The sequence below is a fragment of the Diceros bicornis genome, chromosome 2 (genome assembly GCF_020826845.1).
Source record: "Diceros bicornis minor isolate mBicDic1 chromosome 2, mDicBic1.mat.cur, whole genome shotgun sequence".
Lineage (NCBI taxonomy): Eukaryota > Metazoa > Chordata > Mammalia > Perissodactyla > Rhinocerotidae > Diceros > Diceros bicornis.
Window position 1 is genome coordinate 505,712 of NC_080741.1, and position 123,049 is coordinate 628,760.

Here is a 123,049-nt window from a genome sequence, read left to right on the forward strand (position 1 = left end):
CCAAAACACTCAGCCCCTTGAGAAACAAAATGAAGCAAAATGTATTTGCCTCTTTCATTACCTCACAAAATTAGAATTACCTTTTGTAATCTTGATTATATTTCCAACACTTCTGTTCCTCTCACCAAACTGCTTTATTAAGAACTGCATAATTCATTACGTTCCAGCAGTGATTAGTCTAATTGCTTTAAAAACCACTAAAGTTAATTCACAGCCACTGAGGACAAACTTGGTCTCTAATATTTATGTCACTTACTTTATTTTTTGGGACTACAAACCTGTTATGGGTGCTATACAGACATTTACCCCACTCACTCAAATCTTAAAAACTCTACAAACAGCAGTCCTGCTAAAAGCTGGAAGAGTTATTACTGGTTTCCACTATAAAACCAAAACCTCATTTGTACATTTTCTACCCCAAGGAACATCTGTTTCATTTATCCCTATATTAGTCGTCAACCAATAGTCTTCGCCGTGCAACTTACAGCAAATGTGGCAGCTGCTGTCTATAGTTCACTGATTAGAGGAGGAAGATTAGCCCCTCTGTCCATTGGCCCATTGGCACTCTTGACTGATTTATGATTTCAGTGCTTCTTATAGTTGAACAGCTAACAGCTGCCTTAATTCCCATGTGTCGTCACCTTCTTAGGAAATACGTCAAGACTCACCAAATATATACTTACCATCTAGGACACCCAAGCCCTTGGCCATTAACAGGAGTAGTATTGATCCTATTACCTATTAGTGATCTCGGGATTGATTATATGGTTCCATTTCAACTCATCAACCCTATTAATACTAGGATTATTAACCAATACATTAACAATATACTAATGGTGTTCAATGGGACATTGTATGGGAGTGTATTTTCCTAGATTGTTGCACATCAGTTGTATAAGATGACTTTGATATGAAAAAATCCTCTTGGTTCTATCAGAAGCATTTTTTTCTTTTTTGTGAGGAAGATTAGCCCTGAGCTAACATCCGTTGCCAGTCCTCCTCTTTTTGCTGAGGAAGACTGGCCCTGGGCTAACATCCGTGCCCATCTTCCTCTACTTTATATGGGATGCCGTCACAGCATGGCTTGACAAGTGGTGCGTCGGTCTGCGTCCGGGATCCAAACCTGTGAACCCCGGGCCACGGCAGCGGAGGGCGTGAGCTTAATCGCTACACCACAGGGCCGGCCCCAGAAGTGTTTTTCTTTGCAGGATTTTTCTGGCTTTCCTCACACTCAACCCCGATGCTAGAACTCAGCAGATGCTGAGCAACAAGAGGCTACGTATGTGCACTAGAAGAGCCGTTATTTAACACTTCAATCCTTCCAGCTTCTGGTGTTATTACTTGTCAAATAGAAGGAAATCATAAACAAATGTTACAACCCATGCTTATCACCTTTGCTCTAGGAGTTTACATTATTACACACTTCAGAATATTATGGAAGAGGGTCACCATTTATGACAGCATCTGTGGCTCAACGTTTTTTAGAGAAAGAGGATGTCATGGGTTACGTGCAATTATCGACACAGCACTCCTAATCGCGTGCTCTCGGCATCAACTAAGATTTCACTTCATGTCTAATCAGCACTGGGTTAGAAGCTGCCGTCTGATACCAACCCTTTGTAGAAGTCATGACTACCCTTCCGTGTATTAACTTATCGATGAGGAGCCTACTTCTCAAGTACTGGTTGTATAACTGACTTCAAATCAGCTACTTTTGATATAAATCCAAGAGAAGAGTAGTTTAAGACAATCACTAGCACTTAATACACTAGTCACTTCTGTGTTAGTGATTATCACAATTTCATGACCACAATGAAACACAGTCACAGAAGAATCAAGTCCATACCAGTCTGGACCCAGAGGACCTGCTTGCCCACCATTTTCAATAGAAGTCTTCCTAGAGGCGATTGCAGTCTTATTATTTCACTTAGCAATTGTGCTCTTTTCCCCACTACCTGGGGCTTCCCAGATAATCAGCCTACAAACTGTGCTTGGTATAGGATGTGTCCTCACTCCACCATCAGCCAACCCACGATGAATCAGAGGAACTCGAAGGAGTAGAACGGGCCTGTATAGGAAGTTTTATTTTCATCCTTAAATTCTTTCATCTCTGTCTTGACAACCACCACGTCTATATGTGACGTTGAAAGCTGCTGTGAAGTCCCTGACGGGGAGAAAGTGGCTCACAGTACCAGCACCCACCTCGCCCCCACGTGCTGCAGTTCTGCTCTGGGACCAGACTTGTCTCTGACCGCACGTCCTTTGATTGCTTGGTTTCTCGCTGAAGAAGTCAGTGGAGTCAAGGGGGCCTCAACTCGTCGTGTGGACGGGCACCGGGTGGTACCCTGCCTGCACTTAGCCCCTGTCTTGAGCTCCGCATTTTTCTCCAAGCCTGTTGAATCCTCCTCCTCTCAGGTCCTTGTACCCCAAGTTATTCCAGCAGCAACAGGAACTTATTGCCTGTCTTATTCCTCAGACTCACTCAGAGAAGGGGGAACCTAATTATTACTAATTGTGCTCAGTGCACACAGTTAGTGAACTTGGGAATCAATGCTTCTTAGAGCCCAAGGTGAAGTGGACCAAGACAGATCTATCCAGTTCGTTGCATCTAAACCAAACATACCAGTTATCCAATATGGCTCCATCCTGTCGGATTCAAGTATCACAGAGCGAGATAACTGTAGGCAGAACTGTAAGACGCGCCGGTACAGGAGGTGACTGGCAGGTTGGGGAGAATCATTCAACAAGGACGCAGAGTCATTCAACAGCCGACTCTCTCAGCTCTCCATTTCTTGTTTCACTGACAACCCAAAGACAAGAGAAACAGGCATCTCCTTATGGAGAGAGGCTCTCATTTAGAAAGACGGCTGGGGCTGACAAGATGGTGTGGACCCAGCTCTCAGCCCTCCCCTCTGCCTCTGGCTCTGCTGGTCCAGTGGACTTACCATCACCTTCCTCCCTCCAGCCTACTCTCAAGGTGGGGTCGTGTAGGAACTGATGTCATCCGCACCTTTGCATGAACTGAGGTCCTCCGATACCTTCTGTTTTCTAAGGACAGAAGGCTTGGTCTCAGCTGGGAATCTCAGAACGCGTGTCAGTGGAGGGGTTGGCTCGGCTGGGCTCCAGTGCATCCCAATCCCACGAGCACCTGAAGCAGCAGTTCTCAAAGTGGGTCCCTGGGTTCAATAATCTGGGGACTTCCTAGCAGTGCTTGTTTCTCACTCACAGCAGATCTCCTGACTCAGAAACTCAGGGTGGGGATGGGGCAGCAGTGCAGAATCACCCTCAGGTCTGAGAACCACGGCCGGGAATCCCCCCCAGGCCCACACAGCAGGACAACCCAGCGTCTATTGTATGAAGTTATCGTGTGTGAAAAATGTGTTGTGATCATGTGAACAAAACACAGGGCCAGGCCCAGGGATTAATGTTTGTGATTATGAGAGACCCTGGGATTAATTTTTGTGATGAATATTACTCTGTAATGGGATTTTGTGCATTCAAGAGAGTAAAATTTGCTAATGGAATTAAGAGCAGAAGCAAGGGAACTCTTCATCCATTTCTGAGCCCGAATCTGCATTCCGACAATGAAGAGGCTAATTACAGCTCTGATCCCTTCGAGAGCAAGGCTTTCTTATCCTCTTTTCAACCAGAGTTCTTTTTGTCCTTGGAAGTAATGAAACTGTATTTCTTTTAAAATGCTCTCAGACCCGCCGGGCTGACATTTGTCCTCAAATAGGGAAAATTTGCAGGGTTTTATAATTTTGAAAATCCTTAAATCTAGCATCAGAGAACAGAAACGATCCACAACACCGAGGAAAGGAAGGGGAGAGGAGGAGGGAGAGAGAATAACTCCGGAGGAGAGGCCCGTGGGGGGCGGAGGGCGGAGGGTAGACGGTGGAGAGGGAGGAGGAGGGCGCCGGCTGGGAGGGCTGCAGCAGGGACACTCCCTGTCTCTGTTGCTAACATGTAAATTGATACGTCTGTATGACTTCCCATGTGTTTATATGTTAAAGTTAAAATGCTGGCCTCAGGCCAAGAGACCCGACAGTGAGATGAGAAAGGAGGGCAGAGGTGGTGCCGTCAGCTTTGCTGCCCCCCTGCTTCAGTTCACGAAGCGCTCGGAAGGAGGCAGCGCTTGTAATGTTAACTCCATTGAACAGAGGAGGAGACTGAGGTCCAGAGAGGATCAGGGCTGTATCCGGGACCCAGCAAGCGTGGACCCCTGCTGCGGAGATACCGAGAGCAAGCAGAGTTGTCTGTCTGGGCTTGGTCCAGTGGGGCGTCCACCGCTGGATGCGGGGACCCTCGTGTGGCAGGGACCCCCAGGCTGACGGCCTGAGATGCCTGACTGGAGGCGAGGGGGCTGGGAGTGGTTAGGGATGCACGTCTGGTTTCTCTAATTGGTCCTAGGTTGGAAGCTGGGGCAGAAATTAGGGAAGCGTCAGATATTAATCGAGTCCTGGCTGTTTTGGCTGACTGTGACGGGGGTTCTGTGTGGATTCCTGGGTTTTCCTGGGGGCAGTCGTCTGACCTCCTGCAGGGTTGACGCAGACTGAGAGCAGGCTGGCTTCCCAGCCCGGGTAATGTGGGTGATGGACTGTTTTCCTGGGCTGGTGGCTGCAGCCTGTGGGTCCGGGTTATGCTTTGTATATATTCTGGCCATCGTCCGTTGGCATCTTTAGTCTCCTTACTGAGTCCTTTTTTGATTTTAGTTTTTTAAAAACTAAAAAAACAAGACCAGAGTTTGCCCTCCACTTTGCTATTTTGCCTGCAGCTGTTCTGGAGAGTTCTGGAGCAGCCCCTCTCTGGGGTGCACAGACCTTCAGAGCTGCAGCTAATTCCACGTTAGCATTTTAGTGGAAGTTACCGTGGGAAAATTCTTTCTGGCCCCTTGCTAATGCGAAGCCCATGCCTAGAGTTTGGAATGTGAGGAATGAACAACTTTTTGCACCTATTTGCATGAGGATGACAACCTCAACCTTGGGAAGAACTTGTTTCCTATTGACTGTGGAGCCCCAGGGTCTGAGTGTACAGCACACGACGGGCAGTGGAGGCGCGGCTGCGGGTGACTGGGGCCCCTGAGCTCCCTTACACTTAGGTAGATCTCTCCTCTCCTGTCAGCTGGGGGGAATTGCTGGTGCAACAGGAAAGTGAAACAGTTAGAATCTGAAACCTCGTATTGTGGAAATTGATTCCTTTTCCAAATGTAGGAGATACAGCCGAGGAGACCTGGAAGCCAGACCCAGGTCTGCAGTGGGAGGGGAGAGTGTGGTGCCCATTGTCACTGTGTGGTGCCCATTGTCACCGTGTGGTTTGAGGGAGGTCTCCCAACCTGACACAGTGCCCAGAATGTCCCCCAGTTGAATTGCCGTTGGCTGCTCTAACCGGCGCTTCCCCTGCTGACACCTCTGAGTTTTGAAGGGCACACACGTCCACTCTGCTGAGGTTCAGAGCAGGGACCTGTGTCCTCAGAGATGGTTTGTGCACGGGGTTGATGAGCTGACCCATGGGGGCCTCGCAGCAGACGTGACCCAGAACTGAGGTTCAGGACCCGAGAGGGGCCTTTTCTCCGAAAGCCCCTGCATGTTGCAGCCAGTCCAAGCTCTCGGCTTTCCCCTGTGGTCATCCTTGCTCCCGCTGGCCTCCGTTCTGTCCGCCCATGTGTCGAGTTCTTCCCACTGAGGTCCCCCGACTGCTGTTCCCTCTCCTGGAATGCTCTCTGCTTCTGCCCTTGGGGGACCCTAACCATCCTTGAAGGGCTCAAGCGTCCTTCCCTGGGTGCACGCTCCCTCAGTCTGGTGCCTGTGTTTTTCCTCTGAAGTGCTGGTTTAGGACAGGAGAATGTTTTCCTGACCCTCTGAGGGCCCCTGGCTGGGTCTGAAAATTAAACTGACAAAGGCAGATTAATGGGAAAAGCACACAAGTTTATTTCAGTTTTATGTGACACAGGAGCCTTCATGAGGAAATGAAGACCTGAGAAATGGTTAAACCAGTGTTTTTATACTCGGTTTGGTGAAGAGTGGACAGATGTGACAGGACAAAGGTGAGACCAAGTCAGCTCTGCCAAGAAAGCAGCACTAAGTGAAACACTGGGTTCGGGGGGATTTTAGCTGTTTGAGGATGCTTGGAAACTACAAAGCATGTGCACAGCTTCTTCCCCAGAGAGGTTCAACCACTGTCTGGCCCACTGGGGTCCCTATGCTCAGCTCTGACTCCTTCAGCCCATCGATCACCCCGTCCCTCTGCAGGCTAGGCTGCTGGGGCTGGAAGAAGTTAGAAGATTGAGGAAAGCCAAGACCATGGCCGACACCTGTGTAGAATCCTGAATAACCTGAGTTCCTTAAGTTTTCTCTCTTACCAAAAAGGGGGATCTGGAAGGTGTGCATTTTTTCTTTCTGTGACGGATTCAATTATAATAGTATCTTCAATTTCGAGAAATAACCGCCATGTTTATGGCCAGTGCCTCACATGATGGGTGAGATGGTAGTGGGGATACAGTTGGAGCCTAAATTGAGTTTATTTCTGGGATTTGGAGCTTTCTGGGCAAGTCTAGAATCCTGGGAACAGGACCTCCAGGAGTCTATTTGCGTGTGGAAGTAAGAACTTCTCCTGAGACATAAAGAGTCAGGACAAGCTGTGCCCAGGTTTACGGCCTCCGCCGTCAGGGTGGAAGGGTGGCGTTGAGAACAGAGCGGTGCCCGGACCTCCTCAATCCTCTGGATATCTGCAGCCTCGGCAGAGAGTGGGAGCTGTTAGTGAAAGACAAAATAAAATGAGAAGAACTGTTTTCACACAGAAACCTCTGATGGGAGCAGGAGAGTTGGCCTCCCCTGGCCGAGTGTGGATTCCGTCACACCCGAGGATGGGTATGGCGGGTTCACGGCGTCAGCACGCTCAGCAGCAGCGGGAGGTGAAGCAGCCCCACTGAATGGTCTGGAAACAGGGGTGGGAGTGCTCTCTGGTAGGACCTCGGTCACTGGTGCAGGCGAAGGACTCACTCATGAGCGAATGTGCAACTTCGAGGGTGCAGGAGGTCCCCCACAGGGGGCCAGCGCCAGAAAACTGCAGCTCGTAGGTCAGTGGTCCTGGGTGGCACAGCCGGGCAGAGCGCTTGTGCAGGTGTACTGTCCCGTGTCCCATTGTGAGGGCCGTGATGGAGGGAGTCACACCAGAGACACGTTCAAGTCAGACTCTGAAGGTTGAGGCTGGCTCCTGAGAACAGGTGATCCTGCACGTCGGCCCGAAGGACAAGTGGGAGCAGTTAAGGAAAAAGGTCAGCAGGAGCCTTCTGGGCAGAAGGAAGAGGTGGTGCCGGCGGAGGCAAGAGGCAGGATGTGAGCAGGCCTGTAGGTGGCTTGGTCAGGGCAGAGCTGCGCCACCCGTGGGAGGGTGGAGCCGGGAGGTGACATGAGAGGGAGGTGACTACCTAGTGGTCAAGTTCGGAAGGGCCTCGGGGGGCAGGCTAGGGAGGTTCATCTTGAAGCTGAGGTGGGAATTCTGGGTTGGGGAAGTGACATGATTAAATTCCCTTTAGAGAACCTCCAGCAGTGGTTGGGGACAGACTCGGGCTGGAGATGTGGACAGTTGTTGGGAGGTTCTTCTAGCAAGTGCAGCAAGAATTAGGAGAGCCTGAGCCAGCCCTGCTGGCCTAGTGGTTAAAGTTTGGGGCACTCCGCTTTGGTGGCCCAGGTGTCTTTCCCTGTCATGGCACCACGCCACCCATCTGTCAGTAGCCATGCTGTGGCAGCAGCTCACACAGAAGAACTAGGCCTGACAACTAGGATATACAAACATGCACTGGGGTTTTGGGGAAGAAAAAAAAAGAGAAAGATTGGAAACAGATGTTAGCTCAGGGCAAATCTTTAAAAAATAAAAATAAAAAAGAATTATGAGAGCCAGAACAAAGAAATGCAACATTGCAGTGCTTCTCCAGAGAAGGTCAGGCTGTCAGGAGGCAGCGCAGTGTCCTCAAGTGTAAGGGACATTGGGACGTTCTGGGAAAATGTAGGCTTTCCTTGGAGGTGGACAGACTTGGGTTCAAATCCCAAGGCCTCCACTTACTGACAAGTGCCCTCAGTAGGGTACATGTGCAGCTGTGGGCGTCTACGTTTGTTCACTGATAAAATGGGGACGATGTGCAGCACCCCTGGTGCTGTGGTCGGATGACACATGGGGTGTGCGCAGAGTTGCTCGCAAGCAGATTGGACGTATGAGGCCTTGTCCTGCTCTGCTCACAGGGCGCATACCAACCCCTGCAGCCTGTGGTTACCTGGGTCCACACGCTAATCATTATTTTATACCAATTCCCTCCCCGTCTCGTCTCATGTAAAGATCATTATGGAGACGTGCTCTCCCAAGAAGCTCAGGACAGAGGCTGAAGCAACCAACAGCTGCCATGTCCCCTCGTGATTTTTACGCCTGTGTGAACATAAATGTGATAAATCAGAGAGATACGTCTTCCCCAAATGTGCTTTTTAGTAACCCCTTTCTAAGACCTATCATGATTTTAAAGAAGATGAAAGTATGAAAAAAATGTTGTATTTGAAACAAAAGGAAGCATCTGAAAATTCTTGGAGATAGAGCATACCGTCTGACTCTTTTGGTATATTTAGCCAGGTATAACAATTTCTCACAGATTACACCAGCGGCCTCATTTCGTATTCACGAACTTGATGGAGATAGAGATGCTGCTGACGATGGAATGAGGAGCCTCTCAGTTCTAAAGAGTCCAATGCTGAATTCTTATAAAAATATTCTGAGTTGTTGGTGATGGAGGAACATGAAAGAATAACAACTGCACTTCGAGCACTGGAGAAAAGTGTCAGACACCCTGGAGGGCTTGTTAAAACATGGCAGTTTCTGAGTCACCAGGGCTGGTCTGGGGCCCGGGGATTTGCATTTCTAACAAGTCCCCAGGTGATGCTGTGTTAGCTGGGGCTGCCATAACAAAATACCACAAACTGGGGATTTTAAACATTGGAATTTTATTTTCTCACAGTTCTAGATGCTGGGAAGTCCCAGATTGAGGTGCTGGCTGACTTAGTTGCTGGTGAGGACTCTTTTTCTGGTTTGCAGACAGCTGCCTTCTTGCTGCGTCTGCACGTGGTGGAGGAGAGAAGTGTGTGCGTGAGCAAGCTCTCTGGAGTTTCCTCTTATGAAGGCACTAATCCCATTGTGAGGGCCAACCCTTATAACCTAATCTAACCACTGTTACCTCCCAAAGGCCCCATCTCCAAATACCATCACTTTGGGGGTTAGAGCTTCAACACGTGAATTTGGGGAGGGACACACATTCGGTCCACAACATCCCACTCCAGGATCCCCCAAATTCATGTCCTTCTTGCATGAAAAATACCTTCATTCCATCCCAATAGCGCCCAAAAGTTTTGACTCATTCCAGCATCAACTCTAAGGTCTAAGGTCCAAAGTCTTATTTAAATATTATCTAAATCAGGTGAGACAACCTGAGGCAGAATTTCTCTCCAACTGAACCTGTGAAACCAGACAAGTTATGTGCTTCCAAAGTACAGCGGTGGGACAGGCACAGGACAGACGTCCCCAGTGCAAAAGGAGGAACTGTGAGGAGGAAAGAGACAGTGGGTCCAAGCCAGTCCCAAAGCTAGCAAGACAAATTCCATGAGGTCTTAAGGCTTGGGAATAATCCTCTTTGGTTTGGTGCTCTGCCCCCAGGCCCACTGGGGCGGCAGAGTCATCCCCTGTGGCCCCACTGGGCGCCACCCCCACCACTCTCTGAGAGGGCCTGGAACCAGGAGGAAGCAGCCTCGGGCCTCGGCCTGTGGTGGGAGTAGCAGACTGACAGCTCTGAATTGCCTTCAGGGCATTCCTCCCTCTTCTTGAGGAATCAAGATGTTTGCAGCCCAAGAGCTCTATTCCTGTGGTCTGGTCCTGTAGAATCCCAGAAGTCTGACAATCTTCTGTCGTTCTGTCCATTTTTTCTGTTCCCTTTAGTCCCAGTTGGCAGTGTTTCTGCTGGTTTATCCCATCTCTCTTCCTGACTTCTGTGGAGATGGCTGTTAAGTCCATGAGTTGCACCGTGATCTCCATCAAATGATTGTTCAGTTACACCTTGAGTGTTCTTTTCAGAACAAGCTTTCTCATTTTTTGCCATATGGATAGGCTCAGAATTTTCCAAATCTCGAAGTTCTGGTTACTTTTTGCTTAATAATTCCTTCCTCACCTCAACTCATCTCTCCACTTGCACTTTACTGTGTGCAGTCAGGAAGAATCATGCTGCTCCTTCAACACTTTGCTTAGAAATCTCCCCGGCTAAGTATCCACTTTCATCACTCGTGGGTTCTACCTTCCGCAAAAATCTAGAACACAGTCCAGCCCGATGCTTTGCCACTTTATACCGAGGATCGCCTTTCTTCCTCTTTCCAGTCATCTGTTCCTCATTTGTCTCTGATCTCACCAGAATGGCCGTTACCATCCATGTTTCTACCAACTTTCTGTTCACAGGAATTCAACATACGAATTTTGGAGGGACACAGACATTCAGTCCATAACAATGCTGCTGGTCTGGGGACCACACTGAGTCACAGAGCTTGGTCACTGAACATTTTATCTTACAGACTTCCTAGGTGGCACTAAATAGTCCTATAACTCTAAGAATATTATCAGGAAACCACAGGCTGCTCCAAGCTTTCCAAGCCGTGTTACTCTTAGACCTGGCTGTGTCGAGTCCTGCTTTGTGCCCATTCTAGCCCTTCTCTGGCCTCGCCCCTCCCCATGAGCAAGGAGTCCATGAAGCCAAGGGACGTGCCACCCTGGAGCCTGTGTCTTTTTCCACACTCGTTCCTTGGGGTTCCTAGGGGTTCCTAGGATGCTGGAATTCTTTGTCCAAAAGGCCCTGAGCCCATTTCTTGAGTCTTTTCCCAGGATGTAGGGCATAGGCTGAGAAAGGGGGCAGGTCTGGAGAAGGACAGACATGAAATTCTGAGGATCCTAAGAATTCTACCTTTGAACATGATCTTCCACATCATCAAGAAGGTGCATTTGTCAGGACAGAGGACGGAACATTTTTAAACCTCTTTTCTTTCAGCTGATCTATAAACTTTAAGTATCTATATAAATGGTACAGGGGTATCATTTTGTACCTTTGTCCTGGGCTCCACAACTGTTATGGCAGACTGAACACAACTAATAATAAAATAGTCAGGAACGGTTACCCAAGGTCTCTAACTTATAAAACACTACTGTATCTTTATATGCTCCATTAAGATTATTTGTTCTATTTCTGTGAAAATGCCATTGGAATTTTGATAGAGATTGCATTGAATCTGTAGATTGCTTTGGGTAATATGAACATTTTAACTATGTTAATTCCTCCAATCCATGAACATGGATATCTTTCCATTTAGTTTGTCTTCTTCAATTTCTTTCATCAATGTTTTATAGTTTTCAGTGTACAGATCTGTCATCTCCTAGGTTAAGTTTCTTTCTAGGTATTTTATTCTTTTTAATGCTGTTGTAAATGGGATTGTTTCCTTAATTTCTTGTTCAGATAGTTCTTTGTTAGTGTATAGAAACACAACTGATTTTTGTACGTTGATTTTGTACCTTGCAACTTTACTGAGTTTATTAGTTCTAACAGTTTTTTGGTTCAGTCCTTCGGGTTTTTGTATATAAGATCATGCCGTCTGCAAACAGAGATAATTTTACTTCTTCCTTTCCATCAGGCCCCAACTCTTGTCTTAAGAAAGCATAGGCAAAACAAGTTAATTTAAAATTGGGGGAAACTAAATATAACTCCCAGTTTGGTCAAATCCTTCTTACCCACTTAGTTCAGGAACATCTGTTTTCTGCCTGTGTGTCCGGGCTGGCACTGATTTCTCTACATTTTTTTCTCTTTCCCCATCCAGGATGTTCTAGACCCAACAGATATATCTTTTCCCAGCCCCTCAGTTCTTGTACTAACTGTACATCAGTCGTGATACGTGCAAACCATGGCTGAGGGTATAATTTTACCCCAAACGACAAACATCTGTGCTGAACTCTCATTCCACCTGGAACTGAAACTTAATCTTGGATAATGCTGGGCTCGTCACTTCTGAGATTTTCTCGGGTGGATTCAGGTCTCCCCCTTTCTCCCTAGGATCTCATCTGGATTCTGTGGGTGTGGATGGTGGGGTGGTTTACTTGGGTGGCTCTGTGGGTGGAACTGGGGCATTGTGTCCTTGGCTGTGTCAGCTGTGGGTGTGAACCATCTTTGTTCTAGTCAGCATTTATCGTCAGCATCCACCAAGGGGCCAACTGTCTCCCATTGCCTCCAGTCAATACTGTCCTGTTCTCCTTAACACTGACAGGAGACTCTCGTGGGCCTGCCTCTTCTGCACCAGGTAAGTGTCACATGGGAAAAACCTGTGCTCCAGGGGAAGGCGTGTAGGAAGTGTCACTTTGGCTGCCCAGCCCATTTCCTCTACCCCCATTCTTTGGCACCTGCTGCTCCACGACCCATAAGTGGTGGGCAGAGCCCCTGGTGCTGACGGGATCCCACTCATTTCTCCTCCAGGAACACAGGGGTTCACAGGTCGGCAGGGTGTGTGATTAGTTCTGGTGGGGGGCTGTGAATGGAACAGCATGTGACCTCTGGGCCAGGCATTTAATGGCCAAGTGAGCAGCCACAGGAGCAGCGGGGCCTCTCAGCCCGCGTCCCCTAGGTGGTTGATGCAGAGCCCTCGCTGCCCTGCCTTTCTCATGTAACGTGAGCGAGAAGTGAACGTTGGTGGCGTTGTGCCTCCAGGATGCGAGCGGTTGTGACTGCAGCGTCCCTTCTCTCCTCACCAACACGACGGCACGGGGATTTCTGCAGGGCTCCAGAGAGAAAAGGCCGTCCTGCCGCTTCCATGCTAGTTGCTGAGAATTCCATACAGACATGCACCCCATCCTTCGGCTTCACCCAGGGCGTGTGGCCCCAGGGTCGTGTAATCGTGGGTCCTCTGTTGGCAGTGTTACTTCTTCCTAACTTCCTTCATTGCCTTCTCTCTGATTGTGTGACTGTTCGGGCTGATGGAGATTTCCTGTGCTAATGAATTAGCATCAGTTCGTGTGCTCTTCTACGCAGACCAGAGAGAGAACTATTATGCTAGATTCACTGTTAGTACACAATACCTGGTTAAATAAGAGTTAATCAGCTTTGACAGTTATGGAGGAATTTGGGGGTCATGCGAGTAATATCTTAAAGAAAAAAACCCACTAGAAGTCAAGAAATTAAGAAATACAGAAGGAAACCAGCACCGAGTCATTGTTTGTGGCTGGTTGTATTTGGCTTTTTCTTACCTGGTGACTTTTCAGGCTCGTGCGAGAGGCATGGGTTTCTCCCTGCTTCTAGAGATGAAGAAACTGAGGCTCAGAAAGTTGCCTAAAGTTGAATATTTTATAAGTGGCAGAATCAGGATCTAAACCAGAGCCCTTTTAACTCCAAAGGCCGAGCTGTAAACACCAGCTGACGGAAAAGTCAAATCAGAAAATCCTTTTGAAGCCACAGGCAGGTAAGCAATCTCACAGAGTCAATGACAAGTGACGGCTGATGTAATGCACTTCATGTTATTCCAACACGTCTATGAAGGAAATAACTTAAATGCAGACAATAAACAGAAAAGCAACTTGGCTTTTGGTATTTTAACCATCATTTTAGATCAAAAGCCGGAATACTATGCCTATATTGCTGAGATTTCTTGGAGAATTATTTTATTCTAATCAAATGGCATGTTGATTAATGTCATCAGAATGAAGAAAACTAAATAATCCTAGCACATAGTAGTTTCAATAAATACCTATTGATTAAGTAAAAAAGTTCTGATAATATGAGTTTTTTTAAAAAAGACACTAAAATATAGACACAATAGATTTAACAAATATATTTGATAGAATAGTTGAATTGAGAATAACCATTAATAAGTAGAAGAAATGTTTTATAATGTATCCCAAAATATTATGTGTCTTTAGATCATTCTGAAATAGAACGAAGTTAGTCCTTAATATCAATTTGAGAGTCAAATGTAGAGAGAATGAGAAGAGAGAAGAGACACACGCTACTGTCGTGAAGAGGGATTTATTTCAGTGGAGTATTTATTAACATAAATAAACAAGTCTCAGCCCAGCAAACTAATCCTCGAGGACGCTCTCTTTTTACTCTGATTTGTTCGGTGCTTTTGCAGTGAAACAATCTAACAACACGAGTGCTTTATTCTTAAGGCTACTTCCGACTGTTGAATTATTGATGTAGTCTAGGAGTCACACAGTTTCCGTGGCACCGGCCATTCGCGTCAATGAAAAATGAGATGAGGCTGTTATTGTAATTCAGTATTTCATTTCTTTGCAATGTATATAAAATTTCTGAACCCGTGACTGGGGTCATAGTAATATTTCTAGGAATAACTTCTGAAAAAGACACGAGAATTTATGGTACTTGAATGCCTTCCTACTTGGGAGAAAATAATTCCTATTGATGTAACTGCTCAAGCGAGTGAAACGTTAGGAGTGACCTCTTGATCTTGTCATTCCAGGTGAGGATCGAGATGCTTGTCACCATTCAGTTTCAGATATGACTTTTCCTCTTTGCCCCTTGGCCACTGTCTTCTTCATTATCAAAATTTATAGGAAATAATTTTGGGGAAAATGACTCCATTTTATCTTACAAACAAACCAACTGAAACCCAAAACGTTCTGCACACGGAACAAGGTGCATTAACTGCTCAGTAAGAATATTATTTTGTGTGGGTGGCAAAGAATCTCTGTCGGTCAGCAAAGAAGGACAGCTCGGGTCAGGGCTGGGCAGACAGAGGTCACTGCTCAAGGGTGGTGGAGTCACGTCAGAAACAGCCGCAGCCCCGCTGCCTGCCTGATTAGGTTGCCCGTGGACTTTCCATTTAGCATATTGAATCCCTATTATGAGCAAACGGCTGTGTTTGATGTGTGTCTGTGTCAGCAGGAGAGGGTGATTGGGGTCGAGGGAAAATCTTCTGGGTTGGTAAATGGCGTCATCTAGTCCCATACTGTTGATGTGCTGCTGAGGAAGCTGAGGTCCTCGGAGATTAATTGACCTCCCTCCAGGTCAACTGCTGCTGGGATGGGCAAAGCTGGGCTGGCACACAGCTTCCTGAATTTCAGCTCATTTCTATTTCCACTCCATGACCGTCTCCCCAGATGTCTGCTTCTTGCTTACTTTGCGCAGTAACCAGATGGCTCCTCCCTACCTCTCATTTACATGAACGGCCGTAGCACCTTGGACCTTAGCCATCTGTATTCTTTGCAGGAATGAACTTGCCTCTCTCCAGTCTTCCCCCAAATGGAGAGCATTTGGATACTCAGCTACAAGAAGGGTTCATGTGGGCAGGATGGCTGCACTTCACATGGGTGGTTACGGATGTTAAGTGTCTTGCTCCCCTCCTGGGTAGGGCACAGACCTGGGGCAGCGAGCATGGCTGGTTTTCCAGGCTAAGAAGTAGGGAGTGGGCTTGGCTGAGGCCAGGAGGGTAAGAAGCAGGGAGCCGAGGGTGAAAGTGTCTCTGGAACCAAACTGTCTGGATGAAGCCTCACCACCACAGGGCCGGGCAGGCTGAGTGAGGGCCTGGGCCACCTGGTCCTCCTCACCCGACCCTCCATGCTCTCCTAGTGGCAGAGGGCCTGGCTGGAGGAGTGCCATGACGGGAGCGGACTCTGCCCACTCCGGGTCTTTGTGGTGGGTGAGGAGAAGGCCATCATTGAGTGAGTTGGGCTCCGGCTGGAGGAATCGCATGTTTAGGACACATTTGGGGCCCTTTGGGAAAACGGCTTCCAAATTTTTCCTAAAAACAAACAAAAAAACCCCTAAAAAAACAACTCTTACAGTTGTTTCCAGTATTTTCAGTGCCAAAGAAGACTTACCCCAGAAAACATGCCAATTCCATCGAGTTTGAGTTTGTAAATACTTTGCTGTCATCTAGTCCCATACTCTGGATGTGCTGCTGAGGAAGCCGAGGTCCTCAGAGGTTAATTGACCTCCCTCCAGGTCAACTGCTGCTGAGATGGGCAAGGCTGGGCTGGCACACAGCCTCTTGAATTTCATAATAATGAAATTGCTATTTGACTTATCGTCACTGCATCTGAGGGTCACTTCTGACTGAACCTCAGACAACCCTGAGTGTGCCAGTGATGACGTGTTTTAGAAACAGGTGTTATACTTTGCTTTAAGTGGAAAATCTCTCTTAATCTACCCAAATTTTTCAAAGAGAGCCAGAAATGATTCAAAAATTGAAAGGCTACAACAGTCATTAACTTCTATTGCTTTTGAAGATCCCCTTCAAAACCTGTGCTTAAGAAGTTCTTCCAGAAGCTCAGGAGAGTGGGGAGAAGTATTTCCAGTGTGCAGTTGAAGAGTGTTCTCAGGTGTACACATGGGGGTGCGCCTCAAAACGTACTGATAGAATAGAACTGTGAAATTTTTACTGTGGATTCACATCAATAAACATACAAAAGAAGCAGATGGGAAAAGTACTTGCTGCTAAACATGCAAAACTTAGGATTTAAAGATGGGAATATTTATATATTTTTTATATTTAAGAATATGGAGAAAAAGACCATAATATTGCACTTGGATTACCTGGTCCCAGTTCTGTACCAGTAAAATGTATGTATTCTCATCTGTAAAAAAGAATTTAAAATAGAGGCAGAAATAATGACCCCGAAAAACCACGTATTAAGTGCAAAAAAACCCCCCAAACACCCCAACCCCGAACAGCAAGAGGCTGTGATTTGAGTGGATTTAGTAAGTGAAAAGATTCAATACTGAAAATAATTATATTTATAGATAGCATCTGGAACAAACAATTAACATGTTCACCAGTGAGTGACTGCAAAGATTGATACAGCTTGATCAAAAAGGAAGAAAAATTGGCCTTTGGCCCCATCAGAATGGTAAGCCAGATCCCTTCCTTTCTATAATTGAAGCCATTTACTTCTTTCTCGTGGACTATCCTCTGGTTTATTAACATAGAAGTACAAAGGACAATATGACAAACCTTTGTTTTTCTCTTCTTTTATGAACTAGCTGATAGAGAATGCCAAATGTTCTGGAAAAAGGGAAATGAGGGAATGTATCCATCAATTTATAAGAAGTCACCATGTCCTTTTGTTTTATCAAGATGAATATATTTATAATTGTTCTTTTTTATTCTTTATTGATTAAACAAACAGAAAATAATTATGGATCATATATGCTGATTTATGCATTTTACCTCAGTTTTGTTTTTTTTAAACAAGGTAATTGTATAAGTAAGGTACAATACCTAGCGGAATTTTTCAGATGGAGTTGACTGAGAAAACTAATTTCAAAGATTGTGTTCTGAAATTTGGGATCTTCTAATTTCAATTCTATATTTTAACATAATGATATATTATCTGAAAACAGAGTGAACGGTCTGGGATGTGGGGCATCGTTCCTGATCAGACGGCAAAATAACCTGACCTATATTCTGGGGAAGACGTGGAGCCGGGAGGTCCTCCCTCGGAGCAGAGATGGTGAGGACCACCTGAGTTGGGGACGGCGACTGGGTCTCTGTACCAGAGGCGGGGCCGGGATAGTGAGGCTGGTGGAGAGGGCAGCCTGGAGTGGAGGTGCCACGAGCAGGGGGAGCCTGGGGGGTTCTTGCTGTGTCCCACGTTTCCCTGAGTGGAGCGCTGCCTTCCCAAAGCCACTGTGAAAGGATGACGGCAGGGCCAGCCCCTGAGCTGGAGGACACAGGACAGTACCCAGCACTGTGGTCTGGCTGCCAGCCCCTGAGCTGGACCCTGACTGTTTCCTCCTTGCCCTGCTCTCCCCTTTGAGAACTGAATTATCACTGAGGCAGCTATTGAGAAAGAGCAGAGCTGGGGTGGAGGCCTGGGGGTTCCTTGAGAGACAGCATCACGTGAGGAGGGTGTCGAGAGGGGGTGGATAAAGTGGGTAATGACTGAGCCTAGACTGACAAAAAGGAGAGCAAAATTAAAAAAAAAAATCAAAGACAAAGAAACTAGTCTAATGACCCTAGAGAAGAAGTGTTTCAAGAGCAACACTGGACACACAGTACCAAAGGGAGGGAACTTCAAAAGGTCAAATGTGAGGGCCGGCTCGGTGGTGTAGTGGTTAAGGTCACGTGCTCCACTTCGGTGGTCTGGGGTTTGCAGGTTCAGATCCCAGGCATGGACCTACACACCACTCATCAAGCCGTGCAGTGGAGGCGTCCCAAATACAAAATAGAGGAAGATAGGCACGGATATTAGCTCAGGGATAATCTTCCTCAAGCAAAAAGAGCAAGATTGGCCACAAATGTTAGCTCATGGTCAAGCTTCCTCACACACACACACACACACAAATCAAATGTGAGTATGAAATAAAGATATTCTTGGTCACACAAGGCCTCAAAAGTATCTGCTTTGAAAACACTGTTGAAAGAATTACATACCCTGGAAGAAGAAAAATAAACCCAAAACTCTAGGAGATATAGGAAATAAATAAATACTAAAAAGTATTGTCTGAAAAAACAGTATCAAGTAACATATATTTATTTACATGGGAAAAAAATCTACACATTCAGAACTAAAGCTGAAGATGGTATCGTATTGCACGCACATATGACATCATAGCACGCATATGACACAGCACACGTATGCACATATACGGTACTCACAAGTGCATGGCGTTCACAACTTCAAGCAGCCCCTCCTATACGAGTCTGGGCTGCCCGCCGTGTGTAATCAGGGAACATGGCAGAGGAGACACTGTGACTTTTGAGGCCAGGTCAGAGGAAGCCCTGCAGCTTCTGCTTTGATCTCTTGGAATACCCACTCTGGTGAAAATGAGCAGCCATGTGAGAAGTTTGAAACCCTGAGAATGCCCCGGGGAGACTGTCCAAGCTAGCGAGTGACATGGAGAAGCCGCATGGAAGCAAGTCCAAGGCTATTTCGATCATCTCAGCTGCAGCACCAGATGTGCCACTGAAGGAACCATCTTGGCTGTCTAGCCCAGCTGAGCCTTCAGACAACTCCAGCCCCAGCCGTCATCCGACTGTAATTGCATTAGAGACCCCAGGCGAGAACTGCTCATCTAAGTCTGGCCAACATCTAGAACCATAAGAGATAATAATAATAATAAGTTGTTGTAAGTCACAAAATGTTGGGGTGCTTCATTACAAAGCAAAAAATAATGGAAACAATTGAGTGGTAGATTGATTGCAAAAATGACCCTGATTATCCATCCTTCCCTGTGTCTGCCCTTCGCAATGTGAATTTACAGCTCATTTAATCAAGAGGTGGAGTCTATTTCCCCATCCATTGAATCTGCATTGGCTTTGTGACTTGCTTTGGCCATTAGAATGTGGCCAAAAGTGACACTGTGTCAGTTCTGAGCCAAAGCTTCCGGAAGCCTTCCATGCCCTCTTTCTTGGAATTCTGCTACCGCCATGAAAACAAGTCGAGGCCAGTGTGTTGGAAGGTTGTAGAACGTGTCGAGCAGAGATGAGTCAGCTCAGTTATCCCAGACGAGGCCCCAGACATACAAGGGGGCCCAGCCAAGAGATTCAAAGCCATTGACCTGACCTGCAGCTGACCTCAAATGCATGAGTGAGCCCCACCAAGCCCAGCTCAGGTCAGGAGAACTGCCCGGCCAATTCATAGACTTGTGAGAAAAATGAATGTTGTTGGATGCCAATGAGATTTTGTGTTTATTACATAGTGTTCTTGTGGTAATAGATAACTAAAGCAGATGGAAAGAAAAAAATCCATTACAAATTCAGAGCTAAAGCTATGATAATACCATAGATGGTAATAAAGAGATCAGAAGGATATAAGAACGTGTTAAGATACTTGTTGGTCAGGACCTAGATAGGCAAGTCTTTCACAAGACTTCTCAAAGAAAAATAGAACATGCAAATAAACAAAATATGCCATGAAAGGAGGAAATAATTATACATAAAAGAGATTTTAAAACAAAATTATAAGCAACTATCACTTTGAATTTAAACATAGAAATCCCACATGGACCAATAACCATTAAAGAAATTGAAATGAAAATTATCTTCCTAACCAAGAAAAACTCTTGTTGCAAATAACAGAATCTGCTCAAGAAAGTTTAAGCAAAAAGGGATTTTTAAAGGGTATAAATTACTCAGACAATTTTTGGAAAGCCTGGTGAAACAGTCTCTAGGCTGGACTTTCAGGAAGAACTCCCCAAAACTGCACGGCAGAACCAAGTTAGCGAGGGACCTACTGTTGCTACTGTAGTCAAAGAAGGCGGGATTGAGGAGCCACCAACATGACTGTGAGCTCCAGAATCGTGCTGTGTTTGCCTCCATCTAGGCAGAATTCATAGCTTCTCTCCAAGTGACTTGGTTCTGAATCAAAACCTAGTGTGCATGCATTGGATTGAAGGAACACAAGTGATACCTGGCACTCTAGCTGCAAAGAAATCTTAGAAATGTGTTTTTCAGCTTTCTAACCTCTGTATGCTGGTATAAAGTTCAACAACCTGTTGAGTGGGCAAATCTGTAGCATCTCTCACCCTTGACTTGTTGAGCAGAATATATAAATATTAATATTAAGAAATGGATGGGAAACAATAAACAGAAGTATAGATCTTAATAAGTTAGGGATAATCAAGAGAAGACTAAAAAGAGAATGTGTAACTTTCAAACTGTCAGAAAAACGTATTGAATTATCCAATGGAAGTTAGGAATGGAGGAACCCTCCCCCCTAAATATATGATTAATTGAAAACATGATAATTGAAAACATGATATAAGATTAGAAAAAAAATTCTGATATAACAGTAATTATAATAAATGTAAATGGGCTAAATCAATAAAAAAGACTCAGATTGGAAGAAATATGTTTTCTACAAGAGAAATATTTAAAACAAAACTCTGTAGAAAGGAAACTGAAAATTAATGAAAGCAGTGCATGTCAAGATTTGTTGCATAGAGCTAAATCAATTTGTAGAGAAAAATTTATAGCTTCGATCTATATGAAAGAAAATAAAGTATTTTATTTAAGAAGATAGGAAAAGTTACACCAAACAAAAACCAAAGAAAAATGAAGAGAAGAAATATAAATATTAGAGCAAAAATAATACAGAGCAATAAAAATAGACAATAACAAATAGAAAACTTTCAAAATAATAGTTTTTAAAATTACTAAGAAGATTAGACACATCTCTGATGATTAATCAAGGACAAAAGGAAATATGCAAATAAAACAGTCAATGAAAAAAGTATAATTACAAATAAAAGAGATTTTGAAATAAAATTATAAGCAACTATCACTCTCAGATTTAAACGTACAAATTACAAATGGACCAAAGGCTACTGAAGGAATTGAAATGGACGTTATCCTACCTTCAAAGAAAAAAATCTCAACCTAGTTATTTATTTATTTATTTTTGGTGAGGAAGATTAGCCCTGAGCTAACATCTGTTGCCAATCCTTCTCTTTTTGCTGAGGAAGATTGGCCCTGGGCTAACATCCGTGTCCATCTTCCTCTGCTTTATGTGTGGGATGCTTGCCACAGCATGGCTTGATAAACGGTACATAGGTCTGCACCCGGGATCCAAACCTGCAAACACTGGGCTGCCAAAGCGGAGTGTGTGAACTTAAACACTACGCCACAGGACCAGCCGCATCAACCTAGTTATTTTAATGGATGGGTTCTCACAAAATTTCAAGGAGCAAATAATTCTCATCCAAGTAAATTGTTCCAGAAAATAGAAAAGACTAAAAGCATTTTTGAGGCTAGCATAACCTTGATTCCTAAAATAGAGTTAGTAAAACAAAAGAAAAAGTTAAGTGCATTTAATTTATGCCAGAGATAGAAAATTCCTATGTAAAATATTTGATAATGAGAGCCAATCATATATTATAGAAATATAATATGATCTAGTAGTATTTACCCCTGGAATGCAAGACTAACTTAAAATCAGAGGATCTATCATTGAAACCCACCACATTAGTAGATAGAAAGCATTTGATAAGTTTAACATCTGTTGGTGGAAAAATAGTACCTTACAGTAAACTAAGACATGAAGGAAACTCCCTTAACTTGATAAATTTTACGTACAAAAACTCTAGAGAAAACATCATATTTAACGGAGAAACTTTAAATACGCTCCCTTTTAAATGAGGAATAAAAGAAGGATGTGGCGTATCAGCACTGCTGACTGTCCTACAAATAACTGATGGTCCCGGCTGATGCAGAAAGACAAGGAATGGAAATGAGAGCTAGAAGGGTTGGAAGGGAGAGCAAACTTGTCAGTATTTGCAGATGATATAACCGTCCTCATAGAAAACAGCACAATAAACAAACTCTCAGTTTAATAGAGTTCAGAAGTTTGCTAGTTAAAGAGAAACTTAGAAAAGTCTACCATAAGCAATAATTTACTAGAAAATGCCATAGAAAAAGACACTGTTTATAATAACAACAAAAATTATAGTTAGAATAACCTACAAAGAATGCAGAAAATTGTTATGATAAAAAATTGAAAAACCCTACAAAACACATATAATAAGACCTGAATAATTGGAGAGCTGTAATATGTTCACGACAGGATGACAATGTTGTAAAGATATAAATTGTCCCCAAGTTAATTCATAAATTTAATACAATTCTATAGAAATTTCTTGTAATGTTGGAGTGGAGATTTTCTTAAACATGATGCTAAATTTGCAAAAATAAGGTGAAAAGATGGTAGATTTAATTATGTCCAAATTAAGGATTTCTAGTTAATGAAGAACACCATAGGCAAATTTAACAGGAGAGGATGAACTTGGAGAAGATATATATTGCACATTAACAAGGGATTAATATCTAAGATATACAATGCACAAATCAATATGCAGAAGAAGATGGTCAAAAGCAATGAGTGAGAATCCACAGGAGAAATCAATGGGTAACACCTATGTGAAGAGATGCCCAATTTCAGTGGTAATCAGAGAAATGCAAATGAAAACAGTAAGAAGACCCACTTCACCACCATCAGATTGGGAAAAGGTGGACAGTGGGTAACATCAAGGGTGGGCAGACAGGGATTCTCCCTGCACCTCTTGCAGCTGTGGAGGACGGCCTCTGCAGGGCGGTGTGGCTGTCCTTGGTGACAGCAGTGGGTGCAGATAACGGATGCTATGTGGCAGTCAGAGGTGGCGGTATTGTATCTGTGTAGATGTAGCTTGCTCCTGGACACTGAGAGACAGACGTAGCTCAACACTGTTTCTACAAACTGAAATCGCATTCACACTCCTTTCCAAGACGTATTTAGACCCAAGGACACGTATTAAACACATTAGAATTAATGCTCTGGGGCAGGGGGAGGAGAAGTAAGGGCATGGGTGGGTTATGACGGGAAAATGCAGATACAAAACAAGAGGAGGGCTTGGGATGCGTTTGTGATGACAGAACCCGAAACTGAAGAACACTACTCAACACTCCACCCGAAGTCCACAAGGAGAACAAGAAAGCGAAGGGGGGAGCGTGCACCACAAGTCCTTGAGGCGGCGGGTGGCCGCCTAGAGAGACCCTGAAGCAGCAGGGCCAGCGTCCCGCGTCCTTTCAGGGCCTGGCGGCAGGGTGTGAGCCAAGAGGGAGCTCGGGGCTGAGCCTGTTCCACCTGGCGTCAGCATATCCCAGGCTCAGACCTGATCGTCAGGTTCTCTCTGTGAGCCGTGTGCTCTTGTGAGTGACCTATGGCGTGGGAATACTTGATACTGAAGACAAAGAACCGCTCGGTGAGTGCTCACTGCCGTGGCAGGTGTCTTAGTCAGTCTGGGCTGCTGTAACAAAGTACTACTGGCTGGGCGGCTTATAAACAACACAAGTTTAATTCTCACAGTTCTGGAGGCTGAAAGTCCATGATGAGGCCGCTTGGATGGTCAGGTTCTGGAGAGAGCCCTCTTTGAGGTTACAGACTGCCGACTTCTCGATGTATCCTCACAGGTCAGAGAAGGAGCGAGCTCTCTCCTGACTCATAAGGGCGCTCATCCCATTCAGAGGCTCGACCTTCATGACCTCATCTACCCCTAATTACCTCCCAACGGCCCCTCTCCCGACATCATCACTTTGTGGGTAGGGTTTCAACATCTGACACAAGTGTCCAGTCTAGAACACAGGGTATATGGACTCCGTGGCAAAATGTCACAGGGTGGTTTGTAGAGGGCATGCCAAGCCTCTCTTTCCAAAAAAGAGCTCTGTGAGGAGCAGAAGGCCCAGACGCACCCCTCTCCCCAGGACCATGGCAGAATTTACTGGGCTGTCCTCTTACTCATCCACCATTTTGGAGTGGTTCCTCTCCACACCAGAGCAGCATGTCCAGAGACTGCATGCAGGGATGAGGTGGGCATCTGCCGTGGCCCAGAGCTTTGCGAAGGCCTGGTGTCCAATCATAAATTAGCCCCTAAGGGGGCATGAGAACATCCCCATAATTTGTTCTGACAAAAGCTGGTTTAAACATTTCCAGGTCATTTGTGCTCAGTGTGGCTCAATTAGACGCACCCAAACCCCCAGGCATCTGGCTTGTTGTATTTTTGGAGAGCAAACCAGGACAAGAGAGAAAGTCACCAAGGCAACTCCATGTGGCTGGGAGACAGGAGGTCACGCACACTGGACTCCCCGCCGCCCGGCTTCGGGACGGACACCATTCATGCCCCATTTGATGAGGTCACCTTGTGGGGTTCTTTTAGATGGGCACATATATTCCAAAAGAACGTGGATTTACTTATTTCTTCTTAACATAGACTTCAAAGTGCCATTATTAATACAAGCACTTCTATAAAGATGTCAGATCTCATTTTTTAAAATTGCAGATCTCAAATTTGTGCTGTCTCTGCTATTTCATATTCAGAAGCATTGTGTGATTCATTATGCAGCACACGTCACTGGATTCCTTAGGGTTCCATATATTCCAGCAACTTCTCATGGTTTGCATAAACATCATTCCTGGCTTGCAGTAAATGAAACAGTTTAGTCATTTTAAATGCAGAGTAGTCCCCACTCGTTACATTTTCTCTTTCCTCAGTGTATTTATCTTCCAGAAAAGAGGCACGTAGAGCTTTTAAAATTTGTTTTGCTTTTAAGCTAGTGGTGTCATTATTTTTCTTTTAAAACAACTTGTTTAGGGTTTAGGATCATTTTCCCCCGTGACGTTAGTTTTAAATTGGCTTTTTGTCTTGCACTGTTTTCCTGAAGACTCTTTGGCCGTAATGGGGATGGCTGAACAAAGCTAATGAGCTGGGTGCATTTTTCCCCTATTTACTTCTTTGGAACAGCTTTATACCTGCTTAATGCTCCAGAGCATACGAGCTACTGAAGTATTTTCCAAATTGTCTTCAGGTTTGAATTACCTAGCAAAGTTCTGTACACGTTTTTAAAGGGAGATTAAAACCAACAGCAACAACCACAGTGATGGCCCTTGAACATCAAGTTAACAAAGGGAATAAATCAGGTCAGTGTCTGACTGCACACCGTTTGGTAAAGACCAGCTTCCGCTCTGTGGAAGTGCTAAAGCTGTTCTCTGTGCATTTCCCTTCCTGTCCTTTGAGCATCTGCACAGATAGCTCAGTGGCTGTGTATAGAGCTGCTGTATATAGAGCTGTACCCTGCGCAGGTGCAGGGAAACGCAGCACTTATTAGTCCAGTTGACCATTGAATAAAGTGTCATGGGACTTTTCCAAGATTAAAGGATGGCTCTGAAGCCAGAGTTGGAAGTTACTGATTTTGTTTTCCTTGCAACAAGATGAACATTTTAGGACTCCAAGTCAAAGGATTTTCTTGTCCCTTTCTTCGCTATCAAATACAGAGCTAAGAAATATTCTTATATGTCTGCCTTCCAGCTTTCTGCCACAGTGGGATTTAAAGACCTGAATAGTCGTGGAAGCCTCTGTGGCAGAGCTTTCCTGGGGATGGACTACAGCAGAAAGCTTCTGCTCATAGTTCCCAAGACCTCGGCAGAAATGAGGTGCCTGTTCCAGTAGAAAATAGGAGTAATGGGGCGTGGTCTGATCCTTTTCTAGACCTTCTTCAGAGCAGGAAGGTCGGGTTCCTTGTGTCTGTCAGTAATAGTTCTCCTGACTCAGTCAGGACGGTGGAGGCGGGTGCTCTCTCTCCTCCGGAAGCGCTGTAGAGACAAGTCAGCACAGCTTCTAATGGGGCTTTGAGCAAGCTGTTCGGCAGGCGTTACATTTTCTCTTTCCTCAGTGTATTTATCTTCCGGAAAAGAGGCACGTAGAGCTCCTTATAACTTGCTTACAAACAATGGTTACAGTCTATTAACTTCCTTTTGTTCCCCGAGGAAGAGAAAAATAATTACACAGTCACGTTAGATTGTCCTAGGATTTCTGAGGGTCCCTTCTAACATTCTGCCCTTAATTTATCAGTTGGTAACTGATATCTGAGACATTCTCTGATGCATAAAATAGCCTCTTCTTTGATCTGTTAAGGCTAAATAAAGATGGATAGTTAATAATTATCTGCCCTGATGACAGTGTAAGAACAATAAGACAGTACTCCCAAGTCCAAGAAATGCAGAATTTCCATGCAAGGGTATTTTCGTCTCAGCAGTCTGGAGACTACCATTTACAGATTTCAGATAGTCACAGATTTGTTCAACGTATTTGGCTTATTGTTGCTTCCATTCAATTTTCAACTTTAGGATTATTTATCTTGTATTATCTTTTTTTTTTTCCCTCCCTGAGAAAGATTAGCCCTGAGCTGACATCTGTGCCAGTCTTCCTCTATTTTGTATGTGGGTCACTGCCATAGCATGGCTGATGAGTGGTGTAGGTCCTCGCCCAGGATCCGAACCTGGGAACCTGGGCCACCAAAGCGGAGCGTGATGAACTTAACCACTACATCACGGGACCAGCCTCTGTATTCTCTTCTTTTATTGAAGTATAATTTACATACAATGTTATACTAGTTTCAGGTGTACAATATAGTGATTCAACATTTATATACACTATGAAATGATCACCACAACAAGTCTAGCAACATCTGTCACTGTACAAAGTTATCACCATATTATTGACTGTATTCCCTATGCCATACATTACATCCCTGTGACTTATTTATTTATAACTGGAAGTTTGATTAAGAGGTCTTAATCCCCTTCACCTATTTAGCTCATCCCCTCACACTCCTCCCCTCTGGTGACCAGCAGTTTGTTCTCTGTATCTATGAAGTTGTTTCTGTTTTGTTTTGTTTGTTCATTTGCTTTGTTTTTTAGATTCTACATATAAGTGAAATCATACGATATTTGTCTTTGTCTGATTTATTTCACTTAGTATAATCCCTCTAGATCCATCCATGTTGTCATAAATGGCAAGGTTTTATTCTTTTTTATGGCTAATATTCCACTGTGTATATATACCACAAATTCTTTATCTATTCATCTGTCAAAGGACACTTAGCTTGCTTCCATGTCTTGGCTATTGTAAATAATGCTGCAATGAACATAGGGGTGCATATATCTTTTTGAATTAGCATTTTTGTTTTCTTTGGATAAAGAAGTGGAATTGCTGGATCATATGGTACTTTTATTTTTGAGTTTTTGAGGAACCTCCTAACTGTTTTCCATAGTGGCTGCACCAATTTACATTCCCACCAACACTGCACGAGTGTCCATTTCTCCACATCCTTGCCAACACTTGTTATTTCTTATCTTTTTAGTAACAGCCATTCTGACAGGGGTGAGGTGGTATCTCATTGTGGTTTTGATTTGCATTTCCCTGATCATGAGGGATGTTGAGCATCTTTTCATGTATCTGTTGGCCATCTGTATGTCTCCTTTGGAAAAATATCTATTCAAGTCCTCTGCCCATTTTTTAATTGGATCGTTTGTTTTTTTGATATTGAGTTGTATGAGTTCTTTATACATTTTGGATATTAATTCCTTATTGAATATATCATTTGCAACTATCTTCTCCCATTCAGTAGGTTGCCTTTTCATTTTGTTGATGGTTTCCTTAAAAAGCGTGAAAGCTTTTTAGTTTGATGTAGTCCCATTTGTTTATTTTTGCTTTTGTTGCCTTTACCTGAGGAGACAGATCCACAAAAATATTGCTAAGACCAATGTGCCTATGTTTTCTTCTAGAAGTTTTATGGTTTCAGATCTTACATTTAAGTCTTTAATCCATTGTGAATTTATTTTTATATATGGTGTAAGAAAGTGGTCCAGTTTCATTCTTTTACATGTGGCTGTCCAGTTTTCCCAACACCATTTATTGAAGAGACTGTCTTCCCCATTGTATGTTCGTGTCTCCTTTGTTGTAGATTAATTGACCATGTAAGTGTGGGTTTATTTCTGGGCTCTTTAGTCTGTTCCATTGATCTATGTGTCTCTTTTTGTGCCAGTACCATAGAGTATTGATTACTAAAGCTTTGTAGTATAGTTTGAAATCAGGGAGTGTGATACCTCCAGGTTTTTTCTTCTTGCTCAAGATTACTTTGGCTATTCGGGGTCTTTTGTGGTTTCATACAAATTTTAAGATTATTTGTTCTAGTTCTGTGAAACATGCCATTGGAGTTTTGATAGGGATTGCATTGAAATTGTAGATTGCTTTGGGTAGTATGGCCACTTGAACAATGTTAATTCTTCTAATCCATGAGCATGGTGTATCATTCTATTTATTTGTGTCACCTTCAATTTCTTTCATCAATATCTTGTAGTTGTCAGAGTACAGGTCTTTTACCTCCTTGGTTAAATTTATTCCTAGGTATTTTATTCTTTTTGATGCAATTGTAAATGGGATTGTTTTCTTAATTTCTCTTTCTGATTGTTCGTTATTAGTGCATAGAATTGCAACAGATTTCTGTATATGGATTTTGTATCCTGCAACTTTACTGAATTCATTTATTGATTCCAATATTTTTTTGGTACAGTCTTTAGGATTTTCTATATATAGTATTGTGTCATGCAAATAGTGACAGTTTTACTTCTTTCTTTCCAATTTGGATGTCTTTTATTTCTTTTTCTTGTCTGATTGCTGTGGCTAAGACTTCCAATATTATGTTTAAATGTGGTGAGAATGGGATCCTTGTCTTGTTCCTGATCTTAAAGGAAATGCTTTCAGCTTTTCACCATTGAGTATGTTAGCTGTGGGTATGTCATATATGGCCTTTATTATTTTGAGGTACTTCCCTTATATACTCATTCTATTGAGAATTCTTATCATAAATGAATGTCGAATCTTGTTAAATGCTTTTTCTGCATCTATCGAGATGATCATGATTGTTAGCTTTCATTTTGTTAAGGTGGTGTATCCTGTTGATTGATTTGCAGATGTTGAACCATCCTTGCATCCCTGGAATAAATCCCACTTGATCATGATATTTGGTCCTTTTAACATATTGTTGTATTTGCTTCCCTAATATTTTGTTGAGGATTTTTGGATCTATGTTCATTAGGGATATTGGCCTATAATTTTCTTTCTTTGTGTCTTTGTCTGGTTTTGGTATCAGACAGAATGAGTTTGGAATCATTCCTTCCTCTTCAATTTTTTGGAAGTTTGAGAAGGATAGGTATTAACTCTTCTTTAAATGTTTGGTAGAATTCACCCGTGAAGCCATCTGGTCCTGGACTTTTGTTTGTTGGGAGGTTTTTGATTACTGATTCAATTTCGTTACTAGTAATCAGTCTGTTCAGATTTTCTATTTCTTCCTTATTCAATCTTGGAAGAATGTGTGCTTCTAGGAATTTACTCATTTCTTCTGGATTCTCTAATTTGTTGGTGTATAATTGTTTGTAGTAATCTCTTATGATCCTTTGTATTTCTGTGGTTTCGATTGTAACATCTCCTCTGTTTCTGATTTTCTTTGTTTGGGCGCTCTCTTTTTCTTAATGAGTCTGGCTAAAGGTTTGTCAATTTTGTTTATCTTTTCAAAGAACCAGCTCTTAGTTTCATTGACTTTTTTTCTATTTTTTTAGTCTCTATTTCATTTATTTTCACTTTGATCTTTATTTTCTTCCTTCTGCTAACTTTGGTCTTTGTTTGTTCTTCTTTTTCTCATACTTTTAGGTGTAAGGTTAAATTGTTTATTTGAGATATTTCTTGTTTCCTGAGATGGGCCTGTATCACTATGAACTTCCCCCTGAGAACTGTTTTTGCTGCATCCCATACATTTTGGAGTATTGTGTCTCCATTTTCCTCTGTCTCAAGTTATTTTTGGTATTCTCTTTGATTTCTTTGTTGACCCATTTGTTGTTTAGTAGCATATTGTTTAGTCTCCATGTGTTTGTGTTTTTTCCAGTTTTCTTCTTGTAATTTATTTCTAGTTTTATACTGTTCTGGTTGGAAAAGATACTTGATATGATTTCAGTCTTCTCAAATTTATTGAGACTTGTTTTGTGGCCTATTATGTGATCTGTCCTGGAGAATGTTCCATGGGCACTGGAAAAGAATGTGTATTCTGCAGTTTTCTGATGGAATGTTCTGTATATGTCTATTAAGTCCATCTGGTCTAAGGTGTCATTTACAGCCAATGTTCCCTTGTTTTTTTCTGTCTGGATGATCTATCCATTGATATAAGTGGGGTTAAAGTCCCTACTATTATTTTTTACTGTCAGTTTCTCAGTTTATGTCTGTTATTATTTGCTTTATGTATTTAGGTGCTCTTATGTTGAGTGCACAGATATGTATAGGTGTTATGTTCTTTTATTGGATTGTCCTCTGTATCACTATGTAACGTCCTTCTTTGTCTTTTGTTACAGCCTTTGTTTTGGAGTTTACTTTGTCTAATATAAATATTGGTACTTTCTTTTCATTTCCATTTGCATGGAGTGTCTTTTTCCATCCCCTCACTTTCAGTCTGTGTGTCTTTAGGTCTGAAGTGAGTGTCTTGTAGGCGCACACCGAGGAATCTTTATTTTATCCATTCAGCCACCTAAATATTTTGATTGCAGCGTTTAGTCCTTTTACATTTAAAGTAATTATTGATACTATGTACTTACTGCCACGTTGTTAATTGTCTTCTGGATGTTTCTGTAGTTCTTCTCTGTTCCTTTCTTCTCTTGCTCTCTTCCCTTGTAATTTGATGACTTCATTTAGTGTTACGTTTGGGTTCCTTTCTTTTTATTGGTTGTGTATCTATTATGGGTTTTTGGTTTGTTGTTACCATGAGGTTCATATACAGCATCCTATATGTATAGTAGTCTATTTTAAGTAGATGGTTGCTTGAGTTTGAGCGCATTCTAAAAGCACTAAGTTTTTATTCCATTCCCCCCTGCACTTTATGTTTTTGACGTTATAGTTTACATTTTTTTATTTTGTGTATTCTTTAACTAATTATTATAGATTTAGATGATTTTACTACTTTTGTCTTTGAACCTTCAAGCTAGCTATATAGATGGTAGATCTACTACCTTTACAATATGTTTGCCATTACCAGTGAGATTTTCTTTTTTGCTGAGAAAGATTTGCCCTGAGCTAACATCTGCTGCCAGTCTTCCTCTTTTTTTTTGTATGTGAGCCACCCAAGCATGGCCACTCACAGACGAGTGGTGTAGGTCTGTGCCCAAGAACCAAACTGAGGCCGCCAAAGCGGAGTGCGCTTAACCACTAGGCCACTGGGGCTGGCCCGAGATTTTTTTTTGTTTCATAATTTTCTTGTTTCTAGTTATGGCCTTTCTTTTCCATGTAAAGAAGTCCCTTTAGGGCCGGCCCCGTGGCTTAGCGGTTAAGTGTGCGTGCTCTGCTACTGGCGGCCCAGGTTCGAATCCTGGGTGCGCACCGACGCACCGCTTCTCCGGCCATGCTGAGGCTGCATCCCATATACAGCAACTAGAAGAATGTGCAACAATGAGATACAACTATCTACTGGGGCTTTGGGGAAAAAAAAGAAGGAGGATTGGCAATAGATGTTAGCTCAGAGCCAGTCTTCCTCAGCAAAAACGAGGAGGATTAGCATGGATGTTAGCTCAAGGCTGATCTTCTTCTTCTTCAAAAATAAAAGGTTAAAAAAAAAAAAAGAAGTCCCTTTAATGTTTCTTATAAGACCAGTTTAGTGGTGATGAACTCCTTTAGCTTTTGCTTGTCTGGGAAACTCTCTCTCTCCTTCAATTCTGAATGATAACTTTGCTGGGTGGAGTATTCTTGGTTGTAAGCTTTTTTCTTTCAGGAGTTTGAGTATATCATGCCACTCCCTTCTCTCTTGTAAAGTTTCTACTGAAAAATCAGCTGATAGTCTTATGGGGGTTCCCTTGTATATAACTAGTTTTTTTTCTCTTGCTGCTATTAAGATTCTCTCTTTATCTTTAACTCTCATAATTTTAATTGTAATATATCTTAGTGTGGGTCTCTTTTGGTTCATCTTGTTTGGGACTCTCTGTACTTCCCTGACTTGGATGTCTGTTTCCTTCACCTCGTTGGGGAAGTTTTCAGCTATTATAGCCTCAAATAGGTTTTCTGCCCCTTTCTCTCTCTTTTTTCCTTCTGGGATTCTCCTTCTGGGACCCCTATAATGTGAAAGTTAGTATGCTTAATGCTGTCCCAGAGGTCACTTAAGCTATCCTCAATTTTTTAAAATTCTCTTTTCTTTTTGCTGTTCTGATGGTGATTTCTACTATTCTGTCTTTCAGATTGCTGATCCTTTCTTGTGCATCATCTAATCTGCTGTTGATTCCCTCTGGGGTATTTTTCATTTCAGTTATTATATTCCTCAGCTCGGAATGGTTCCGTGTTTTGTTGTGGATATAATTTTTTTTTAAAAAGCCTGTCAATTACATGATCTACACCCCACGGGGGCACGTGTGCGTTGGGCCCAGTCCCTGGTGCCTGACACCCCGTGGGGCTCGTGTGTGTGGGCCCAGTTCCTGGTGCCTGACAATCCGTGGGGCTCGTGCGTGTGGGCGCAGTCCCTGGTGCTTGACACCCCATGGGGCTTGTGCGTGTGGGCCCAGTCCACGGTGCCTGACACCTCGTGGGGCTGGTGTGTGTGGGCCCAGTGCACGGTGCCTGACATCCCGTGGGGCTCCTGTGTGTGGGGCCCAGTCCCTGGTGCCTGACAGTCTGCAAATCTTGGATCAACTCTGACAAGAACAAGTCTGACAAGTCGATTTTGCTGCCGTCTTTAAAGTCCCATCTTCCACAAACACAGGGGCTTGGTTTGCTGTCTGTAACATGATTCACGTGTCTCCTTTGTAAGGAAGGCTCGCGTGTGTTTTAAGCACGAACAAGTGGGCACTCTTAAGCTGTGGGGTGCTGAGGCTGTGGCACATGTGTCTGCCTGAGGAGCATTTTCAAGGCCCCTGACAGCCCTCAGCCCAAGTTTGCTTCTGGTGGGATCTGCTGACGCCTTCTCCGGAAGAGGCGGTAAAGTTCTCCAAGTGCTCCGTTGCTCCCCTGCTTTCCCCTCCTTGCAGGGAGGTTGAAGCCACGCATCTGGTTTGGGACAACAGACAGTGAGAAGAGGGATGAGTGTTTCTTTCAATTGGAGGCGATTAAGGGGAGGCATGAGCTCCTTGCCCTCTCCTGCCACGCCGCACACATCCTAGAAACCAGGATGGAGGTGCCTGCATCTCTAAGAAAGCACGGGGAGGAAAAGGTGCCTCGGGGAATTGCTTGTCCTTGTTGGACTTTAAGTGAACAAAGAAATTAACTGCTGTCATGTTAAGCCATTGAGATTTGGGGGTTATACTTTGTTAGAATCATCCAGTTTAACTTGACTAATTAACTGCCTGACCAGAAGACCGTTACGTGGGAGCCGACAGCCTGGGGGTGTGGTTTGGACTCTTCGTGCCTCCTCTAATCTCTGGTTTCCTGTAGCCCAGCCCATCAGGAGATATTCTGGCTACTAAAGGTTTGCTGAGGAAATTGGATATTTTTGATTAAAATGAAGTTTTATGTACTAGTTTCAGTTATCAATGTGATCTTCTTACCCTGAGGCAGAATTGACTATCAGAAAAGTGAGAAATTTAACTTTTGTGGAGGTTGCAGAGAAATGGAGAAGATGATTAAATTGAGGCTACATGACTAAACCATGGCCAAGGTTTCTCTTGCCTGTAAAAATGGCCAATGTGTTTTTATTTTCAGTAGAAATCTGGGACATTACGGAGAGACTCTTGCCCATCCTCACTTCTCCTCCTTTTGTGGTAACAAGGATTTGCTTTAGTCGTTTGCATCTTCCCCCATGGAATGAGGACGTGTCCCTCCCTGGGGATTCAGGCCACACGCGGACATTCACTCTCTCTCCTCCACCGTCCCTCACAGCACTCCATCCGTTCCCTGCATCCGTCTGTGATGATCCTGACTGTTTTCTCGTTTCCCTGACTGAAGTGAGCTCCTGGAGAGTAAACTCTTTCTTCGCTTGTGTGCACATGGCGGGCACCCTGTTAATATTTACTGCCCCAACGTGGAATCCAGTTCCAGCCCTGGGCATGCCTTTCTTTGCTCTTGCTCTTTTTAAAGTCATACAGGACTTTATAAAGGAGGAAAAAGCGACATCCCCAAACCGAGAGCCATTTTTAACCATTCATTTACTGATTTAATGACACATAAAAAACATAAACAAAATGGTCCTAGTATTTGTTTCCTTCAATGATGAGTAGATGTTCCATTCACAGTTGGAATTAGTTTGACCATAAGCACTTTGAAGCAAGTCCTGGAGAACAAATTCTTAACAACCACCATGTATATGTGTATATATTTAGTGCTTCTTAGGTGCCAGGCATTGTTCTAAACTCTTTATTTGAATGCTTTTATTTAATCTTCACGACATCTCTACGGTATAAGTACTATTGTTATCTCAATTTCTTAGACTTGGAAATTTGCACTAAGAGGTTAAGTCATTTGCTTAGGGTCACATAGGATACACGCCTGGGTGGTCAGTCTCTGGGTCTGTGCTCTGCACCAGGAAAGCTCATGGATGCAGGGTCTGTCTCAAATATTCTCAAAACTGAGATGGTTCTTAGATATCTTCTTAAAACATCACTGCCAAAGCACTGTCACGTCTCTCCTCGAACACTTTCAATGACAAACAACTCACTACCTTGTAAAGTAGACCACCCCATCTTCAGACAAAGTTCAGATTTTTGAAAAGCTTTTCCTAATATTGAACTAAAACCTTTACTCTCCACATTCCTATTTCCGGGCCTCCATCTTCTGAACGTATTCCATGTTCTGCAAAGTTTGTCTTTCTACGCAAAGCTCTTCTTGAATTAAACCTCTCAAGTGAACCACAGCATCATGACATCCTGTCCACCCGTTTCAGTTCTCGCCTTTGGCTTTGGGAATAATATCTAAATATATTTCTTTTATTTGCTAATATGATGCCTTAGGCTCCTTTAGGTTTCAAGAAGCAGAGACAAACTCAAGCTCAGGAATAGGGATTTGCAGCAGCTGCTGGGGGAAATAAGGCCACACCGAGGCCACAGCGGCAGCCCTGGGGCCCCCAGGAATGTCAGCAGGTGTCCCCTCGGGAGCGGCCTGCCGTCCCTCTCTGGTGTCCGTCCCTGCGGGGACTCAGCGAGGCTCTGACTTTGCACCTGCTGATCTTGCCTTCTGGTGGCCTGGTATCCTCCTGTTTGACTCCTGGCTTCTATTGCTCCAGGGCTGCTGCTTCCTGCTCCTTCTCTGTGCATGTTTTCAGGTTCACATTAAGACATTTAGAAGAGAAAATGTATAGGCTGCTTTCCCCCCAACCCCTAATTTCAAAGTAAAAGCCATACAAAGTTTTAAGGTAAATATGAATAAGTCTAGAAAAAGTTCTGATTTTTTTCCCCTGTGATGATGACTTTAACGCTTTACAAAATAAAACAAATATCTATTCTTTCTAAAATATTTTTTTGGGCACTCTGGTGATGAGATATGGACTTTGTTTGCCTGTTCGGTAAGCAGAATATTTTTATTCCCTCTACCAACTGCTAATTCTTTATTTTAATGCTGGTCTCTCAAACGGTCTAAGCCACGGGATCTGATCAGCTCAGTCAGGTCACGATCGTGCCTATTTGGCAGGGTCCCAGAGCCAGGCTGCCCTTCAGTCAGGCGTGCCTTCTCAGTCCAATCAGCTGTAACCAGGGTTGCCGGGTTGGTACCGAATAGCTAACTGGGTGGGTGTGCTGGAATCTCAGCTAACTGGGTGGCTGTTCATACATGTATCTACACAAACCACTGGAGGGCTTGCTTCCTGCCACGTACTGCAGCACCATTAATTCCTTCACTTTGAGATGCGATAGACTCAGCCAAGTCCAAACTAACTCATGTCGCCAACCTCTCCGAGGGACACCGGTCTTCACAGACCAGGGCTGCAGTGAGCTGTGTGGCCCTGGCCAGACCCTTCAAGGGTCTGCAGGTGGCGAGGGAGTGGGAGAAGCCCCCTGGCTCTCCACCCACCGGAGACCCGCATCCTCCTCTCGGCTCGGCTTGAGTGTGGGGAGCCTGCCAGCTGGGAGCCTCTGGAGGGTGCTGGCTTTTCTATGACTTATGTGGGTTAAGGATTTCAATGATATCAGTTTAGATGCATATGTTTTTGCTCTAATCTTGTCATTGTTCTTCCAAGGAGGTGAGATTTGTGTGTTGATATAGTTCATGAATTCTCTATGTGAAAACAGACCTGGAAACACAGGCAGACCCTGGAGAGCATCTGCTGGACCCTAACCACCCTGGTGCTCTCTCACGCTTCTCTGGAGGGTCCCTGTGGCCACAGTGGAGCTGCCCGAATGCTTCTGCCTGGCCCAGATCCTTCCCTCCTTGTACTGTGCCTGTGACAGCTGATGTTTGTGGCAGGGCAGCCTGTTTCCAGAGATGTGAAGAGGCTGGCAGACTGAGGAGAAAATGGGTTGTTTTTATTTCCCTGCCCTGGAGTAATTGCCCGGAAAGGCACTGTCCTGGGCGTTTTCCTGTCAGCAGCAGGTGTCATGGCTCGAGAAGAAGGGCAGCCTCTCCTGCCTCCCCCCACCCTTCTCCCAGGAAAACCCGAGGCTTTAAAATTAAATCAAGCATTACTCTTTTTTATGCTGAAAATGCTCTTGAGTCTGTGAATCCTACCAGACTGCAGGGGAGCCGTGTGGGGGTACAGCACGGCTGCATCTGATGGAGACAGCACCACGGGAGGGCCTTCTCTCTTCTCCACGCACGTCTCCAACTCAGGTTTTCCTCACTTTCCTGAAATTGGCTTTTGTGTTTGGTCGGACTCCCTGCCCAGGGCTGACTCAGAGATGTCATTAGGCCTCTTGGACATCTGGACCTCATTTATGGGACACGTCCCAGGCCCCTGGTGTTCAGCCAGGTTATTCAGGTCTGTGGCTTGTATCCTGTGATACCTCGGGCCATGGAGACACCTGATCTGGGGCCTGGGGAGCCTTCAGAAGCTATTGGTCTACAGAGCCCCTGAGGAGTTGGGGGGGTTGGGAGGGAATGCAGAGGAAAAGCGAGAATCTGCCAGAAATTAAATGCAGACAGTTTGTGCCGTGGAGTAACCAGGGATCTTTGGAGCTGGGTGGGGCTCAGCTCTGCCGCCCGTTCCCGGAGGATCTGAACTAAATGGAGAGTCTCTTTCAGCTTCTCTCAGTCTTGTTGAGTTCAGAAGGCCCCGCTTTCCCTCAGCACCCACTGGACATCTGTCCGTCCACTTGCCCACATCCCACCCAACAAACAGAGACAGGTCTTCTACCACATGCCGATGCTGTGCCACACACTGGATGAAAACACGGAACAGAACGCGGGGCTGTTACCCGGTGCAGCTCCCACCTACGGGGACCTCTAGACTCCTCTCGGAGCTTTTAGAGGTTCAGCACTCTGGTTCCACCCCAGACCATCAAGTCTGAGCCTCCAGGTGTGAGGCCCTTGTTTTACAGGCTCCCAGGGGATCCTGATGTTCACGGGGGTTTGAGAACCACCTGGGGGCAGGCGGTCACAGTCAGGCGGTGACAGAAAAGTCACTAGGTAAGTTGCAAGTGGTATTTGAACCCCTGAACAAGTTCTCTGGAAGCTCACTGCATCCTGGAGGAGAGGGCAAGGTACCAGAGGAGGTGACGTGGGAGAAGGTGCTAGAAGGGTGAGTAGTTTCCGAGCAGGATATTGGCGCGAGGAGAGTCTAGCCGCCAGGAGCAGCACTCCCACAAGCATGGAGGTGTTTGGGGAATGGTGGGGTGTGCAGTGCGAGGGTGGATGGGGTGCCCCTGGGATGCACAGGCAAGGAGCCTGGGATTGGGGCCACGAAAATAGCACGTGTTTCAAGGGAAATTCGATGGCTTGACTATTGGGTTTCTATAAGATGCCCCCCGGGGACGTTCAAGAGAAAATGTGAAATGCATTTGAAATCCAGGAAAGCAGTCTGACTGAAGACATAATTTTGGGAACCAAAGCATACGACCAGACAGGAAGTGCCAGCATCTGGGCCGGAACCTCTGGGAGAAGCTGCGAGAGCTGCAGGGTGGGCTCAGGCTGAAGACCAGACCCCGAGGGAGCCCTGGGAACCCCAGGCCTCTAAAGATCGACAGGGGGCCTGGGACTCTCTTTGGACACAGCTTTCTAGAGGAATCCTCCTGTCCTGGAAGAGTCCTCTTGAGGGTGATTCTGCAGGGGCTGCAAATTGCAGGGTGAGATACTGTGTAAATGTGAGGCCCTCCGCTGGCCAGGGCCACGAACGTGGCTATTGGCTGAGTGTCTCTCCCAGCCGTTCTTACAGGAAAGAGCTGGTGGCGGGCACCGTGTCTGCTCACTCGTTTATTCACTTGGCAAATGCTTACTGAGCATCTGCTGTGGGCCGGGCCGTGGGCTTGGCTTGGTGGATATGAGGTCGAGTAAGACACAGCTCCCGGGTATGTCTGCTTCTGCTGTTGATGCTATTTTTAAAGCTCCGTGTCCCTTCCTTTATTTTTCTTTCTCTCTGAGCAGAGCAGGGTAAATATCCCGCTGTTGCTTACTGAAAAATGTGCCATGGGTTGAATAAGCTCCAACGATCAGAGAAGATCAGAAGAACGCATTTTCACTTGCTCTGTTCTTCAACCAAGGGTTTTAATATTGTATTTAGGGTGTAAGCCATTCCCCAGGAGAGCGCCACGGGAGAGCAATTGGTTGAATAAAGTCCTTAGTTCTCAATTACCTTTCTGGATAACAAAAGCTTTTGGTGAATAATGATAATAATAATAATAAAGATGCACTGGAAGATGTCTTGTGTTAAAGGAGAAAAAAGAAATCTCAGACTTTTTTATGCTGTGTCCAGTCTCTGCACAAAAACCTGTCAGCTTCCTGCTGTTTCAGTCAGTTTCTCAGTGGGGAAGAGAGAAAGGCTGATGGCTCAGGAGAAACAAGTTCAAAGCAGGTAACACAATTGCTGAAAACATTCCTCAGAAGGAGAGCTTTTTAGTTGCAGCTAAACATGTGGAAATAAACGGCAAATGGAAGTGTGGGTGCATGTGTGGGCTGCAGGTGATGGTTTTGGGAAGCCCCAGAGAGGGTTGTGGGGCTGCTGTTCTGCAGAATTACAGGGAACTGTGAGCAGCCAGGTTGACTGTACGTGTGCAGTGCAGCGTGCCGTCCTCTCAGGAGAGTGTGCTGCCCGCGTCAGCGCTCACACGGCGCCTTGGGGTCAGCCAGGGTCTGCTGAGCGGGCAGACCTGCCTCCTGGCCCCAGCTCTGTCGCTACCCAGTACCCATGGCAGGTCTCAAAGAATATTGGTTGAATGAATAATTTGTGTGCATTTTATTAATATTAACAAATGCTCCAAGGCAGTGATAGTCCCGGCAGTGTGACCATTCTCCCAGAGTTCAGGCTATTACCATAGAACCCGGGAGGAACTCAATTGAATTATTCTTCCGCATTTCCATGTCTACATGTTTTTAAAGGGGAGGGGGCTATTTAAGTAGTAAGAGCCAACCCTTGACCCTCATCGCCATTAGGGTGATCACCTCTGGGACTTTGCCAGGGGGCCTTCACTGAAGGAGGAGCACGGAGGGAGTGTGCCACCCCCCAGTGCCTGAACACTGGGGCACAGGCAGCTGTCTGGTTTGACGAAGGGCCAAACTAAGATCTGAGATGTGGTGGCAGGGTGAGTGGCAGGGGAGACCCGGGAGGAGGCGGGAGAGGGCAGGATGTCTGTGGGGGTGTCACCTTCCCTGACTTTGCACCTCAGAAAGGGAAGGAGGCAGGAGATGTTAAAACTACACCAAGGAGAACAGGACTGTCTCCTGGCCACTGGCGTCTGGAACTTCCCTGCTGCTGGGCGTCCCTTCCTGAGCCACGTCACAAACATGGCCCATGGCGTTTCCCATCCACCAGTGCAGGCCACTATTTAAAAGTCTATTGAAATACGTGTTTGAAATATTTACTGTACAATGATATCAATAAAAAAAGAAATTCTAAAGGAAAAACGAATCCATCATCTTATGACCCTAAGACAACAGTTTCTTCTATTTACTGGGTTCCTTCCCAGCTGGTTCCCATGCTTGTGTCCAAGGGCAGCTCCTGTTGGTCCATCTGGTTGTTTGGACCCTCTGTGGCCCAGCTGCCCTGCACTGCCACTGTGCCCTCCTTCACTGTTTGTCAGAAGGCCAGTGTTCTTCCCAGAGGCCAAAATGTTTGTGCTGCCTCATGGTCCCCACTCTCCTTAGCTTACGGGGTCCTGGCAGCCCGCCACCTCCAGCTTCTTCCAGGCTTTCATCTGACAGCTGTTCCTTCATGTGTGGAAGTCAGTGTTTCTCCGGGTAAGTGTGGTGTGGGGAGCAGTGGCTCCTTCTTCCAGGCAGGTGCCTGGGAAATTCTGTCAAATCTTCCTATACTTGGCTCTATTCCAAGGCAGTATCCATTCTGCTTGATCTACAGGGCTCCACAAATCAGTCTACGATATCCTAATGTGCAAGTACCTTCTTTATTTATCCTATTTTGGGATAGCTGTATCATCACCCGATATAATGCTGAAGTAAACATTTCTAACCACTGTCCTTTCCTTTGGATTATTTTTCTTAATTAATTACTCTTAATTCTTAAGGTTAAATCCCAGGAATGGAATTATGAATCAAGGAATTTAATTTATTTTGGCTTTTACCAGGACACGGTGGTAACTTGGACATGTCTATACCTCAGTGGGCAGGGACAGACTGTCATGAGGGGTGTGTTGAAGGATTTTCATCCTGTGTGTGTGGGGGGGCTGTGTGTCAGGGCAGAGAGGTGACCTTCCCTCACGTGGGCCCTCTGTGTGGGACTTCTCACTGAGGTTGTGTGAAAAGAGAGGCAAGTGTGGAGTGCGTGTGCCTGAGAACAAAGCAGCCTGTGGTCACTTCAGCACGTTGAGTCCTTGTGTGTGATGTTTACAGGTCTCTGTGGACTGGCTGGACCACCTTTCTGCCCATGCTGTTGTTTTAAAGAAATCTGGGGAAAAAATGTCTCCTTCCCTCCGGATACGGCACTGAGTGGTCATTTGCTTTAACAGCCTGTTAAGTTAACTGAGGAAAGCTAGAGGAGAAATCTCCTTGCTGGTTCCCTGTGGACCCAGCGGGCTCACCTCATGGCGCTGGTGGGTCTTGGGCCTGGAAGGTCATGGTAGCGGCAGGTGCCCGAGTTGAGTACAGTGGTGAGCAGCGGCATCCAGGAAAACCAGGGAGGAGGAGAAGCCGGCGCAGCCGGGAGTCCCCGCCCGGGAGGCTGGACACCTCCGTAAGAGCCTCAAGCCTGCTGACCACACACCTCAGGTCCCTCCCTCTGCTCCCCGGAGGGAGGCGGGCGTCAGAGGCCCAGGAGGAGCATGCCTCACTTTGGAGGCACTCCACACACAAATCCACCTCCTGCCTCTGCCCACTCACCTCATCCTCCTCACTTAGCAGGAACAGGTGCTATGGAGGTGAAGACATGATGGAAACAGTCAGCAGATAACGTTTGTGGTCAGTATTCAGATGAGCGTCATGGGCCAATGTTTGAGGCTCAGCGGGGGAGTTTTTAATTTAGGAGTATTTTCTTGACACAGGGAAGAGAAAACGAAGCGAACAAATGAGACTTCACACCTTGTTAGTTCATCTTGTCGATCACACACTGCAGAGTCTCACTGTTTACCCATCAAATTAACGGCAGAGACCTGTCAGTCTGCTGGGGCTGCCACCACCAGGTACCACAGGTGTTCTCACAGTCCCGGAGGCTGGAAGGTAAAGACCCGGGTGTCAGCAGGGCTGGTTCCACCCGAGGCCTCTCTCCTGGGCGCAGACGGCCACCTTCTCTGTCCCCTCATGTGGTTGTCCCTCTGTGTGCATCTGTGTCCTCGTCTCCTGTTCTCTTTAGGACCTGCTGGATTAGGTCCTGCCCTGATGACCTTGTTTAACCTTAATCGCCTCTTTAAAAGCCCCGTCTCCAAATGCAGTCACATTCTGAGGTACTGGGGTTAGTATGAACTTTGTTAGCATAAATTTTTAGGGGACACAACTCAGCCCACCTGTTTCTTCTTGAGATTTTTGGGGAACAATCTACAAGTGTGCTTATTTTCTGTGATTAAAGAGTATATTAAAAATTCTTAAGTTCCTGCTATGTATATGCCCAGAACTTGGCTAGGTCCAATTGCGGCCTCGAGTGGAGAAGCTGGAGTCCTTTTTACAGGGAAATTGAAAAGAGTTGGAAGACAGAAATAACTTTAAAAACGTGTAAGTGAAAAGGACAGTTTTTAATAATTTGATAAAATGAATGTTATTTGTCAAAGAGGAGAGACACATGGGGGTGGGAATTTTTGAGGCAGGTTTTGTGGAAGAGAGATTTTTAGCAAGAACCCAGATAATATGCTGTCCTCGTTCTTTCTCAAGCCCTACCGATTCCATCCCTGTGTCCACGTCTTTTGGTGGCTCAATTAGGATGAAAAGGTAGGATCTGCTGGTTCCTGTCCCTCCGCCAACGTGGGAGGAAGGCTTGGGTCTCTTTTCCTCCATTTCTTCTTCTTGTTACTTACATTGTCCTCGTCTCTCTTTCTTTCTATAAGAGAAGTAGCACAGGACCCACCACCAGAGAGCTCTTGTGCCTGCGATTATACACGTCAGTCTCTCTTGGCGGAACTGAAGGTTATCTGCACACTAAAACTTGTGGAGGGGGCAGTGGTCTGATTGAAGTAAAAATGACTATTTCTCCCTGTGTGAGAACTCCTAGACTGAACACCTAACAAGGAATCAGTTCTAAAGGCCATTCACGTGTAAGTCAGAAATAATCACTTTCTAAATGTCGGCTGCAAACATTGGCTGCACAGTCGCCCCAGGATTTGGATGAGAGCGTGCACAAATGAGCAGGGACACGGCTCGGGCCCTCCAGGGAGCAGGAGTGAAGCAGACGGTGGAGGGGAGGTGTCCGCACCTAACCCACACTTGCCACTTTTGTGTTTCTAGTAGTTTCCGGGGTGTAAGGTTTATGGATCTGCCGTTCTTGGTGACAAAACATGACTTGCCTTCTTACCCAAGAAGCAGCTTCAGTGCAGAACTTGGTTCCTGGTTTGGTGCTTTTATCACAAACTAGAGTCCTTTCCCTGAAATGCAATAATTTTCCTCTTCGTTGTCTATCAAATTATTCCTACCAACCAGGCCTCTAGCACAGGTGGAAGAAAGAATGGATAGACATAATTTCTGAACACCACACTTGAAGAGTTCTGGAAACTGACACTGGCCTCAAACTCTCTGATAAAATGCCTGAAGTTTTTTAATTCAGCAAGTATTTGTTGAAGGCCTACAACGTGTGAGGCATTGTGCTGGGTTAGAGGGATGAAAGATACATGATTCTGGATCAGAAAACTCACGGTTTGGTGGAAGAGATGCTCGAACATGTTAGTACGGCACAGTGTGGATGGCGCCGAGATGGAGACATACAGAAGGTGAAGTGGGACCCCATGTAGGACATCACCAACCTGAGGAGCTGGTGCAGACAGGTCTGTGCACAGGACAGTGATGTTTGAGCTGGGACTTGAAGGGCAAGTGGGCGTTTACCAGGCGGAGAACAGGGGAGGAGGTGACAGGCAGGTGACAACATCACGACAGCAGAGAAGCGTAAAGTGCGTGGGATCTGTGTACATTGTCACCACGAAAGACGGAAGCAACTGGAATGCAGGGCACCACGGGGGAATGCCTAGCACCTCACTCAGTCTTCGTGCTGCGGACTATTCTGTAACCGCCTAAGTGATGTTTACAAAGAGATGTAACAGGGAAGAGCTTGTGCTGTAACATTAAGAGAAAAATAAGGGAATATAATTGTCTATGTGGAGTCAGCTCATCTTTACGTACGTAACAGTCTAGAAGAAAAATGTACACATTATTGCTTTTTGCTACTTTACGCTTTTTGAACTCAGCTTTTTTGTTTTAATAGAAAAATATGAAGTCAGAAAGTTAAAGAAAGTGTCGGGGTTTGTGGCAGGTTCCGGAATGAAGACTTGTGTGGCTGGAGCTGAGGCCTTGGTGGGGAGAGGAGGAGGCGGCCGCACTGCTGTGGTCGCTCACGCACCCTGCAGGCAGCAGGGACTCCAGCAACACATGGAACTTTTGTAGGGAACGCTGAGAGCCCCATGGAAGCAGAAGAGGGCCCTCCGGGGTAAGGCATGAGCTTTATCACAGGTTAGTTCTTTGCCCTGAGCTGCAGTGGAGCTGGAGGGATCTGGTCCATGAACACCATGGACCAGGTTTGCTGTGGATTCCGTGGCCTCATGATAATGCTGCCCAGCACTTTCCTCTCCTCTTTGGGATGGATTACTCTGCTTCTGCTGACCCCCGGGGGACGTGCTCGGCTTGTGTTTATATAAGTGCTTATTTCTATTTTGTTTTCCTCCCGTGCATAATTCAGTCTGCACAAGTTACATATGCACACTCCCCGCTATCACACTCTTCTGGCCAAGACCTGTCTGCTGACGGATGGGGACACAGGACATCTGGGTTTTGAGGAGGACGAAAGGGCAAAAGCTTGGGATGTTTTCCCGACTATGGAGTGCCATCGTGGGAACCCGGGGATCTGAGGGTCGGTGGGGAGACATTCAGTGTGGGGCTGGAAGTCCAAGGAGTCAAGGTGGAGGGACCCCACACACTCACACACATGCTACCCACTGCTCAGGTTCTTCTAGAAAGAAAACTATAGCAGAGCCATATTGCTATTTGACATCAGTGTGTCAATCTGCTAGATTTTATTCAAGCCAGCGTAAAAAAATAAATAAAATCGAGGATGACCAATTCTGGCATAGATAGGAGGTGTCTTCTCTGTTTGTGTGCAGCCCTGTGTTACCTGAGGCAGGGCAGGATGCGGTCAGTCTCGGAGGACACACGCTCTTCCTCCCTTCCTCCCCACAGAACGCAGCTTCTGTGGAGACGATTGACCAGGTTTCCTCGCTTCCGCCCTCTGTCCACAAGCTTCCCTGGGAGCATGGCCTTGTGGCGTAGCGGAGAGGGAGTCTGAACTGGTGCTGATGGTTGAAAGAGCGTGTCAGGGCTCAGTGCTCCAGCAGTGTTTCCCCGGGGCTGGCGTGCAGCCGTGTGAGTGTGCGATTGCCAGGAGCTGGTGGAGCCCAGACTCTGCAAAGAAAAATTACCTGCCCCCCTTCACCCAATGAAATTTTCAAAAGTTTGAACCCCAAAAGAACTTCTGTGATCATCAGATGAAAAAACTGAACTCAAAATGTTCAAGGGACTTAACCACAGTCTCTCAGCTGGTGAGAGCCAGAGGTGGGACAGAACTCAGTTCCCCAAGTCCCCCCAGACTGGACTCGAGGTGCCGCCGCATCGTACGTCACTGTTGTGCCGTTGTTTCTATTAGTAACACCATAGTGTCCTCACCCTTTGCTCTTTTAATCTAGTGGCACAGGTGTAGGTTTGAAACGTTTTTCGGTTTGGAGTCCGAGGAAGCTGGTGCTGCCCTTCTTTAGAGGCTGCAGCTAATGCAGACTGACGGAGCTGCGGAGCTGAGCTGTGAGAAGGGCTTTCCCCCAGACGGTTAGAACGCATAACGAAGAGGGATCTCCAGGACTGAATCCCAAACCCAGACAGGTCACTCCTTGGGATATAAGTGCAAACTAGCAAGATTTAAAAAAGTGAACCCACATAAATATTCGTCATTTTCCTTTTTCCATTCTGGGTCACGTGTTCAGTGTGTGTGGGCACCTATGTGTGAGTGTGTGTGAACCACGAGTGTGTGTGAGATTGAGTATGTGTGAGAGTGTATGCAGTACACGTGAGTGTGTGGGTGTGTGTGATTGTGTGTGTGAATGTGCACACATTTAGGTGCAAGGGGAAGCCGAGACACTTGTTTCTTTGGAAGACGAGTTGACCTCCGGTAGCTCCAGCTATGACACACGCTTGTTCTCGGAGCTCCTCAGATGGGAGTTGTGTCCGTGTTGACAGCACGGTTTTCAGAACCGCAGTGTCAGTAGGTGGCAGGCACTTCAGGGGAATGAGGAGAAGTTTGACAACATCGGGAAAGTGTTTGCCTTCACTGCTTAACTGCTTCAAGCTTTGCTCTAAGTACCAAGGTGCATATTAAAGACAAGATTTTACTTTCAAATATAGCAAAGGCCTTATTTATAGGAAAGATCCATTGCAGTTTTGCCTTCCTCTGCTTAAAACCTCTCATGGAATTGTCATTCCTTCCCTACGTGTCTTTAGTTGCTTCTGTGGAGAATAAACATTTGTTGCCCACTGCTCACTCCCCGCTTCCAGCTGATTTTCTCTCCGTTGTGCATCCTCAAAGCTCAAATGCGGCAGCACCAGAAAAGGACCTTGACTGGCTGAACCCTGGCCACTTCTGCCCTCCCTGTCCAGGGTCACTGCCTCCAGGCTGGAGTGTGCCCTTAGCTGGGCAATAGGAGTGCGTCTCAGGACCCCGTCCCGAAATGCTGGGACGGAGACACACTTTCTTTCAGGATGGAGCTGAGGCAGATGTAACCCGAGGAAACGCTGCATCTTGAAACCAGGATGGGAGTCGGCCTTGGGAGGAAGCTGGTCCTTCAGGAAGCAAAGTAAAGAAAGAATCCGAGTCCTTAGTGACTAATGAGCCATCAGATCTCAACAGTCATGAAGCTCACCCACTTCAGGACTTTGAGCATCCTTGGGGACAGCCCAGGCGGTCCCACTGCTGCCCTCTGCTCACCTCCTTGGCCTCCTGCCCGAAGGCACCTCCAGGTGAGATGTGGGCCTCCCTCTCTGTTCACGCAGCCTCGGACTCAAGAGGACGCAGGGCAAGTTCTCCTGGGCGCTCCCTCCCTATGCTCCACCTTGGAGAGTGAGCTGTGAGATTCTGCCGCTTGGCCACATCAGACAAGGAGAGTGAGGCCAGGTCCCCTCCCTGCCGGCACTTCTAAACTCTCCAAGAGACGCTCTTTGAGTGCCGCCTCCCTTGGCTTATGGGTGGGGGCTGCCACCCTCCCCAGGCCTCTTTACTTTGATGACTTCCCTCTGGATTTCTCCTCTTTTCCTAACATAGCACAGAGGTACATGATGGCCTGGGGACGACCTGGTATATCTTTCAGTAATTCTCACGGATGCATCCTCTTTAGGGTGTAAGGACATTGTCACTGATTGCCCTCAGCATTGACGCTTAAATAAAAAATTCTGAGACAAGCATAAAAGTTCTATTCAATGTCCTATTATATCTCAAGACTAAAGGTACACGTTAAAGACACTAATTGTGAAAATATTTTTAACTGACAAATTATAGGTGTATAATTTGTCATAAATTAACAACAAGCACACATGGATTAAAATCGCGCTGGGTGGCTCAACAATAACCGGACTGCTGGTCAAACATGGCATGTGGACCAAAGTTGACCACCTCTGGGATAGTGCTGTGCAAATATTAGATGTTATGAAGACGGAAATGACGAATGCGGTTTCAGCCTTTTCTGAACAATGCTCTAAAATAATAACTGTATTTCAGTGGTCTGAAAATGGGGACGTCATCCCGTCCTCCTAGCTCAGCCAACCTCTCCTGGGGCCTTTGCTGGAAGGCAGACTCGCCGTGACGAGGTGGTGGGCTGTGACTCCTGGAGCTGTGGTCCATTGTGCTCCCAGCTTCGCAGAGGGCGGCAGGGGTCGGGTGTTCATTCACTTGTGTGTCATTATCCTTGAACTGGGGGTGGTGGAGGGTGGAGGGGAAGGATGAGAAATAAGTGACTCAGGACCAGATAGGAACTTATCAAACGAGGGAACAACCTGGGTACATTCAAATCCATTTATTTATATGAAATGACTTTAAATTTGAGTCTGATTCACTCATTTCCAGTCCAGTGAACCTGATGCAACGGAAGTGATTTCTGTAAACATCTCTCAGGCCAAGGGGCTCTTGTTCAGGCCTCGTGAGGAATCAGCCGAGCGACGCTCTGAGAAGCTTTGCCCGAATCAATTTATGTGACAACATTAGAATAATTGCTTGTGCGATATGCAGAGAAAGACACTGGAGGCTGCGGTTCCAGAGGAGGGCTTTCTGCAGAACGTGAGCATCCAGACCGTCACCAGGTGGCTCCTGGTGCTTCTGCTCCTGAGGCCCTTCCCTGCCCCTGGAATCTGTCCGGTTGGTGGCAGAAGCGGTTTTCCTGAATGCGCTTGCTTTGTTGTCTTTAAGTGGAGAAGAGGGAGGAGGCTGCTTCCGGCTTTTGCTCGTCTCTCCCCTCCTCCTCGCTCTCACTTTTGTAATGGGTGCACAAGCATGTGCGGGCACACACGTGCACACACACGCGTGTGCACACGTGCACACACACTCACTCAAGCGTCACAGACTCCCAGGCTCCCCCTTCACCTCCACTCTGGTGTCGGGACGGTCCTCTTGGGCAGTCGCTGCCACGGCCTGGGGAAGGCGGAGAGAGAGAGAAACACCTTCTCCTCCCAGCCAAGCTCCCCGGTGCTTTGGGACAGGGAGGGAGAGCAGAGGGCAAAGACATCTCTCCTCCCTGGGCAGGTGGCCGTCCTCTCCCGTGTTGCTTCTCCGGCTGATACAGGTGCCCCGAGCCCTCCCCTCGGCCGACGAGGTCCAGGGCTGCCTCTCCTGAGGGCCCTGCTGCAGGTCCCACCTGGAGCCCCGCCCCACCCTGGACAGCCAGCTCCTGCTGGGCCTCCTGCACACCCGCCCCAGCCTCTCTGAAGACGCCCCACGGCATCCTGTGCTGGGTTCCCTATCGGCGGGTGGACGTCAGGTGAGGAGTTGGCCAGACGGCACGACTAGGCCGTCCACAGGGACACCTGCACCTTTGCCGTGGCCGTTGGCCATCGCAGGAGCGTGGGCCGCGCCACTGCCGTCCCCTCACCAGCCTGGCCCTCGTCCTCTGCTGGGGGCGGATCAGGAAGTCTGGACTAAGCAGGCATGGGCAGGGGCGGACCGCCCACCCCTCTTTCTTGCCGGCGACCCACCTTAGTGAGATCTCGTGGGCCCCTTGCTTGACGTGGGGGAGTGAGCGCTGCCTGTCCCCACAGGGCAGGCCCAGGCTCTGCCCCTGGAAGCTGCCCTCCCTGAATGACAGACCCCCTTCCTGTCGTCTGATCTGGTGGGGTGGGCTGCCCCTAGGTCGGTGGGTTCTCCGTGAGCCTCAGGCCCGGGTTCCAGCTGCAGCAGGTGTCGGCTCTCTGAGCCCAGAAGGCGCTTCGGGCCTTTGTTCTTGGCTTCAGGCCTTTACCCCAGTTCTGGGGACACAGGGAAAATCCCGCTCGACTGTCAGCATCTCCGCCACGTTGCTTAAATGACACTGGTGGTTCTGGGCAGGGGGTACACGTAGTCCAGAGGGATAGAGTTTAGTTCACGAGCAAATGAGTTTAGAGTTCTCTAAACTCTCTGCTACTGTATAAACAGCTAAATTTTTCTTTAAGAAGTTGTTTTTGTGTTTTTAATCCTGAAGAGAAATTTCCAGAAAATAAGATTTTCAGCACGAGTGTAACTAGTTTTCTGCAAATAGTAAACTGGTAACTCAACATTTGTTTGATCATTTTAATTAGTTACTCAAAAGCTATGTAGCTGGGGAAACTAAGACTTGCCTAGGGTCGTCCAGCTGGATCCGTCGGTGGCCAGCGAAGGCCAGACTCCGAGGTTCCCTCTCTGGGGCTCACGGGTCCCCTGCTGCACAAACCTCCTGACCCCCAACCCCGAACCTGGTGGTTTAGCACGTGGTAAATGTACCCAGACTGCGTGTGAGAGTAAGACTCCCGCGTCAAGTGCCGGGCACCAGGCGGTGTTCTTTAAAGTTTATGTCATGGTGGGTTATTTATTTTGGTGCAAGGGTCTACCAATTGTCAAAATACTCCTTTTGCAATGACACAAAATTCCTGCAACGATGAATGAACGGATGAAGTGTTGGATCCGTGGATGTCAACAGAAAATATCGCTGTTTTTAGCAGTGGTCAAAAAGCAAAGAACCGTCCCTACTCACAGACAGAGGGGAGATTGTTTCCAGTTCTCTGCGCACAAGGGCTTTAACTGCAGGTCACTTTATGTGTGTATGTTATTGGGGCAGATACCAGCTGGTATGTTTAAAACAAAAAACAAAACAAAACAGTTTTTTTTAGTGTTTTAATATGTGGCTTCCTTAACTTTTAGCAGACATATAAATAAATTCTTTTTGGATTATGAGGAGATAATAGTCAAAAAGATTGATTGGAGGAAATAATTTTCCTAATTGCATCTTTATGGTGTATAAGCAATAATTTTGTTAGACTTTTTCTGCAAAAAGAGAAAGATGGTAGTGGTCTATGCGTTTACCAGACATGCCAGAGATCCAGAGATGGCTGGATTCTTGTGGCTCTACTTTCCCAAATCTCCAAAATGAAACATAAATGGAATCAGGGGGTCTCGTGGTTGTGGAGATAACACTGTTGGTCTTGAAGTAGAAGCAGCTGGAGGACAGGTGAGGAACAAGGACCTAGACAGAGTCGCGGAGGCCAGTCCTTTAGGGGCGGTGTGACTGTGTGGGCTTCAAAACCTTACGAGCCACGCTTTAATGCCCTCTTTGTGAGGCCCCTGAATAGTTCCTCCTCGGAGAGCCTGGCCATGTGGATGGCTGGCCAGGGCTTACTTTCAGGATGACTTTCTTCCCTTTGCTTGGTCGATACTCCAGAGACCCTGTTGTGGACCCATCATTTTATCTGGTGTGTGTGTGTGTGCGCATGTGCGTGCGTATGTCAGTGTGTGCGTCCTCTCCAGGAAGACTGGAGTGCTGCCTTCCATGGGCAGGGCCTGGTCTTTCACAAGAGACCGTCTTAGTGGGCTCTGGCCGCCGTGGTGAAACACCGAAGGCCGGTGGCTGAAACAGCAGACATGGCTTTCACACAGGCTAGAGGCTGGAAGTCTGCGGTGGACTGGATGTATGTGTCACCCCAAAATTCACACGTTGAAACGCTAATCCCATTGTGATGGCGTTAGGAGGTGGGGCCTTGGGAGGGAGTTACGTCATGAGGGTGGAGCCTTGTGAACGGGATTAGTGTCCGGGGAGCTAGCTCCTTCTCTCCCCGCCATGCGAGGACACAACGAGGAGTCAGCAGTCTGCCACCAACTTTGAAGTGGGCTGTCACCCAACCGCGCTGGCACCCTGATCCTGGCTGTTCCAGCCTGCAGAGCCGTGAGAAATAAAGGTCCCTTGTTTATAAACCACCCCGTCTACGGTACTTTGTTATAACAGCAGCCCACGCTGACTAAGATGAAGTTGGGGATCGGGGGCTGCATGTTCTGTCCCTGGTGAGAGCTCTCCTTCTGGCTGGAGACAGACGCCCTCCCTCTGTGTCCTGACACAGCCCTTCGTGTGTGTGTCTGTGTGTGCGCACACACGTCTGTGTGTGCTGAGAGAGAGAGCTCTCTGCTGCCTCTTCCTCTTCTTCAGGGCACCAGTCCTGTTGGATTAGCTCCACTCTCTCAGCCTAATTTAACTTGGATTACCTCCCTGAAGGGCCCGTCTGCAAACACAGTTGCACAGGGGGATAGGGCTTCTGTCTGTGAGCTTGGGGTGGGACACAATTCAGTCCAGAACAAGACCATGTGGAGCCCCCTGCGAACCGCTGTCTGACCCTCCTGAGGACTCCAGCCCTGATGTCCCCATAGCTCACCTGACTCACTCATCCCGGGATTCGCCTCCTGGGTTTTCACAACAGGCTCCGTCGACGAGTCAGCTTTAGCCCCCCCGCCCCCTCCCTGCACATGTTGCTTCCCTGTGGCCTCTGCTCTCCCTCCCAGCTCCTGCCCTGTGTCGGAGCTGCCGGCCTGGGCATCTTGCTGCAGAAGGGGGTGCATTGATCCATGTCAGTCATTTCTGCGTCTACCACATGCAAGACAGATCTGTGTCAGAGACCCAATCCTGGAAGAAAACTCAAGCTTGAAGTCCCCAGGGCCCAGGAATTTAGATCTTGCCGTTCAACAAATATTATTGTGTGAGGTGCTGTGCTGGGGCCGAGAATGGTGCGTCTCTACTCTCACAAGGTGTAGGTCCCTTCTGACCCACAATCTAGTAAGAGCACCCCAGAGTGTTTTTTTAAAAGATAGAATGTGACGGCAGAATGTGTGTGAACAAATCTTAGCGCTGTGGAAACTCCAGCTTCCTCCTGTTATTCATTCCCACGTCCACCCAGTGACCCTTTATGTTCATCACAGAGGGAGCCGAAGGTGCCTGCGGAGGACGGGCAGGTGGAACAGAAGGGGGGATGGGGCCCAGAGGAGGCAGGCCTGTGTTCCATGCTGAGGACTGTGTTCTGTAGGTCCTGGGAGAAGCAGAGGCGGAGAGGATGGATCCGTGTGGCTCTGACGTGAAGCCCAGGATGTGGGGCACAGAGGCGAGGGAGGAGCCGAGGACCCTGGCTTCCAGCTGGTGAGCCTGGGCCTCCTCTGAGAACGGGATGCGGAAGCCAGAGCAGGTCTCAAGTGAGGGGTGGCTTTGCTTTTGGAGCACAGATGTTGATGCCCGGGGGGCTCTGGGTGGGGCCTCTCGGGTCCACTGAACCTGCGAGCTCTGCAGAGAAACCTCTGCGTCTTTGGTCCCCACTTCTGTCTGGACACCACACTCTTTCCAACTGACTGGTCTCAGGCCGTCCCTCAACTCCTTCCCTCCTGGGTGCCTTGGGCGGCTCCTCCCCTGGAGCGTCTTTTATCCCCAGACCTACCATGGCTTCAGCTCTCGAGCACGATTCCTTGTCATAGCCTCTGCTGTCCTGCCCAGACCGGGCCTGGCCGTTCCCTTCTGATGCTCAGGTGGGCCCCGGCCTGCCTGTCCCTCAGGTTGGACAGACGCTGCGTCTTGCCCCTGATCACTGCTTCCCCAGAACACTGTAGATCCCTGAGCTCTTCCAGGTGAAGACCTTCCTGGGCTCCTTGAGAACCTGAGGAAGCAGGGAGGGAACACACGGATGTTGCCGTCACAAACTCTTTTTGGAAAGTGGACCCAGTAAAAGTAATAAACACACAATAAAAAATCAAGACCCAGGAGCTGGGGCTTTTCCCAGAGAGAAACTGCGCAGAAACTCTCAGAAGATGCGTTTCCCTCTTCATCGTCTTGTCAGACTCGGACCAGGGAACCCTTATTTCAGGCCCTGGTGGAAACGTTTGGAATTGCAAGAATCATGACAATAGTAACAGCTAGTGTTTATTGCGCCCATATGCTCTGCCAGGCACCAAGTGCACCGAGGAATCCCTCATTTAATCCTCACGACGAGGCTATGAGCACATCCGTAATTATCCTTGTTCGCAAGATGACGACATGGCCCGTGGCAGGTCACATGACTTGATTGTGTGTCTCACAGCTGGGCAGTGGGAGATCCAGGCTCCAAACCCGACCTCCCAACTTGGTGATGCTGTCTGTACTGGGCTGAGGAGTGTCCCCCCAAATTCATGTCCTCAGAATGGGACGTTATTTGCAAATGGAGTCTTTGCAGATGTAATTAGTTAAGATGAGGTCATAATGGATCAGGGTGGGCCCTAAATCCAACGACTGGTGTCCCACCAAGAAGGCACTGTGAAGACAGAGCCACACAGTGGAGGGGCCATGTGAAGACTGAGACAGAGATCGGAGTGAGGCATCTTCAAGGAGCCCCAAGGATTGCCGGCAGACCCCCGACGCTGGAAGAGGACCTTGGAACAGATTCTCCCTCAGAGCCTCCAGAGGGAACCGACCCTGCCAACAGCTTGGTTTCAGACTTCAAGCCTCCACAACTGTGAGGTGATGAATTTTTGTTGTTTTAAGCCCCCCAGTTTGTGGTACTTTGATACAACGTCAGGTCAATTTCCCAAATCATTTCCTAATCGTCAAAAAGACATTGGTTTCCCAGGCACTCGCCATCTTTCTCCATTTCAAGTGTCGTGGATGCGTGATTGACAAGGCTTATCTTTACCCCGATTCTTTTCTCTCTCACATAAATTCCCAGATTTTATGTATTATGAGTGTGACATCTAGTGGCATGAGGTGAGAAATGTGTGCTATTTCTGGAAATGGCTAAATGTGTGATTTGAACGGTCTCTACCAGCTGCCTGAGGAATCAGACAAACTCCTCAGTAGAATCTTCTCTGGATGTCTGTTCTAGTGACATGAGATCGTTGAAATCATTCTCAAAATCGTATCTAGGTGTTAAAAGACAGGTAAAATTAAAACATTAATTTTAAGTCAGACTTAAGGCAGAATTGAGCCTTTTTTGGCATTATCTGTACGATTCAGAGTATATGGGGCAAGTTGCATTAAAAATACATGAATCTTGCAGGAATATTTTATAGTTTTATTGTGGGTTAAAGACTACACAATTTTCTTTTCTTTAAAAAAAAATAATCAGAGCAATGCTGTAACGTGGGTATTTTTATCTTATTCGTAGAGATGAAGAAATTGAGCCAGATGAACTTGCCCAGATCACAGCGTCAAAGAACAGCATCACCCAAAGTCAGCCCAGGCTGTCCGCCCCTGGTTTGTCTACCAAGCTGCCACCGGTCCGTCCTGTCACGTAGTCAACGCTACTTGCAGCGGCTGCAGAGTGCGTCATTGTTACCAGTGCCCGGGCCCTGGGGAGCAGCGCGTATCTCTGCTGTTCTCCATTGTTCATCCGGGAAAATGCAAATGTCTTTTACACTTTTTGGCAGAACAATACACTTGTGCAAAGATCACACAGTTTTATTTTCCTGGGGAAAAACTAGAAGAGGTTATAAGGCTCCAATAATAAATGCCTAAATAAATTCTCAAAATAAGAATTTAGAGGAAAAGGGTAGAAATAATGAGAAGAACCATTTGTGTTTATGCTTTTGACTGAGTGGGTGACAAATTCTCCTATTCTTATTGGTTTATGAGCACACTGATTAGTTATGTCTTTCAGAGAATTATTGTTTGGCTGTGTCTTGTGGAAAGGGAGGGACAGACTATACGTGAATGTTTTCATTGATCAAAAAAATTCCAAGGTGTATCACTGATATGTTTTAGAATTTAGTGTTTCCAGAATTTCTGAGTAGAATGAGTTGGGAAACTTCTTTCAGTATTTAGAGCTCTTCCTTTTACGACAAGTGACATTTACTACCTGTGATACATATTCATGCAAAATTGACACAAATCAGCCCAGCCAGAACCCAAGCGAACAGTAATTTTCCAACACTATCAGCCTCCTCAAAATTCAGTGTTCTCTCCTTGGAGTGCAAATTTCCTCCAATTTCAAAAAACAATAAACTTTAGAGGTTCTCTGAGATTGTTCTCTGCGTGCCAGCAAGGGGAATGAGCATTTGAAAGGATGCAGCTGCTCCGTCTGTGTTAGACTTCTGGGGGAAGATTGGAGTGAGTACCTTAGAGGGGGTGATGGGTATCTACTAGTCAAAGAAGCAGAAATGATTCCCATTGATCTTTAACCCCAGGATCTGAATGTGTTTCCTTGATTGTTCAAAAGTCACTCCCTCTCCAGGAAGACAAGATTGAATTTTCTGATAGTGCTGAAGCTGCCTGGCTGAGAAAATGGAAAAAAAATTTCCATTTCTTATGTGCTCTTGCCAAAAATATAAGGTGCCTGTTCTGCCTGATTGGTGTGCCTGACTCTAAAATGTCTGTCAAGTGTTAAGATGGAATGCATTTTATTAGCTACTTATTTTTTTCAAGCAAGAAGTTGACTTCCTTGTAGAAATTGGTAAGATGATTCTAAAACTTATATGGAATTGTAAGGGACCTAGATTAGCCACAACAATCTTGAAAAAGAGGAACAAGGTTGGATGACTCCCTGATTTCAAACTTACTGCAAACCATGGTGGTCAAGACAGTGTGGTCCTGCAACAGGACAGATGCACAGATCACTGGAACAGAGTCGAGAGTCTAGAAATAAATCCACACATCTAGAGTCCACCGAGTTTTTTTTTTTTTTTCCCCTGAGGAAGATCAGCCCTGAGCCGACATCCATGCCAATCCTCCACCTTTTTTGCTGAGGAAGACCGGCCCTGAGCCACCATCCACCACCAATCCTCCTCCTTTTCTTCCCCACCTCTCCACAAAGCCCCGGTAGATAGTCCCACGTCACAGTTGCACATCCTTCCAGTTGCTGCACGTGGGATCCCGCCTCAGCGTGGCCAGAAGAGTGGTGCGTCAGTGCGCGTCTGGATCTGAACCTGGCCGCCAGTAGCGGAGCGCGCGCACCTAACCGCCAAGCCATGGGGCCGGCGCCCAGTCCACTGAGTTTTAAGAAAGGTGCCAGGACCATCTAGGGTGGAGAGAAAAGTCTTCTCAGTAAATGGAGCTGCAACAATGGAGATCTACAGCCAAATAAAGAGGTCGAACCCCTACCCACACCATCTACATAGATTAACTCAAAATCGATCAAAGACCTAAACGTAAGAGCTAAAACTACAGAACTCTTAGAGCAAAACATAGAGGTAAGCCTTCACGACACTGGATTTGGCAAAGGATTCTTAGCTATGACACCAAAACCACAAGCAACCAAACACCAGATGATAACTAGGACGTCATCAAAATGAAAGCTTTTGTGCTTCAAAGGACAACATCAAGAAAGCAAAAAGACAACCCCCATAATGGGAGAAAATACTTGCAAATCATATATCTGATAAAGATCTAGCATTCAAAATATATAAAGAACTCTTAAAATTCAATAATAAAAAAGCAAATGACCTAATTTAAAAATGGGCAAAGGATCTGAAGAGACATTTCTCCAAGTAAAATATATAAAAGGCCAAAAAGTATATGAAAAGATGCTCAGCGTCATTAGTCGTTAGGGAAACACGAATCAAAACCACAATGAGGGGCCGGCCCGCTGCCGTAGCTGTTAAGTTCATGCACTCTGCTTTGGCAGCCTGGGGTCTGCAGGTTCGGATCCCAGGCTCGGACCTATGCATCGCTCATCAGGCCATGCTATGGTGGCGTCCAATATACAAAATGGAGGAAGACTGGCAACAGATGATAGCTCAGGGCTAATGGTCCTCAAAAAAACACCACAATGAGATACCACTTCACACCCACTAGGACGGCTAGAATCAAACATCAGATTATAACAAGTGGTGATGAGAATTGGAGAAATTGGAACCTCGTACCCAGCTGGTGGGGCCACTTTGAAAAACGGTCTATCAGTTCCTCGAGTGATTTAACATAGAGTTACCCTATGACCCAGAAAATCCACTTGCAGGTATATACCCAAAAGAAATGAAAACTGATGTCTACAGAAGAACTTGTGCGTGAATGTTTATTGTGGTATTATTCTTAATAGCCAAACGTGGAAACAACCCAGATGTCCATCAACTGGTGAATGGATCAACAAAATGGAGTACATGCATACAGTGAAATATTATTCACCCATAAAAAGGAATAAAGTATTAATACAGGCTACAACATGGTAAGTGGACAAAGCCAGTCACAAAGACCACATTATGTGACCCCATGCATGTGAAATGCCCAGAACAGGAAATCTGTGAGATGGAAAGAGGCCCAGTGGCTGTCTGGGGCTGGGAGTGGACTGGGGAGGATGGGGTGATGAGAGTATCTCGGAGTGGCTGTGGTGACGGCTGCACATATCTGTAGATATACGAAAAACCGGTCAATTCTATACGTTCAGTGGGTGAAGGGCATGGTCTGTGAACTATTATCTCAAAGCTGTCAAAACAGATACACTGATATTAGTAATTTCAGTAATTTAATCAGCTCTCTCTATGTGAATGTGTATATATACACGCTTTATAAGATGTGATATTATCATAGGGAGACTATTTGACAGACGATATTCACAGATATAGCTACATTTAACCTACATGAATAGGATAATTATGACATACAAAAATAGAATGAAAGTGGATTGTGCTGCTTTCAACCCTGCCTTTCTGTGATAATAAACAGAACATTTCTGAAATGTCCCGGCATGGTCCTCCTGGCAGGTCCTCGTCACCTCACGCCTGGTGCGCTGGTTCTCCCGTGCTCTCCTCCACCTCCCACGTCACCGCAGAGTGCATCTTCCAGGACGCTGCTGTCCTCCTCCGGCTGGTCAGCCGGTCAGCATGTTGATCCTGTTGCCTTCCCAAGCTCCCTTCTGAGAGCCGCACGTGGAGCCCAAGCTGACCTTCTGGGGCCCGGGGACTGAGAGGACGGTGATGTCACCCACCCTTGTCTCGCATCTTCTGTGATTCAAAATAGAGCATCTCTCCTCTATAAGAGATACACGTTATGTCTCTGTGGAAAAGAAAATGGCCCCTTTCTAGACTTTTGGTTTGCAAAGTTCAAGATAAACTTGGGAAAGTTCACTATTTCTCCGTTTTGGGGGCCTCTGTTTTGCTTGTTGCCTAACAAGATTCCATACCTTGGTTGCAGAGCTGATTGTCTTCAGAGGGATTGTATCCCTCCCGCACTCCTCCCCCAGCCTCAGCCTCACTCCCACCCTGACAAACGTCCCTTCTGTCTCCAGGACCAATTGGGCTTGGCTCTCATCTGGACAGGCTACCACCTCTCTCCCAGGAGTCAAATGCCAACGATTTTCCAAGGCCCAGCCCAAATCATGCCTCCACCAAGGACAAAATCAGTTTTTTAACCCCGATTTTGCCCCGCCAGAATCAATATGTGTTTTTCTTTTATTCATCAATAACCGAAAATTTGGAAAAGCCAGGTGGCTTTCTATAATACAATCCACGATCTCTTTTATTTATTTACTTATTTATTTTGGTGAGAAAGATTGGCCCTGGGCTAACAACCATGTCCATCTTCCTCTACTTTAAGTGGGACGCTGCCACAGCATGTGAGTAGGTGAGTAGGTCCACTCCCTGGATGCGAACCTGCGAACCCGGTGCCGCCGAAGCAGAGTGCGCGAACTTAACCACTGCACCACCGGGCCTGGCCGGCCTCTCAAGATCTCTTTCAAATAGTTCATTTTAGAGACCTTGTGATCTGAAGGACACAAACATTGGAAATACTGCTTGGCAAACACAATAAGAAATCAAGAAAGATTTTCCTTTACCCCTCTCCTGGGTGACGCATGCTTGAGGGAGCAGCACTGTCTAGATTGACAGCACTTGGCAGAGCTGTCCGTGGGAACATTGCTGACTCAAGTACTGTGAATAATCTTTACATTCAAATTTGCGTCTAACTTATCTGATGTTTCTATTTGCTCTGACACATTAGCAAACACAAAAATAAAAAATATTGGCATACAAGGAAAAGAATATTTTTAATCTAGCATTTTTACGAGAAACACATTATTGCTTTTTAAAACAGAAAAGCCAGTTATTCTACATTCACAGTGGAGTCATTAAAATCATAAAGCATCAAAAAAAGCACTTAAAGAATAAACATGGTTGACACATAGGACTCTGATTGCCCTGCCCTGTGTTCTAGCTCAGGAACTTTCTGATTTCATGGAAAGGCCATTTTTCTTTCATCTCTTCTTCCCAGGGACATAAGCTTTTGGTGGGGAGGAGAAGTTACTCCTACTTCGCAAATGTTGATGTGACACCCTGCCCTTTCACTTCTTTCTTTGTGATGGGATTTCGCTTCTGCCACGGGCATGTTACACAATGCCAGGAACTGATCACCAGTTGTGGCCGTGAAAAGAAAAAGAAAGAGAAAAGAAGCTGCCTCTGTCTTGGAGGAGTTATGGTGAACACAGGAGGCACTGGACTTTGTGTTGACAGAGGTGCCAGTCAACTCATCGCCATGAATGACAAGATCTCGAATCTGCTTCAAAATGCTCCCTGTAAATAACGTGAAATTAGAGTGTGCTAGTTAATTCAAGTTTTAAGTCTAGGGGCAGACATTTGCCCTAGAGGAGTGTCCACACTGCAGGGGTAACCAGCTGCTAGAACACCGTAGCCTCATGCCAGATGCAGCTACCGTGCGCGTTGCTATCTGCCTCTGGACAGAACCAAGGCTGTGGTGATTAAATGTTCAATTAGAATTGAACGTCAGAACTGTGTTATTGATAAAAATGGGGACCTGTTGCCTATATAATGTACGTTAGAAATGGACTCTCCTCTGTGATGATTGAGGGAGTCATGTGAGGATTGGCTGTACCTCCCGCATGAACAAGGTATAAAAACCCACCCTTAGGGAAGGCACCCCAGGCTCATTCCCTAAATGGTCCTGTGTCCCATTGGTGTAAGAGGATTCTGGTTGCTTGATGATGCCTAAAAGGCCAACAGAATCTTGCCTCTGAAATGTGTCCTGTCTGTCTCGGGTGAACTTGTCAGGAAACCTAACAGGGGTCCAGGATCTGGGACGTCTCCGAGCTTACACACGGTTTGTGAGAGCGGTTTTGTGCTGGTCGCTGCTGAACATTTGCGCAGCATATACCTGCATGCACGTCAGCTTTGCTTCTGTTACAACCTGAGTAGGAAGGGTGTGGGCAGAGCTCACCCTCATCTACCTCAAACTGCTCTGTCGGCCATTGCATCTCCCAGAAAGGGGAGTTGTATGTGACCATGTCAGCTAAGGCTAGTTAGTCACATTGTGTAAACTAGTCTTCACCAAATGCATTAGTTGAGGGAATATGTATCAACATCTTATCAATCAACGCTGCTGGTTTGCTAGACTGGATTGCATTTTGGCATAACCCAATTACAAAGTGTGCTAGATAATGAAAGTCTTATAGAAAAAAAGAACAGGTAGACCAAGTAAGGAGACCCAGGTGTGGGCAGGGTAGCTGGGTCCTGTAGGGTTTTATAGGCTGTTGTAGGAACTTTGTCTTTTCCCCTGAGAGAAATAGGGTGCCCTTGCAGGGTTTTGAGCAGGGGAGTGACATAACCTGATTTACGTTAGGATCATTCTGATTTTTGGGTTGAAAATAGTCTTGGGGAGCTGGGTAGCAGGCAGGTTCACTGGTTAGGAGGTTCTTGCAGGATCCAGGAGGGAGATGGTGGTCACTCAGGCAGCGGAGTGCTGAGGAGTAGATGTGTCTAGATCTGTTTTGCAGTTAGAACTTACTAGGTCTGCTGATGGATTGGGTGGGAGGTGTGTGAGAGCAGAGGAGCCAACAATGGCCTCAAGGCCTTTGGCCTGAGCATCTGGAAAATGGAATTGCCATCAGCTGAGAAATAGAGGGCTGTGGATGGAGTAGGTTTGAAGGAAATAAACAAATGGGGGAATGTCTTGTAACTTGTAAATTGCTATAAAAATGTCTACTATAGAGTTTGGCATGTTTAGAAAGTGTATGTAATTCAGCATGTGTTTACTATAGAGTGCCGTCTTTTGCCTGACTTACTCTTAAGTGAATTTCGTGGTTTCTGATGACCACACCACATACCACTCAGAAAGTCTGCTTTTATTTGTTACCTAGATATTCCCTGTCTCCCCCAGCCTCCCGCCCCGTCCGGGGTCCTACATGGTGCTGAGGTGAAGATTGTTGCAAAGACAGGAATCCCAGTGTTTGCGCTCCTTGGCTAGTGAGGAAGCTTGCCATCTGCTTAGCTTATGAAATCACTTAAAAACAAAATGTGGTTTCTGTCACCAGTTTGCCTCTAACAGTCATCAGTAACACAAGATGTTTATAGAGATTGGGGTTCCTTGAGTCTGATCTGTCGGGCTCTGGTTCAATTTTCAATTTCTCTCTCTTGGAGACTTCACAGCAAAACCTACCAGTGCCAAAAAGACACAGGATACGTCCCACATGAGTGTAGAGTAGTGAGGTGGGATGTGCCGTCTGGCTACTAAGAAGGAAAAAAAATAAACTCTTCAAAACACCATATTCTTGCTTGCTTAAAAAACAAATAACATACTTTCCTTCCAGCCTTGATGATATAACAGGGACTGGATTCAATTTCCAACATAAAAAAAGGAAAATCAGTCAAAATATAGGAAACAAAGTTTTCCAAGCATTGACTAAGAGGCAGCACAAGACTGTGATCCCTGAGAAAAGGACCATGGAATCAATTGGATGAGCTCTGCGAGGGACCCAGCTTACCGCCAAAGGCCATCTCCAGGTTGCAGAGCCCAGAAGTCTGGCCGAGGTGAAGAGATAGAAACTGGAATTCTGGGAGCATAGGGGCCCAGAGTTTGAGGGACAGAGTACCAGAGAAGAGAGGGCTACATAGGGAGTCCCTGAGATGCACAGATGGGTCCTCTCTAGTCTTTGGCTGAGTCCCCATCTGCACATGTGGGAGAAGAAACCCCCTGAGGCCAGGTAAAGACTCTCAGACGTGACAGGTCAGACGTTTCCCGGAGCGCACTCAGGGCTGGGAAGAGCTCACACTCCCTTGGCAGAGTGGGGGCCTTGTAAGACCTGGGCATTGAGTGGAATTCCAGGAAGGGTGTCAGCACGAGACTGATAGTATCTCCTGATGAACTTTAAAAGCACATTTCAAAAGGATATACTGTTCCTAAGTAACTTGACTGCATGCTGGGACATGCATGGACATATTGGACATGCATATCCAATACTCCTTATAGTGATGCAACGAAACCTAGTAAATACGTTACTCCATTGTAAAATCCACAACATCCAGCATTCACTTCAAACTACCAGGTCCGTTAGTTCCCCAGGGCTATGTAACAAAGGAATGTAAACTGGGTGGCCTAAAACAGCAGAAATGGATTCTCACTGTTCTGGAGGCCACAAGTCTGAAATCAAGGGGCTGGCAGGGCTGCGTCCGTCTGAGACTCTGGGTGGAATTCCTCCTTGACTCTTCTAGGTTTGATGGCAGCCATCAGTCCTTGGTGCCCCCTGGCTTGCAGCTGCATCACCCCAGTCTCTGCCTCTGTCGTGATGTGGTGCTCTCCTGTGTGTCTCTGCCCTCTCCTCTTCCTATAAGGACACCAGTCGTATTGGATTAAGGGTCCGCCCTACTCAAGTGTGACCTCATCTTAACCAATTATATCTGCAACAACCCTATTTCTAAATAAGGTCACATTCTGAGCGACCAGGGTTTAAGACTTCAACATATCTTTTTGGGGGACAAAATTCAATGCATAACACCAGGCATGCAGAGATGCAGGAAAATAAGACCAGGAAAAAGTCAACCAGTAGAAACTACTGAGATGATGGAATTAGCAGACACAGATGCTACAACAACTATAATAAAAATGCTCCATATGCTCCATTTTGGGTAGTTTTATTGTTATACGTTCTTTTGGATTAATTATTTTTGTATAATTCTATTTAATCTCTGTAAGAGCATAAAGGACAGAGACAAATATTGTAAATCCTAAAGTAACCCCTAAGAAAGATCTCTGTGAATGTGAGTCATGGACATTTTCTGAACTGCTTCCTCTAAAATGGGAATAATAATATTTACCTCACAGATAAGATGCAACGATTAAATGGAATTTTTATAACTTACTTGGTACATAATTGACTCAATAAATAGTAATAATTATTATTGTTAATAAAATCTGAGGTGATGACAAAGGCAATTACAGGCCAGGGGATACAGACCTGTGATGGACGATGCTAAACACAATCAGTGTAGTTATAGTGGTTTTGATTTATTGCTCTTACGGAGAACTTTACTAATTCAGACAAGATGGGACAGGGAAAAAGTCAAGTCTAACTGAGTGAGCAGTCTTAAGCACAGAATATTTTTGAAGAAATGGTTTTGATTACTTTTAACTACATGTAGTAATTAGAACCAGGCTACAAGGTTTTGCCTGGTATATATTCCTTAATGATTACATAAAAGGATCTCGCATTAGCCTAGCAGGGCTTTCAGTTCCTGTGAAACGGTTTCTTTTCATGGGCAGGTTGTGCTCCTCAGCAGCAGTGTAACTCCTGGGGGCATGATGTGACCAGCACCAACCTGGGGCAGCTCCTTCGTGGATCCTATTGACTGGACCCCAGCTGATCCCATGCACCAGGACAAAACAGCCAGAGCCAACCAGAGAGACGCCACCGACAGAGCAGAGGGTCAGTCACTGGAGAAAAGAGCTGAGGCTGAGTGGGAGGCAGAAACAGGGGACGGATTTCAGGGCAACCCAACTACTTCAGCCGATGACTTCTCTTCACAGGGCACCTTGTCACATGGTTGTCCTGAGCATTTCCTGCTCTCCAGCTGAGTGGCCTTGTGGAAGTCTCATCCACATCTAGGACACGGATTTCAGTCTGCAGAACATGAGGATTACCCGGATGAATCCACGCTTCCTTCCCGCTCTAAGTGTCTCTTGAACTGGTTGACAGTTCTGCCCAGGGCCCGTTCAGAAAAGCTGTCATCTTCCTTTCCAGGTGCTAAACTGAAGGTGCGATTAAGAAAGCAGCATGATTTGGCCTCGTGGCGTGCGCTTCCTCCTGGACAGGTAACAGAAAGGTTTTGCACAGTCCTGTCGGGTTCAGATAAGTCGAGTCGGCCAGGGGAGGCAGCACAGGTCAGACTTGGCAAGAAGCGCTGCCACAGAGCGATGACCACGTCGCAGAGAAGTGTGCTGCATGCTGTGATGATCACGGTCGTGTTTGGAAGTGGTCCTTCCGCAAGTGTGGCAGCAAACAAAGTGGTAACCAGGAAGCTAGTGAAGTTGCGGGGAGGGTGCAGCAGCAGGCGCTGGGCTGGGCTCCTGAGCGCGGGGCGGTGACAGCGACCGTGCCTGAGTCTTCCCTTACGCACAGCGTGACGCCTCTTCTCAGAGCTTACGGGAAAGAGCCAAGTCTGTTTGTTTGCTTACCACCGTCCAAAGACCAGGCCTTCTTTAATTCAGTTTTTTTTTTTAATGATTTTCTTTTTTTTTTTTTTTGCAGGGAACAATTCACCTTGAACTAACATCTGTTGCCAATCTTCCTCTTTTTTTTTCCCTCCCCAAAGCCCCAGTGCATGGTTGTATATCCTAGTTGTAAGTCCTTCTAGCTCTACCATGTGAGCGGCCAGCACAGCATGGCTACTGACGACCAAGAAGCGAACCTGGGCTGTCGAAGTGGTGAGAGTGCCGAACTTTAACCCCTAGGCCATCAGGGCTGGCTCCTGCCTGTCATTTTTAGTGGCAGTTAGGTCTCCTTGGTCTTGGTGTAATTAACACGGGCTGCGGTTTGCATTTGTGGCTGGGAGGGTGTGTGTGTGCATCCTAGGCTGCCGTGGGCTTCTGGCAAAGCCTGTTTTGTATAGTGATGTGAGGTGACCCAGTGTCACAGCGTCATACTCTCAGGGGGTAAAGATGATGAGATTAGAACCTGAAGAGATCTGCAACTCTGAAAAACATCGTTTGAAACTAGCTTGAGGGTAGCTCAGCTGCCTGGCTCTCAGGCTGTCAGTCAATATGGAAAAGTCAGCATCCGCTGGATAATGAACACCTGTGACAGTGACAGCATCCTGGGTATCCGTCAACTGAAAAACAGATCATTTCAGTGAGGGTCAGATGTTGCTGGTGTTTAACTTCCAGAACAGACTGTTTTCTGGTCCTGATATAAGCCTCAGAGGACTTGGGACTGTTCTCTCAAGGCCACATATGAGTGAGGCTGAAACAGCCACCTCCATGTTCACCTTCACCAATTCCAGAGCCAACCCATCCCTACACCATGGTCGTCAGCTGCTGGGAAATGATTCCCCCTGCGGCCGTAGGTTTGAGCGGAGGCAATGGCAGAGTGGTTGACAAGGGGGTCTGAGCTACCTGCTCATGCAGCTTGCCTATGTCGTCCGATCTTGCTCGTTTTTGATCCCAGATACACCATTTCCATCTTGTGATGAATTGCTCCTGGGCCCACTAGACATTATGGCTTGGTGGGTCTGATGGACCAAGCTCATGCAGAGCAGTCCTGGATGCGAGGCTGCTGGAGCCCTGTGGCCAAGCGCTCCATCTCTTCCAGAGCTAAGGAGCAAATGAGGAGTTGTCTTTCAGAAGATGTCAGCCCTTCCCTGCGTATGGCATGGTCTCGCTCCAGACCCCAGGGCCCATGTTGTCATCCTCCACTGGGGCTTACCACACACTGCACACAGCATCTTTTCCCACCACTGTTATCTCTACCACCGTGGGGTCGGCCGGCTCAGAAGGCCTGAGAGGCAGGGCTGCTCGGGCACCACAGCCTGGACCTGCTGCACAGCTCTGCCCAGGGTCCCACTCAAGGCTGCAGTCTTTTGTGTCACCTGGGGTAGAGGCTGGAGCAGTCTTCCCAGGTGTGGAATATGCCATCCTCAGAACCTGAAGGCACCGAGCTTTCTCCTTCAGAAGGTGTAAGGTGCAACAACTTGTCCTTTACTGTGGAGAGGACTTTCTGGCGTGCCTCTCAGCTCTGGGATCCAAAGCTTTTACTGAGGTAGCCCCTTCCATCTCTGCAAGGCTTCTCTTCCCCCTTCTGGAGGGCCCGAGTCTCACCAAGGCCTCCAGCATGCTGGATTCTCTCTGATCCAGCCCCATTAGCACAGGTTATATATGGAGGGAGTCAGAGGGATTCTCTGTGGGATATCCAGAAGTCCAGACATCTCTGGAATGTATCATGACCAGTGAAAGGAGAATTGGCATAGCTCTGGGGCAAACTGTACATGTACAGTGCTGCCTGTTCCATGGGAATCAAACTATTTCTGATCAGAATAGAAAAGAACATGTGTCAAATCAAGGGCCACACTTGGGGCCATTATCTGGCTGAGTTTCCAGTAGTCTACTCTGGAAGCCACCTGGTTTCTGTGTGGGCCGGCTGGAGAACGAGATGAAGATACGACGGGGACCACCACCCCTGCATCCTTTAGAGCCTTAGGGGGGTACTGGTTCCTGCCACCCCCCCCCCCCACCGCTGGGAGGTGATATTTGTTTAAATTTGGGTGTGGGCAGTTTTAGAGGCTTCAGTTTGACCTTCCCCGCCATGAAGTCCCTTATGTCCCAGGCTGAGGACCCGAGGTGGGCGTTACACCCACTGACTAAGGGAGGACTAAGCATGCCAATCCCGACTACAAATTCAGGAAGCAGGTGAACGCTCATCTGGGGGGTTCACAGACCCCGTGGACTCCGTCTGTCACACCATCCCCCTCCCCAAAGAGGAAGGTCAAGGCGGGCTGGGAGCGGATGTCAGCTCCGTCCTGCGTCTCCCCTGCAAACAGTTGTCTGCCAGGAGACGCTTCACACAAAACAAAACAAAACAAACACAGAAGTTGTAACAAATCGGGACTATACAGCAAATGTCACGAGAATGGTGCTGGCAGTGATGGCTGAGGAGCTGGAAGGAGAACGCTGAGATCTCTGTAAACATAGCCTATTCCCGCAGTGGATAGTTTTGGGATTTATATGTAAGAAGGAATCTGCTAATAATTAGTAGGAGTATGTTGTTATTTTTATTTCAGAAACAAACATCTTTACCCCCAAAAAGGATCTCAGATTTTTCCGTCAAAATGAACCGGGTGACTCATTGGAACTTGACCATCTTGAATCGACACGCGCGCAGACAGGGGGAAGGTGGCGCGAGTAAGGAGGTGCTCCCGCCCCAGGTGCGCGCTGCCCCTGACAGGTTTAGCGACGGTGTCCGTCCACGTTACAGAGCTTTGTGAGGCTATCGGCTCTTAGTTAAATTGATTCTGAAGAGGGAATGAATATATGCCAACGCCCAGCGTTCTGAGGGCTTCCAGTGAAGTGGGTGAGCAATCCCGTGCGTCATGTTGGTTTCTGCTGAATGATTATAAATGCTGACGTGCTTCTTCAGAAGAGCGTTCACCACACGTGCCGCTTTCTGAAAGACTGAAATGCGGCTCTCCTGGAAACGGCCCTCACAGCGTTTTCTAACTCGCGTGTTGATGACCACCTTTGGTGGAGGAATGTCACCAGTGTTTGCACACACGTGTGCACACAGTGCACATTTTAAGGTGCAGAATAAAAGACCCACTTCTGTTTCCAAATAGACCGCTTTCAAAACCCTCAGGACCCTCAGCTCCGGCTTCAGCTGAGCCACCGCGTGGCCCAGCAGGAGCTGGCTGTGTCGCTCTCGACAGATGTGGGGCCCTTGGTATTGGAAGGGGTGCGGAAGGTCATCTAGTGGCGAGAAGATCCCAAACCTGAGACCAGGTTTCTCAGATCCACCTGGGTCTTAACACACATCTCAGTCCTATGTTGTTGTCAGTGCCATGGGGTTGACCCCCGACTCCCAGCAACCCCACATACAGCAGAGAGAACCCTGCCTGGTCTTTCTGCTCCATGCTCTCCCCTTCTGGGGATGCGTCAGACAATGCTCTGCTGCTATTCACAGAGTTTTCATGGCCGATTTTTTTTGGAAGTGGGTGGCCAGGTCCTCCTTCCTAGTCTGTCTTAGTCTGGAAGCTCCGCTGAAACCTGCCCACTGTGGGGACCCTGCTGGTGTTTGAAATCACGGGGGTAGAGCTTTCAGCATCACAACAACACACAGCTGCCACAGGATGACAACTGACAGATGGGTGGTGTGGTTCTCTGACCAGGAAACCAACCTGGGCCACGGCAGTGAGAGTGCCGGATCTTAACCCCTAGACCACCAGGGCTGGCTCAACTTTATTGTGGTCCTAGTAAGTCAGAATATCTGGAGGAAGGGCTTCAGAAAAGTCAGCCAGATCTAGGAATCGCTGATCTGGTCCAACCACCTTCACGGTTTCGTTAAGTCCACATATTTAGATCAGAAGTAAGCAGGTCTTGTTTAAAACTCGTTATCTTGAATGTCTGGCCGTTGAGCTGTTTGTGAACGTTTCTGTACAGATGGCCCAGACCCACTGGTTTTTGTCTGATGGGGCATCATGTCCTGTTCATCTCGATGTCCTCCCACAGCAGCCTCCACTGGCCCTGTTCAGACCCGCCGTGTAAGATATTTTGGGTCAGATGAATTAACAAACTCTGATTTCAGATTTTTTGTTTTCAGACAAAGAGGGGAAGAAAAATAAATGTCATTCAGAAGAGAAGTCCCAGGCCTTATTTTCTTCTTGAACCTAAACATTGGTACCTTGAAAAAATTATGTTAGATCAGAACAAAATCTGTTTTAGTTATTTAAGATCATCAGCTGGGTTCCTCCCCCAGGTGTTGGATGAAGAGGTTCTTGGTTGCCACCTGCTGGCATCAGCACTGCTCTAAGTCCACACAGGCCTGGTTTCCTGAGGCGTCCCCTCATTGATGACGCTGGAGCTGGAATTCACACGGACCTCAGACTAATGGCCAGGCCGCATTGTGGGCGTGGGTCCCAGCCGGGTCTGCCCCCACCAGCTGTGCGATCACGCTCAGCTGCGTCCCTTCCTGGCCTTCACTTCTGAATGTAAAATGTGGAAGCTTCCACAGTGAGTGATTCTGATCCTTAAACTCAGAGAGAAGGATGCTGTCCCCGTCGTCTGGTGGGAGAGCGAGGCTGGGCGGGAGGCCGGCCTGAGCTCAAAGCCTCAAATTTGCTGGGATAACCCAGGCGTGCCCCTCTCTGGCGGGGAGATCCTGGGCTGCGCAGGGAGTGGAAGAGCTTCCTTCCTGCATCGGGGCGGTGGCTCGGCAAAAAGAGGGGGCATACTCACCTGGGCCCTGGTGCTTACGTGTCTTGGCCTGGGTGTATTGATGAGCCTGACACCCTGTCTCTGGGCCTGCACCAAGCCACACACCAAAGGGGGTCGGGTGGGGCGGGTCTTTGTTGCCCGAGTGCTGACACGTGAGCCCTTTGCCTGTCTCTTGGGGACACGTGTTGTCTTTCTCTCAGTTCCCCTGGCTCCTGAGCTTCTGGTTCTTTTCTCCTCTTCCCGGGCTCTCCTCCCCCTCGGCATCCGACCAGTCCTCAGCTATGACTTGGCTCTGACGGGCGATGGGCAAGAAGAAGAGGAGGGTTTGGAGGAGAGGCTGGTGCAGAGGCGGGTGAGGAGGGAACGGGCCCAGGGAAGGTTCTGAGCTGGTTGTTGTTTACAATTCACCTTCTCCCTAAAGTCACCCGTGATGCTGGCACCACCCCCCCTCACGACTCCTGTCATCTGCACCTTTCACAGGGGCCTCTCGTCACCTCTGACGTACTTGATAGCCACTTACATGAGGATGTGAGTTCCTTTTCCAGATTATCAGCTGTCCTGGGGGAATTTCCTGTTTTCAAAAACCAATGAATTTGTCTTAGTGTCCCACACAGCACAAAGCACGGTGACGGACTTCTAACGGGACGCTGGTGAAGGCTTGTTGAACCAACACCAGTGGGGAACGTGCCACGGCTCTCAGCCGAGGCCTGTATCTCACGGCGGACATTCCACTGTGAAGGGAAACGAGACGGTGTGGACTTGCTGCTTGGGACCCTCCTGGGGAGGAGGGGGCTTGCCCTGTAGATGCGCCAGCAGCCCCATCAGAAGAAGTTCAGCCTCAAAGAGCAGTCGATAATAGATTTAGGAAGTGAGTGTACATGAATACGTATATTTAGATGCTCATTTATTTGACGCATCAAATTAAAATTTCACAATAAACCTAAACCCGAAGTATAAGTTCAACAGGAGGCTAAATTGAAATTCTGTGAATGGCTGACACTTACCATTCACTGAATGAATACCAACATTGAAAGCCGTGTTTGCTCAGGCCCCCTGCTACATTGTGTGCATGTGATAATTCCGACCAGCCCTCTTGCCCTGGCTGCGTATTTGGTTCTTCCTGTCGATCCCAGGGGCGTTTTCCCCAAGGCCTGTGCACCGGGTCAGAGAGACGGGTGGCTCTGAGGTTAGAAAGGTGGTGATGGTATAGCTAACCCTGAGGTCCTTACCCTTGAGATACCGTTCTTCACTCTGAGTCTTCGCAATTCAGATGGAATTGAAGGTGAGGGCTGGACCCATTAATAACAGAAATGTTGAACTCCTTTAGCCCACCAAAAATAAAAACTGAGCTCATTTAGAAAGTCATGCTTGCAATTTTCTGCAACTGAAAAATGTTAGTAACAATGCTGGCATCAAGTAACTGGAGGTCCTCTGTTTTCGAGTGTAATTACAAGAATGCGCCGAGGGTTTGCAGTCTGCTCGCTAGAGGGCGTCGGGCACTAAGAGCCGACTTCTCAAGGAGCCTTGAGCTGAAGCTAATGCAGCAAATCCGACCAAGACTGCGGGGACCAGATGTCAGATTTCCTGTGGCAGAGCCATCTTTCCAGAGATCAAAAAAAGAATTCTTTATTAGTATAGTCAATAAATTAGAATAACTTTTAAATTGTTTTTCTAATTTAAACACAGATGTTCACTGCAGGAAAATAGAAAAGTAATGGAAATACCCTAAAATATGAAGAACATTTTAATTTACCTACAATGTCCACATCCAGAACCAAAGACGACTAAGAACAGGTTTAACCGTATGGACTTGCTTGAGTCAAACATCCTTGAGCAACAAAAACCACAATTTCATAGGGTTTAATCTAATATTTTGGTATCTATCTTTATTTCTTTTTGCTATGCATAGCTAGTGATAACCTGTTTTTTCACTTGATATTTCAGAGACATGTATTAACATCCATGTATGAATATATTTCTTCTTAGTTTATGTGTAGGCTTTGCTATTGTGTGGATTCAAGTTTATTGTCAAAGTTTTGAAAGATAATTTTCAAGGAAATGAATTCTCAGTCAAAATTTTATCTCACTCACTCTCCTTAACTGTAATTTTTTTTTAGCTGCTTAAGAGCAATAAGGAAGGCAGCAGCCAGTTGGCATCAGCGGAGTGACCGCTCTCGTGTCTGGCCCTGTGTGGGGTAGAACATAGAGCAATGTTCTTGGTTTCTCGGAGCTTGTGATCTCGTTGGGGAGACGAGATGGATCGTGTTGCAGAAATGAAACTAAGGAAAGCAGGGCACCAGGGCTGGGGGTCCGACACCAGTGACAGGTTCTAGGTGCTACAGAAGCTCAGGGAAGATGCGAGGCAGGAGGAGGGGAGATTTCCAGCAGGCTTCCTGGAAGAAGCAGAATTTAGAGTGCGCTTCTGAGCAGGCAGGGACTGTGCCCGACTTTCTCATCACCGCATCCCCACGGTCTGGGGTGAGGCCTGCAGTGTAGTCAGTTTTTAAAAAATGTCAGCACCTCTGCTCTTTGTATGTGGAGACCAGGATACTGGCCTCTGGACAAAGGACGTGTCACTGAAGATATTTCCCAGGAGTGTGAGGGGGCCGTTCACTCTTGAACGGGGTTTTCCTCCGTCTTTTATTAGAGGGGTAGTTGGGTTCTGGAACAGTGTCCAGGCCACAGGTCGAAGTGAAGGTCCGTAACTCTTATTGCAGTTGAACTTTCTTCCTTGGCTCCGTAAGACCAGAGTGAGCTAATCTGCACTAGATAATCCACAAAATACGCTGACGAAAGGTGTCATGTCTGGAAATGAGGACGAAGTTATGTGAAATATGAGATGATTTGTATTTTTCTCCTTTTCTGTTTTTGTAAGATCCAGAATAAAAGCAAAAAGCAGTAGAGAAGTTTAGGGTTAGGAAGATGGATCGTGATGGATTTTCTTCCCCTTTGTATTTTCTTTGAAAATCCTAACACAAAATCGTGTTACGAATAAAGTGGGGAATCTAGAGTGAAAATTACAGAGCACGGCCAGCCAGACGTCCAAAATGCCGCCCAGATTTGAAACCGTATTCTGGTTCTAATTTTCTCACGCCATGTGATCGGTGCTGGCTTTCAGCGGAGCGTCCCCTTACATGGGGGACCTCTTTCCAGGCAGAGTTGCTGGAGAGAGACCCAACAGTTCCGTCTCACGTGGGTCTCGTGGACTCAGCTCTTTTGCACGGGCCTGGGGCTCCAGTAAGGACTTATGTCAGAGGCATTTAAATTTGTGACTCAGTAACCACATTTCCCAGCTTTAAGGGCCAGACAAAATTCATAACCAGGTTTATCCAAGATACAAAATCTGGCTACAGTTTCCTGCACTGTGCACAAAACACTGAAGTAGCTTAAACATGTCAACATTGGTGTAAATCAGGACATGAGTAGGTTAAATGCTAGTTGATTGCAGAGATGATACAAAACAAGAACACGTGGAACCTCCTGAGACGGGAGCGGCGCTGTCGTCCCAGGAGGAACCCTGCTCCCAGAGCTGGCTTCTCGTGTGTCCTTTGGCGAGCGCCCTCCACTTCTGGCCTCACTTTCCTTATCTGTGAAGTGGTGGGTTGAACCAGGCGATCTAAGATCCTGTCTTGCTCTGAAACCGTGTGCTTCTCGTGTGGTACCTTGTTCAACATAGTTGAGGCGTGGGAATGATTCTGAAACTGTTCGAGTGTATCAGCCTTGACAAAAGGGTGGGTTTCTGGTTGAGGAAGAATGCACAACATATATTTCATCTAGTCTTCTGCTCAAAAATTGTGCCACTAAAAATCAATCAAATTTCTAATATTTTGTAACTTTGACTTAAAAGTAATTAATGATTTCCTGCTTTTCGGATTGGTTTCGTGAACGCAACTGAGAGTACCATGCATCTACCCTGTCTGTCTTATATTTGCTGATTTGAGAAAACCTCTGAGTGAATTTGATGGGGAGGCTGGTGTGAGCGGTTTCAGGTTTGAGGGAAGACTGGGAAATAGGAAACGGAGTTGACAGTCTACCTTCTGTCTGACTAGGTGTCTGGAAACAGGACTTTCTCAGCAGCTGACACACTGGGATGGGGAAGCAAAGTGCTGTTGCTGAGCCAGCGTCCCCGTGCGTTCAGACCACCTGCCTGCACACGCGTTTTCAGTTCCGGCCTGAGGAACAGCATGCAGCGTTCCTCGTCTGACGTCTGTCCTTCAGAGCGAGGTCACGCCCCTCTGAGCAGGAGCTGTTGCTGGACTGAGTTTTCCCGACTTAAGGACCACAGTGTACATGGTCTGTGCATGTGTCGGGGGAGAATCTGAATAGGAACTTAGTGTCAGGCTCCGCGGATGTCCCTCATCTCAGAATTTCGTGACAGCTGCTTCTGTTCTTTCCAAACTTACTCTAGTTTGTTTCTTCCTTTTCTTTTTTTTCCCTGGTGGTTTTTCTTCTTTGGACTTTACCTGAGTAGACAAGCATGAAATGAATTTCTCATTGCGTGTTACCGACGTCAGGAACGCGTGCAGCTCAGTGTCACTCCTTAGTGACAGTCCGCACCCCAGGGACTGATGTTGGCTGCTGGACAAGAGCCAGGGCCCCTTCCTTCCCGGCTGCTCCGAGTGTTGCATGCTGTCAGTTCACAGCTGCGTCCTCTCCGGGCGTTGCTCTTGGCCAAAGCGGGTGATTTTGCCCCAGGATCCATCTCCGTCTAGGGCGGTCCACATCCAGGACCCTTCAGTGTGGGGGTTCCAAGGCCCGGCCCCTGTGCCTCCGGTTGCACAGCTCTGAGGGCCGTCCCAGCTCTGCACCTCCTGTAGGATTCCCTGACGCTGACTGGGACCTGGGTCACAGCCGCATCACAGCTCCACCTTTCCCTCCACCCAGGCCCACATCCCTTCCCCTCACTGGTGTCCCCAGAGCCCCCGCACGCTCATCTCAGCCCCGGAGTCTGTTTCCCTGGACCTGGCCATTTTCCCGTTTATGGTGTGAGCGTCCCCAGTGTCCACACTGAATCCTGGTGAGATGAACTCTTGTGGAAAAGTTGACGTCGGCTGGAATCTTTACACATTAAATTCAGTGTTTGTATTTTTCACTCTACTGCCTAGCAACTTTTTTTTTTTTTGCTGGGTAAGATTCACCCAGAGCTAAGATCTGTTGCCAATCTTCCTCTTTTTTTTCCTCCCCAAAGCCACAGTGCATAGTTGTATAACCTAGTTGTGAGTCTTTCTAGTTCTTCTATGTGAGCTGCCACCACAGCACGGCCGCTGACAGATGGGTGGTGTGGTTCTGAAACCAGGAACTGAACCCGGGCCGCCGAAGCTGTGAGGGCGGGACTTGAAACACTAGGCCGTCAGGGCTGGCTCAACTTCTTCTTTTTTTTTTTTTTTTTTACATAAATGGATGTGATTTTATGATTCTGGAGTAAAAATGACTCCTTTTACTTATTGCAAGTATCTTTAAAACCTCATTCCTCACACTCACACTCTGATTTATCTACTAGCCCTTTTCATCTTGATTATAATGAAAAATTAAAATGCTTGATGTTGGTTTCATAAGAAATAATCGGTGCAGCTGAACACGTATATAACTGGGAATTTTTTCTCAGGTTATTTATTTCTTCATTGCTGTGACTCAAACAACAACCACAAAAGACACAAATTTCAAAGAGTTAGCCTAAATTGGTGCCAGTTAGAACCCGTCCATATGTCATAGTGCACGTTGTGTGAAAAGTCCACCTTTCTACATATTTAGGATTTTTACGGCTGTAATAGAGCTTAGTAACTTTTCTCCATCTTTTTTTTTTAAATTCACCATTTTATTTATTTATTTATTTTGCTGGGAAAGAGCTGCTCTGAGCTGACATCTGTTGCCAATCTTCCTCTCTCTTTTTTTTTCCCTCCCCAAAGCCCCAGTACATAGATGTATATTCTAGTTGTAAGCCCTTCTAGTTCTTCTGTGTAAGCCACCACCGCAGCATGGCTGCTGACAGACGGGTGGTGTGGTTCTGTGGCCGGGAAATGAACCTGGGCTGCCAAACTTTAACCGATAGGCTATCAGGGCTGGCTCGTTCCACGTTTTTTTTTTTTTTTTTTTTTAGAGGAAGATTAGCCCTGAGCTAACGTCCATTGCCAATCCTCCTCTTTTTGCTGATGAAGATTGCCCCCGGGCTAACATCCGTGCCCATCTTCCTCTACTTTATATGGGATGACGCCACAGCATGGCTTGACAAGTGGTGCATTGGTGCGCGCCTGGGATCCTAACCTGTGAACCCCGGGCCACTGAAGCGGAGTGTGTGCACTTAGCTGCTGTGCCACAGGGCCAGCCCCTCATTCCACCTTTTAACCAAGCCAAAAGAGATATTCAGCTGGGATTGTTGCATCTGCCTCTCAAAGAAGATGTTGGGTTTTTAGTATTATGACCTCTTGCTAGATTTAGGAATTAGCAAACAAAACAAAGCAGAATTTATATCAAAATAACACCTAGAAATTTTGATTGATATACATATATATATGTATAAATTGATATACAAATATGTGTTTAAATGACACACAGAAATTCTATTTCTCTAGTAAACAGAGGAATTCATAACTTTGTAATAGCTCGTATGAAGCAAAACCATGGCCCTTCAGTACTGAAATCAAGATGAATTTAAAAATTTATTTTAGGCTGAAGCTCCCCAAATTTTTGTGCATGGAATGCAATATTAGACATTTTTTCATTTGGTTTATTCCAAGCCCCAGGCATGCTTAGCCCAGTACAGTTTGCAAAATGGGTGCTTTCCTTTATCAAGCGCCAGCTGTACATACAGATTGATGTTATGGCAGTTGTGGTGTGTTCAATCTGGGGCAAGGAGATGCTGTGTCCTTAGCATCCACAGTGAAGCCTTGTAGAGCGTTTCCAGTTAAAGCCTGACGCTGCGTCGCGGAGCTGGCAGAGGCGTCGTGGCTGCGCACGTGGGGAAGAAGAGCCAGTTGTTCACTCAGCGTGGGAGACACGTGTGCTCTTTATAGAGCTCAGAGCGCTGTCTTGTGGAGGACTTACACTGGGCTCCGTCACCTGTCATGGAAGCCCCTTCTATTCCATCCGTGCCTCCACCCGGGGGTCAGAGATAAGGGGGACTCTGCCTGGATTGGTCACCCCTTTTCTCTGGGGCTAATTCCGGCTCGTCCAAATGTCACTGTGTCTCTCAAAGCCAATGAAGAAAAACCAAACATAAAAATGAATCACATTAATGCTGATGTTTACAGAAATGAAATGCCCTTTGAAAGATCTAAATAATAATTTGGTATATAAATGCATAAATGGAGACGCACGTAAGTATTTGTCAGACTTATGAGGTGTTACAAATCCCTCATTAACATTTGGGGCTGGGAATGTGATCTGTGCCCTGTCCTGGTGAAATCTGACGTTTCTCCATTGAGTCGGCGTCACGTTTGTAGAGAAAGTTTGGGCCACAGAAAAGGGAGAGATGGCTCACAGCCAAATAAATTTGGGAAACTCCTGGTTAAACCGGTTTCTCTACTGTAGAACTTCTTACAGACTTTTATATGAAAATGTGTATGAGTCTTCTAGAGAGGCTATCATACTTAGTGCTCATCTAAGTTGTTGGACCACAAAATCTGTTTTCGTGTGCACCATGCATTAATATGTATCAGAAAGAGGGATTTGTAGATCAGTTTTGGAAATGCTGACCTATAGGTTTTTTTCCATTATAATATATTTTTAATGCTTTTCTATCTTTGTAAAATGAATTGGAAACTTTAGATTTTTTCCCCCAATGCTTTGAAAGTTGCTACAATAATGCAAAAAATTTGTACCTCTTTCAACTTCTTCTCTGGTAAGATGGGCCGGACAACAGAAGTCAACCCACATTTGAGGATCAGCGAGAATTATTTATTGAGCAGCACAACTTTTTCTCCTTTTTTTTTTTAACACAACTTTCTTTTTATTTTATTGTGGTAACGTTGATTTATAACATTGTATAAATTTCAGGTGTACATCATTATACTTCTATTTCTGAATAGATTACGTCATGTTCTCATGTTCACCACCCAAAGACTAATTACAATCCATCACCACACACATGTGCCTAGTCATCCCTTTTGCCCTCCTCCCTCCCCACTTCCCCTCTGGTAACCACCAATCCAATCTCTGTCTCTATGTGTTTGTTTGTTGTTGTTTTTATCTTCTACTTATTAATGAGATCATACGGTATTTGGCCTTCCCCTCTGACTCATTTCACTTAGCATAATACCCTCAATGTCCATCCATGTTAATACAACTTTCTTAAGCAATTTAACTTTTTCTGTGTTTGACTTTCTAACCAGCAAACAAGAATTCAGAGGACACAAGGAGATCAAAGATTCATGATGGGGTGAGTGAGTGGACTTTGTTGTACGTCTTTTCTCGTGGCGGCGTGCTGACCTCTGGTGGCCTCAGCCGTCCCCGTGGGGTCGGGGGTCTGTCAGGTCTGAGAAGCCGCCCCTGGGAGCTGACTGCCTGGCATCCCCTCCCGGGCTGGGGGAGGGCAGGTGCCTGCATGTCGGTTCTCAGGGCCTGAAGTGAAAAATGCACTTCTATTTTATTTAAACCATGTTACTCAGACCCATCTTCTGGGTTCCAGATGCAGGTATTTTGGGTGCCACTTTGCACCACGAGGAACCTGACAACATTCATAGTTTCTTATTCACAGCCGGTGCTGTTGCACCTGCTCAGGGATTTGATGAACAGGCCTGGCCATGCTTTACCACAATGTGGCCATTGATCTGTATTTATGCTTTTCTACTCATTCTTGGGTCACTTTTGAGAATTTATGCTGTTGATGTAAACATCTAGGCCCAAGATGGAGCGGCTCCTGCCCGGGGTGCCACGCAGCAGAGCGAGCTTTCGTCCCCCGTAAATGCTCTGCTTGACCAGAAACAGTCTGTCCGGTCAGCAGGTCCCCAAACGCCCAGCCAGCCCTGAGCTCTGCCCTCTTGTCCTTGTTCCTCCATCTGGCTCGGCAAGGTCAGACATGCACCCCTGGCCAATCGTGTCCTGTTGTGTGGCCACTTCTAAGGAACTCGTTAAAAAACCCGCACCTGCCCCACACCCCCCGAGGAGCTCGGCTGCTGCGAGGCCCTGACCTCACGGATCCATCCATCGTTTCCCTTGAATGAAGGAATCCAACTCGTTACTAAATTGTTTTAGTTTGGTTATTTGAAAACGTTTTTGCATAAAATTGTCTATTTCATTATCTTTTTAAAGTCCTACTTCTCAACAGACTATGAGCTACAGAAGTCCTGTCTTTCTATCTCTCCATCTCACGTCACCCATACAGTGCACGAGGTGGACATTTACAAAACGTGCCAAAATCAGGTCTGTAGGTCACTGTTTAGCATCACCCTGCACATGTTAGTGTGGTATTGTGATATAACAACAAACACATTTGGTCTTCTTCTCTGGTTCCTGGCACAGAGCTCCCAAAACCCTTGGAGTTTTCTGAGTTATAGGGGTGAGGGGAGAATCTTTTGTAAGTCATAACAAGCTTCTTTCAGCCAGACTTGAGTTTACGATAATGAGGTGACCATCGGAGGACGGGTCTGGTGGCCAGAGGAACCAATCCTGTGATTAGAGAGTTGGAACCCCACCCCCTGATCTCCTGGGAGGGGAGAGGGGCTGGAGATTGAGTTCATCACCAATGGCCAATGCTTTAATCAATCATGCCCAGGCAAGGAAGTAATGAAGCCTCTATAAAAATCCTAAATAAGGGAGTTCAGAGAGCTTCTGGTTGGGACAGATGTGTACTGAGAGGGTGACACCCCCAGACAGGGCATGGAAGCTCCGTGCTGCCCACATGCCTTGTTCTACTCATCTCTTCCATTTGGCTGTTCCTGAATTATATGCTTTATAATAAATCAGTAACAGTAAGTCAACTGTTTTCCTGAGTTCTGTGAGCCGTTCTTGAAAATTATCAAACCTGAGGAGGGGGTCTTGGGAACCCTTGGGTCAGTAGCACAGGAAGCCCGGACTTGCCGTTGGTGTCTGAGGAGGGGGCAGTGTTGTGGAAGTGAACTCTTAACTTATGGGGTCTGCGCTAACTCTGGGTGGTTTGTGTCAGAGTTGAATTGTAGGACAGAGAGTTGGTGAGTTGGTTGGTGTGGGAAAACAGCCCCCACATTTGGTGTCAAAGGTGTTCTGTGTGTAGAGGCAGATCACAGGATTAGCTAGCAATAGCCATCATTTACTGAGTGCCAGATGTTTTGCCAATGTATTGTTTCTAATTCCAATGATCTTTTAGGACAGTATTCTTGGCACCATCTTACCCATGAGAAAACCAAGACTTAATTACTCAGCAAAGGTTGTATTTCTAATAGACTGGATTTTCAGTTCTCTCTGACTCTCACTCCCCACCCACACCAGGCCCCTACTACCTGCCTCCATAATCATACAGAATCCACTACGGCCAATTTATTCAATAAATGTATGCTGCTGAGTGCCTCCTGTGGTGCCTTTATTCTGCGGGATGCTGTGTATGAGAATATACAGAAGGAGAACAATAATAATAGGAGCAAACACTTATTTAATCCTCAAAAAATAGATATTTTTATTATCGTCCTTTTACAGAGCAGGACGGTGAGGCACAGGATCGCTGTGTAACTTGTCCAAGGCCGCACAGCTAATACGTGGCAGAGCCATTGCTGAAACCCAGGACATCTGACTGCAAAGCTGAGCTGCCTCAATATGCAATCCCTTATATCAGTGTGTTTTCAGTTAATTTGGAAACAAAACAGACATACGTGATACAGCTGTAGAACTGTGATTTCACAGGGCCCATACAAAGTTGAAAGATACGTTATAAGCTTACATGCAAGGGACTCAAGGTAGAAGAATATCTCCATGGATCTCACATGCCATTTTCATGAGCTGCCACGTGGTTCAATAGCCAATCAGGAGCAGTCCAGTTATTTGGTTTAACCACAAATTCTTGTTCAGTGAATTCTTTTATGCCATCTTTTGATTGAAATTCCCTAAATTTCTAAATTAAAGAAGCTCTCATCACGGCTATTCCTGCCGTCACTAATCTCAGACAGACAAGGACCAAGAAGATCACACATGAGCCTTGAATAGAATATAATATCTTTGGTGAAATGCAGTTGGCGCATTTAGACATAGTTCTGCTCAAAATAACCTAGATGGGTGGATGGCATTTATTGCATTACAAATGTTCTAAAGGCAGACTTCCCAGTAATAACGTACCCGTGAAACTCTACTTCAACAAAAGGCTATTTGATAGCACAGAAGAAACTGGAAGGCTTTTTACAGCCAGAGATTTCCAAATCATAAATACTCCCATCCCTGTAAGCAAACAGGTCAGAAATGTTTATGAGGCACCCTGCACTTTTATCACCTCTGCAACGGAGTACAGCAACCTCTACCCTCACTCCATGCTGGTGGTGGCCTCCTTAGCATATCATAAGCAATCCATTAGTGAGAGGAACGCTGGCATTCAGAAAGGAATGAAGGAAAACCCAATAGTTAATTTCAGAACAATGTCGATGTGGGCAGTGGGAACACGTTTGTCTAATCATTTAACTTACCTGCTGATGGCAGTGAAAATTTATTTTTGGGGGCCAGCCCGGTGGTGTAGTGGTTAAGTTCACATGCTCTGCTTTGGCGGCCTGGGGTTTGCAGGTTCAGATCCCAGATCTCCTCAGGCCGTGCTGTGGCGGCATCCCACATATAAAATAGAGGAAGATTGGCACAGGTGTTAGCTCAGCAACAGTCTTCCTCAGTAAAAAGAAAAAAAAATTTATTTTTCTCCCTTATAGAAATAAATGTTCAGTTGGGCCTGGAAAATTCCAGATGGCCGACATTTGGGATATGGTGCAAGACTCATCATTTTTAAGTTAGCCTTTTTTTTTCCTCTTAAGAAGGAAGCATGTGGAAGTAACTGCTTTAAAAATATCTCTTTAAAGATGTCAAAAGGTCAAATTAAAACACTATGCTGTTGATCATGGGTGCTGTTTTGTCTCTTTCCTTGTTAGAATGGTATGCAGAGTAAGCCTATATTTGATTTTTATATTAATTTTATAAGAATAATGATTGTGTTATTTGTGTAAATGTTGCATGCTTTTTATTTTAAATTCAAGCAATTCAAAAATTCACAAAGAAGAAACCTTAAAAAATGAATTAGAAAAGAAACATAGGTTACATCAGCCAATATAGATGATAAGAGTTTGAAAAGTCTAAGATATGAAATAAACCTAAGCAATAAACACACTTTCATTTTAGAAACAGTGCTTAAAAATCTGGCTAGCCAACCATCAAATTTCATTATAGTGAGACATACATTGTTTAAAATAAAATTTGTAAATGACTTCATATTAAATGTTGTTTCAGAATCTTCTAGTTCCTATTTTTTAAAGGAAATATTGCTTTGTACTAATATAAATTTCTTTGTATTAGTTATGTCATTAATGTATTGTTATTAAGCACCCATGAGCAAAGTGTTTTGTTAGTCGCAAAGAGGACCACGATGTGGTGGCAGAGACTGGGTGGGTGCTCATCAAACTTGCTTCCACCTCTTGGACACAAGCTGGGCTGCCTTTCCTGGCCTCCCTCAGCATTAGCTACAGACGTGTGCCTGGCTTCTGGCCAATGGAATGTGGGTAGGTTGACACACGCCACCTTCAGGGCGAGCCCCAAAGGTCTCCCGTGCATTTCTGTAAAGGCTCTTTTCTTTCTTCATCTGCATACAGATCTAATGGGAGATTCTGAAGCCTTAGGGGTTAGTGGGGCCACTGGACGGATGAAACCTAGTTCCCTGAATGCCTGTAAGGAGCAGAGCCCCCACCGACACTGGATTATGACAGGGCAATAAGCCTTTGGTGTGCTAAGTCACAGAGACAGTAGGGCTGTTTGTTTTTACAGCTCTTTTCCTGCCCTAAGCCACAGTTTCTCAACTGTGCTCTATTGATTTATTGAGTGAGACAAATACCTGTTGCGGGGCCTGTGCATTGTAGGATGCTTAGCAGCACCACTGGTCTCTGCCCCCTGGGTGCCAAAAGCACCCCTCCTCTGGTCATGAAATGAAAAATGTCTCCAGACATTCCAAATGTCCCCTTGGGAACACACTTGCCCTGGCTGGGGGCCACTGGCCTCTTAGAGTCATGTTTCTGTTCTTAAAAGTTTTATACAGAGTCCCTACTGTTTTTTTTTTTTTTTTTCAGAGGAAGATTCCCTCTGAGCTACCATATGTGCCAGTCTTCCTCTATTTTGTATGTGGGACGCTGCACAGCATGCCTGCCAACAAGTGGTGTAGGTCCACACCTGGGAACTGAACCTGGGCTGCCGAAGCGGAGTGTGCTGAACTTAACCACTAGGCCACAGAACTGGCCCCCAGAGTCCCTACTTTTTATATTATGAGTTTCTGAAAAATCTGTTTGAAGTCAATTGTCTGAAAGGAAAACAATGCATTTACATGTTATAAACAGCTTTCTTATACAAGGGAACAAAAAGAAGATTAAATTCTTTAATTACCATTGCGTTTAGTAGCACATTATGAAGATGTGTGGGAAGTGATTTTTACGTGTTTTTAAACTTTGCATTTTTCCTTCGCAGTGGAACCCACACTTGGCTAGCCTAAGTCCAGTGAACTGCAGGTTGAAGCTACAGAGTTATCACTTAGGGCAGTGGAAGGACTTTCATCTGTGTAACAATTTATTAAGACCTGTGCTTTTTGTTCCTATAATAAGGTATGTTGCAGTTTTCCATTTTTCCACTCATTTTTATAAAATAGGAAAAAATGTCAAAATCATTGAATAAATACCTCTGTCTAGACAAAGATGGCAACAGCCCAAATGGCACTGGTGGCCTTTAAGGGGCTTCACTGTGGGAGTCGAATGAGATAGATGTTTGTCTGCTGATGCACAGAAGCTGGACTTGACTTGGACACTCCTGAGTCTTAACCCACGTTCGCTACGCCTGCTTTCTCTCCTGCTCTAGGCATTCTCACTTCTCTACCTTAGCCTCTGGACTGGGCAGAATGGTGTCTATCTGGCGGAGCTCTGCACCCAGCATCTCATCTTTCACACCATTCACTCAGATGTTCAAGGCGCTTTGCTCCCACTGTATGCCCCGGGTGGACGCTTGCCTGGGCACACGCTCCATTGGCCCCAGCTTGTTGTGGGGGAACATTACAGAGAACCGGACGCTTGATGATACAGGATGAAGAAGGCAGAGTCCTGGCTCTTTAGGAGCTCGTAGTCCAGTGGTGGAGGTGATGCAGACACAAATAATACTTAGAATAATTCCAGGAAGAGACGGAGACACTGGAGTGACTATAAGTTCAAAGTAGAAACACAGGTCAGAAGGTACTAAATCCAAGAGTGTTCCGTTGGAGGTGGCTGAAAGAACACCTGCATCTGAGCCAGCAGCACACGTCTGATGGAGATCCTCTTTTAAAATCCAACCACGGGCGTGGTCTTCCTTCATCATAGCTGTGACTGGAGCGCAAGAGAACGCTGCAACTAAAACTCATTTCTCAGACCCTTAGCAATGGTTAGTTTTGCTGAACTGGTGGCTTCAACAGTTCAGTCCTTGGTTGAATCCTCTGATATTAGTAGAGCAGAGTGATTAAAAACCAAACATCCTTGGGTCAACCACCCGTGTTAGGATTCCAACTCTGCTATGAACCTCCAGTGCGACTTCCGCCATATAATTTAACCTCCTTGGCCTCAGTTTTCTTAGCTGTAAAAACTGGGATAAGCAACTCTGTTTGATAGGGTGTTGTGAGAACTCAATGTTAATGCACCTCATATGCTGAAAACAATGCCTGGCACCTGGGAAATCCCTTGATAATTGTTATCTCTTATTAATATTTATTTGTGATATCTTATAGATTAATTTATTCTTTCAAGCCATATACTATAGGCATTGATGATTTGACCTTTATAAAAATCACATTCGTAATTATGATACTTTCTTCTGTACAGTAACTCGGTCCCAATAAATCCTCCGTCTTTTTGTTCTGTCATTAACGTGTGACTGAATTTCTGTCATTATCATGACTTCTAGAGATGCCCAGGCCTCAGAAATCATTCTAGAGTTCTGAAGAGGGAAGATCTTTTCATGAACTATTTTCCTTTTCTTAAAAAAATTTTACTTTGTTCTTACAGACTGGGTGTAATTTTATTTCATTTTATTTCCTTTTTACTAACAAATAAGTTTTCCTGATTTTTAAAAATAAAAATAAATGTACTTCACACAAAACACTGCAAGCCCCTCCAATTCGCCTGCTGATTACATGCTTTTGTCATATTTTCCTTGGACACGTGAAGTTTTGATTTTCCTCAGCACCTTGAGTGTGAGGGATGGACTGCAAACGCCTGGAATCTTATGATGGAGGTTAAAAGGCCTTGGATGAGGCAGCCGCCTCACGAGCAGACGTGTAGACGCCGTAAAACAATCGGAGTGCAATGACCTTCTCCGCCTCGCTGTGCATTAGCCCCTCAGCGGTCAACAGGGCTCCACGGCATCTTTACGTGGGCGACATAAACATCATCCTTCTCCCCCGCCATGCAAATAACCACATTTTTAGAAAATATTTTTGGAAAAAAGCTAGGATTTAGAGGTCAGGATGATTTATCCCAGAGACGATTACCAGGGAAGGCTTCAAGTTTATGAGGGGTTATTATGCAGAGAATGGGACCAGCTGTTCCCCATCTCCAAAGAATCTCAAAGAGAGGGCTAAGCCTCAGCATGAAATGATTAGTTTGGGTATAAGAGGAATTTCCTGATGGTGAGGCTGGAACATTGAAAGAAACTCTTAGAGGAATACCTTAAAATCTGAAAGAGCTCTAGCAGCAGAATCATTCTCCTGGAGCACTGTCTACATTTGAAATCTATAAAAGCCTTGTGCTCTAAAGAAATGTGAAAGAACATACCTGCCTTCCTCATTAGGCATCCCTAACATGCCCCATGACTGCACGTTCTGGTGGTGGTTTGTATGTTTTCTACAGACGGTGTGTAATCTGCACTCTTATCACATGGTTCTAGGGACACAGTCTGGGGAGGCGGAAGACTGTCCTCTTTAGAATCAGCCATGTATGTAATGCTAGTACATAGTAGTTAATACATATTAGTCAAAACGTATTTAAGAATATATACATATATACATATGCATACATTAAATAGGAGTATTTTGTAGAAAAACATTCTGACATACAGGAAACAAAACTTCTTGAATAGGTACATAAGTACGTAGCATCTACATTAAAATCTTTGTCCTACAAAAAAGTCACTGCATGATTCATTTTAAAAGCAAAATACCACCTGGAAATTAGAAAATCCCTCAAACGATTCCTTGGTCGAAGAGAAAATCAAAAGTAAAATGTCAGAATATCTAGAAAACATTATTAATCCCAACATTACATGTCAGAGCCCGTGGGATACAGCTAAAACTGTGCTCAGAGGAAAAATACATAACCTTAGATGTTTTTCTAGATAAACAAGAATTACGGCGTAACAAGCATGAAATTTTTAAAATTAGACAAAGAACAAGAGGATAAACTTAAGAAAAGTCGAAGGAGAGAACTAATAAATTAAAAGCAAAAATTAATGAAATGCAAAACAGAAAACCTGTAAAACCAAAAAATAAATTCAAGAGCTGGTTCTTTGAAAAACCAGTTAAGAGAAGAAAAGCATAATTATACAAAATAAGAAGCGAGAATGGGGAAATGACCACAGATACAGAGGAAATGGAAATCACTGATTCTTGTTCAGCTCAATATTGAAGTGAAGTGGAATAATTTTTAGGAAAAGGTAAATTGCTAAAACCACCCCCAGAAGACAAAGGCCGTTTACTATAAAAAAAGATAAAAGTTGTTAAAAGCACTAGAGTTTCTCTAATGAAATCTTTGCTATAACTGATACAATTACAAATGTAGCTAAAAATAAGAGGGCAGCTTGGAGAGGAGGAGGTAGAATTATTGCTGGTAGATAATATTTGAATATCAAAACCTAAGAGAATCAACTGAAAAATTCTTACTGACCATAAGCAAATTTGGTAAGTTGTTTGTATACAAAATTCATATAAAAATGTAATGAGATAAACGTATTTACAATAACAACCAATAAATATTTTTAAAAAGGAATAAACTTAAGAAATGTGCAAGAATTTTATGAAGGAAATTCTAATATACAAAAGAAGGCCTGACGGAGTGGAAAGGCATCTTGAGTTCTTAGAAGGGCAGACCAGACGGTACAACTTCTCACGTGTCCCTAACTAACTCTCTACACTTAATGGGAGTCAGTTAAAGATAACAGGAGTTTTTCCTTTCCTTTTCCTTTTTTTTTGAAATAAGTAAAGTGATTCGAAATTTAAGAGGAAAATTAAACATACCAGAATAATCAAGATAATTCTGAAAATAAGAATATTAAAGGAGTACAATGTTAAAACATATTTAAAGCTGGGATATTCAAAGCAGATTGTTACTAGGCTAGGAATAGATAGATCGTTAGTAAAGCTAGCAAGTCAAGAAGCAGATTCAGCACCGTATCTTGGTAGAAGTTTGCGTTACAAAGGTGTATGTGTTTGTCAAAACTCAGCAAACGTAGAGTTAAGATTTGTACATTTCATTGTATATAAAGTTTATTTAATTATTTTGCGAGGAAGATCAGCCCTGAGCTAACATTCAATGCCAATCCTCCTCTTTTTGCTGAGGAAGACTGGCCCTGGGCTAACATCCGTGCCCATGTTCCTCCACTTTATATGGACCCCGCCACAGCATGGCTTGACAAGTGGTGCGTCGGTGTGTGCCCAGGATCCGAACCTGCCAACCCCAGGCTGCCGAAGCAGAGCGTGCACACTTAACCGCTACACCACTGGGCCTGTCCCTATAAAGTTTATTTTGAAAGAAATCTATTACAATTTATTGGACTCTAGCTCAATGACATGCATTCTAAAGTATTCGAAGGGAAATGTGCTATCTGCAATTTATTTTGAAACAAATGAGAAAAATCAGAAAATAAGATGGATTGATGACGGCTAGGGGGTTGCATATATGGAAAATTTTGTAATCATGTAAAATTATCTCAACATTGCCATATGCTTGAAAATTTCATAGTAAAGTGTTGGAAAAGTAGATTCAAATGTATAAATTTAGAATACAATAAAGATGAAAGTGCAAATCTTTAGGCTATAACTTTAATTATAGAATGAAGGATTTTGTCTCCTATTACAATAGTTTCAGGACCCAGGGTGCCAGTGGGAAGGTTGGGTGTAGGGCACAGAGTTGCTCCTGGGGCAAATCTCCCAGACTCTGGTGTTTCCTGGTGCTCTGACTTGTGAGGCTGTGTGGACGTTGGCATCACTTCCCATGAGGGCTCTGTGCTGGGTCAACGCCCTCCTGCTAGGAGCCACAGGGGCTAATGAATGAGGGGAGACTGGGTCCTCGGGGCTGCACACGTTCCAAGGTCCAGGAGAAAAGGGCAGTCTCTGTATCAGGGCGTACACTGTGCCGACCAAGGGTGGCTCTGCTCTTCAAACATGGTGATCATTCATGCCTTTGGGATTTTTGTGAAGTTGCTCTTTTGGAGCTAAAAGCTAGGATTTAGAGCAGTTTATTCAGGAGGTCTGAGTAGTTCTTAAAGTCTTTTATTTAACTATTCGTCTTCTGTGGTTTTGTGCCACTCAACCCTATATTCATATTTCTCAAAGATTGCGTGGAGTGGGTGTTGGGGGAGAAGCACTACTCTGCTGTTCTGTACACAGAGTTTCGAAAATTGGGGGTCCATGGGGGCTCTGCTGAGCTCCCAGCAGGAGTGAGTTTGCCACCACGTGGAGGGCATCAGCCAGCCTTCCACAACCTTAGAGATGTTCTTAGACCCTGATGAGTAAATTTGGGGCTCTTTTTATTTGGGGTGTGGGGATGGGAGAGGGTGTATATATTTTGGTGCAAAAAGGAAATACTAGAAATTCAAATATATGAGGGGTTTGTAGTTTTGAGAGCTCTCAGGGAGGGGAAAGTGTTAAAGAAAAGAGTTTATGCAATAGATTTACAACTGGATATATTTTCTCAGTGTATCCTTCACCGAAAATACCATCTTTGATGTCACTCTTTTGCATCATGAAAAATTACCATTTGAAATATGGAAATACTGATGCATAGTTTCTGAGAAAAACCATCTTTGTCTTTTGGTTTAAATTTACACCATTGACAATATAGTGGGCTTTTTAAGCCCCAGGGCTGCTGGAGCCCGGTTGGAAACCAGCGCTGGAAAGCCTGCAGCGGTGAAGGTCCCCCAGTGCTCACACAGTTCCCACTGGACGTTACTTCCATGAGAGGTGAGACATGTAATTAGCAGAGAGTCAGTAAATGAGATCTTAAAGAATGTGATTATAGAAGGAGAAAAGTCACTTCAGGCGAGTTTACAGACTGTGGGTGTTTAGGAAGGAGCAGTAGCTAACAGTGGTGAACTGGACCACGTCCAATTCCAGCCGCCTTGATACCCTCTAGACACTCCCGGTCAGGGCTTGAGGCCTCGTGTGTGCTCACAGAGAAACAGGTTCCGTGCCCAGTGCCTCACGTGCTTTGCCGCTTAATTCTCACAACAGCCCTATAGAGTAGGTCTTCTTATCTCCATTTTACAGACGAGGAAACTGAGGCCAAGAGAGTTAAGTCACGTCAAAGTACAATTTTCAAAAAGATGAAATCATGGCTCTCAGGCAAATATAGGAAGGACATATGTCAACTATTTTACAGAACTCATTAAGGAGGGAAAAGATGTTATGATCAGTTCAAGGAGCACTTAAGAAGCGAGTGCATTTATGGACACCTTAAAGAAATGTTAGGATGAGGTTGCTGAGCTAGACACAGAACTGGCTAATGTCGAGCAGGCCATCAATATTTGGGGTTATCTGTTCCATTTGATGGAAATTATTTGCATCTTTACCGGACAAAATTTACAAGTTAGCAAGTAAATTCTCTAAGTATGGGAACTTAGCAAAAATGAGACGAACTAAGTTCAGGTCTCGACAATCCTGCATGACCTCTGTCCCCATATGATACGGTACTGAGAGCATCTGCTCCCACCTGTTTGCCTTATTCCCAAGTTTGGGGAATTTTTCTGACAGTGACCTGCCCCCAGGTCCCAGAAATATTAGCCCTCGGAGCAGAGATTCGAATCCCTGTCCCTGTGCCCCCACAGCCCTGGCTTTGAGCCTTTTGTAGTGACTCAACGAGTTAGTTTGTTTTTTATTTTTTAAGGATGTTGGAATCTATCAGATAATTCTGTGCAGATAATTCTCTCTCACAGCCAAGACATCTCTGCAGCACAAGGATTCTCTGGATGGCAAAACCACCCAGCTCAGTCAGTAAACAATAATAACGCTTATTTCTGTGATCGTGGCGAGTGCTGAGGCCACAGACTCCAGGATCACGAGATCTACATCAAAAGAATGACACGAAGGGGCCGGCCCGGTGGTGCAAGCAGTTAAGTGCGTGCGCTCCACTGCGGTGGCCCGGGGTTCGCTGGTTCGGATCCCAGGCGTGTGCTGACGCACCACTTGTCAAGCCATGCTGTGGCGGCGTCCCATATAAAGTGGAGGAAGATGGGCATGGACGTTATCCCAGGGCCAGTCTTCCTCAACAAAAAGAGGAGGATTGGCAGATGTTAGCTCAGGGCCAATCTTCCTCACACACACACAAAAAAGAATGACATGAAACAGCACTGGATTTTTACCTTTGTCTCTCTCTGGACTAAGACCTTTGAGAAATAGATTTAGGCTGAAAGCATATTCTATGAACTGCCTTGCAAAGTGGGAATATTGGTTGCACTGGCTTGAAGTTTAGGGACTGTCTCTTGGAATAAGACACAAGCAGGTGCTCACACTTGGGCACCCTCTGCCAACCTTCTTTCTCAACTTCTTTTATGCCTCAAAGGAGGCTGATAACAGGGGTCTCCAAACTGGGTCCCAGAAAGGGGCTCTCACACACGATCACAGAACACGTCACGTCCCCAGGGTGGGTCCTCGACACAAGGAGACCAGCGGGAGGGTGCGAGGCTGGGGTCAGGAGGTGACTCTGAAGTTAGAAAGTCACCTTGCCTTACGTGCTTTAGGTGCTTCCTCCCGTATGTGTGGCTGGACTAGATGGGAGGTTTCCAAACTTTTTAAACCCACACCCCAACAGCTGATGCAAATAAGAGAGAGGCACTGTGCTCAGAGGAGGAGAGGGAGAAACCCGTGGACGTCGCTGCCTGCTGCTGCCTCCCCTCCTTCCCCACAGGAGGAACCAGGGCTGCCTACAGAGTCTGCAGGGCCCAGCGCAACGTGAAAACACAAAAATGCTCCTCAAAAAATAGCAAAAAGTGACACTAAATATGCTAAGATATAGGGCTTTTTCCCTTCAGAATATTTGATGGCGTACGAAATGTAACAGGCGTAGCTGTGACAGACGAGTAATGACGTAAACTTACAAACAGCAAAATGTTTCCAGTGTCATAGCTCTATGCGGTACAATATATAATAATACTTCATTAATATCATATCTTGATTAATCATAATATTTTTTTCTGACTTACTTTTCTGCCAATTATTTATCAGATCATCAAAATTTCCATTTTTAGCAGCTTGATTTTCTATATAATTGAAAGTGATAGTCACTTTTGGGAAATGCAAGATTGCAAATAATTTTTGATAATTTTTAAGTTTAGGAAGATTTTTCTGCTGATATAACTGTCACTGGAGCTGCTAAGAGTGTTTTATAGGCTGTGACAATATTGCGATAAATTTCTGATAAATTTATATCAAAATATGAATTTTAGTGCATCTAGAGCTGATGAATCTTGTGGAACAATTTTTCTAGAAAAAGATTTAACTCTCCATGCAAAGCAGTTTTGTGTAAGTCTGATTTAATTTTTAAGGTAAATTTATACAACGGCATTTCGATATTTCTTCTGACGTTCTCCGTAACTTGTGGAGGTTTTTAAGAAACCAAAAGTAGCTTCATGGTTCGTGTGTAATTCAAAACGTCTGTTATGCATTCTATTGCTGTATCTTCAGTTACAAGGGAAAATTAATTTAAAAATTGTCTACTTCCTGCCACTTGGTTCATGCAAAGCTTCGTGTGAAAATAGCATCATTCTCCCTTGGATGTGGCAATCTTGAAGTTTCATCCCTGTCTCTAAGCCTGGGAGTGTCTGTCTTGTAGGGTTGCAGCAGTCTTTAAAGGTTTCTGTCCGAGCACACTGGCCTCCATCACTCTGGCCATTCTGTGCCCAGGTCCAGCTGGCTCCCCGCCCCCACGGCTGTGGACTATCTAGGCACGGCATGCCTGCAGGGCCGGCTGCTGAGTGCACGCTGTTCCGCAGAGCCTGGGCATGAGCCTGCAGGCGCAACGGCTGATGCTGGACCCACAGCGCTCGCACTGCCTCTGGGCGTCGCCTCTGCCCACGCCCATTCTCCCCTGTCCTGTTGACCCTGACTGACAAACCCAAGTTCAAAGACAAGAGTATTAAGAATTTCACAACACTGACAGCAGACGCAGAACCGAGCATAGGGGCTTCCTCAGCATGGAGTCCTGAATGCCTGTGCGGGTTACGTGCCCAAGAAGCTGGCCCCAGAAGAATTCTCAGGGGTCTGCAAATGCACATGACTTAGTGACTTCACTGACCAGCTCTCTCCAGTTCATCTTCCCTTATCATGTAAGCTCTGTTCTGATGTGTTTATCAAGGAACCAATACTTAGTGTTTGGGTAGATGAGGATAAACCTACAAGACTTCTTGACTACCATGAATAATGCTGCTGTGAACATTCACGTACAGTTATTGTTTGAACACTTGTTTTCAATTCTCTTGGGTATACATCTAAGAATGTTATTGCTGGGTCATAAGGCAATTCTGTGTTAATATTTTGAGGAACTGCAAAACTATTTTTTAAAGTGGTTGTACCACTTTACATTCCTACCAGCCCTGTATGAAGTTCTAATTTCTCTACATCTTTGTCATTGTTCTTGTCTATCTTTTTTATTACAGCCGTCTTAATGCGTGTGAAGTGGTATCTCATTGCAGTTTTGATTTGCATTTCCCTAATGACTAATAATCTTGAGCATATTTTCCTATACTTATTGGCTACTTGTATATCTTCTTTGGATAAATGTCTATTCAAATCCTTCACCCATTTTAAATTGGGTTATTCATCTTTTTATTGTTGAGTTGTAAGTTTTTTAAATATATCCTGGATACTAAACTATTATCAGATATACGATTTGCAAATATTCTCTCCCATTCCATGGATTGCCTTTTTACTTTCTTGATGGTGTCTTTTGATATACAAAAGTGTTAAATTTTGTGTGAACATGGAGTATATTTCTATTTATTTAGATCTTTTTTAATTTCCTTCAGTAATGTTTTGTAGTCTTTACTTCTTTGGTTAAATTTATTCCTAAGTATTATTCTTTTTGATGCTATTGTAAATGTCATTTTTTCTTAATTTAAATTTTCAAACAAATTTTTATTGCTAGTGTGTAGAAATACAACTGATTTTTGAGTATTGATCTTGTATCTTACAACCTTACTGAATTTTATTAATAGCTCTAGTGGTTTTTTTTGTGAATTCTTTAGGATTTTCTATATACAAGGTCATGCCATCTGCAAATAGAGATAGTTTTATTTCTTCTTTTCTAATTTGGATGCCTTTTACTTCATTTTCTTGCCTAGTTCTCCTGACTGGAATCTCTAGTATGATACTGAATCTGGGTGGTGAGAGTGAACAGCCTCATCTTGTTCATGATGTTGGGGGGAGGCATCTGGTCTTTCACCAATAACTATGATGTTAGTTATGGGTTTTTTGTAGATTCCCTTTATGAGGTTGAGGAAGGTCCCTTTTGTTCCTAATTTGTTGAGTGTTTTTATCTTGAAATGGTGTTGGATTTTGTCAAATGCTTTTTGTGCATCTACTGAGATGATCATGTGGTTTTTGTTTTTTATTTTATTAATATGATGTATTACATTAATTGGTATTTGAATGTTGTGCTGACTTTGCATTCCTGGGATAAATTCCACTTGGTCATGGTAGAGAGTTCTTTTTATATATTGCTGGATTCAGTTTGTTAGTTTATTGTTGAGGGTTTTTGCACATATGTTCATTGGAGAGATTGACCTGTGGTTTTCTTTTCTTAAAATATCTTTGGTTTTGGTATCAGGGTAATATAGACCTCATAGAATGAGTTGGGAAATCTTCTCTCCTCTTCCATTTTTGGGAAGAGTTTTTGAAGTATTGGTGTTAGCTCCTGTTTCAGTGTTTGGTAGAATTCACCAGTGAAACCATTTGTTCTAGGGCTTTTCTTTGTGGGACATTTTTTGATTACAACTTAAATTTCTTTACTTGTTATAAGTACATTCAAATTGTCTATTTCTTTTTGAGTCAGTTTTGGTAGTTATGTTTTTATAGGAATTTGTGCATTTAATCTAGACCATCCAGTTGGTCGGCATACAATTGTTCATAGTATTCCCTTATAATCCTTTTTTCTGTAAGGTAAATCCCCTCTTTCACTCCTGATTTTAGTAATTTGAGTCTTCTCTTTTTTTTCTTGGTCCATCTAGCTGAAGGTTTGTCAATTTTGTTGATCTTTTCAAAGAACTATCTTTTGTTTCTATGACCTTACCAATTATTTTTCTATTCTCTATTTCATTAATTTACTCTCTAATGTTTATTATTTCTCCCTTATGCTTACTTTATGTTTAGTTTGCTCCTCTTTTTCTATTGTCTTAAGGTGGAAGATTAGGTAATTGATTTGATATTTTTCTTCTTTTAATATAGGCATTTTCATCTATAAATTTCCCTCTAAGCATTGCTTTGTGTTATGTATTCCTTTTTACCTATTTCAAGTATTTTCTAATTTCCCCTGTTGTTTCTTCTTTGATCCATTGGTTATTTAGGAGTCTTGTTTAATTTCCATGTATTTGTGAATTGTTTAATTTCCATGTATTTGTGAATTCTCTAAATTTCTTTCTGTTACTTTTTTTTTCCCCCAGAGCCCCAGCAGATAGTTGTATGTCATAGTCGCACATCCTTCTAGCTGCTGTATGTGGGATGTGGCCCTCAGCATGGCCGGAGAAGCGGTGCGTCGGTGCGTACCCGGGATCCAAACCTGGGCCGCCAGCAGCGGAGCGCGTGCACTTAACCGCTAAGCCACGGGGCTGGCCCAATTTCTTTCTGTTATTGATTTCAACTTTCATTCTATTGTAGTTGAGAAGATAGTCTCTCTGCTTACCTGGTAAAGCCAGGCATTTTTTTTCAATATTAAATAGTATGGAGAGAGAAAGAGATGACAACTTAGCTTAAATGACATAAACACTAACATACAATAAACATACCAGATTGTTGGCTGCACACTCATCTGCAGACATGTGACTTGGGGTAGAAAATCAAATGCTCTCCTTGCTTGTGTGGGTGGTAGCATCCTGGATACACGTGACGGCAGAGAGTTCAGTGTGCCTGAAGCATCACTGCAAATGGAAGAGAGGAGAGATGAGGTTTTCTAGGTGTTTTAACAAGGAGTTCAGATCTTTGTTCTCTAGGGGACAGAGAACCATTGGTGGATTTTGATCACTGATGGGATATGGCCATTTGTAGGGAAACATCACTCTTTGAGCTCTGTGGGGATGGATTTGATCAGACAAGGCTTGTCTTACAGAGAAGGATACCCTGAATCGCATGTTGGATTTTTTTGGAAGTTGGTCACAGGGTCATTTTGCAAAACTTTTCCATCCAGACCCAAAACTTAAAGTCATTCCAGGGAGAATCTAGAGCACAGTCCAGGTCCTGTTACATAAACCAGGTTTGACTTTGAAAAATAGAATGTCCTATTTTTATATGTTGCTAATGAAAACAACAAGCTTACAACTGTTCTCTGAAAATTCTAGGCAATACTGCAGACTTTTATTGTTTTAGTTTCTAGTACTTTTACATTAAAATTTTCTGTTTTTTACAATGGTTCATAGGAAAGGGCACCACCTAATTTATTTTATCTTTTGCAGCTTGTAATGTATTAAAGAACTGTCTATATTTCACATAGCTTTTTCATTTTGTCTTATGATACTTCTTCGGGGGGTATTACTATCCTCATTTTAAGATTAAAGAAGCTCGTGCTAAGGTTCAGCAACTTGGCCTTCATCACAGAAACAGCAGAGTTGGAATTTGAAGCCACGTCTCCCCATCTCCAACGTCCTCCTCTCCGATACAGGACCCTCCCTCTTTGATAGAACAAGAGGTCTAATTGCAATGCCGTTTCTCCTCTGTACACCACTTCGCTGAACATTTTCTTCATGTCATCTGAAGGCACTGGGTGAATTAAAAAGCTGCGTATCTCTGGGTTGGGATAACTCAGCTGATTTAATTTTGGGATCAGGTAGCCCTTGTTTCCTCCATAACAGTAGGACAAAGCAGAGCCAGAGGAGCCCTAGTTTCCAGTCCTTACGTCACCCTGCAGACAATTGGCAGCCAGGAGACCGGCAGCTGCCACACTCTTCAGATATCTCTCTATTTAAAGTTCAAAGAGACGCTGGATAACAATAACAAAGAGGTAAGCGTGCCGACCAACCAACCCACCAAACAACAGGAAGAATGGCTGAAAAAGGTAAGATTTAAGGCATCAGACTCTCTTGGCAAAGGCCCCGGCTCCCTGGTTTATTTTAGGATTCCTGGTATTTGGTGTTTCTCAGTCATTCTGAAGAATGTGGTATCTCTGCTAAAGGAGCATTAACTGCATATGTTAGTGTGGCTGCAAAAAATGCATTAGACGTGCAATTTACAGACCATGTCTGCACAATATGAATAATTCTGGAAAGATCAAACAAAGAGGAGAGCTTCAATTGTTCATGCTTGTCTTGAAAGATGAGTTTGACGTCAGTTTTTCTCCAGGGTTGTACTAGCTTTGAGCCTTGTGGTGTGCTTGGCCAGAATAAGGACATTTGAATTCTGTGTCAAATCAGCTACTAAATGGCCATGTGAGTTTGGGGAAGTCCCTCTGCCTCTCCAAACCTGTTTCCTGACTCTACAATGAAAATATTGGGCCTAGTCATCTCTAATATGCTTCACATCTGAATTTCTTTTTTTCTGGACAACAATCTCATGAGATATGCAGTATGATCATCGTTTCCGTTTTACAAAGAGGTAAACTGAGGCATAACAAAGTTTAGTAACTTGCCGGTGATCACACATGAGTGGTGGCACCAGGCTTGGAACCCAGACAGTTGTGTTCCAGAGCTCAGTGCCCTTGAGAAAACTTCCAGGTGGAACTCCTGGGGCATGCTCAGGGCTGGGCAGGGAGAGAAGCATTTGCAATTACTCTTCATATTTAAAAGAGGTTTTGTGGTACTTGTGCTATTAATGTAAGTGACGTGCAAAGTATGTCGTGTTCTTATTTAAAGACAACGCTACAGACTGTGGTAAAACTTAAAATACTAGTGTTAAAGGAACACAAATGTGAGTATACTTTGAGTGTTAAAATGCACAGTCAATTGTATTGTTTTACAGGGAATAATAAATAATGAGATATATACTTTTAGGGTTTATTGTATGTAAATTTTAGTGTATTAAAGTATGCTTGTATAAAATATTTATAAGTGATCAATTAAAATAGTATTAATTTTTAAGTTCTTTGAAATTGTGAAAAATACTAAATCACATATATGAACAGTTCCAAGAAAATTACTGTTGTCTTTGCACAGTCATGGTGCCTGAATTCGTAAAAGGCTTTCATCCAAATGAGAGAAAAGGGCATATGGCAACGTTCGCTTTATCCTTAAAGCAGTACCACATGGCAGGTAAAGAGAAGGCTGTTTCCACTGAGTGGTTGACACTCAGTTCCAGGTGTCAGTGAGACGGGGGAGCAGGGAAAGCCCGTTGAGGCTGTGCGAGTTAAGAGAGACTCCGACATTTTTGGAAACAAAGATTTAAACTATTAAAATTCATTTTAACTTAAGAAAGTTTGCTTTTATAAGACTGTCTTCTAATTTTAGACGTGTCTCATTTCCGGATGATTTTATTTTAATAGCATTAAAAAAACTTCATATTTTAAAGTGATGGGAATCGTAATAGGAATGTAATTGCTAAGAATATGCATTCTTGTTGTTGGCAAATGGCATAAGATCTCAACTGTGCTTCTTCATTAAGAATATATCTGAGTCCTTAACATGGGGACATTAATTCTGTCTCTCTGTGCTGTTTTTTGAATCTTTTTGTGTAATGTGTATGAAAGAACAAGATTAAGGTGCAGTGGATATTAAAAAAAGATACTTTTATAAATTGCTTTTTACAGGTAAGGGTACAAATAGGAGACCCAGGAGGAATCATTGTACTAATGTCTTTGATGTGTGTGTTGAATCAGTGTTGGTTGCTGTATTGAACAAGTTGAAAAAATACGATCTCTTTTCTCTAGTCAAGAATGATTATATAAGGTATAATGCCTTCCTCTTCCTATGAAACTTAAGGTGAAAGTCAGCTATCGAGTCCAAGAACAGTTTCCTCACCTTTCCCTGTGTTATCGTTACTGAGTAGGAATTATCTCAGAATCATTTTTGGTTGTTTCTCTGTAAACAGCTGCTCTCTGTGTTATTGAACAAACGCATGAGTGTGTTCTGTGTGCACTAAGCATACGTGGTGGTTAGAGTTTACAAAGCCTTTGCACACATGCGTTGTCATCTGATCCTCACAGCAACTCCACGAGGTAGATATCACAAGTTCCGTTATCCATATTTTACAGACAGGGAAACCCAAGCCCAGAATTGCCCAAGGTCACATAAGTGTCAAAGGGAGACCCATGGTTTGAACACAGGTCTTCTTTCCAAATACCGGGCTGAGTCACATGTACTCTTTGTAGAAAAGAAAATAGAATCATGTATGGGTATGACTAGAGAGCGTGTTTTTTTCTCTTGATATTACCAGATTCCTCTCTTCTCTTGATTCAAAGATTTAATACCAAAATGTGTATACCAAAATACCAAAATACCTACCTGCTGTGTCTTCTTTTGTATATTTTTAAGCAGAGCTTCCATATTCCCGCCTTGTGGTCCCCATCCTTCTCTTGATCGGCTGGATTGTGGGCTGCATCATAATGGTCTATGTCGTCTTCTCCTAGAAAGGTAAAGTTTTCAATAATTGATTGTTTGTTCATAAAGAGCATACATTACTCCAGAAATAATCTTTTCTATTTCACTAATGGGACATTTTATCATGCAGGCAAGAAGACTTCAGATTGACCTCATTTAGAAGAATTGAGAAAAGCACGAACATGACAGATTATTAAATGTTTCTCATGGAAATAACTGTAATGCTTGACGTCACTTTATAAACTTGGATTTGTAAACTTGTGCTTTGGTGTGCATAAGAGTTTCTTCAGAAACTTGTTTAAAATTCTGGGTACAAATAAGAATTATAGAAAATATGGATGAATTTCTCTATAACCTGGGAGTAGGAAAAATGTTCCTATGGCTAACAATGCATAAGCAATAGGGAAAAGTATGGTAAATTGAATTACATTAAATTTTTTGGCCACACCTGCCCAAAAAAAACTATAGAAAAAATGAGCTAGAGGTAAGAGAAAGTTCACAGAAAACAAAGTGTAGGTGTAAACTTGGCCTTTGACCTCTTGCTCAAACAAGAAACCTGTAATTAGGCTGCACTGAGGATGCACTGCTCGTCCCTCAGCGGGAAGATGAAGCTGTCTGACTGTGTGTGTCAGTGGGATGTGGGGACACAGGCCCTCTCCTCGACCGTCCTCAGAAATTAAACAGGGGCAACATTTGCAGGGGCTGCAGTCAGTATCCACCAACATTACACATGTGTTTAACTTTTGACCCAGCTATCCCTCTTCTAGGAATACTGCAATTTCCACAGACACATGGGTAAGAGCACAAGATGGCCTATGCACACGCCTGTTCATACGGCATAGTTTGTTACAGCAAACGCCTGGAAAAGGGCTGAATGTCCATTAACGGGGCCTGACTGTCTACGTAACGTGGTGTTACCCAGCTCTACAAGGGAGGAGGGGTCTCTGTGCAGATGTGGCGTCAGCCCTGGTCAGAGCGTAAGTGAAAAGCCAGCATGTGCTCAGAAGGGTCTGTGCCAACACGCACGCAGATTTGCTCACAGTGAAATGTTGGGGCAGAGACGCCACAGATGGAGGCAGACCTCACTGAGTGCACCTTCCTTTATAGTTTTCACTTTTGGAATCATGTAAATACCTGATAAATTAAAGACAAAGGAAGAAAAAGGAAAAAGTAATCCCCCAAATTTAAAACAAAGTGAAGCAGGGGCCGCCCCATGTCTTAGCAGTTAAGAGCGTGCGCTCCGCTACTGGCGGCCTGGGTTCGGATCCCAGGCACGCACCAACGCACCGCTTCTCCAGCCATGCTGAGGCCGTGTCCCACATACAGCAACTGCAACTAGAAGGATGTGCAACTATGACATACAACTATCCACTGGGGCTTTGGGGAGAAAAAGGGGGAAAAAAGGAGAAGGACTGGCAATAGATGTTAGCTCAGGGCCGGTCTTCCTCAGCAAAAAGAGGAGGATTGGCATGGATGTTAGCTCAGGCCTGATCTTCCTCATAAAAAAAAAAAAAAAAGTGAAGCAAATAAACCTAATAGTACATCAAGTTGGTGACATAACTACAGAGAAAAAATTCTTTCAAGTGACTTTGAGACACGGTGTGTTTGACTGCACCCCCTTTTACGGGATAGAGACCTTAAGCACACTCAGTAGCTGTTTTTTTTTTTTTCCCGCTGAGAAAGATTCGCCCTGAGCTAACATCTGTGCCAATCTTCCTCTGTTTTGTATGTGAGCTGCCACCACAGCACGGCCACTGACAAGTGGTGTAGGTCTGCACTGGGGAACTAAACCCAGGCTACCAAAGCAGAGCACGCTGACCTTAACCACTAGGCCGCCAGGGCTGGCCCTCAGCAGCCTTTTTGTTGGTAGTAATATTGGTATTGTTAGTTTGAAATTCATGTCACCAGCAAGAAGAAGTCAAGTCAATACTTGATAATCTTAAATTTGAATTGCAAATAGTGGTATGAACCCACAATTTATTTATTTTCCTTCTTCTGAAAATAAAAGTCTATCCTAACTCCACCCACTGAAAGAGTCTAATAGGGACGAGCGCCCCCCACCTTCATTGTGGTCTCTGAACACCAATGTCCACTCAGAGGAGCCAGGGATCTCTGCCCTGGTCTTACAGGAAATGTGCAAGATGAGTTGGGACATCTTGTTCCGGAAAGTAAGGAAGCCATAAAGGCTTCTGTGGACAAAGATGTAATAATTGAACATCAAAAAGAATAATGAGTGCAAAGGATCGAAATACATCAAATACATAAATACCCATGAATCCATAATGATAATAAAAAATAAAAATAAGCAAACAAAACTCTCATTGTCACATTTGGAGGTTGCTATGGAACCAACTTGTTGTAAAATTTTTAAATAAAGAGAAAAAAATCTTGTTTTTCTTGAGTAAACTACTTCTAGATAGCCAAATAAATTTTAAGAGAAAGGTCTTCTCTATAGAAGTATTCCAGCTAAAATATATAGGAGGGATAAAATTGGAAAACTATTATTTTGCAAACTTTAATGAAATAATAGATCTTGGCAACAATCATTAACGGATGTTAAACAACTAGGTTAAATGTTGATGGGGGAGTTTTATACCCGGTGGACCAGTCTGATGACGCCTGAACACACCGATGAAGCCGACACCACTAAGCAACCCATGGATCAACTCAACACCACTAAGCGGTGAAGGCAGACACCCTGAGCCTCCTGACAGGGGACAGTCCAAAGTACACGGTGCCACCGAGGAAGCGTTCTGCCAAAGCAGGGGAACCTGAAGCGAGCCAAGTTTCTGGGTCTGTCTACCAGGCTACTCTAAGCAGAATCATGAGGATACCTGCAGCCCAGTCCAGAGTGTGGAAAGTGAGAAAGGGCGCAGGACCCAGTCTTCCAACAGGTAACCGGCATGAAGAAGTGGGTGGGAGGGAGAAAGCGCCGCAGGAGAAAAGGACTTGACGGGGCAGCCAGCGAGTGTGAGTGCTGGCCAACCTCAGAGACGGCTTTGTGTTTCTGTGACAAAGGTGTTGAGGAATTGTTCCTAATTTTGTTCACTGTAATAGTCGCAATTGGCAGTGGAAAAGAAAAGGTGCTCATCTGTGAGAGATACCTACCGAAATACTTGCTGATGAGAAGACATGCTGTCTAGGAATTGCCTTAAAATATTCCCGTGGAAAACAAACTAAAAAGTAAAGTGGGGAAATGAAGTAAGACAGGAAAATGCTGACATTTGTTCAAACTGAGTGATGATTCCCTGAGACTTTATTATACTCTCTGTTCTACTCTTGTGTATATTTAAAAATTTTTATAAAAAGTTTGTTTCTGTTTTCCTCCCCACAGCCCTGAGTTGTGAATTACAAATAATGCAAATAAAGAAAGAAGAATAAATTGAAATAATGTAAAATAAAACCTAGTCCTGCTCCTGCCCCTCCTCCCTGGAGATTCTGATTCAGTGGGTGTGTATTGGCCAGGAATCTGCACTTAACAAGCCCCCCTCCCCGGGGACTCTGGGGTGGACTGAAACGTGAGGGCCGTTGCTGCAAAGCAGAGGCTCTCAGACCTTAGAGCACAGTGCCGTCCTCGGGGATGCGTCAGAACACGGGGTGCTGGGCCTCTCTCCCGGAGTTTCTGATTCAGGGGATGGGGCGGGGGCCTGAGGATTTCATTTTCCACGAGTTTTCAGGCGCTGCTGGTGCTGCTGGCCCAGGATCCACTGCTCTAGAAGCGCTGTCGTCCGAACGCCTGTGTCCCCCAGATACAGACGTTGGGATCCCGACCCTCAAAGGTCATGGTGTTGGGAAGGAGGGGGGACTTCGGGAGGTGATCAGGTCAGGGGTGGGGGGCTCAGGAACGGGACCAGTGTCCTTATGAACAAGACCCCAGAGAGCTCCCTTCCCTGCCACCTTGTGAGCACATGAGGAGTCTGCAGCACGGAAGAGGGTCCTCCCCAGAGCCTGACCACCCAGCACCCCGATTTTGGACTTCCAGCCTCCAGACCTGGAGCAATAGGTGTGTTGTTTATAAGCCCCCCAGTCTGCGGTATTCTGTTACAACAGCCCGAACGGACTAAGATAAGAAGGGACCCAATTTCTTCCTCATAACTACAGCATCCTTTTCTATTCAATTAGTTTTTCTACACAAAATAATCTCCTCATCAAAAAAATTAGAGAAAGCTTTGGCTTTATTCACTGATTTCTATCTTTTAAACCTGGTTAAACATTTCAAAAAGGCATCTTAAAAGTTCTTTTTAAAGCAATATTTATAAAATTTTAGCAGAAAATGTATACAAAATCAGGCTCAACTATTTTCTTTGATGACTTGACCTAATTTTAGTTTTCTTCAGACTCAAGAAGACCCAACTCACCTTGAATCAGACGACTACCAGACCAGCTCCCACAGGCTTGCGAAAGCTGATTGTTAAGTTTTCAGGAGTTTTGTAAGTTAGTCGACCCCCTATTGGTAACTTGAAATTGGCCATGGTGGGAGCTTTTACACCCCAAATCAACAAGTTCTGTAAATGGGAGCTTCTTCCGCTCAACGGCCAGTTCTCAAACATCCGCCAGCGCACTCTTGACTTGAATCCTCTTGGCTTGCCTGATCCTCGTACAGGCTTGTTAGGGCTTCAAGATCCCCTACCTTTTTTCTCTTCTTCATGATCTGTTTGAGTTAATTAAAAAGATGGTCTTTCCATTCACTTGACCTCTTTTTGTGCCATGGGCTTTAATGAGAAACCCAGGAAAGCTACAGACTTTCCCAGACAACTTACATTCACAGGAAATTGTAGATGCGATTTCAAGATGCTGCTCCCTGAACTCCACTGAGGAGAGCCCTGCGTGAGGTAGCCCCCTGGCTGTCCCCCGCTTTCTGAAGCCCTTAGGCATCATCACAGCTCAGCTTGGCTTCACTTGGAGCTAAACACATCACCTCCGGTGTTAGCTTTCTTCCTAGCTGGAGCCTGAGCTTTCCTTACTTCTTTCTACTGACTCCCTTCCTGCTGCACCTGTCAGCTCTCCTATCCTCCGTGGTCCCGGCGCTTGTTTGTTTACAGGCAGAGGGAGAAACCAAGACTGCGGGCCCTCTGCCCCATGTTTGTAGAGCAGCTGCCCTCTCTTTAGTCTGCAGCGTTTTCCCACACGCCCTGGTCCTTTCCTTTAGCTCTCTGAAGCTACAGGGTATCTCATTTCTTGTTTAAAAGTCTGCTCAGCTATTCCCTGGAGCACAAAAAACTTCAGCATCCCATCAATCTTTACGTTCCACCTCCGACAAAGACTTTCTTATTTCAGGGGTTCAGCGGTCTTTCCCCAGCATTTTAAAATAGATTGTTGGGCTGTTTTTAAGCAGCAATAGAAATGAATTTTTATGTAATAAGTATTTTAATTCCATATTTCCACTTCCAGACTGATCATTTTCTCAGAGAACAAAGAAAGCTTAGTGCAGTGAAGAGAACAGAAGTTTTGAAAGTCAGATTGTTTTATCCTAACTTGGGAGTCCTTTGAGTAATTGATTAATCTCTCTACCCTGGGTTTTCTCAACTATGCAGGGGAATAATGATATTTTCATGGGAGTGTTGTGAGGACTGCAGAGTTTTCTAAACCTGCCTGATCTGAGTCAACGGAGTCATTTGTGAAAAATACCGATTCTCCAGCTCCTTCTCCGAGAGCTCATGTCAGCAGGTCTGGAGAAGGCTTGCTACAAAATCAACTCCCAGGGGATTTTTATAATCACAGAAAGAAAACACACTTATCAAGTATGTGTGTGTAGGCATTACTCCCTGATACGTGTAGACACTGCCCCATGACAGCTTACATTGGGAAATCCCAACCTCTTTTCTGTTTATCGCTGCAACAAAAATTAGCACTTTGTTATGTTATATATTATGTTATATTATAAAATTACATGAAGTATAATGATACATAACATTATTTGTCCACTAATATTTTCATATATGTGAGTTTTATTTTCTCCATTAAATTTAAGCCCTTTATGGGTGAATCCATTTCTCATCTTTCTGACTCACAGAATATGGTTCAAAATAGACAACTAATGATATGTATCCAACAGGAAGTTAATTATTTCCCTCTTACAATATTCTTGAATATGTACTGTTGATGCTCTAACTTTGAACTCTAAAGTTGTCGGTGCAACAATTTAAGCTAGATTGGCATTTTCAAAGAAGTGCTTAGTGATCTGCGAACAGTAGATTCAGGTAGGTGATTGTATACAGATTTCACAAGGCATAGAATCTTATGTTTTAAAGTTTAAAAAATCTTCAGCTTACGTTCTATCAAACTGCAGATATAATTATTTGAGAAGAAGATTATAATGAGTTAACTATTCCTTAAAATTTTGATTGTGTTAACGTCCAGCCCAACATCATCACACGCCCCACTGTGTGCCCCTCCCCCACCCCAAGAAACGCTGTTGTCGGAGCTGAGAAATGGTACTTCATACCCTGTATTAGGACATAAGATATAAAATCTCTTCAAGAAAGCTGTTTATTACCCTCTGAGCCTGGGGGAAGAGGTAAATTCCAGTGAGTCTGAAATGCCTAAGGAAAGTCCTCATGAGCTACCCGAAGTCTGGTGGAGCCAAGAAAACTCCCCAGAGGATGGAACCCTAGCGAGATCCCTGTGCACACACAGAAACCACGCTTTCAGGTAACATCCATCTATAGATCTTATAGTAAAATAAATCAATTTCCCAGTCATTTTCTGAGGAAATTATTTCCTATTTTATTTGTTATTTATCATTCCTTATTTTTGCTTATTGCAGTTTCTCAGACATCCTCTCCCCCTTTCTCTCTCTTTTCTTTTTTGGACAAGCAGAGTAGTTCCACTTAAAACATAAATATACATTAGCCTCAGATTCCTTTAGAGGAAAGAAAAGAACTCCAAAAGCAGAAGAATAGTATTTTGAGTTGGTAATTTCCCAGAGAATGAGACTTCTAGTCCACTCTCTTTTGAAAGTGATTTCCTGGTTTGCAAAAGTGAGATGTGTAAGCATCTCACTTTCAGATGATTTCTCATAAATCATCTGAACCAGTCATGAGTGGGCACAGATCTGGGTTGTTCTGGAAGGACAGTAATATTCCAGGGTTTAGGACGTGGGTCATTTTCCTAGATTTAAGTCCATTTTCAGTGATTTCCTTGGGCTGGGTGTACATGCCCTTATAAAATTCCAAATGGCACAAGTATATTTCTGATAAAGTTCTTTTTTGGAGCTCATGCCTATGTATATTAACGAAAATAGGTTATTGATTGGAATCCTGATGCTGGGTGGAGCAGGGTCATGGGGAAACCATTCTGAGTTGTTACAGGTTACCCGCTCTGTAAAATTGGTCCAGGAGTGGAATAGGCTTTTTAGCGGTTTGCATGTTGATGTGCTCAAAGCCACAGACCTGGTGTCTATTTGTTTTCTCCCATCCCTATCATGTGAAGGTATGCTCTGGGTAGGATGCGTTTTGATTGAGAAAATGCAGCCATTAGTCTAACGAACACGGTAATCTCGTTGGGATGCTGTGGACCGGGCATACATCTCCTGAAGATAGAACTTGCTGTGCGGCCCGTTGACCACAGATACATAGATTGCTCTAGGGTCAAAGCACCACCTTCTTGTCAGGCCTGTGGCCAGGTTCCTGCAGTTTTGTTTTTCCCTTTGCTTTCTGCCCTTGTCTTTTTATTTAATTTTCTCTCTGACTTCTCTTCCTATTCTCATGTTTATGTAAATAACACTGCTTTTCTGGTCCCAGCAGCCTGTGGGACCAATGGCGTCACCTTAATACTGGTACCCAAACTTCCCTGCTCTTGCCTCCCTCCGGATGAGGAACTCAGGAGGGGCTCACGTGGTCTTATAAATACGTCTGCTCCTTCTAGTCACCTCTCCTCTGCAGGACCCAGCGGTTTCTCCCGGGCGCTGTGGATAGTTTCAGATTTCTTCCCATCTCTCCCATCACAGCCCTCGTTAGACCTGTATGGTGGTCTGTGGTCAAGTGGCTGTCTGTGGGCTTCGAAAGCAGTACTGTCTGTGTTGTGATGTGCCCCAGAGCTTAATTAAATGGTTCTGTCAGTTTATTCTCAGCCTACCCTCTACCTCTAGGACCCAGACGTACATCCAGGGCCAGAGGGACTCACGTGGCACCTGCCACACTGGCTTCACAGGCACCGCATCACGCTCCTCAGTCTGGCTCCTTCTGTGACAAAGATGAGTTCTCCCAGTGGTCCTCAGGTGTATGCCAGCGGGCTGTGGTTTATTTGCCCAGGAGGATGCCAACTGTTTGCATTGCACTGCCTCTCAAGTAATAGATCCGGCTTCTCAGAGTTCTCGGACACAAAGAAGAGGGGTCGGTGATAACTTACAACAAAATACTAGTCTCGACCCACCAAACTGAGTCCAAAACCACTGGATTGATCAACAGCTTGAAGAGCACGGCTTTAGAATTCAGTGTTTTTAGACATTATCATCTTGGTAAGAGCTTCTCTGACCACCTATACCTCTGAACACACACACACACACACCGCACACACACACACACACACACCCCACATATATACACACATACACACATACCATACAGACACACACACACACCACACACAGACCCACACATCCATGCACACACACACAAACACACACATACACACGTTGTACACACGCACGCAAACACACATACACACACACAACTAGGTTGTTTGTTTTTCTTGAGTGAGACCCTCCCCTTCCCCACTAGATGGTAAGCTCTTTCAATGTAAGATGTGTGATAATGTCAGATTCACTAGACATGACAGGAAAATGTCCAAGTGAGATGTCGAGTGAAAGAATGAATGAATGAATGAGTAAATGAGTGGATGTCTGAACCAGGCTGTCTTTAACCAACAGCCTCGTGAGATATGTTAAGTGTGTGGTGCTCTTAGCTCAGTGTCCAACATTAAGTAAATACTCAACTAACGTAAGAGGTTATTTAGTCATTATTAATATCCCAATTGTCCTCATCACCCCCTACATACACTCTTATTCACTCCACCCAACAACTCTGTGAAGTAAACATTGTCATCGTCTCCACGCTGGGGATAAGAACAGTGGGGTGCAGAGGCGTTGGTTAGGCAGTCAATGATGGGTACGACCAGGACCTGAACCCACGTACCTGCAGATAGGGAGAGGGAGTGGAGGGTTATCGCTGCTGGACAGAGATGTTTCCACAGGTGCTTTAGATGCTTGCGAAGTTCTCACTGATAACAGTAACATACGAAGAAGACGCTACCATTAGAAGATACGTGTGCTATAACTGCCCTCTCTTCCCCGAATATTTCAAACAACACAGAAGGAAGTAAAACGCTTAGATTCCCTCCACCCGTCTTCCATTCTGCTCTCCTCCTCAGAGGTCACTGCTATGAGCAATTTGGTGGGTATCAGTCCAAAATCATTTCCATGCATTTGCAAAATAGTTTACATGTTATAGTTGTAAAAGTGCTTTCTGATGCATTATCTCACTTGATTCTCGTGAAAGGTGGGTATGTCCATAAGCGTGAAATGTGACTTAGGCAGGCGGACTTGCCCAAAGTCCACAGCTGTCCCCAGCTCAGCAGAACTTAACTTGTTGACCCAGAGCTCTGATCCAAGCATTTTGCATGTGTTAGCTCATTTAATCTTGATGACGACCGCTTAACAGGATTGTCATGTCCATTTAAAGACGAGGACACAGGTTCAGAGAGGTAGTCACACGGTTTGTCGGTGTCAGAACTTGAACCCAGGCTGTCTGTTTCTGAGCCTGGAGATCACTGAGTGATGTTGTGTAGTCTTTCTGCTGTGACAAATGCTGTCTCCAGTGCGTGTATTTAAGCCTGAGAGAAAAGGAGAGAACATTGCACTCCTACAACAATGATTTAGATCTTACTTGTGCTGCTGCCCTTATCTACATGGCTTGTATTTTTATATCCCATTGGACTATATCTTCATGTAGTTAAAGCACTCTGGACAGCTCTGCTGGGTGAGAGATGCTCAACAGTCTTCCCCCTCCTCCTGCTCCTCCCTGTCCTCTTCCCCTTCCTTCTCCTCCTCCTCTCCCTCTTCCTCCTCCCCCTTCCCCAGCTCCTTCTAGATAAGGCTGAGGCTGATGTATTCATTTTCCTCCCAATCTTGATTGTGTATCCACTGAAGGTGGTATACATGAAGATGATGTGGGAGCTCTGAAAGTCTGACTGGCGGTTGTCTGGTACATGTCTCTAGAAAGTGATGATTTAAAAAATTTTCAAGTTTGGAGACTTGGCTTCACAGTCTTGGGATTTAGATATGATGCAAAAATAATAAAATCCCACAAAAGTAATGCTTTAGAAGTCTTTTTTTTTTTTAAATCCACATCTGCATAAATTCACTTTAGAGAAAAGAGAAAAAATAAATCAGTGGGCATTCAGTGGTGACTCTCATCCAGGAATCCAAAGAGGTTTAAAAACAGTAGCAGCAACTTATTAATCTTGGTAACTTTATGGGCACAGAGAGTGACAAGGAAACTTTGAGAAGAAGAGTGGTGCGGTGTGTGAACATGTCAGCTGATGGAAGACGCAGAGTCAAGGCTCTGAGGGGCGTTATCTCAAGGAGAGCAGACCAGGGTCAAGTGTGGGCAGAGCTCAGGGTTACGTTCCCTTTTCAAACCATATCCGAGCGTTCTTTGATGGCACTTAGATTAAGAAATCTAGCAACTGAGAAACACTTGAAATGCATTGCCTGAGATAATTTTGCTCAACAGTTATCCACTGGAATTTGTTTTTTTAGGAGAAGGCCATATCCCAGGTAGTGGAAGTGTTGGTGACTTCTGATTAATCATCTTAGTCTAAGGAAACAGCGAAGGGCAAATCAGACTCAGTCCTGGGCCCTGGAAAAGCTGCTGGAGCTCCTCTGTCCTCGGGACGGGTGGTGCGTGAGTGGGGAGCGCCCACAAGAGAAGGATTTGAGGGAGGATGGAGACAGAGGCTCCGTGGTCATCACTCAAGCCATCTAATTAGCCACTCAGGTGCCTAAGTAGATTGATTTCTGACAAAACTACTCCATGTACTCTGCTTTTCTTTTCATGTCTGGTCCACAGTTTGATAAAAGATCATAACAGAGGTTTATTTGTTTTTCCTAACAAGTTGATAAAATGTTTTTTATGCTCAGAGATCAGAGACTTGTGTAGTACGAATCATCTCTGCAAATGTGTCCAAAACTGCATCGTTGTTTGGTGCAGGCCGGGTCAATACTGGTTCCTCTCAGGTCAGTGACTGTGTTTGTAAAGCCCACCTCTCCAACCACCTTCCTCACCCATCTCTCTGCCCCCTGCAATCTGATTTATTGCTTTCCAGTAATTCACTACTGTCGTTATTTCTCCTCGTAGTTCTCTCTAAAGGAACTTTAATCATTTAGTAAAGAAAATAGAATCTGTGTGTGTCTGTGTGTGTATGTCCTCAAAAATAAGGTTGACAAAGAAGTTTCTTTCCTTTTAAAACTATTTTAAGGATCTGGGTATTTCTCACTTCAGTAGTTCCCAAAACCGGACGAGTAGCGTCAGCGTCACCTGGAAGCCAGGTAGAAATGCAGATGCTTGGACCCCACAGATTGGATCAGACACGTTGCGGGGGGGGCCCGCAGCGGGGGTTTCCATGAGCCCTGCAGCGAACTGTGCTCACACAGGCACGTCTGAGAACCTGGTCTCCACGTCTTCTCTCCACCCTTCCCTGAAATATCACCTCGGCTTGGGCACGCGTCGATAAAAACCTGACAAGTCTGTTTCTTGAGATCCATGAATTTCTTTTTAAATTAAAGATTATAGAACAGTTTCTGCTCTCTTTCTGAGTGTGTCTCTAATTTACTTGAGGTGAACACTGTGTTACTCCTTTCACTGATACGTCAGGGGTCACAACTCACATGCTCTTGGGGACAGCAAGGTGGCCGAGGTGAGACGCAAAAGTAATGTAAGAAAAGAGAGAATAGTGACAACCATGTGAAAAATGGAGAGTCCACTCCTTCCTGCTCCAATCACTGAAATTCGTCTTGAAAAGAACATTGTCTGGTAAAACAGAACATGTCTATCTACAGCCTTTCCTTTACACTGCAGTCATGAGACAAAAAATCTAGTTACATCTATTCTCAAGAACGGGATTTGTAAATAGGGCTTTAACTCTGATTGCTGTTGGAATCACGTATTTTCAGATGTATATACATGTACCTCACAGTCAATAAAAGAAAATAAAAGTGTATAGTACATAAAATCCTCTGCTTTGATTAGACTTTGGGAAGTCAGAGCAGGTCTGTAATCAGGTTCACGGACTCACGAGGCTTTGAGATCTTTGTACAATGACTTGATTTGTTTCCGTCTGATTCCACTTAGCACGAAGACACACATGCCAGAGCAAATCCAAGACGCTCCACTTGAACAGAAATCAAAGCATGGAGAGCCACAGAAACTGACATGAGATTACTTTTTTGATCTAAGATCACCTCTATACAGGACTTGAAGGCTTTCGGATAAAAAGTTAATGGAAGTAACGCCAGTGTTACTGATTTGCTGTCATCTGATGAAGGCAGAGAAGGAAATGAAATTTCTGTTTTTTTTTTTCTTTTCCCTTCTAAGAGGAGATGCTGGCTTTCTGGTTGACATATATTCCCCCCTTCTCTTTCACCTCAAAACTTGAAAAACAGACATTTTTTTTTTTAGCTTAATGAATATATTTGTTTCGTTGGGCTTCTGGAAACTATACTATAAAATTAAATAAAATTTAGCTATAGGTTCTCTTTTATTGTTTTCCTTCAAACAAGATCATCTATATGTTTTAAAACTCACATGTTTATGTTCTAAGGACAGTGAAATTCTCTATATCCCGGTATTTTCAAACACAAAGTAGATAAAATTCTAAAAGTTTGCCTGAGAAATGGGCCTCCTGTAGAGCTGACATCTGAATTCTGAAGTGTGTCTTCTGTCCTCCGTCTCCCTTTCAAGCGAAGCGTGAGATATCCACTCAGATGCCTGCGGGGGCCCAGGTGAGGGAAGGAGTAAAACTGGTCAGAGGCTGATGATCTGGGGCAGGAAGCGGCTACTCAGCAGGAGCAGATTTTTGGTGTGTAAGAACTTAAGACCAATGTTACCAGATCTTCCAACTTTTCAAGACAAGCTGAAAATATCTACTTTTTAAATGTGAAATATCTGTATTTAAAATGCTATTAATTTTTTAAAAAATGGCGTTTGGGTCAGACACAGTGCTCCGTGGTTACATCCTCAGAGCCAGCACTTCATCACCCCCTTTCTCTGGTGGACACAAGGGTGACGGGTGCAGGATGGGGCCTTTCTCTGAAGTTTTGGGCCATGAGACAGAGTTTCCTGAGACGTCTTTTTCTGGGGCTGCTGTCTGGATGCCCACTGGCAGGTGGCTCTTGCACTGAAGACCTGGCTGGGGTGGCAGCTCTTGCATCAACTGAGCTCGTGTGGCTTGAAGTCTCAGTAAACCCTCATATGGGCATTGGAGAGGTCACCAGCTGTCCCAGTCTGAATGGGAGAAAATATTTGCAAACCATGTATCTGGTAAGGGGTCAATATCCAAAATATATAAGGAACTCCTACAACTCAATAGCAAAAAACCAAACAACCTGATTAAGAAATGGACAAAAGACTTGAATAGACATCTCTCCAAAGAAAACATGCAAATGGCCAACAGGTATAGGAAAAGATGTTCAACATCATTAATCATCAGGGAATGCAAATCAAAACCACACCTCATACCTGTTAGGATGGCTATTATGTATTTTAAAAAAAACGAAAGATAAGCATTGGCGACTATGTGGAGAAAAGGGAAGCCTGGCACACTATTGGTGGGAATGTAAACTGATGCAGCCACTGTAGAAAACAGTATGGAGTTTCCTCAAAAAATTAGAAATAGAACTACCATACGATCCAGCAATTCCAGTTCTGTGTATTTATCCAAAGGAAATGAAATCACTATCTCTAAGAGATATCAGCACCGCTGTGTTCACTGCAGCATTATTCACAATAACCAAGACATAGAAGCAACCTAAATATCCACAGACAGATGAATGGATAGAGAAGATATGGTATATACAAACAATGGAATGTTATTCAGTCTTAAAAAAAAGGAAATCCTGCCACTTGGGACAACATGGATGAACTGAAGGACATCACACTGAGTGAAACAAGTCAGACGCAGAAGGACAAACACTGCATGATAACACACATATGATGAATCTAAAACATACAAACTCACAGAAGCAGAGAGTAGAGTGGTGGTTGCCAGGACGGGGAAATGGAGGGATTAATTATTCGAAGGATACAAAGTTTCAGTTATGTGAGATGCATAAGTCCTAGAGATCGACTGTACAACGTGGTTCCTGCAGTTAACAATACTGTGTTGTGTACTGGAAAATTTGCTAAGAGGGTAGATCTTACGTTAAATGTTCTTATCACACATAAAATATGATACTAAATAAAGAGGGCAGAGGAGGTGATGGATATGTTTATGGCGTAGATTGTCACGAAGGTTTTATGGATGTATGCTTATTACCAAACATATCAATTTGTATATATTAAATATATACAAAGCGGTTTGTATATAAACCGTAAACCATAAAGTGGTTTAAAAATCTTCTGAATTATTATAATTATTAGTAGTAAACAATTGATCAAAATCATATAATCATTAGCTTGAATTATATGCAGTTGCAAGGTTCACCTATTTTGACCTACAAAAATGGCAATTTCGTATGGTAATATGTCAGGAAATTTGAAAATAATCATTAAACCTAAATAATAAAGTTTTATTTAAAGGTAAAAATATATATAGACATAGCCTTGAAGAGAAAGAATTTATATGAAAGCGTCTAGGGATTCTGACACCACCTGAAGGTTGTTCCATATCCCAGGGATCTGCATGTGTCAGGGGAAGTTCAGTTTAACAACCACAATTTATTGTGCGTCTGCTATGTGCCAGACACTGTTCTAGGAGCTTAGGATTCTATCGGTGGAAAAAAGACAAAGATCCTGCTCTCAGGCAGGGCAATTTACCTCGTACTGGGGAGAAATAGACTGCTTGGATTTCGTCAGTGTTTCTCCTAGCATCATTGTTCTGTCCCCGGATCCATCCGGGTACCACACTGAACCCAGTCGTCGGTCTCCTTAGTCTCCTCCAGTCTGCGACAGTGTCTCAGTGCTGCCTTGTCTTTCGTGACCCTGCTACTTTGAGGAGTACTGGTCAGGTATTTTGTGGACTCTCTCACTTTGGGTTTGTCTAATGTTTTCTCGTACCGTCCTAGGATTATAGATTTGGGGGGCGAATTCCGCAGAGGCGATGGGCCTATCTTATCACATCCTATGCGGGGGTATGGGGTATCCACGTGACTTATTACCCGTGACACCACTGTGGTCACTTGGTTGAGGAGGTGTCTTCTAGGTTTCTCCACTACAGTACAGTCACTATCTCCCGCTTTCCGTACGTTCTTCCTTAGGAGAGAGTCACGATGTCCAGCCCATACTCAGGGCGTGGAGAATGAAGCTTCACCTCCTAGAGGGAGGAATATCAAAGACTTTGTGAACATATGATAAAATCCCTACACTAGTTAATAAGTATTTGGGGGAGATATTTGAAACTATGCAAATAACCTGTTCTCCTTAAAGTCTGGCATTAATCAGTGGGTCTTGCCTGCAGACATTATTGCCGTGGTGTTCCAACGGTGAATTTCTATTTCCCTCATTCTTTCCACATTTACTAATTGGAATATGTTTGTAAGGAGCAGTTGTCTCTTATCACCAATGTATTTATGTATTTTATCATTTATTTACATCAGTATGGATTTGTGGACTTTTTCCCCTTTGGGTTGTAACTCAACACTATTGTTATTTTGTGTCTCAGATCGTTCCAGCTTTGGCCACCGGAGAGTCCTCAGGCTCCTGTGCTCTTGAAGTGTCCTCACGATTTAGAGCACTTCCTTACTTTCTGCTGTTATAAAATGCTCTATGCTCATCTTGCACTTTCTCTGCCCCAGCCCTAGAATCAGCCATCTCCCAAGAAGCCCTGGTATCTCGTGTTGGAGAATGAAATTTAGAAACCACTAGACGGCCTCATTCCTACCGGGGTGCCACTGTTTCCAGACCATCTCAGCAGACAGAGCTAGGAAATCAATGTATGTTACTAACCCAAGAGTATTAGTTTCCTGTGCTTCCAACAAATTACCACAATCTTAGTGATATGAAACAACATCAATTATTCATCTCACAGTTCTGGAGGTCAAAAGTCTGAATGGATTTCAGTGGGCTAAAATCAAGATGTTGGCAGGGTTACGTTACTTCTGGAGACTCTAGGAAAGAATTCATTTTCTTGCCTTTTCCATCTTCCAGAGGCTTCCTGCGTTCCTTGGCTCATGGCCCTTTCTTCCATCTTCAAAGTCAGCATCATAGCATCTTCAAATCCACGTTGCATGCCTCTGACACTCTGCTTTTGCTGCCACATCTCCTCCTCTGACTCTTTTAAGGACCGTTGTGATTACATCGGACCCACCCAGATAATCCGAGTTAATCTAAACGTAATCACATCTGCAAGCCCCTTCTGCCCTGTAAGGTAACATATTCATAGGTTCCAAGGATTAGGATGTGGACGTCTTTGTGGAGGGGGCATTTTTCCATCTACTACTGCACAGGTACACACGCTTTACATTTATTGATGTGTCTGCCTGACTGCATGGATGCCAAAATAAACATGAGTTCATACTGATGTCTGGACTATTCTGATGATGGAACCAACTAGATTTCCAGTTAGATTGGATGTGAAGTATGAAAGAAAGAGAGCAGTCTAGACCAACTAAAGGTTGTGACCCGAGCAATTGGGAGAAGAAAGCTGCTATCAAATGAGAAGAGGAAGGCTCGGGCAGAGCAGCTTTTGTGGGAAAGATCAGGAACTTAATTTTGAGAATGATGAGTTTTAGATTTTCTTAGAAATACAGGTGGATCTGTTGACTAGGTATTTGGATACAAGAGTTTGGAATTTTGGAGGGAGGCCTGAGCTGGAGATATAAATTTTGGAGCTAGCAACATGTAGACAGCATTTAGCGTATGGAGGAGATCACGAGAGAAGAGAGTGTAGGTGGAGAAGAGGCTGAGGACTGAGTGCTGGATCTTTCCAGGAGACCGTAGAGGAGGCAAATGGAGCAGAGGGCAAGTTTAGAAAGGAGGATGTTAGCTACCTTAGTAATGGGGTAAAACAGAATAACCATGACTGGGAAAGATGTTTTATGTAATAAACGTAATATATAATTTTAAAATGGATATCCGAATACCAGTAGGAAGAATACTGGCTATTAAACAATGCAGGGATATCATCTTAAAATTATTCCATCAAATTAAATATCTCCCTCAGTCTCAATAGAAATTAGCATGTCTATACTTGCCTCTTACAGAAGAAAACTGAGTGAAAATATCACCAAACTTGTATTCATTACTTATCCAGAAAGCTAACTCAATGGTTTCACGGAGATTTTTTTTTTTTAATCCATTAGTACCAAAAGCATGAGTTAGTGTAGAAGAACCTGGCTTTGACCTGGTCTTAGTGTCACATGTCAACCTGCTGTTTTGTTCAGATGTTCTGGATTGCAAGCAGTCTTAGAAGAACTAAAATACAGGGCAGCCAGTTGCCCTATTTACCACATCTACAAAGCAATCGAGGTGATTTCAGCTACTCTATGAGGCAGAGAGGTAGATGGAAACACTCTTCAGACAATTGCTTCTATAAATTCTTTGAAACTCAGAACAGTTCCCACAGAACAGTAGAGATATTGGTCCTTATTAACAATCTTATTATCCTCCAATTCTCACGGTGCCAGTTATGTGGATGGAAACACATACAAAAGCAGTATTAAGGGCAGGATTACAACAAACAACCCTTTCCACTTCAGTCTGAAAATATCTGTTCAGGGGTGGAGATAAGCAAAGTCAAAGAATTGCTGATTACAAAATGAGTCATAACATGGGACCATTGACTGGAGATGTAAATGTAATTTCCTCTTAAATTATCCCATGGGTTGCAATTTAGCAGTGTTAGGCTATATAACCACATGAGTTTATCTGGGTACTTCTCTATTTAATTTAGCAGCTGTCTCAGGAGGAGTGGACTACGGGGAATCCACATGGATACAGAGTGCTAACAGAGGAAGCTGGGGCAGAATCCTGCCTAGACTGGCACTTAAGCCTCCTGAAATTACTAAGTCAGAGAGTGGTTGCCGGGCACATTTTAAGCCCAACGGGATGTTAAGTACCTTCCAGGCATTTGTGAGTTTGGAGCGTGTGTGTGTGAAATGCAGATCTTCCTTGACTTACGATGGGGTTACGTCCTGATAAACCCATTGTAAGTTGAAAATACCATGAGTCGAAAATGCTTTTAACATACCTGACCTACCAACCAGCCTAGCTTAGCCCAGCCTGCCTGAAACGTGCTCAGAACACTTACAGTAGCCTGCAGTTGGGCAAAATCCTCTAACACAAAGCCTGTTCTATAGTAAGTGTTGACTACCTCCTGCACTCGATTGAATACTGTACTGAAAGTGAAAATAGAGTGGTCGTCTGGATACAGAATAGTTGTAAGTGTGTCAGTGGTTCACCCTCGTGATCGAGGGGCTGACTGGGGGCTACGGGGGCTGCTGCCCAGATCGCAAGAGGGTGTCCCACCACAACCACTAGCCCAGGACAAGACCAAAGTGCAAAATTCGAAGTATGGTTTCTACTGAATGCGCATCCTTTCACACTATTGAAAGTTGTAAACCGGGGACCAACTGTTTGCTCATCTCAGGGGAACTCAGATGATTCCTCAATGTTGGCTGGCGTTAGCATGATTCTTCTAGAAACTATTTGGCCGTGAGTGATGAAATGAGTGGTGTCGGTGAACCTAACAGAGGTTTTCCATGTTTTGCAAAAGTGAATGCTGCCTCTCCAGGTCTGTTTTTCTTGAGCCAGAAGATTACACAAACACTTAAGAATATAAGAATTTCCCTGTCAGTCTGACAGCCTAATACTCCCATTTCACAAAGGTGTGATGACAGAGGCATGGGAACTGATGAGCAGGTTTTAAAATAGAATGAAGCTTCTATAAATCTCTTTAAGGCATAAACCTTTCATTTAAGTAAGAGATAAAGATTCCTGGCTCAAGCTAAATGTGCTCTTAGTGATGCATTAAAGGTCTACAACACAATTTTATTGTGTGGGAGACTCACCTTCTGTTTTATAACAAAAAATGTCTATAAGTAAATCCCGAAGTCAATTCTGTTCAAATCAGTGGTGTGTGTAATGCTATGGCTATCTGCCTTTGAAAAGTGGAGCCACACGGTGTTGGTCAGCAGAAGAAAATACAGAGGTCGTCACGGGTCCTGTGCCGGGCAGCAGATATGCGAAGATGTTTCCTTGGGATTTCACTGTTGCTCCAGCGAGCCGGATGAGCCGGTGAAACTGTGGGGTTGTATTTAAGGAGCTATTTTTATTTGTTGCTCATATTTCTACCTGGAATTAAGTAGGTTGAAGAAAATGGGCCAGTAGACCAAATAGAATAATTATGGATACAAATGAGGTCTGGAGGCAGAATTTTCACGATTTAGTTTCAAGGGATAATTACTGCATGGCAAAAAGGGCTTCGTGGTCAAATATGTTTGGGAAAAGCTGAGCTACTAAAGTTAACAGATTTCTTTTCCGAAAGATTACTCATAATTTTTATATGATAAGGTACATTTTTGCATGTCTAAGAAAGGGATTATATATGTATACATACGTATGGATATATGTGTGTGTGTGTGTGTGTGTGTGTATATATAAATATATATATACTTATGTGTACCCCAGGTCCAGCAGCTAGTTGAGTCATTAGCTGGCTGTGTGATCTTTTCTGAGTCGCTTAGCCTCTCTGGGCCTTATTCCTTCCTTTGTAAAATTAAGAGACTGAACTTGATGAACTTTCAGGCCTTTTGCAGCTCTAAGAAATAAATCTCTGTTTAGTGGAAGGGTATCATTAACCTGGTAGACATCAACCACAAGATGTATACTAAATATCATCAGCTTTTCTTAATGACACATTGTGGATCTACAAACCATGAATTTATCTAAACGCTTCTTTTAGCTGTGAATCAGCATTTTAAAATAACAAAAGCTTACTGACTTTACTCCTTCCACTACTTGGCTCAGAACAATCCATACACTTTAACTGGTGTTTCCTCGCTCTTATTTCCAGGATTTGGGCTAAATCTGTGTCAAGAAGTCGGCTTTGTTTCAGGCTCCCACCACAAAGCAGCTCTCCTCTGAATTCAGACACCTGAGGTCCCTGAACCTCCTTAATCGTCTTGAGATCGGTTCTTTTTGGCTCCTTAGATCACTCAATACTAAAGCCAGTGGCCTGGCCCCAAATGGATTAGAATCCTTGGTAGGTCTTTCCAAATAATTTGCCTTCCCAGAAATATCTGGTTCTAGGGCACAGACTGAACAAGGTCATTCCCTTTGGGGTCCAAAGGCAAGATGGCGTCTGGGTCCATGAAGTCTGTGCTTCATGGCTGTGCTCCCTTCAGTGTGGACCAGCATCTCAGAGGCTCCTGTCACAACGTGAGAGCCCTTGTGTGGACACCGTATACTTTCTAGGGTGATAAATGTTTGTTTATTGTCATTCTAGTGGTGCAGCCACAAGACGGCATTTGTTTTGTGCATTTTCCCATTTTGCTTAACCATCTCTTGGAACATAAGTATCTTTGAGGCACTGTTGATTCTTTACAATTTAGGGAAATAACCAACCAAGATGAAACAGGTGGATATTTTCTGGCCAATATCAATGGAAATGGATGAGTTGTTTTAGTTGAGAGGAAAATTATCCACAAAGCATAATGTTTAAGTTTATTTACAGAAATTGCCTCAAAAATAAAGTTCAGAAGACTCTCACACCAAGAACCTTAACAATTTTAAGAAGAAAGAATAGGCAAGAGTTGAAAAAGATTCTTCATCATATTGTATGTCTGATCAAAGTTAACATTTTTAAGAAAAATGGTGTGAATAAAACAATGGTATTGATTCTCCCCTTTTGGAAAAACTTGTATATATTTATGATTTGGAGAGAACCAGTTTGTGCTTGACCAAAAGCATGGATGTTTAGCAGATGACTGTGATATTGCGCCATTCTGCTTCCTTCCAAGGGGGAGCCAAGAATATGGTTTAGGTTATGATTTCTGAATATTCACCCCCCACCCTTCCCCTTTCCTAAGGAAAACAACAAAGCATATAATCAAAAGCAAATATTTCTTCTGCTTTTTGTTGAGTCAGCTCATGGTAATTAGAAAAGAGAGACCAGTTGTATCAAATGAAAAGGAAAATTAATTTAATAAAATGCTTTTCTTTTGCATTGCCACACACTGAACAAACTGTCTGGGCCAATCATGACTTTCTAGCCTTCTCAGAATAGCCTGCGTATGTTCCCCTTTGTCCTAGAACAGTATCCTGATCTGCTGGCACGCTTGCACGCTCTTTCATCAGGAAGGCATGCTCGGCTTCTCACAGGCCCGAATGCAACAATCCCCTGCCTGGGAGTAATGACCCCCAAGAGTGTCCTGGAAACTGGCAACTTGTGGCCTGATCTGAGTGGTGTGGTGTTTCCTGGAACCAATCCATTATTCTTTGTCCTTGTGTAATGTTCAGCCACTGTAGCTTCCTCGTTTACACTTCTGAATTTCTCTGCCTTGATTGGTGCACCGAACAGCTATCTTGGGCCTTCTTCTTAGTTTACAAGTTGACAAGGAGAGAGTCAGGTGGGCGGGCAAGTTGCAGGAGACCTTAGCGGCAGGGCTGACTTGTGGCAAAACTGTGAAGGAGTTGAATGGGGAGAAAGAGGAGGGGTTTTTTCAATTCCTTTCTAGAATTACCTCCTGCCACTTCTTCCAAATTTAAGACACCCACACACACATACATACACACATGCGCACCCACACATGTACACACGCATGCACGCATACTCGATTCCTTGCTCTCTCGAGGGCCTCCTCTGAATCCCCCTTTATCCTTTACTCACCATCAATCCTTCCCAAGGTTTCATTTTTTCTCCATGATATCCACTGATAATAACAAAAGGTAGGCTCCCTCTCAGCATTATTGGCATCTTATACATAACTCAAGACCAAAAGCTTAAGAACTCCACAGAAACAGACAAAAGGGTTGTAGTAGAAGAATTATTCATGTAGGAGTCAGTACTTTGTGATAAGATGCCCAGATCTGATGAGTCCAAGAATCACTATTAACAGTAAATCATTGCATATTGAAGTGACAATCACACGCATTTGCTGCAATAAACTTTATCTAGAATTTTCTGTCAATCATATTTTTGGATCTGAAACAAGAAGGCAGATAATTTTATTAGATAATGACCTAAATAAAAATTTACATTCTCCTCTCCTCCAATATTACATACGCGTGAATGCTTTTTGCCTTAAAACCTCCCTTTGTTAACAACAGGCTGCCTTCAAAGTAAGCATCATATTTTGAGGGCATTTGGACATGAGAACTTTGAAGAGCCCCAGGTGGTGACATCATAGACCATTAGGACTTTCAGACACTTAACTGCCTTCCAAGACTTAATTATGGCTCAGATCCATGGTTTGTTAGCACCTGTCTATGCGAAGTTTTTATGTTACATCTGCTGACAAAACTGCTTGGCTTCATTATCCCAAACGTGTTCATGCAGGTTCCCACAGCACGAGGGGACCAGCCTTCCCCGTGGCATCTCTCTGTTTCTGCTGTGTGCCGTCTGCAAGGAACAGGTAGTGCCCGTGGTCATCACATAATCAGCGTTTCTCCCATGGCCACGGTCCAGAGGACGCTGTGCCCCTCTCCAAGGAGAGGCTGGAAAGGGCCTAGAGAGAGGCAGATGCAGGATGGAGGCGTTAGGGAGACCGCCACAGAAGATGAGCTAAGAACGAGGTCTGGAAAGACCAGGCTATGAGGTGACACGAAGGAGCCTGTGACGGCTGTCTGGTAGAGAGGAGTTCGTATTAAATTCCTCAGTGGAGAACAGGGAGCTGTTCCCTGAAGCCAGAAGAAAGCCACTGTGAGGGAGGTCAAGAGATGGAACGAGGCTTCATCTCCACCCCTGCAGATGCTCTTCTGTGGTAGCAGGATGTAGCCTCCCATGATAGCATCAGAAAAGGTGTTGTAGCTGCTCCCTTTAGGACTAAGTTTACCTTAAACTGGAATTAGAGCAACTTAAGACTGTGGTGTAAGGCAAGAATTCAGACCACTACGTTTAAGACTCCACACTGTGTCCAGATAAGAATATGATTTTTCTAGCTCAGAAACATGGCCTTTTGGCAGCAAAGCCTTGTGAGCTGATAAAAGTGACCCCAGTGTGTGCTCGGTTGCCTTCCCAGGTGACATGAACAGATGTTGCAAAATCCCAGGCGTCGATTCCTGCCCGACCACAGGCTGTGAGCCCAGAAAACAAACCGTGACTCATGGTGAACATCCTTTGCTCCCGAGGCGAGGACGTGACACACACACATGGGTGCGGGCGTGTGTGTGCGCGAGCGCACACACACACACACATACACGGGGCTGCGGGAACCTGGGCTCCATTGCCTGGCCGCCCGTGTTCTGGCGAGGAGGCCACCCGCACCTGTTCTTGACAGAATCCAAAGACGTCTGGGGAACCCCTCTCCCGTTTCCCAGCACTGTGGAGACGAGCCTGTGTCCCGTGAGGCGAGCGATGGTCTGGAACAACCTGGTTTCACCTCCTTCCACTCCCTCTTCGCCCGATCTTCTGGGACTCTGTGTTTGGGGAGGATGCATGTTTTAGGTCTGATTCTTTCCTTGAGGGTACTGCAGGAGATCTTGGGGCTCTTTCTGGTCCCCCCGGCTGTGTGGCAGCCTTCAGAATCCTATGACCATGATCAGAAAAGGGAGTCCACTCCAGTCTATGGTTCTCTGATTTGGGACGGGCAGATAAGGCCCAGTTTCTGGATCTGACTGTTAAGACTGGTATCATGAAAATTTTAGGAATTTGGAACAGTCAGTGTTAAATGTTGGAAAATGATGGCAACGATTCAATGTCAGCCTGGAACTGGAGATGTACCCAGATGTATCCAGGCAGGTACCACGGGTGAGAGAAGCAGGCACAAGCCTGGCTGGCAGTGTGGCAGGAATTGACGAGGGCTGGCATGAGTTGCTGGGCCAGGTCTTGTCTAAATGAAAGGGAAACTGAGGCTCAGCTCCAGCCGACTGTTGCCAGGTGAGGAGGTGGGTCCAATTGTTTTCGGAAGAAGCCAGAAATTCAAGCT

General features: G+C 44.8%; 1 protein-coding gene and 1 pseudogene across 1 annotated transcript; both read left to right on the top strand.

The window, feature by feature from the left end:
• The first annotated feature begins 7,008 nt into the window (after positions 1-7,008).
• LOC131411333 (tRNA-uridine aminocarboxypropyltransferase 1-like) lies at positions 7,009-68,197 on the top strand (annotated as a pseudogene).
• Positions 68,198-96,265: 28,068 nt separating this feature from the next.
• Positions 96,266-98,994, top strand: STRIT1 (small transmembrane regulator of ion transport 1). Its single transcript, XM_058548810.1, has 3 exons — positions 96,266-96,278; positions 98,686-98,784; positions 98,882-98,994. The coding sequence occupies exons 1-2, from the start codon at positions 96,266-96,268 to the stop codon at positions 98,778-98,780; spliced, it is 108 nt and encodes a 35-aa protein (XP_058404793.1). The 3' UTR covers positions 98,781-98,784; positions 98,882-98,994.
• The last annotated feature ends 24,055 nt before the right edge of the window (positions 98,995-123,049 follow it).